The sequence below is a fragment of the Myzus persicae genome, unplaced genomic scaffold (genome assembly GCF_001856785.1).
Source record: "Myzus persicae strain clone G006 unplaced genomic scaffold, MPER_G0061.0, whole genome shotgun sequence".
NCBI lineage: Eukaryota > Metazoa > Arthropoda > Insecta > Hemiptera > Aphididae > Myzus > Myzus persicae.
In genome coordinates, this window is record NW_019103697.1 from 137,400 (window position 1) to 281,578 (window position 144,179).

At 28.1% G+C, this 144,179-nt stretch overlaps 13 protein-coding genes and 1 long non-coding RNA gene across 20 annotated transcripts in view; 6 read left to right on the forward strand and 8 right to left on the reverse strand.

The window, feature by feature from the left end:
- Positions 1-20,942, reverse strand: part of LOC111035044 (kinesin-like protein KIF26A) — a gene marked incomplete at its 3' end in the record, with an annotated part of 156,622 nt that extends 135,680 nt beyond the window's left edge. The window contains exons 1-3 of the mRNA XM_022316537.1: positions 20,658-20,942; positions 10,115-10,290; positions 6,855-6,972 (exon numbers count right to left, since the gene is read on the reverse strand). Coding sequence (XP_022172229.1) covers positions 6,855-6,972; positions 10,115-10,290 — 294 coding nt within the window. The remainder of the gene's footprint in view (positions 1-6,854; positions 6,973-10,114; positions 10,291-20,657) is intronic.
- Positions 20,943-23,347: 2,405 nt separating this feature from the next.
- On the reverse strand, positions 23,348-27,989 carry LOC111035045. The gene is made up of 3 exons (XM_022316538.1): positions 27,779-27,989; positions 27,210-27,637; positions 23,348-23,956 (listed from the first exon to the last, which is right to left on the reverse strand). The coding sequence occupies exons 1-3, from the start codon at positions 27,987-27,989 to the stop codon at positions 23,348-23,350; spliced, it is 1,248 nt and encodes a 415-aa protein (XP_022172230.1).
- A 6,594-nt stretch (positions 27,990-34,583) lies between these two features.
- LOC111035064 (histone deacetylase Rpd3) lies at positions 34,584-41,285 on the reverse strand. Its single transcript, XM_022316567.1, has 9 exons — positions 41,240-41,285; positions 37,850-37,962; positions 37,673-37,790; positions 37,217-37,572; positions 36,696-36,897; positions 36,322-36,630; positions 36,040-36,214; positions 35,880-35,971; positions 34,584-35,132 (listed from the first exon to the last, which is right to left on the reverse strand). The coding sequence occupies exons 1-9, from the start codon at positions 41,283-41,285 to the stop codon at positions 35,068-35,070; spliced, it is 1,476 nt and encodes a 491-aa protein (XP_022172259.1). The 3' UTR covers positions 34,584-35,067.
- Positions 41,286-41,970: 685 nt separating this feature from the next.
- LOC111035065 lies at positions 41,971-42,975 on the forward strand. The gene is made up of 3 exons (XM_022316568.1): positions 41,971-42,186; positions 42,584-42,670; positions 42,744-42,975. The coding sequence occupies exons 1-3, from the start codon at positions 42,088-42,090 to the stop codon at positions 42,840-42,842; spliced, it is 285 nt and encodes a 94-aa protein (XP_022172260.1). The 5' UTR covers positions 41,971-42,087; the 3' UTR covers positions 42,843-42,975.
- Positions 42,976-44,232: 1,257 nt separating this feature from the next.
- On the reverse strand, positions 44,233-49,177 carry LOC111035084 (spindle pole body component 110-like). The gene is made up of 15 exons (XM_022316595.1): positions 49,146-49,177; positions 48,945-49,071; positions 48,737-48,851; positions 48,508-48,666; positions 48,330-48,442; positions 48,049-48,262; positions 47,812-47,967; positions 47,589-47,744; positions 47,403-47,510; positions 45,817-46,262; positions 45,320-45,422; positions 45,176-45,246; positions 44,886-45,012; positions 44,727-44,827; positions 44,233-44,649 (listed from the first exon to the last, which is right to left on the reverse strand). Exons 2-15 carry the CDS (start codon positions 49,052-49,054, stop codon positions 44,544-44,546), a joined length of 2,085 nt encoding a protein of 694 aa, XP_022172287.1. The 5' UTR covers positions 49,055-49,071; positions 49,146-49,177; the 3' UTR covers positions 44,233-44,543.
- Positions 49,066-54,877, reverse strand: LOC111035056 (rootletin-like). The gene is made up of 15 exons (XM_022316556.1): positions 54,861-54,877; positions 52,900-53,049; positions 52,654-52,835; positions 52,452-52,579; positions 52,248-52,367; positions 52,008-52,148; positions 51,686-51,915; positions 50,683-50,836; positions 50,503-50,619; positions 50,290-50,418; positions 50,092-50,179; positions 49,937-50,031; positions 49,620-49,757; positions 49,460-49,549; positions 49,066-49,071 (listed from the first exon to the last, which is right to left on the reverse strand). The coding sequence occupies exons 1-15, from the start codon at positions 54,875-54,877 to the stop codon at positions 49,066-49,068; spliced, it is 1,785 nt and encodes a 594-aa protein (XP_022172248.1).
- A 5,724-nt stretch (positions 54,878-60,601) lies between these two features.
- On the reverse strand, positions 60,602-88,024 carry LOC111035050 (oxysterol-binding protein-related protein 9). Its single transcript, XM_022316544.1, has 17 exons — positions 87,743-88,024; positions 73,298-73,519; positions 70,763-70,858; positions 70,594-70,668; positions 69,396-69,446; positions 69,221-69,296; positions 69,031-69,105; positions 68,046-68,187; positions 66,201-66,382; positions 66,104-66,133; positions 65,866-66,019; positions 65,447-65,751; positions 65,074-65,248; positions 64,787-65,006; positions 63,967-64,088; positions 62,352-62,457; positions 60,602-61,228 (listed from the first exon to the last, which is right to left on the reverse strand). Exons 1-17 carry the CDS (start codon positions 87,839-87,841, stop codon positions 61,142-61,144), a joined length of 2,217 nt encoding a protein of 738 aa, XP_022172236.1. The 5' UTR covers positions 87,842-88,024; the 3' UTR covers positions 60,602-61,141.
- On the forward strand, positions 80,566-87,690 carry LOC111035051 (elongation of very long chain fatty acids protein AAEL008004-like). Of its 2 annotated transcripts, none has more exons than XM_022316545.1 (7): positions 80,566-80,776; positions 84,212-84,402; positions 84,494-84,571; positions 85,211-85,267; positions 86,457-86,562; positions 86,640-86,779; positions 86,852-87,688. In XM_022316545.1, the coding sequence occupies exons 1-7, from the start codon at positions 80,719-80,721 to the stop codon at positions 87,041-87,043; spliced, it is 822 nt and encodes a 273-aa protein (XP_022172237.1). In that variant the 5' UTR covers positions 80,566-80,718; the 3' UTR covers positions 87,044-87,688. The 2 variants fall into 2 exon arrangements, with proteins under 2 accessions (XP_022172237.1, XP_022172238.1); XM_022316546.1 differs by lacking the exon at positions 80,566-80,776 and adding an exon at positions 83,570-84,009 and having other exon boundaries at positions 86,852-87,690.
- A 7,474-nt stretch (positions 88,025-95,498) lies between the features above and the next one.
- On the reverse strand, positions 95,499-104,393 carry LOC111035080. The gene is made up of 8 exons (XM_022316589.1): positions 104,261-104,393; positions 100,204-100,405; positions 99,881-99,995; positions 99,625-99,765; positions 98,894-99,037; positions 96,433-96,696; positions 95,908-96,241; positions 95,499-95,623 (listed from the first exon to the last, which is right to left on the reverse strand). Exons 1-8 carry the CDS (start codon positions 104,285-104,287, stop codon positions 95,516-95,518), a joined length of 1,335 nt encoding a protein of 444 aa, XP_022172281.1. The 5' UTR covers positions 104,288-104,393; the 3' UTR covers positions 95,499-95,515.
- Positions 104,394-114,576: 10,183 nt separating this feature from the next.
- LOC111035047 lies at positions 114,577-117,317 on the forward strand. Its single transcript, XM_022316543.1, has 10 exons — positions 114,577-114,945; positions 115,028-115,258; positions 115,525-115,695; positions 115,764-115,971; positions 116,056-116,256; positions 116,363-116,449; positions 116,522-116,715; positions 116,810-116,901; positions 116,993-117,057; positions 117,143-117,317. The coding sequence occupies exons 1-10, from the start codon at positions 114,767-114,769 to the stop codon at positions 117,302-117,304; spliced, it is 1,590 nt and encodes a 529-aa protein (XP_022172235.1). The 5' UTR covers positions 114,577-114,766; the 3' UTR covers positions 117,305-117,317.
- On the reverse strand, positions 114,805-117,937 carry LOC111035048. 3 transcript variants are annotated; one of them, XR_002604607.1, is made up of 7 exons: positions 117,685-117,923; positions 116,544-116,709; positions 116,405-116,459; positions 116,023-116,215; positions 115,784-115,959; positions 115,517-115,688; positions 114,805-115,206 (listed from the first exon to the last, which is right to left on the reverse strand). It is a non-coding gene; the product is annotated as an uncharacterized LOC111035048 (long non-coding RNA). The 3 variants fall into 3 exon arrangements; XR_002604606.1 differs by lacking the exon at positions 114,805-115,206 and adding an exon at positions 117,157-117,308 and having other exon boundaries at positions 115,525-115,688; positions 117,685-117,937; XR_002604605.1 differs by lacking the exon at positions 114,805-115,206 and having other exon boundaries at positions 115,525-115,688; positions 117,685-117,924.
- Positions 117,938-118,064: 127 nt separating this feature from the next.
- LOC111035046 (putative pre-mRNA-splicing factor ATP-dependent RNA helicase PRP1) lies at positions 118,065-125,140 on the forward strand. 3 transcript variants are annotated; one of them, XM_022316539.1, is made up of 14 exons: positions 118,067-118,438; positions 119,035-119,124; positions 119,208-119,348; positions 119,436-119,612; positions 119,680-119,881; positions 119,962-120,138; positions 120,207-120,461; positions 120,523-120,635; positions 120,926-121,071; positions 121,141-121,332; positions 123,744-123,866; positions 123,936-124,126; positions 124,732-124,894; positions 124,963-125,140. In XM_022316539.1, the coding sequence occupies exons 1-14, from the start codon at positions 118,386-118,388 to the stop codon at positions 125,088-125,090; spliced, it is 2,151 nt and encodes a 716-aa protein (XP_022172231.1). In that variant the 5' UTR covers positions 118,067-118,385; the 3' UTR covers positions 125,091-125,140. The 3 variants fall into 3 exon arrangements, with proteins under 3 accessions (XP_022172233.1, XP_022172234.1, XP_022172231.1); XM_022316541.1 differs by lacking the exons at positions 123,936-124,126; positions 124,732-124,894; positions 124,963-125,140 and having other exon boundaries at positions 118,065-118,438; positions 123,658-123,860; XM_022316542.1 differs by lacking the exons at positions 123,936-124,126; positions 124,732-124,894; positions 124,963-125,140 and having other exon boundaries at positions 118,066-118,438; positions 123,650-123,757.
- A 3,666-nt stretch (positions 125,141-128,806) lies between these two features.
- LOC111035060 (mediator of RNA polymerase II transcription subunit 12) lies at positions 128,807-142,025 on the forward strand. The gene is made up of 38 exons (XM_022316560.1): positions 128,807-128,893; positions 128,967-129,266; positions 129,507-129,669; positions 129,736-129,911; positions 129,970-130,241; positions 130,299-130,398; positions 130,477-130,628; positions 130,910-131,004; positions 131,090-131,292; positions 131,361-131,628; positions 131,688-131,828; positions 131,889-132,004; positions 132,164-132,262; positions 132,339-132,491; positions 132,561-132,714; positions 132,780-132,926; positions 133,021-133,121; positions 133,425-133,554; positions 133,664-133,957; positions 134,022-134,204; positions 134,292-134,417; positions 134,521-134,595; positions 134,684-134,800; positions 134,877-135,189; positions 135,250-135,412; positions 135,486-135,581; positions 135,674-135,828; positions 136,468-136,565; positions 136,683-136,990; positions 137,053-137,246; positions 137,315-137,444; positions 137,500-137,895; positions 138,593-138,844; positions 139,233-139,606; positions 139,681-139,781; positions 139,838-139,902; positions 141,630-141,737; positions 141,846-142,025. Exons 1-38 carry the CDS (start codon positions 128,807-128,809, stop codon positions 142,023-142,025), a joined length of 6,585 nt encoding a protein of 2,194 aa, XP_022172252.1.
- Positions 142,026-144,172: 2,147 nt separating this feature from the next.
- The window catches only part of LOC111035061 (RING finger protein B-like), a 37,151-nt gene continuing 37,144 nt past the window's right edge, over positions 144,173-144,179 (forward strand). For both annotated transcript variants that reach the window (XM_022316563.1, XM_022316562.1), the window contains exon 1: positions 144,173-144,179. This exon is cut by the window's right edge and continues 151 nt beyond it. The gene's annotated coding sequence lies outside the window, so the exon portion shown is untranslated.

Here is a 144,179-nt window from a genome sequence, read left to right on the forward strand (position 1 = left end):
CACTGTTTAAACAACTATTTAAGCACCGACTTATTTGAAAGATTGAACTCTAGCCCACGCCCTTCTATGTAAAATATTCCAAGAAACCTATTTGATGGAGACGAAAAAGAAGTTTATATGATGTCTGCACATAGATAATTTTCTAATATTATATGTTCACCAAGCACGACTGAAGCGGTATCAGTATTATATCAATTATTGAAATGATGTACGCGGTGGGGAAGGAGTGTAGAAATTTCGTATTTACGGCAGGATGTAAGTGGTGAAATAGGTAAAATGTATCTTTATTACGCTTACAGAACATCGAGCGGAAGTCATTAAGTTCTACTAATACTTATTACACTAATCTTTAAGTCAAATCTTAGGCTTTGTAAGGTTAAAACTTAAAAATGCAATGCAAAAATAAACCATAGTTCCACATTATGTGAACATTTTTAATTATTACAATAATATGACGTAGCTATTGAATCATACGCTAAAATAAGTATTTTGAATGCAATTAAAGTAAAAAATTGTATACAGCCCATTTACATAGAGTTATTAATAGATTTATTACATATAGTGTTATACATACACGCATTGAATATAGATACTTCGTTAATACTTAATTTATGAATTATTGATTATATACTGTATACAATTAATTATTTTACACAAACATATTGAATTAGTTTGACAAATCACCCAAGTTAATTTTATATTCTCGAGAAATTCTGAGTAGGTATATTATAGATGCAACATGTTATGCATAAATAACTGTACCTCACTACATATTCTTAAAAATAATTTTGAACACTATCTACTTAATGCAGTTTCTCTAGAGATCCTAAATAATAAACCAATTGCAGAAGTTCAAAATTAATCAAAACTAGCAAAATTCAATCTGGTTAAAATCGTAAAATACAATAATTAATACTTCATGCCTTGTCATTTTTTTTAAATTAATGATTGCAGACATAGTCAAAAATAAAATCAGGGGTTGACTGAAGTCAACACCCTATAATAAAAAAGAAAATATGTACATAAAAAGGGTCTAAACTACATCCAAAAGAAAATTATTGTATATGCAGACGAATTAAAAAAAAAACAACCCTCCCTAAAAACGGTCCCAAGTGCTGTAGGGAGGGAGTTGTTTTACCATTGTGTGGATACTGAAGAAACTTTGATTAAAGCGGATCGTTGTGGTTTGGCGTTTTTTTATTTGAAGTCCACGCTCTCTATTATTAGAAGCAATTGTATAAGAAGAGAACATCAATGCTGCAGCGCATGTGTCCAATTCCAAATACTATTCAATACATATACGCATAATAAAGGAAGTTCATGCATTCGGATTTATGATGTATTACAATTTTGACTGCAGTTAACATTTTGAAAATTAAATAATAATCATGCCCAAATATGTGAGACCCAAAACAGAAATAATCTCAGTTTTTAGTATACCTGCCCAGTAAATCACATTTCTTTTAGGACAGTTTATTTTTATTTTATCAAAATTTTAGCAACAAATTAGTAGATATTAAGTAAGCTTTATTCTTTTATAAGTTATAATAGTAACTTTTCCATGTTAATTTTATAAGCTATAACGTTTATGAGTTTAGACAATACACATATTTGACATATAACATAAAACATAATACATTATCCATATTATATTAATGTATACATTAAAATATAGGAAATGACTAATAACTAATATTTGATAGATTTTAAGTCAAAAAATGTAGACAAACTAGTTTAGTATTCAAGGAATGTAGTAGGTGTATAAATTATACGTTATATTGATCAACTATATCCACAATAGAACAATTTCTCCGATTATGTAAAAAATGACACGTATAAAAATGTGCAAATAAACTTAACCCAATCTAATTTAAAATAAACTCATAATATATGTATATTAATATATACATACTAGTATACCCATCTCAATTTATTGAACAAAGTCGATCGCTTGATGTTGAATATTCAAAACGTTGAATCGTCTTTAATATATTTATAACATTAATTGATTCAATTTAAATCTAGCACCGCCCAGAATCATTTTTCAAATACGAAAACGTATTGTATATTTGTATATAAGTACTGCAGGCGTATACGGAGACACGAAAAGAAAGACGACACCCAGTATTTAAATTCTTTTGATTAAAAATGTAATTAAAAATATAAATAAAAAAATAAAATGCTAAAATAATTTGAGAGTAACATATTATAAATGTTAAGTGTACCTACACCTAATTTCCTTATAAAGAATCACATTTTAAAATAATATATTAATTTATTATAAAAATATACTGCATATTAAACTACCATTAAGAGTTATATAGGTAATGATTATTAATTAATAATACTTGGGTAGTTGGTGAATTCCTAAAATTAGTAAAACACTTCATCTCGATATAAATATTGTAACGACTTAAAATTCACTAATTGATTCAATGTAAACTATTTTAAAAATAAAAAATCTCACATTTTAAATAAAAATGTTGAACTACTGTATCCATGAAATATGAAAATAATTATCACCAGTGAAGTAATTATTATGATAGTCAACAGTATATACTTTTATTTGTATGAACAACTATCAACTAATAATAATTTTTCTTTCGAAACAAATATTCAACATTTACCTAGCAGATTATACTAGAAATGTGTTGACATCGTTAAAAAACAATTACGTGGAAAATGTCGTTGAATATTCCATGCACGTATAAGAACCTTCACTAGGATAAAAAAAAAGAATAAAAATCGCATTCCGTTGGGTCGGGAAATTGCATGGCTGCAAATGGTTTTCGAGGATATTTCTACGAGACGACTTAATGTGACTGACCAGCATGGCAGTACGTATGGGGAGAAACCGGAACAACATGTAAGGAATACTAAAGACAATCGTTTGGTGAAGGAACGAAAAAATCAGCTATATATTTACAATGACGCTTTTACTATCAGAATACCTAATAAGTCACTTCGCAGGACACATTTGAATAATAAGTTATAAATACGTATCTCTACTTATAAATAACGAGTTTAATGAAAGTATTAAATTGATCGATTTAACTCATTGTTTTATGAGTTATAACTTATATAGTTGCTCAATATTTATATATTAGTTATTGTATCAAAACACAAAATGTTAAACAGTTTTTATTCTACAAATAGTCTACTATATGGTTGTCTCTTGTAAAGTCGTAACAATCAACGTTCTATCATTTTGATAGAACTTAAAAATTGTACTCTAGGGAGCATTTATTACTATTCATGATTTTTTTTGCATACATATACATCATTTTTAAATATGGAATTCATGCGGGCGGGGTAGATATGATAATGATATTATAATATGTATCCAATATTACTGTAACCACAACCGTAGGTTATTTCAAGAATCTTACTTCTATTTGGTATTGATTATATTATATTAAGAGTTGCTAAATCTTACTATTTATTTTACGAATACGATTATAATATCTCAGTGCTGCAGACTTCATTGACATTATGAACTAGCAACTGCGGTGTATAAAATGAAAAATAAATACTATGGACATTTTTAACAAACATCACGTCAGCACCGCCCATTTAATACATTAACTTTTTTCTAAAATTTTAAAATTTAGCCAATTAGCATACATTTACACGAATTTCCCTTGCATCGTTCGCATGACATTCATTTGCATGCAAAAATGGTTTTTACAGTTTTTAGAATTTTGTCGTCTCGCTTACGCTGCCTATAAACTTAAGGTTATGGGGGTGTGGTAAATATGTTAATGGCGATATCCAGAATAAAAAAATATTTTATATTCATACTAATGTTGCAAAAAATATTTATGCGCTAAACATCAAAACACATACTGTTCAAAATATTAATCATATTATTTTGTGATATTCCAATAATTAATAATTTGACAGATAGGATGCCTTCATTAATATTGATATTTTTTTTAATATATTTAAACTATAGATGCACAACTAAATGTTCTTTCAAAAATTGAATATCAAAAAAATAATATCAATATTTTTATTTTTGTATAAAATATACGAAAATAATATACAAATTAATGGTTAATTTAACAATATGATTTTTAATGCGAAATCTTAAAAAATATTGTATTGGTGGGTACATATATTTATATTATAAATTAATAATTATAAATATTTTTATACATATTATAAGCGTTGGAGATTTTTTTACTGATGAGAAATAACTTTATACCTATTAGGAAATTAATTTTAATTTAAGTCTTAATAATTTTACCGATAACATGATTACCTATTTATTTTAAAGTGTGAGTTGTGATTTAAAAATGATTCATGCTAATTGGATTTAAGCTTAATTTTTGGAAAGTACCGAATATTTATGGCTTTTATGTTTGGGGATATGATCGCCAACGTACATATAAATATGCTGTGTAACTGAGCCGCCCTCTTGTATATATTATATTATAAATCTGGAGATAATTTATTTAACTACACTAACTAGAGGGTGATGTAGGGGAAACACCGTGAGATCTGTTTTTATCGCCGATGACAGGATTTTGGTGATTTACCGTCACACCCTCTCAATAGCATATTATAGCTGAGTCATCAGCGTTATAGACACTCCGTATCGTTTATAAACATCTCGTATTCATCACAGTAAATACTAATTTTATTGGCGAAAATTTCTTTTGGCCCAATCGAGAAAACCCAGCTTCTACCAGGTAAGAATTTCTTCTCCAAGTTTGAAGTTCAACCATGAAAAAATGATGCTACAGAGACTGAACACAGCGAAATTGCACTTTGGACCCTTTTGTGCTGTTTCACCCTTCCTTCCCACATCCTTTACCAGACATCGTAAACTTTTACGAGTGTCCAAACCGTTGGGCGTTTTAATAATCAAGAATGCATACAGCGCGTTATATTACTCCGCCACAGCACGCAACGCACCGGAAAATGTTCTATTCGTATAATTGTTTTGACTGAAAAAAGCAACTTGCATCGTCCTCACTGCCACTTCTGTATATGTTCGGCATTTCAAAAACTGTTTCAACTTTGTTTTTTGTTTTTGAATTGTATAGCAGTAATAACGTGATGAAGCATATTATTTTTAAATGACATTTTGATAATACATTTAAAAAAGTAGGTAAGTTATGATATGAAATATTGAAGAAAAAATAACATATAATATACTAATATTTCTTCAATAGAAATAATTTTGTAATATTATAGGTGCCTACAAATATCAAATATCAAATGTAGTCAATGGGGTAACTACATGTAGGTATCCTTATGCTTTTATGAGATAATTTTAGTCAATGAAGCTACAAAATATTGATGTGACTTTGAGCAAAAATTCGAAACAACGATGATATCTTTTTGCTGAATACATAATTGACATTATTTAAATCGATAACCTATCATAAACATATAATAAATACTTAATGCTATACGGCCTATGCCCTATACCTATCCAATACCAGTATTAAGTATTCAAATATATCTAACAATAAATATAGTAGTGTTACATTTCATATGCGTTTTTTCGTGTCTAACCACTATGAAAATGGTCAGACCTGCAAAATTTAAATTAACTTAAAGCTAATATTTAGAATTTTTTTGTGTATTGCCGCAGATATTTGATATTTCTCCCCTTTGGAAATATAAATCTACATTTTAATCAGCCAATAATAACTTATTATTCTTTTTTTTTAATAAAAAAATGTTTTCTTTAAATCATCTTTGTTCATTTTTTCAAGTCTTAAGTTAGGAGTATTTAAAAAATTTCCTCGAAATCTATTTTCAAATTAGAAGTCGAAAAACATCCTAAATCTTAAATATATACCTGTTGGTATTTGATTATATTTTTTAAGCTTTCTCATCATGATTTTAAGTTTCAATAATCTTATCAATCATAAAATAATTTATTGATATACTACATTTTTAAATTGATCAATAATTACATGATTTACATGTGCGCTGGTTTATGATAAACATAAACTTTAGTTACCTAGTTTAGTTAAGTAAACGTTAAGAAGTAAGAACATTCAGATATATTAAGTCAATAAATAATAAACAATATAATCCACTTTAAAAGTTTAAAGTTAATATGAAGAAAAATACTAACTTAACTCAAGAATTATCACTAGGGCATACAGTTATAGTGCAACTTCCAAATATTTAAAATTATAACTCAACAATTTGTTAATATTATGATATAATTTATTTTATAAAATATTTTTCATTTAAAAGCCTGTCAAAAAAGTTTCTGAGTTCTCGATGAGCAACCAATGAGCAGTTTATTCACCCCTATATGGCTGTACATGATGAAGAAACTGATGTCATATTATAAAAAACTTCACAGTCATAAAGCACGGGTGCTCCACTGACATAACTCAATATTTATGCGCTATCTATCGGACTTTAAACAACATTACTACTTCAGCGCTATCTAACGAACACATTATTACATTAAGTTTACTCACACAGAATTCTTTTAATATTCTGAATCCATCGTGATCAGATGATTATTTAAACATCTATATTTCGACTATAATTTTATACCTACGAAGTATTATATAATATGTATTTAATACATTATACGGATTTCGACAGTATTAATTCTTTTAACAAAATAGGGGGATAAAGCTCTAGATAACAATTATTAGAAAAATATTAATAAATTATATTGGGTTACAAAAAATTAAAAATCAAACAAAATACCTAAAATGTTACAATTTAAACATCAAATTAACAGCAGATCAATTTCCTAGTACTAAATAAGCATAGCAATAAATATAACATTTAAAATAATAATATATTTTATTAGAAAAATTCATAAACGGTTATTACCTACGATATTATTATATTTGTAAACGCATTACCTTATTTACGATACGTTTCCCATTTTCTTTTTCAGAATCAGTTGTGAATAGTAACATACGAGCCGCTAAGGAAGATTGATATGTCTTTTCGTACTTGGCAATTTTTAGTTTTGAGGAACTGTAAAAATAAAATTGTATTATTTTTACTTTTCAAAGGATACCAATAATAAAATTACATACTTTTTTAATTTGAATACAAAATAATATTTACAATCTATGTGTACGATAAAAAAACTTTTATGAATACCTATATGGCTATTGCCTATTGGTCACACAAATATAGACATGATTCATGTCACATGAATAACACTAAAAGCGTTCTCCGTAAACCGTGAATCGGGATTCCCGAGAAAAAAAAATTCGGTCCTGTGATTGGCTTAACCTCAATGGTTATAAGTAAATATTATAATGTTATATATACCTATATACCTAGCAGATATCAGAGAATAGGATCCAATCATATTCAAGTCAAATGTTTACAACTATGTGGTTATGAAAATAATTATCAAACAAAAATTAGAACCAAAGGTAGGTTACACTGCACTCTGTCGTGTCGTGTAGTGAACTTTTTCCATTTTTCAAAACATGATACCACTCTATACCATAAATGAGTTCTTCATTTAATTGATATCAAAATAGTGTTTGAATTCATATATCATTAGTCATTACTATTAAATCAGTAAACACAAGTTCAAAAGTTGGATGAAATCAACTTCGTGGTATATGGGGGAACATCGTGGTATTCGTAGTAGAATCCGTAAAAGTGGTGGTAGAAACCAGATTTAACCACGTGGTTGGACCAATCTGAGCACTGCAACATTTGACGACACGACACGGTGCAGTGTGAACCCACCTTGATAGGTGATAATATTATGAAACCTGTTACCACTTACCATTGTGTTCACAACTTCACCACAAAAATGAAAAAATGTATAATTTCGAGAATTCACGGATAGCTTACTTTCATGGTTCACGGAGCAGTGTAAAGTCGCCCTAAGAAGTAAAGCCGGATTCACAGATATGTGAAGGGAGATAACCTAATCAGCGATAGCGACCTTATAGTAATTAAGGCTTAATTTGAGGTTATTTCGGTTTATAATAATGATCGAAGAATTCTTTCGAAACGACGAAAAGGCGAAAAGAGTTGTCCAGCTAGATTATTGACACTCGGAAACCTTAATAATATTATGTATAGGACAGGTACCAATAGGTGGTTCTTGTGGAGTGTGATTGGAAACAAACTGGAAGCAGAATTTATTTGGCGTGTGGACATTAATTAAAAGGCTCGCATATTTTTTAACAGTATTTGATATTTTTCTTTTTAATCTAGATCTGGACCCCAAGACGTGGTCAAGGGTGCATTCTTCAATTCTTGTTGTCCAGAAATCGAAAAGGTCGATATATCTTATACGATAAATTCAGAATTGCCTAGTAATATTCTAAATTTTATCGTAAACAAAAAAGAAATACTACCTACTACTATAGATACCTAGACCTAATATAAATACTTACCTACTAATTAACTTATCTACATTAAATTGTATAAGTGGTTCCTTAAAGATTCGATTTATATTTTATAGCTATAACATATGTCATATATATACTAAATACTTATACAATAATAAAAATTGTATTCTAATATTTGTATTCTAAATTATATTTTCAAATGCTTTTTTATTGACTTACTATATTATTATTTATAATAGTTGTGTATATTTGTATAATTGTTAAAATCCATACAATATAAATTATAATATACTTGAGACTGCTATTTTTTAACTGTACTTCAGGAATGATGAATCATAATCACAGTTCTAAAATCTATAAATATCTAAAATACTTGTTAAAACTATTTGTACTTGATTATCAGATGCAGCTAGTGTATTATATTAATCTTTTTATTTGCCTACGATAAGGATGAGACGCATAAAAACTGATCCACATAGATCTTCAGGGCCTCATACCACCCTGTATCCCTACTGGCTACTCATATGTTTCTATTATGTATTTTGTTATTTTGTTTTAGTATTTTTCTACCCTTTTTGATAGATAGATACAGTCTGTACTTGTATTGTTTTAAATCATAAATTATATTTATTTTAAAAATAAGTAGGTCATCGTTTGATGTTGAAAGAGAGGCTTTTACAAACTTCCAAACAATAAAATAACGTGAAGCCATTATAGTGTAGTACCTTAAGTCAGGAAACATTGGACAGACTCTAAAGGATTACAAATAGGCATGAATAGGTTTTACTGGAGCTGTGGGGGGGGGGGGGCAGAATTTTTGGTAACACAATCCTTGTAACTATTATTGTATTTTTTAAGATAACATAATATTGTCTTATATTTGCAGCAATTAATACCCTATATTTGGAGAAAAAAATTTAATTCGCAGGAGACGCTGCCGCATTTTACTTCTTCCGTGCGCTTTTACTACACGTGATATTATTACTGTGACGTTAATAGATTACCTATTGAAATATGAAAAAAAACTCAAAACCATTACATGACTCTGAACTAATTTAAAAAAATTGCAAAGGGAATCTTTGAAACTAACTATGTTAGGTATGGACTGCAAATATCAAAAACCTTATAGATACATTTAAAAAAACCATTAGGTATAGTTATAAAACAATTCAATGCGTCGTCAAGTATAGTATTTCATTTTTAATTTTATAAAACATAATACTTAGGTACCTATGTACTACCTTTATAACATTCAATTGTTATATAATACCTTTACACTAGAGTGGGTAACATAGGTATTATGTGAGGTAAGTATCTAATTATTCATGTATGTAGTATGTAGGTACCTGTAGTATGTCTTATAATATAGTATAATATCGATCCTACTAAATAGTAATTTAACAGCTAATATAGACATTATGTTTTAACTTATTTCTTATACATACTTTGCAGTTTGCAGTATATCTATTAATTATTATTGTAAATACCCATAGTTATTTTTCATATTTATGCATTTTAACATTATGTTATTATAAAAGGAAAAGTTATTTTGTACTTTGTTTTACATCCTACCTATATGTTAATAATTGATAAACTGAATCCAACTCGTTTCAATTCAACTGTGATTTATATTTTATATTCTATCTTGTAACTAGTCATTTTCACGTAGTGACTTGTTAGAAGGAAATCACATTACCGCCTAGTAATTGACATTGATAGGTATAATAATAAACTTTTTTTAAAAGTATAAATATAATTATATCTATAACCTTTGTAGTAAATTAGTAACCAACCTATCTTTCGGTAGATTTGGCATAGGTGTTGGAATTCTAGGTGGAAGAACTGGTATTGGCGATGTTCTTCTCATTGTTTTTCCGATTTTCAGCCGTTTGTTTCGTCCATCTATTATTGTCGCCATGTCTCCACGACTCGGTGGCCTCCCGTAAGTCGTTATTTCCACAGTAGCCATCTAATTAAAAAACAAGTATTATAAGCATTTTAAACTATCTCGTCCAAAATAATAAAATGTATGTATTTATTTGATAGTTTTTCTTTAATGATGTATAATATGTATTTTACGTTATAAAATATTTGTGATACGTCATCGGTGTTCACTGAACTAGTCTGACCAATGTATCTATGTATATGTCTATACGACTATACGTTTAGACATATTTTTCGTATATTTTACTGCTTTACATGTTTACAAATTAGTATCATCGTTGTTAATATTTTCCAGTCTGTAGCCACAGAAATAGCTACTATTATTAAGAAATTTACCTTGGTGGCTAGGCACTTATCTAGCAGAATGACTCATTTTTTTTTTTGGAAAGTATGGAAGACAACATTTAAATAAAAGAATATTTAGGGCTTTTTGGAAAAATAAAAATGTGATATTGTGATCCATAACCCGTGTTTTCTATACTACTGGAAAAACACAATGAAGAAACCTATTTGGACTTATATCAGAGTTCATGTAAATGATACCACAATGGTAAAAGTATAATATGTCAGTTACAGCGATTGTCAAAACAACAATGGAGAAGACTTATTTCCCCTTTCACGATTCGATGAGTCCGTTCCTTTTTAATCAACTATACTTCCTGATATCGCATATTTTATCATTTTCAAATTTATTTTATTTGTTCTATAATTTAACATTTGGAAAAATATAGGTAGGTTGGTATTTTAATCATTGCCTGCAAAATATGTTTTTGAATATAATCCAATTTATTTTGTTTGATGTTTTCAATACATTATTGATCGCCGTTGATAATGGTTTACCTTTATTATAATATAAACACTACATTTTAAATGTTATTAAACTATGACAAACGTACAGCTATAGTCATCAAACTAAAAATACTGTTTAAACTTACTACAATTATATTGGTATAAATGTACGACAATTTATATTATACCCAAAGCAGTAGACATTGTATTTATCGTGTGAAATTCATCACATACGAAGTTATACAGCCCGATTTAAACTATCATTTCAATATAATGGCTTATATAACAACAATTGTTTTAATTCTATATTTCTATCAAAGAAGTGTGTTTGTATACATATCAAAGTATAATTCATAAAAATTATTAGTTCCATTATATTTCCGTACAGTAATAACAGTTTTCTTTGTTGTGTCAACCCTGAAAAAAGTTTCTTCCCAAACGATTGTTCGCGGATCGGACACATAATTTTTGGAGAGGGTGACACACTATGTGCTTATACATTATACAAATGCTCCCACCGTACAACGAAAGAGGGTGTTTTTATCCCCCGTTCTTTGCATGTGCTGACCCTACGCCGTTTTTGACAGTGTAATTTATCGTATTGTGTTGATTAAAAATAATCGCGGGATTCATCGAATTCGCTAGCGATAGAAAGCTAATAGACTTACTCATCGTCCGATAACTCTAAAAAGGGTTGGATGTAGTTTGTGTTCTGACAAACATCCCGAAACTTATCTCTCAGGTCAGCATAAATATATTTCAATAAAACTAATATTTACTTAGATAAGTAAACCATATAATACTAGTGTTTTTTTAAATGTATTAAAAAATACTACCTAACAGATTTATTTTATTTTTAAATACCTCTACATTTTATAATTTATAATATTAAAACATGTTATTGGTATTCCGGTATTCGATAAGCAAAACATAAGTACCTTGTACCCAAATAGTAAATAGTTAGTACTTATGACTTTGGTTCACTGGGTAAGTATCACTTAAGTTCGAAAAAAGTTGGTACCTATTAAAAATTTTACTAAAAAATATGAGTTCTTTAAAAATTGTACACTAAACAAAATTATTGGTTTAATTAAACATGATGAATTAATAAGATTTTCTTACATCCATAAGACTCGACTACTCGAGACTAGAGTAGGCAAACCAATTCAATTGTATTAATACATATTATATTGTTACTTATTATATTCATATATAGGCAAGCATAAGCATTGAGCATAGATAGTGTACCTACCTAAATAGTTTAGATATAAGTTAGGTCCCAGGGAAAAAATATCATTAAATATTGGACCACAAAATAAACTGGAGAATTTGCTTCACTGTGTGGTAAGTTTTGTGTGAATTGTGTACCTCGTCATTAATGAGTAAGTAACTTAAGTTTAATTGATTGCTAGCCGTCAAAAATGATGCGATAAGCGAACAGATATGTGTCAGACACTATCGTCAGCCTGTATTTGCTAAGGAAATTTTTTTAACCTATACTAATGCTGTAAGTTGAGCTAATTTTTGCAATAAACATACCTATTCCTATGGTAAACTATTATTTATTATATATTAATTATAATATCTATAATTTTTATGAACATTTATAACTTATAAGACAAATCCAGCGAATTGTACATACTGGTGTTAATAAGCTTAGTGGCAATAGCCAGAAGATTCAAGTTTCTAATGTTAATATTTTTTTAAAATTAAAACAAAACAACTAAATTTGGTAAAGAAAAATCGTTATATTTTTCATTTAAATATCCAAAATGTCATCAAGTATAAACTTTAAATACCTATAAAAAAATTGTTCATATTGTGTAATTTTATATTTTTTAACTACAGGATAAATTCTCGACCAAAAATTAACTTGTAACAAACATAAAAGCTAAAAGATTGATCCTTAATGATCGATCAAGATCCTTAAAAACACTTTTGTCAAAAAATAAATTTACAAGCTTAAAAACCTAACTACTAATATACAAATATAATATCATAAAGCCCATATGGACAAACATGGATTACAACTCTGGGGATCGGCCGAAAAATCAACTCAAACAAAATTCAAGTCTTTCAGAATATTACTCTTAAAAAAATCACTAACGCTCCCTTCTTTGTCTCTAATTTAACTCTCCACCAAGATCTAGGTATTCAACCTGTTTTGGCTGAAGCGAAAATATTTTACAAACATTTTTTCGACAGAGTAGAAAATCACCCTAACCCACTAATAACAGAGCAATATACCTTCTCACTACGACACTACCATCTAAATCCACAACGTGGACTGAAGGAATTAGTGTCATTATCATTTAAATTAAATATCTCTAATCAGTAACCCTAAATAAAACTAGCAAGCTAAGTGCCACTAATAGGTGACTTCTTACTCAAGAAATCCATGTTATGTTCCTAACCCTTATCGTATATGCTTATTGTACACAATTGTATAGATTGTGTATGTACTTTTTTTTAAATAAAAAAATATTGAAAAATATCTTTAAAGTGCTGTAATAACAACTTGTGAGCAACCTTTTATTCAATTTTCAAACTTTTTAAACAAAACATAAAAAATGCACTGTTATAAAACTGAAAAAAATTAGAAAATTCTATAAATAGGTCAAAAAGATACAGTAAATATTCGTTAAAGTGTTTACGGTTACCTACTCCATATTTCCGTATACTAAAATATAAATGAATTATACATAATAAAAAAACAAAATTGTTTCTAGCTGATTTTTGTTTGTTCCCTTTCTAGCCCTATAAGAATTGTATTTTTATACTATTAAAAAAAAGACTATTACAATTAGTTAATTCATAAAAATGTATATGTTATAAGTTATAGTTGCAGCACTCATGTCTCATAATATAGTTCCGAGAAAAGTTTCCTCTTCGCATTTATAAATAATTATATCATATCTATATTAGACAATAAATGTACTTGCATATAAAAGAACAGTGACAAGTATAAAAAATTTAAAAATATCACAGATAATAAGCTGACTCAGTTTCAAGACGATGTCATTTCTATCAGAAAATTGGTCGTTATTAATAAGATATTTTGTACCTATAGTGCGTCCATGCCTTCTATAATGGCTAGGCAATATTTCAAAAGTTACAATGATATAAAATGTAATAAAATATAACCACCATTAAAATATGTACTCATTAATGTATTTGTATTTTTTTAAATTATAATTGTGTTAACATTTTTAAAATTATTTATTGAATCTAAGCTATTTGCATCATATTTTCGGAAAATTTATAAAAAAAAGATTAATGTAAAATCTATCTATTATTTCAAAAAACTAGAAGGTTTAAATGAGTTTAATTGGAATGGCAACTTAATAATAATAGTTTAAATAAGGCAGTTAGGTTTTCTCGTGATTCGCGAGCATTGAAATATTTAATAAAAAGAAATTATAATGAATATATTACATAAAATTAAATTATTAATATTTTATAAGTATAAGCGCCATTTTTAATAAATCATCCAAATGAACCCCCTTGTGCCAGTATAAAAAAAACATTAAAACATTTATTTCTTAGTTACCGAGCACAAAAAAAGTAAGTAAATACTTTCTATAAAGTTAAATCAAATTATTCATTGTCATATTTAAAAATAATATTGGTTACTTACATATGACGATTATTTATAATAAAAGGAAAAGAGTTAGCAATTTAAAATAATCGTTAAATACATCAATAACGTTTATACAAGATTTTATGTTTGGCAACATTTCAGAGCCGCTAACGTATTCTCTGAGCAAAACAGAGCTAATTGTGGAACGAAATCCGTCTGGAGTCATTCATACGCCGGTAAGTTATAATAATATCCTCGATAGGAATTTTTTCTTTATTTCCTAACCGCCATTCGTTCGTAGTATTTTTATTTAGAGTATATTATTTGAGAGGGGAAACGAAACCCTTTCATCTGCGTAAAAACAGTTTGTCATAACTCATAAACATCTATCCAGCACCGACAAAGTCACAATAAATCCTCCGAGAAGAAATTAATTATGACAAGGCTACAGTTTGTTCCTATTACTCAACAAACGTGTGGGGTCACGTAAAAGACATACCTACCCGACAGTAATTACAGTCATGAGGAAATTGATTTACTTTGCGGGTCATTTTATATTTTCGGTAGTATACATAGCTAGGTACACAATATTATGTAGTTAATGAATTTTATAATTGTAACAATTATTTTTAAAATTCTAGTTTACAAAATAAAATCTCTCACAAGTCACAAAATCTAGTAGGTATAATATTATTATTTCAGATATCAATCCCCTTAATTCGAAAATCATTTTGATTTAACCAAACAAGTTCTAGGTATCTATGAAAGTTGTGAAAAATGAAACATTCACATTTTATCGATTTTTTAGAAATAATTCAATATTATAATTATACACCTACGTATTAACGAGAGTAAAATATAATGTATATTAAATGTAAAAAATAAATAAATATACATTTGTCTATAATCTAGAGTATGTATTTGTCCATACATAAAATCCATTTTCCTTATTTATTTTGCAATTTGAATAAAGGATAATAATTCAATAAGCCCCTTATTAACTATTATCTTCGACTTACTAATACAAGTGGTAAATAATAATAACCAACTATATAATATTATATAGATAGTGCGGCGAATATTATGTAGGTAAAGTAAGTGGTTAAACGGCATATAATAATATAAACTATAAAATGTATATCTAAAATGTAAATCTTCCAACATTTTTCAAAATTACAAAACATAACTAGTAATTACAAAGAGAATATATTATAATTATCTCTTAGACTCTTAAAAATATGGTTACATACAAATATATTAACTAATTTAATAGAAACTATTTGTAGAATACATTTTCAAAAATCTGTTTTGCATCGTTTAATGATTCTTGGAAATGTCATTAAAATGTCGTTCATGGTTGTTTACACTCAAAGCTGACGGGTTTTCATTTTTAATTACTTAAAAAAATTTAAAAAACAATACTAATAATACCAAAACCTATCCATACATAGAGTACTTAAATCATAAACATTAACATTTTAAAAATATGGTCCGTGATTTATTTTGTGAATATGAATTATATTAATCAATAACCATGATAATAGGCACGCATATATTGTCATCGGGTTTCCCGGAAAAGTACAATAGGAACGAAAAACCTAAGCCGTGCAATTTTACCCCTCGACCAGCACACAATGACGTGGTACGTGATCCATTGTACTATATACCATCTACCCGCTTTTCCGCTAGTTCCAATTATATCACTACTTGTCGCGTAGTGCGTGTATTTATTACAAGTGCCGAACGACAACCACGGGGTGTCGGTAAAAACAAACAGCTGCTGGAGCACCTCCTACCCAAGGGATTGGACTCAATGGTGGTGCATGTAATCATGGCTATTATACTGAATGTGAAATAACCTCTTGCACTTTAGAACTTGAACGCACTTGCAATACACAAAAAGTAGATGCAGATTATAATATTTTTCGCATTGAGAATAGGTACACATAGGTATTATTATGTGCTCGTTATTATCAGCTACATCATTAGCATATCATGAAAATGACCTATATATTATTATTTTACAGCTGATGCTTGATATTAAAATTAAATGTAATATATAGTTTTGTAAAAATGAAAAACTACGAGTTTTTTTTAAATTAATATTATTAAGAAATAAATAATAATAATAATCTCTAATTCATAGTTTGTAAATAATTGTCTAGACCTAGACGCGAGCCGTATATTCTAAGCCATTTGGATATACACTATTACACTATATTTACTGTAAAATTGAAATGCCTAATAAATATCGGATCATGTTTAATTTATATTTTGTACTTTAATTAAATTTAAAATCCAAATATGTAGGAAGATAATGTTACATTTATGAACTCGTGTTCCAATCTTCTTCAGCAACAAGCATCAATCAACATGTAGGTACAACTGTGTAAGTAGATAATATTATATAATAATTTTTCAATTTAATGTTTTAAGCATAATACATTAACATACATACAAATACTACCTACCTAATACTCTTGTATATTTTGAAGTATGACATGTATACAGTGCCTATATCTATATTAAAAATATTTTTTTGATAACTTACCGAGAAAATGTTTGTTACCATTTATATAATATGTACTGCTTATATTATGTTTGTAAGTTAGATTTTTCAGGAAAAAAATAAGTTATTGGTTTTAAGTTTTAACATAATATGTGCATGCATATAGTTTTTCTTGGAAAGTTCTTTTATATTTCTGTGTCCCAATCCGTCTAAATAGACAGCCTAACTCTATATACTCTATAGACCGTCTCTCTCTTTATCTCTTTCCCCCTCTCTCTCTCTCTCACTCTAAAAATATGTATATATACACACATATATACATATATATGTGCGTGTTTGTAAAATCGATCGAACGCGAATTATATTTACATTGCAGGGGATCATACTAAGCGTTTGTAAGCATCCAAAATTATCTTTATTTCCTGCTGACAGATTCAAAAAAACAATACCAAATCCTTAGGTACCTATTTATTATCTATACTTACAACAGCATTAACACATTGAGTATCGATTTTTATACCTAAGACCCTTAGGCTTAGGAATAAAATTCTAATTTTATATTAAGCTCTAAATTTAAATTATTTTAACTCGATAATCGTTTAAAATCTAATCATTGATAAAATCGTCAAATTTTTTAATTGAAAACATTTCAAAAACAATCAATATATTGTATATACCTATGCACCTACTTACCTATAATTGGCCATTATTATGTTAATTTATTTTTGTTAGTTAAAATAAAAAATAAATAAACATTTAAATATTTAAATATTGAACATTAAAATAGTTTAAGCCTATAGATAATGTATTTTAAATATTTCTATGTATTGTTAATGTTGTCAAAAGTAGTTAATTAAAATATTAAATAGGTACCTAATTTAGAAGATATATTGTGGATAGTACCTAATAAATTAAAACTACTAATATAGTAGATACTACATAATAAATGATGATATGCTAATGTGGATCATCTATACAGTTGTAGATGTAAAATCACCGAAATACCACATAGATATTTTCAAATGTATTATTATTTACTGTATTTCGGGAATTCGATTTAGTTTCAGCTGTTTTATGAACTCACGAGTTTACAGTTGTAATATTGTATATATTATTTATAAAAATGTTTGTATATTTTGACATTGTAGGTATGCAGGCAATTTGTTTATATGATTCTACAGGCCTCGTGTACCATTGATTTAAAAAAAGAATAGAAAAAATCACCAGATTTTATTACATAAACATATACATCCTCATTATATATTGGACATTTTTAATTCTATTTTTTTCAGAATATTCTATTCAATTTTTAAGTGTATGAACAATTATTAACACTGCATTTATATTAATAATCATTAGTATTAATTTTACTTAAGTTTTTAGCTCTAAAATTAGATTTTACCGAAATTTGTTTAGTGTGTATTTCAAAATGTAGTTGAAACTCCAAAATAAAAAATGGGTCTATATTTATATGAAAAAGATAATATAGTATAATATATATATATATATATAAATCTATATCTATACTACTATATAAAATGAAGTCGCTTTTTTTGTTCGGGATAAACTCCGAAACTACTTATTCAATCGTCGTGCAATTTTTTTTAAACTAAAGAGAACATCACAGAGAAGGTTTAAGGAAAAAATTTAGACCGATAAAGTTAATAAATCATTAGTTATTATTAATTAAAATAAATGTGTAAATTGTATACCTATACCTTTTTTAATGAGAAATAGTCGCTGGCTGAAAATAAACAATCAAACTCGACAACCACAGATGCTTCTAGGCAGGTTGGTATCGACATGGAATAATAAACAATTATTATAATTATTTAATTAAGAAAAAAAAAAATTTTATCTGAGTATCTGTTATTTAGTATTTATAATCAATGTTGTTACATTAGTTATTGGTAAAAGATAACTAATAACTAATCGAATTTTCACAAATTGCTCGCTAAGATGGTTGAGTTGCACTTATAGCCGCTCGTGGGTATATCCAGTCAAAATAAAAAATAAAATAAAATTAATAAATATTATTCATATAGAGTATTTACCTAACGTGGAGTACGATAGTAATAGTATATTATAATATAATATCCTACATGATAATATATTGCTCGCATTATAATAAGCGTGTCATGTATAGATTTGGCATGTTCTACGGGCAACGAATTGCACGGGATCGGCTAGTTATCTATATAATTATTAATAAGTATATTTGGGATTCACACACTTATTTATTAACTGCTAAGTAGTATAAGTACTATAATAGGTACCTACTTATTTACTTATGCAACTACTGAGAACATGAGAATTATTTTAATACTTTAAAAATTATACAATTTATAGATATTATTTAACTTATTTTCCACATTTTTTATCCTTACATCAGAGTGGATTAACTCAGATCCTTTAAAACAAACTTATATTGTGTAAGAAAAGAAGAATTAAATGAATAAATATTTATTAAAATCTATGTATAAAACGATTCAAGTGACATGTATTCGAGTGCACTTCGAATTTTTTATAAAATACTACTAGGGTGTCATAAATATATGTAGTTTTGTAGCTTAACATGAAAGGTTTTTTTATAAAAGCTGAGACTAGAAAAATAATTGTTGTATATTCATATGATTCTTTCAACAATTCTTTTGATCTCGTAATGCATTTCTCGCCTTTGATAAATATCAGACAAGTACAAAATATCGGATGGATTACATTATGAAATTAAATATGGTATAGAGGACAAAAAAAATGTATTTATTACAATTTTAACCGGTTTTGGAAAATTTAATAATTACAAGTACAATTTTTAAAAGGGACCTACACATTGAAAAATTAAAGAAAATAAGGAATTGTAGGTATTAGTACCTATAAACTATATAGTAAATTTTAGTAACATCCATATAAACATGTGAGTTAATTAAAAATTAACTAATTCATAATGAAAATCTGATTTTAATCGTAGTTTATGTGATCTACATTAATACATTTAATATTTAGAATATTCAGAATATTCAGAATAAGAACATTATATAATATATTATTATAGGTGGTAGTTGCTAGATAGAACATATAGGTATCTCAAAATAATTCCTTCGAGTCCTAGTCATTAATTTTTTTTCATAAATTCTAATTAGATTTTTTATTTTTTATTTTTTTTGTAGGTATTTCTACTAATACCATGTATCTACGGTTTAAAATAAGCTTAAGGTACACGTTCCTAGATGCGTTTACAGACGTTTCGTTACCTATATGATTGTGATAGCTATTTCTTATTAATATTAAATATTTATAAAATGATTTTTTGATTAAAAAAATACTCACAAACGTCAATTTCCAATAAAATATTCTGTTCAATATATTTATTTTAAAATAACCAGGTTTAGTCATACATAGCCACATAGGCGTATGGTGTACTTTGTACATAGTATCATTTTTATTTTGATACTATAAGTCTGCGTATTAATCGCATAAATACTACACCTATAATTTATAGCAGGTACATACTTACTATTCAGCTATTACGTCAGACGAATTCAAAAAAATTAATTCGCCGGTTAAAGTCACGATGCTTTTGTAGGCACATGGACATCGCATCGCATAATGTAAGAACATAATCCGAACAGCGTACGCAAAAACTGTACCTACTTTTAGCATTTAATTTTCTTATAGGGATAGTGTACGTTTTTTATACGAGAATTATAATTATGAAACGATATGCAGAAAAATCGAGGTCGATCGAACGAATAACACACAAGCGCGAACACGAGACCGCACACACGCACGACTGAACGAAACGTGCGTGAAGAGCTTCGGTTCCGCAGGAAACAGCAGCAGAAAGCGGTAGGGATTCAAATAATATCCAGCTGTACAGGGCGGCCACTGTCGAAACATGACGTATACAGTACTGCTGTATTTGTGATCGGTGGCTATGTATACCACAGAGCGCCGGATACCTTCTTTATATTATTATTATTACTATTATTATTATTATTTTTTTATTATTATTATTATATCGATACATCGATGAGCGTTTTTAAAAAAAAAAAACACAAAAATACTGCACGCAATATTTTTGTATCCGGGGTTACAACGGCGAGTACAATATTGAGAACACGTCAAAATATTAAGATTATATTATGTTATATGAACATATTTTATACAAGCATTTATATTAAAGGTCATAGGCAGGGCTCGAAAGTTTTAGCAAATGCATATTTTTTTTTCTAATAGGTCTTAGAACATTTTAACAAAAATACAAACTTGTTTCACACTTCCTCGTAGATATCGTATTATACGACATTTAATTTCACTAATTTCTGCATATTCGTGGGTATTACTTTTATAGTGCTACTTTTTCTCTATTTTCGGGTATATCCTCATTTACAAATGGAATCAAACACATTTTGTCGGTGATATTTTTAAAAAGTTTTATTTCTCATACTTTCCAATTTGAATATTATTTACTTATAGTGCATATTTTGGCATTTTTAAATGTAGGTTTATTAAAGAGGTAAAAAGTAATTTTTTAATGCTATAACTTCCAAGTCTTACGAGTCCTAACTGCAGGTTATAGGTAATTCCTATATAATAGCAGAGTAATAAAGTGTCCACAAACACAATTATTATAGAAAAATAATCAAATCCATAAACTCTTTTCAACGACAATTTTATTATTGCAATGACTTGAATGACTTGTGTGAATTAATTATTAACTAATGACTTATACCTTATTTGGTTAGTGGTTACCTATGTACCTATTTGTATTTTCGTTTGTACAAAACCTCTGTTTTTTAGGGCAAGAATGTATACAAATTATACTTAATCTAAATTGGTAACATATGCATTTATAGTTGTAACTTGTGTTAAAATATGCGATAAAAATATAATAAAATAAGTATACAATGAATTGATCAATAATTCCCAAACTAGTATGAGGTAGAGTTGCATCTTAAAATTTTGAAACAGATTAAATAAAGTTTCTTTTTTGTGTACACGAAATCACTTTGATTAGTTTAACGTATTCTTAAAAAACTCCATATCATTTTGTTTAATTTTCATCAATAATAAAATTATTACATTTATGAAATTTAAATTATAGGAGCGTAAACTAGCCAGCTTTTCATAACTTATTCGTTTACATTTTAAAATTTAAATATACCATATACAACATGTATTCATCGTGATTGCCTAGTTAAAATATGCAATAATATTAAAAATAAACATAGATCATATTTTGCAAAAATATGCACTAAAGGTGATTTGTGAACCAAGCTACAACCAAATCAGTAAAGAGAGCTGCAAAAAAAAACATACAATTTACCAGCATATAAACTGTAGTCCTGTTAATTGTCATTGTGACGCGCGATAACTAAAATCATTAAGCCCAAAACTTTAACAATAATCTTTTTTTATAAAATAAATATCAGTTACAACAATGGTCCAATTAATATAAATATTTTTTCAAGCATTTTTAATTTTTGGGTAGTTACAATTTAACAAGTTCCTGTAAATATTAGAACACGCTTCACAGTATACCTTGCGCTTATTTCATGTTAAGACATAATATTTTAGCATATTATATAATTTTGAACATAAATATATTTTTATTGAAATAGACTTGGTTATTTTTAGTTTAATGATAAGTATCTATAGATATATGTACGAACATTGGGTATAATCATATAACTTTACATAATACAACGTGGATATTATACACTAAAATGGTTTATTAAAACACAAATGCATAAAACTGGATTTCCGTTATAGAGAGCAGAACAAATGCAAACCATCTGTCCAATTAAAAGAGCATATTACACTTAACCCCCGCTGGCTGCCATTTTATTGTTCCGGATTTCGGAACCCTAATTTACAACAAACACTAGCCGTCTAAATATGAAAACCCTTCAGATTCCTTATGAGAGAACAATTCTCATGTTTAAATCGCTCAACTCAAATGTCTAAATATGTTTTTTATTAAGACACTTCACCATTGATTTGAAACCGAAAACAAAACTGATGATTGAATTATTGTGTAATATTTTTATTAATATATAATATGATCGTCGTTAGATATAGGTACATAATATACATGAGTATAACTGTATAAGCAAGCATATATGCTGCACTCTGCACCGATTACCAGCTATAAATATTATATTATATTGTTCAAAGCACGTTTAAAATAATTTAAACCTTGTTTCAAAATGTGTTATCTACCAGGTTTTCGGTCATCGTCCGCGGTCGATCTTCGACCAGAACTTTTAACACAGCCAGCCGACAGGCGTCTCCCACCAAACACCGTTCACCGCTGACAAGTCGCCTGAGTAAGTTGCCGGCGTGCTGGACGCAGTAGAAGTCACCGTGGTCCCGGTGGACGGCGATCAGCCCTTCGGCCACGCGTTCCATTGCGTCACCGTCGCCGCACTTTTTTCCTTCGTTTGCGGCGGTGGCGACGTCGTCGTCGATCAACCGGCTACAGAACTCGGTATACGCCTGACACGCGGCCACCGCCATGTCGTCCACGACCGCTACTGCCGCAGCCTTTAACAGGCAGCCACCCAAGTGGCCGACTACACTTTGGCGGGTCTGCCTTCTCTCTTTCGGACCACACGCTTCAAAGTACAACGCCGCCAGCGTCCGGCACAGCGACGGCACGTCGGCCGCAGACGCCGACCACTTGTCGATAGCGTAGTCCACGAACAACACGCCCAAGCCGGCGTCAACTTCGCGGACGGCCGTTTCAAAACACTCGTGCAATCGGCCCGCGTAATGGCACAACTCGTTACGCTTTATTAACGGTGACAACACCTGCAACAGTCGACGGCATCGTTGTACAGGTACCATCATGAATTCGCCAAAGTAGGCATACTCACTGCAATGGTAAATTATAAGATAAGTTACTCCAGCACTGCTAAATACGAATTTAAATTTCAAAATGATTCAATATTATGTAGGTAGCTACTCATTTTTTACAGCCAAAAACAAATTGTGTACCCCCTCAAAAACATGTGAAAACACGAATTTCTTATGTCCATATGCAGCGATTAAGTTATATACTGACCCTCCACCACACAATCGTATAAAACTAAGTAGGTACATATGCTGAATAATTTCAAAATTCAAATTTATACTTGGCAGTGCTGAGGTAACGGACCTTGAACTACATAATATTAGAGAGTATTATATTACTATGTACCTGGAGCAGCCGATTGGGGAGGGGGGCATTTTTCCATTTTTTAAATATATACATATATATTGAAATATACAACATTTTAATTTAGAAAAATAATAGTTTTGAACAATCATGTATGTACTAAATCTACCTATATTTGTTGAATTCTCTACGAATGAAACACTAGACCTCACTGCGAATAACCTGTAAAATATTTAGGTACTATATACTACTATGTATCATAGTTCAAAACGTTATTCATGATATTCAACTCTACCACCGTCCACCGTCACATTTTTTTTTATAATGTACAAGACAAAACTATATACGACTTCAAGTTTAAAAATTCGAGGAAGGTCACCATTATTCCACCATCTCCTCTCCCACCACAAAAACGCTCTTAAGAAGCCAATAACCATCGTTTAACAAATACCACAGGTCCACATGATCGATTGCAATAATATGTGATATCTATAACAGTACATACCGCAGCGTCTAGATATAGGAATTTTCAATCAATAACATAAACCTAATGCAAATTGAAGGTTGTGTTATCAAAAATAACACGTGCGAATTTTCATCCATACGCTATCAGATTAATAAATAGTTCAAGCCCGACACTACATCGACCATTTTTTACTGACTTGGACCATGAAAATATATTTAGTATTGAGCTCAACGAGCCAGTCCAGCGGTTCAATACGCAGTGTATGGAGAAAACAGTAAATGAGCTTGGTCCCGTGTACCAAAATCCACAGTCCAAATGTGTATGGCCACCTAAACAGGCAGAATGTTCCACTATTAAGTTTAAATTAAATATTTATAGTCGTATTACTTTGGTAGGTACCATAATTTTTTAACATATTATTGCAATTGCACGTCTCTAGACAAATTCCAATGGACTACATCTACATGACTATAAATATATGACATCAGAAGTGGTGTATTATATTCTATATTTTTATAGTTTTAGACATAATATGTATTATACATTTATATCTTTGATTCTCGGTAGATAACCACTAACTGCTCGTAAATTATATACGCCCTACACTACGCATTATAATTTACACCATAAAGAAAGGCGTAGGTACCTACACTATATAATTATATTTTATATTGTTTAGTCAGTAAATAGTTGGTATACGGTACTGACTACTGGTATGAGTGGTACCTATATATATAAATAATTAAATTGTTTTTTACCTCGAGCGGATGGTTGAGAACATATTGCAGGGCTTTTTATTACCTATCGAGTATAAAAATAACTTTTTAATAACCATATAATGGTACTGTTCTTGCAGACATCCAGGAAATTATATTTCCGCATTTTTAATATATACTAGGGGGAAATAATACTGTTTCGGTACACTATTAGGTACTTCATTAGATTTTTAAATAAAAGCAGCAGAATCTTGAACACAATGCATTACATAATATTTCCTAATACATTCGCAATTTTAACAACTGTGTTGCATAATTAAAGCGTTTTGAACTCCATGTTAATGTTGATAACACAACATTAGCTAATATAACTAATAAGTAAATAATAACGATTCAAAATATTATATATAGATAGGTAGGTACCTATACATATATATTATGTTAAATCAATGTAATTAAATATAATTTGTATGTGGTATTAAAAAAAAATTGTTTAGTTGGAAGTTGGAACTCGTAATCAGACTGGAGCTTATACACCTATTGGCTGGCTATTGATCATTACTTTTATTTGAATATATATTTTGAAAATCAGTATATATAATACTTACTTCATAAGTCATAAATCAATATACTAATATTATAAATGTCAAAGTCAGCCTGTCTGTCTGTCTGTTCAGTTTTCAAGCCGCTGAACCAGTTTTGACGAATTTCGTTATAGAAATAGATGGGACCTTGTAGAAAAACAGAAGCTACTTTTTGTCTTGAAACTTTATTGTGATGAGGGGATGAAATAGAGGATGGTGAAATATGGAAATATAATTAATTTTTTTTTATTTTATTAATGGTTGCCATTGGTTACAAATTATAAACCCTAATAACAATACAAATTATAGAAGGAATTATTATTTTTTATAAGTGACATTCCTAATTTACAAACGTTAACTCTCCGTCGCCGTTCTTTGGGTTAAAAAGAGTATAAGATGGTGATAATATCCTTTACACCCCCAAAAGACAAAAACCATCAGACAAGCGATAACCTATTAGATCCAATCCTAAATAGGTTAGATTAAGTAAAAACAATATACTTGGTTATATCTTTGAAACTTACGTATCTCGCGAGGTTTACAATCCATCGCAGGTGGATTGTCTACCTGATAATATAATGCCCGCATTAATCACAATACTTAAATTCTTATCAACTCAGTGGCCCAGCAAGTCTATACATAGGGGGTTTTGGGAATTTTTTAATGAACTTTTTTTGACCAAAGATATCTAAGATAGTAAGACCTAAACAAGGTGACTATTTTAATTAATCAATTTGCATTGAAATCATTACAAAACAAAATTGAATGACAGGCAACAGTACACGTTTTTAATTTCCAATTCTATGGCACAATATTTTTTCTGATAATTGCAGTACATGAAAATCGATCGAAAGTCGATAGGACCAATTAGTTATTTATCTATACCGAAATAACTTTTAAAGTTATAAGTATTTATATTTGAGATAAGCGGAGCTTACTGCCGAGTGGCACACTGGCACGAGTATACCTATACATTGCAATAATATGTTGATCTACTAAACAATTCCACTCATCAAAAAATATTTAAAAAATCGTAAATAATTTTAGGTAAAGTGACCATTTACTTTTAAATAATCACTTCGTATACCCAGATGGCCAGATATAACACTATAACAATACTACCTTTTTATTGTTTTACAACCTTAGCTATCATCGGTGACTCCACCAATCTGTGACACATTAAAGTTTTGAACAGTTCCAGCAATTCTTTGACGCCTATGTTGATTGATATGTGACCATAATCTAAGAGGGAGTTTATAGTACCTTGAAGAATATATCTTTTCAGGTACATAGCCTTCTTAAACAGCAGAAATAATATCTCTTTCAAGCAATCTCTTTCGGTTTCCACACAACTGTTGTCCATTCGTCGTATTAAAGCGTTAATGAATGTTTCGTCTACATATGGCATTAGTTTTTCTTCATCAAAGCCATTTAAATTCAAAAATGACAAAAATACCTTGTAAACCGGATATAGCTGCTTCAATTCCCACAACATTTCAGTGTTGATTTCGCCATCGGCTGTATACGAATACAGTGGTAAATGCCGAAATACGTTTTCAACAAACATTTCTTAATTTAAAAAAAAAAACAAACAAATATAAATTTGTGAACGAATCAAACACTTCATATTTTAACATGATTGATGAAGCATTCAACTTCATTTAAAAATACAATTATTTCTTTAAATACAAATTATAATAATAAATTCACCACATATTGTTTTATATATTTCGGACTGATACGAGCTGTCGTTTAATTTATCATCAACCCATAATGTGTATAATTTATTCAAAGTGTTAAGTTTATATTTCAAGTCTTCGCCATCAATGGCCGTGGGTACAGGGAAGTATTTTGAACATGAGTGTAGCATATGTACCACAATCAAAGATGCATCTATATCATCCACATAACAGTATGCCATAATGTATTAATTTAAATCTTCAAATTTTAGATTAGCTTTAAAATAAATATCTATTTGTTATAAATGAGTTATTAAAAAATCCCTTATTTATTTTTGAACATTACTATTGCTATTACTATTAATGTTACTATAGCTATATAATAAGTATATTAATAGTAATATAATTGTGTTTGGAAAAATAAATGCACCTGAAATCCTAGCAAATGCTGCTGGCCAAAAGCTGCAGGTCGAAAAGAATGATGAAGGTACTTGTTGGCTAGTAATAAATGACGCTGTATTCGTCATCAGGGCAATTTTCAAATGTATAGGTCTCCGAAATTTGTTGATTTAGCTTCACTACCAATTCTGTGTTCAACGAACATCGATAACATCGCGGTGTTACACACATCGTACAAAGATACATGTAATATAATTTGTCGATAAGACTACGGACGCACTCGGGCTACGAAAAAGGTAAAAATTAAAAACGGGACGCACTCGGGATATCCCCACGGGGTGTGAGGGGCGGGAAAACATTACCCAGCTGTATATAATGCCTAATACAAATATTATAATATCCAACTTATAGGCGCAGTACACGCTCACTACATATATTATGCACAAAAAAAATACAATAATAATAACAATAATAATGGCCCGGACAGGCTACAATTACAATAATAATAATTACCTAATGACAAACTCCAAACATGTGAGTTTGTCTACGTAAATGATTAAATGAAACATCAAATAATAATAATTTGACCTGATCTACAAGCTCTAGAGGAAGGCGTTGGCTCCAAGCTGGTAAGTCTTCTCCCTTCTCGATAACCCTGGTACACTGGTATAATAATAGGTATACGGCGGGCAGCACAGGCAAAATAAGTTGAACTGGACTGCGGTCTGATATCGGCACTTACTAGTCGTGCACGACTGCGGCGAAACGCGTCAGGCCTCAACTATCTCGGGACTTACGACAATTGCTGCGTACAATTAGCACAAGATGGCATACGCTCACAACACCCAGAATTTCGTGGTGAAGCGAGGTTGTGGCGGACGCGACGTTGCGTCTAGCTCGACCGCTGGAAAAAGACAACTTAACGAACGCCGGCGGCCTCTGCCTGCAGTAAGTACGCAGCGGCAAACAACCGGGCGCTGGACAACAGCGGAGAGGGTAAACCCCCTCGCGAGCGTGCTGTGTCCGATACACCGCTGGGAGGAAGTATGACGAAACGTTGGTGACGCGAAAACGAGGTCCGTGTTCGAACAATGACGCTAATATACTACAGTGTAATTTAACCGAACGTTATTTTTACCGGCGTTCTGCAAAAACTCACCAAAGATAGAGGACCAAAGCGCAGTTTCAGTAAGTGTCGAAAGTGAGACAGCTCCACTTATGGCCAATGATACCGTCGTCAAGTGGCGACGCCACGACTCCAAAATCCGAGGCAATCGATTCCACTCGGGATCCGTAGTTCGGGCCACTTGGCGACGGAGTGAACTTCATCCAGCTAATGAACCAGTTTATGAAAGCTTTCAGGAGGCGAGCTTTACAGGGGCGAAGACGCAGCTAAAGGGAAACGCCAGAGAGAAAATTTCCAATTTATCGAGTCACTAACCGCCGATTCTTGAATTAACGTCCCGCGGTAATCCAACATTGGCAGGATCGCTTGTCCATCGCCGTTACCGCCGATTCCGCAGCGCCAAATCTCGATTTGCTCGTTCCGTGTTCACTGGTTTCCGCTGTCGCCTGTCCGACGTCAGAGCTAGTTGTCACCGTCGACCGTCAATGAGCACGACATCAAGCACTAGCCGCCGCGGCCGTCTCGATCTGGCCTCGCCGGCTGGGCACGGTCGTCATGCATCTTATAGGTACATATAAACTGTACCTATATACATACTTGAATTGTAAATAATATATAGGTATAGTGCGGAACGCACTGACGCTCCCTCTTTCTACAAAATATGCGGACTTTTTATACATTTCACTATTTTTCATATAATATTATAAAGTACCTAGGTAAACCAACACCCACACATTTATTATAGGCATTCTTAAATCCTATAAGTACATCAAACATAAATAATAAATCACTAATTTTCAGTTTTCTGTTGAACGTTTTAATTAATTAAACAACAAAATATGTAGGTACCTGTAGGTAATATGAAGTGAGTACAAACACTATCATTGAATACCTATATGGTTAATATTTCAATTATTCTTACATGTCCGACCTATGCACTGCTCCATCTCATACCTACCCTCCGCACAGTATGGACAATGGAGCAGCGTATGTTCCACTGAGTCATCCGGCTCCTAGCAGTAATTACTGTGGGAATCAGCCGCCATGTCCCGACAGTCCTTGAGCTACGTGAAATAACATATTTCCGAGGAATCTAGGAAAAAAAATCCCCGGAAAAAAAATCCTCGGAATAAAAACCCCCGGATAAAAAATCCCCGGAAAATAAATCCACAGGAAAAAAAACCCCCGGAAAAAAAATCCCCCAAGATATACCTAACTGTTCTAAAATAATAATAATAATATACAATAATTTAAAAAAAATATAAAATTTGAATGATAACTATTATAATATTATCTTGATCACACAGCTAGATTACGCAAAAATTAAAAATAATTATGATAATAATGAACAAATCACATTGCGTATAAAATAAAAATAATATCTATTTACCTATATAATAAAAAGGTAATCAGTTCTCTTGAGTATGTTATTACTCACAGTCACAGCTGTCAAAAATTTCCCAAAGTAAATTTTGCAAACCTTACAAAGCAAACTTAGGGGATTTTTTTTCCGGGGGTTTTTTTTCCTGTGGATTTTTTTTCCGGGGACTTTTTATCCGGGGGTTTTTTTCTGGGGATTTTTTTCCGAATACCATTTCCGAGCCTTGACTGATTGGCTATAGTCAATTTGCACCAAAATGTATATAACATGTGTAATTTGCACCATTTTTTTAAAATGCGTTTGTAATTTGCACCATCCTCAGGTAGTAAGAAATAGGAATTTTAATTTGCGCCAAAATTAAAATCGATTATTTTTTTGATGGTATCTCGATAGTACTAACTTACGAGTTTGAGCGTATACACATATTGCTGTAAGTATATATAAAATCATATAATTATGAATATAAAAAAAGTTAGCCAATTAAAATAATTATATGTAAAATTTGAAAAAACAATATAATATTCCATAAAGATGTCTATAATCCTAATATAACTTTAGCTTAGATTTTAGTTAACAGCATTGTATGTACCTACTTAATTCTGTGATACTGGAAATTTTGGCAATATTTTCTTCTTCGTATTATACATATTACGTCTTAAATCAGAAATATCCTTAGTAGTAATAACATTGAAAACTGTTGAATTTTACACTACATTTCTTAAAATTTTAGCTGGTTTTTCATATGGTGATTCTCGTGCTTTTATTTTACACAGTTGATTTAATTTATGAACGTTTTTCGAATCGTGATTTATATGCACAATTTCATCGTGGACAATCGTCATATTTTCACATGTAGTAAACAATTTTGCTGAACATTTTCTCTGTGGAGTGTGGACAACGCCAACGAATTATATTTGTAGTTTTTGTCTTATATGCAAAATAAAAAGTATGGTTAATGTATTCTAAAATATCTTCCATTCTTCCCTGCGATTACTTTTAATTATCTTGACACCCATATTTTAAGAAAAAATTAAAAATTTCACTACAAAAATGTTACGTATTACGACAAGACGGAAAGACTAAATGTAGAGCTTAGTATTTGATCAAAATAATAAACTGTTATACATTATATATACATGTATAACTTGATTACGACCAATAATTGGACGTAAAAAGTCAAAATATTACCAGATAAGGTGAAAAATCCCGAAAAATTCTTGTCATTCTTGTCCATCTAACCTTGACGCAAATGAGGATATCGAAGTAGGTATAATCGAATATTCGATAATCCAACGATTAAATTATCATTTTAGTGCAAATTAAAAATTCTATTTTCGACTATCTGCAGTGGTGTAAATACATATCTTTAATTTGGAGAAAATTACAAACTCCAGACTGATTCACCCACCTCCGGATATCTGGAATCAACCTCCAGGCTCCAAGTCCAATATATTATATACCTGCACAATAAGGATCAGTAAATTTTATACACCTAGTAAAAACAGATTTATTTTATTGTGTGAAGATATAGATTAAATCTTCAAATAAGAATAATTTTGGTTGTCTAATAGGTACCTAATTGTTATATTAATTGTTGTACAATATTACTTCCACGTTTAAGTCACGTTTTAAGCGTGATATCATAAGATCACACCACCCAACGGACCGTATCATACATAATATGCGCAATATTTAGACAAAATTATACTTTTATTGAGTTCAATTTCTATATTTTCACACATAAAAAAATCAGTTTTAGATCCTGAGCGGAGCGATGAAATGACGTGTTTTTTGTCAGTCATCACCTTTTTGGGGCAGTAAAGTGCTTCGATATTTTCAACAGCATCTCGTGTGGGATGAAAATGAATCTATAGTTGGTACTTTGAGGGGTCAAAAGTAAAAATTCCCGATAGTTTTCAAAAGCCGCAGGAAAAACTAAAACAATTTCTGAAAAACAGGAATTTTTACAAAAAAAAGGTTTCTGACAAGATTGATTTTGGTTTTTGATTTAACTCAATAAAAAATACTGTAGATACATGAAATTGTCACTAAATGTTTATATCCACTTAATAATAATAATATATTAATTACCTAATACCAAAACGAGGAGCCAAAATGAAATTCATGTTTGAACCACCCTGTAACAACGCATTAAAAAAGTTTTTTAAAAAAAGCCTAAAACACGTCTTAACGAATTTATGGATATAATCTTATGGTTATTATAGTTCAAAAGCACGACAGATAGATGGCAGCAATAGCCAATAAAAATTACAATACCATGTCAGAGCACTTAATTTAAAAATTTTTTTAAGCAGAAACATTTTTTTTTATGTTTTCGAGTAATCTTTTTGTGAAATCACCCATCATAAAAACGATGGTGAAGCGGTAGGGTAGACATCGATTTGTTTAAATATTGTTTTAAAACAATTTAAATTTACAATATTTAATTTTTATTTTTAAAGTCAAATCATTTTTTCTTTAAAAACGGTGAGTAATTACCTCGAAACTATTATCATCTATTATTTTTGTAATAGGTAATTTTACTCAAAAATCCCAAAAAAAATGATTTTAGATGAAAGCCTTTCATGTATGTTACAAGCTGGTCCGAGAAACAAAACATAAAAAATTGCACTGACATCCTCTTATGAGGATACCATACCAGCATGCATTGCCTCCATCCTGCAAACAATAACATAAAATAATGTACTTTTTGAATAATTTGTTTAACTCTGTTATACTTAAATTCAAAGTGAATTGACCTATTACCAAATTTAGAAGTATGAATATTATCTAATACCTACTATCAAAAAACTTATCATTGACTTGACATTCTGAGTTCTGACTTTTAAATTTGGCAGTAGATCAATTCACTTTAAATTAAATGCATCAGAGTTAAATTAATTATTCAGAATATACTATTTGCTATGACATGCATAAGTACGGAGACAACATAATAATATGCAGGTATAGTGCCCTCTAAATGTATTACATCTAAATTGTGTACATCTCTGTTATTGAAGTCTGTTATCCGAAAAAAACAATAGCTGTATATATAATATTATACACTAGGTAGCCCATATTACTATAGAGATAAATACATAGGCCATAAGGTCTCAAGTCTGTATACCAATGTGAAGCGTCATGTTTGTGGTCTTTCAGTTTTCAGCATGTTTGAAATAACATTATTACTATGTTAGCATACTCTTAAGTGCAAGATTATTACTATAGTTGATAACATGATAATTCTTGTGGAAAAATCTTCATAAATAATCAGAAATGTACTAAAACTTAATTAAATTGCTTTTCTATTCCGTTTATAGAACAAGCCATTTCACTCTTGTTAGCAGGAACAAATGAAGAATATGTAGTAAAAATATAAGATCAACATAACTCTGGAAAAAAATAAAAGAAAACATTAAAACAAACAAGTGTAATGAAGAGATGGAACTGGACAAATGGAATAATAATGTAACTGTTTCAGTTTTCAATGTTCAATAATCATTAATTTAATTTAATGCATTAGATTATAAAAAATAATACTAACTCATAGATTGAAATGCATTAAATAACACAAAATAGTTATAAAATAAAGTAATAAATATTATTTATTTTGTTTTATACAAAAAAAATATATATATATAGTTATTTAATAGTACAAAATAAAATACATAATTAGGATTGAAAATTATTACCTTATATTAGATCTTACTAATTAATAAAACTAATAAGACATAAGACTATAATAAATTTAATAGAAAAAATAATGGATTACAACTATTTTATAAATAGCTGACCTGGTAATTTTAATGATGACTTCAAAAATGTAAAAAAAAAAAGTTTCCAGAACTGAAAACATGTAAAAATGTGTTTGGTTGAAAATTAAGATATGTTAGTCTGTACTATACACATTCCATACTTACCGAAGTTACTAAATATTGTAATGATAAGAATAGTTCAAAAAAGAAAATAAGAATCGTTAACTTTAATAACCACAAATCATAAAAAAATATTTGTTGTAGTTCATTAGAGTAACACATTCAAGTAACACCGTCATCACTTCCATTTGTTTAAAATGTTTCAGCTGCTAAATAAACTAATATCATTACAAAAATTAAAACAAATTGATATACCTAAATATAAAAATGTAGAAACATTTGTTGTGAAAAAATATCTTTTGCCGTATACTCAGCTTAATATCGCAGCTTACTTCATTTTTTTAAAACTTACTAAGGGCGTTATTATTAGAGTTAACAATCATAAACCATAAATTAGTAACTATAAATAAGATAATTTACTAAATTACATTATACCGCCCTAATTATCGAAGTTATGTACACAAATGAATGACAGTAAATCATTGTTTTACTTTTTTTTTTAAATATTTACAATTTTATTATATAATTTAGTCAAAAATTCACGACTTGACAGCATCCTTTTTATTAGAATCATCAGAACTAACAGATTTGTCTTCTTTTTCATCTAAAACAAATATTTAAGATATTATTTAACACAATATATTTAAGCATTAATATAACAAACTTAAAACAAAATTGAGCCAATAAAATGAATGCACTTTGGGGACTCACCCTAAATAGTAAATACAACACTGCCTATACTTGAAGGTTGTACAGACCAGAGCAACATAATTTCATAAAACTATATAAGAGAACATAACTTTATTAAAAACTTGCAGAACCTACCCATCCATCCATTTAAAATTTTAAAAATCTGGAAGTAACTGATTTTGGAGAACATAATTGTTCACGCCACTGTAAGCAACTTTATTCTATTAAATTAATTATTATCTGTGTTAAAAATTAAACAAAAGGTCAACACATAAGTAATATAAAAAATATCTCAATATGTGTACGTACATTTTATTAAACTCTAAACAAATAATGGACATTAATTAGACAAATTAAATAGAACCATTTAAAGGGAAATATTTAGCAGTTATTTATGAAAAGCACTTAGCAACCTTCATACAGGACCTTGTGTTGGAACATTAAATAGTTAATATTTTAGAAAATTTATTTTTGGCTAAAAACTTGAGTGTACATTCTTTTACACAGATTTGTTTTTATGAAATTTAAATTTAAAACGTCACAGTAGTTCCACATTTAAACTTAAATGATTGACGTATACAATGGGAATATAAAATTGGCATTTAGCCACTGTAGTTTGATACTACATTTTTGTTTATGTTGCGGGTCAAAAAATAATTACCTTTTAGAATATTAAATTCAGGTTCATCTACTTCCATCCTATTAGAGTCCAAACGTGCTTGTTTTCGAGCAGGTGTAACCGTTTTATAAGATCTAAAACAAAAATAATATAATATAATACATAGAATATTATAATAGTAAAATAAAACAGACTACAGTACCTGTTATCTTTTCGGCCACCACCCCCTACTCCAGGAGCCATTCCTTCATCCTCACTATCGCTAAACTCATTATCAGGTGCAATTCGTTTGTCTGTAATGGACTGAGGATTCCTTTCATCAGGGTTAACATTATCTTCATCTTCAGACTCATTACGTACACCGTCTTCAGGAATAGCTAATAATAAAAATAAGTATTAAATAGTAAATAGATCATTCAAAATGTAAATATTTGTATTACGAAATAAATCATTTAATTAAAATTGTGAGTATGATAAAATTTACCTTGGACTTGAACTCCTGGGGCGTGAGGTAGCATTCGTAAGTTTTCGAACAGTCGGTTTTTAATTTTTTCTAAATACTCGGTTGCATTTGTATTGGTCATATTTGAAGGACTAATATGAAGTTTGAAATCGGGCCCAAAGTATTCAAAATAATCATTGTACGGCAATTCATTAGCAATTTCAGCTCCTAATGCCACAGCTGTCTCATATGTCCAACATCGAGATACATTTCGGATAGTATAACCACCTCCACCAACCATAAGAAAAGGTAAGCCATAACGTTTCACAAATTCAACACATTTACCATGACCTAAAAATGTTAATTAAGTTTTTTAATTTTAAATAAATTAATTAATTAATATGAAACTATCATACCTTTAACAGTTAGATTAAAGCATCCAAGTCTGTCTCCTGTAAGTGAATCTGCTCCACATTGTAATACAACTGCACTAGGTTGGAACGTCTCCATTACTTTAGTAATTATTGGTACGAATATTGATTCATAACTATCATCATCCATTCCATCTCTTAGCGGAATGTTAACGGCATAGTATTTTCCTTTTCCGGCACCAATGTCCTAAAATGAAAAAAACATTTTAATATTGTAATCAAATAATTTATTTAGCAGGCAGCAAATTTTTTTTTTTTAATCATGATGTATATTAAACTCTTATATATTGTGATAACTGATAAAAGTCTTTAGAAGACAAATAAATTAGAAATTGCATAATACAAAAAAAAAAACCAAAATTAATTTTATATATAATCTACTAAATTATTTAATTACATGCAGAAATCTAAAGAACTACAAACATTATCATTAAGAAAATATTTACGAGGCCACATAAAACTAATCCATAATGACAGATCAATTATTTTACTATTCATTAACTTACTCTGAGATCACCAGTACCAGGAAAATATTCGCCATATTTATGGAATGAAACTGTCATAACTCTATCGGTAGTGTAAAATGCTTCTTCCACACCATCACCATGATGGACATCAATATCAATGTACAATACTCGTTGATGATATTTAAGCAATTCTAATATACCAAGTACGATGTCATTAACATAACAGAAGCCACTGGCTTCAGATTTTTTTGCGTGATGGAGACCACCTCCCCAATTGATACAAATATCTGCAGATTGCTTATTTAACTTAACAGCTGCTGCTACTGAACCACCCGCAGATAGCTGACAAAATTCATACAAACCGTCAAAAACTGGACAATCTTCACCCACATTGACTAAAAATGGAAATTTAAAAAAAGGATAGGACCGTTTTAGTTTATTTTTGTTTAATCAATATTTACAGATACATTTGATTAAAAGTGACAGTATACTTACATCTTTGCATTTGTTTGTTATAGTCGTTCATATTATCTGGACGAATACTTCGTAAAAATCGTATGTACTCATCACTATGAAACTTGGTCATTTCTTCAGCTGTTGCTTTATGAGGTCTCTAAATCATAAAAATTGATTTTATTAGTAAATTACTACACTAAAATATATCAAACTTACATATATTTCCATTTTTCGGTATAAACCGTAATTTAAAAGTAAATTATGAGTCATTCGAATCCTATGTGGTTTCATAGGATGACCTTGTCCATAATAATAGTTTCCTATATCACCTGTAAAAAATATATAATAGTAAATTACATTGAAAAGCTTTTTGAAATTGATATAAAAAGTATCCTATCGATTAAAAGCAACCATAGGCAATAGATCTTTAATGCAATTTTAATTACTCAACTACCTTATACAGTACTTGAGTATTCAGCTGAGTGATATTTATAAATATCTGAGGAAGATTATGTATTATATTATACACATTATATTAAGTTACATTTTTATATTTTAAGAACTCACAAGAATTCACATATTTTTGTACATAATATAATCTTACCTTGAAACTTTTAAAAAATTTATCATTTATTGAATATGCACCTGATTGGTGTATTGTGTATGTACAAGTGTTAAGTTAACAGATCATATAGGAAATTAACTAAACAATGTTGTACCTAATTTATAATACTACAACAATAATTATTTTAATAAATCAATGTATTATGAATCAAAACTGTTGTCATCATTGTACCTATTATTAAAAATTTAAATCACTTATTGAACTTCTGTCAAGATTGCTTGGTAATGAGTTAATTCAAAATATTGACCATTTTTAAATTATATTATGAATATAGTCATCAGTGGGGCACTCTATAGAATTATGTGGTATAAAACTATAAAATGACATGACTAAAATAATCTGTAAATTATTGTTGATACTTAATGGATGTAATATTGGTATCCTGGTGTCATGGTTAAGGTTAACATAACAAAAATGGGTAATAAATCAATTTTTTTGGTTATAACTGGTATAAAGTGATCAACATTTGATAAGTATAAGGCTTAGAAAGAACCTTATGTTACTAATATTATAAGCAAACAATACATAACATATTCTGATTTGATAATTTATTTCAGTATTTTATGAAAGATAAACACCAACCCTAATGATTATAGTCAGGGACGCCCGGAAAGGGGGGCCAGTGGGGGCCATTGCCCCCACTGAGATTTTTTGTGTCAGTTACAAAATTAGAAGTTTTTTTACATAAAGCTGGTCTTAGGTATTTAGAGACTATGCGACAATCCTTGTATCTAACAAGTCATATAAAAGCAGCATGTCGTAGACGAAAATAGAAACCTTTTGACAGACATTATTATTATTACATTTATCGTATTCTGGGTAATGTGTTCAGCTATCATGGGTAGAAATGTGCAATAACTATATATAAATCATTATCAAACGATTAACGAAATATTGTGTTTTCCAAGTCCACGTATTGTTGAGTGTTGACCGTTGTTAGCGTTGTTGCCCTACAATTTACAAATTAACCAATTTTTAAGTTAAAATAATAAAAAAATTCGTTAAGAAGTGCAAATATGGATTCAGTTCCTAAAAAGAAGAAAATGAAGACACTTGACTCCTATTTTTCAAATGATAAAACAAAAAAAGTAAGCTCTTATATTGGATTATTTATATTTAATTTCTTGCTAATATTTTATTAAAATTACATTCTACCATCATAACAAATTTAATGTTTTTGGGAGTTAAATTAATTACTTTAATACTAAAAGAATGCATTTTTTCAGTTAATACAACTTACACAAAATAAAATTGTTTTTTGTTTAAATTTTATTATGTTTTTTCTTAGAAATATTAGAAATAATAGGGTCATTGCTGTAATTTTATATTTACTTAAATTAGTTTTGATTTTTAAAAAATTATAAACTATACTATTACTAAATATGAGTAGATGAAAGTGTAGCGGTAAATCTTCCCATAAGTATTTAGGTACTTACAATTTTTTGCCCCCCCCCCCCTTGAGCTACATTGCTGCGGGCGTCCCTGATTATAGTATTTTAAGACAAGACAATTAAAGATAATCCCAATAGATATATATTTACATTATGTTACGTATTCAAATATCAGAGTTTAGTAAAAATTAACTAGGTACAAATAGTTAAATACTATTTAAAAAAGTACTTATGATTAAAAATATAAAATTGTTTTTAAAAATGCACCTAGATAAATTAGATAGTTGGGTATGCGTGGGCAAATTAAAAAAAAATCAATTCATAGAACTTATAAACATATAATGAGTAATAATCATTTGTTTGGATGCCTCACAAAATGCTATAAGTACCTACCTAAATTAAGTTTTTTTTTATTTTAATTTAGGTAATGATGTACCTAGGTATGTTTAAAATATCTCAGATCTATAAAAAAAAATCAATAGTCTAAATATATTTTTATTTAATGTTCTTGTTCAATAGTTTTATTAAAAATGAACAGATATAAGGAATTAATTAAAACATCACTCTACTTTAACTATATAAATTATAGTCATGAATCAATTAAGCAAATAAAAGTACCTACAACAAAATAAACATATTTAGGTATAGTCTAAAGATTAATTTATTTTGCATTATTTACTTGTTATGTTTGTAAGTCAAAACTATGAGTATTTGCTAACAATTTATTAGCAGTACCTACATAAATATAATAGATATTTGAAGAACTATAACAAAATAATGATCTTAGTTTAAATAAATATTATAAATAGTTTTGAAATTTATATTTTGCCATATGTGCTGAGGTAGTCTTAATGAAATTTTAATTTGTTATAAGTATTATATATTATACACAAAGAAAGTTTAGTTCTTAACAAAATGTGTAGGTATAAAAGTTAAATTTCAGAATTTTTATTTAACATAATTTACCTAATTTGTATACATAATAAATATGGCCTTAATTAATTATTTAATCAACTAAATTATATTTAATTACTTGTTATCTTTATATAGAGTAATTAAAGTCATTAACAATTATTAACTAGTTTATTTGGAATCGTTTATACTAGAGATTTTTACACAAAGTAGGTACCATACAATTGAAGATTTTGACTAAAACAAAAAAGCACACATATTATGTGTACGTATTTATTCTGTGTGCATAGAAATACTTAAGGTAACAATGATAGTGAACAAACAGATACCTAACTAAAACAATTTAGTAAACAGCTTTGTTAGTACCTCATTGTGATTTGCTTGATTACAACACACAACAGAGACAGTCTCTAATAGACAAATATGTCATCCAGAAGTACAGGACAGAATTTAAAAAGAAGAAAACTACAGCAGACTATGAGCATAACTATGGTTTTCTCATTGTATGCAGGTTGTGCGGAGACAATTCACAGAGCCGGGGAAACTATCTGGAACTACCTATAACTGACTAGACACCAAAACCAGGGACGTCTTAGTTGTTGCTGGAGTGTCAGAAGCATTGGACGGTGACAGCCAAGGGCACACAACAGATTTAACAACGATTTAAACGATACTCACTGTCGTAATAATAACAGACTCTTTTCTTGAAAGGAGTGATTGACATTGCGGCGTCCTAGGTCTGCTCGGTGAGTTAGGAAGTTGTTGGAGTTAGCGGTGTGTGTGCGTGTGGCGTTCGGCTAACTGGGGGCCCCCCCCAAAAAAAGCGCGGGCCGACGACGGACTGGTGTTGCGATTTCGGCGACACGTCTTCTCCGTCAACAATACATGCGTGCGACCAACGGCGAACTGGTATCGGCGGGGTTACTCGTTGCGCACGAACAACCGTTGAAGAATAAACCGTGGGAACCGAAAGAAATTAAAAAACACGAATAAAAAATTAAAATTCCCAAAAACCGTCGGCGCCGCTAATGATGCACGGGCGGGTTGTGCGGAACAGTGAAGTGATAAAATTAAATTTAAAAAACAGTCGGCGTCGGCATAGACCGGGAAATTATTATTGTTATTTACTATTTACTATATAGAACATCGCCGCATACGCGAGTCGGAAACGTAAAAAACGCACCGTACATTTTGAGCAGCTAATGTGTTCGGAGCCAATCGCGAATGGCCAGTAAACAAACAAACGCCATTGAGATAAACAGTGCGGCCGCCGGGCCGACAATCAGGTCCGGAGCCGTGGCAGCTGCAATTTTGAAGCTTTTGCAGCTGCCACGGCCACATTCAGTTGGCCACCGTGGTCAACCATGTGTTCCTTATCTGGGCCCGAGGTCGTCACCGTCTCAGGTTATTCGTCGTGATAAGAACAGAATAAAAAATTAAAAACGGATGCGGATTACGGATTACGGGATACGAGTACGACGACTTTTCCCAATTTCACACCATTTGTACACTGGGGTGACTTCGAAATGTGGTACGAAGCCTTACCGTCCGCCATCATCGTGTACGTGCTGTTGAGCGTACCCGACGCGTTCAACTCCCTCTCAAATAAATTGATATACAAGAATGTGAGTATCTGTTTGTTTAAAAAAATTTTTAGGTGTCAGGAAGAATTAATATAATATCGTAATTCAAAGAATAGATAAATAAATGGAGTAATCCTATCGGTCACTGTCTTAGACGTAATCTGGGGTAAATTCTTGGGAGGTAGTCTGTGGTATAACTAAAAATCTATAAGGTAAAACACAATAATAAATATAGTGAGTGGTGACATTTGCATAATGACTACCTATTATGGCTTTAAATCTATAAGTTCATATTTTTTTTAGAAACAAATTTTAAGTATTTTATAATTGTTAAAAAGTAAAAATCCTTTGAAAACTACTTAAATGTTTTTTGGCTATCTCAAACTAACTTATCATTCATAATAAAGACATTTTCAAATTATTCCATTTATTATTCTAGGTTTACAGACGTGATATTAGTCAACCTTGGCTTCAAAGATATTATGCCAGAGACTGGGAATTAACTGGTGATCCCTACAAAGCACAAGTAATATACACTTCTTTATTTTAATTCAAAATTTAATGATCCTAAACTTTACTTAATGGTAATTTGATTTAAGGGCCTTGAAAGTTTACCCAGTAAGCCTACCGTTACTGGAATTGATTGGCATAAATATGGAAAAGGACCAAATCACTCATTCTATGGAACTAAAATTTAATAATGTATGAATTGTAGCTATAATAAATATTTTAGAAAGTTGTTAATGGAAATTGTGAAACCATATATCTTGCTAATTATAATTAATAAATATGTAACATAATATCTAAATATATACTTGGTGTATTTTAATAGTTTATTTTTTTTTCCTTTTATTTCATTAAGTTTATTTATTGGTGTAATATGAATCATATAATTAAAATTGATAATCAATACCTAGCAATAATGTACTTATATAAGATTTATACATTTTATACATTTTTAATTTCTTATTCCAAATCAAAATATTTTCCCAAATAATTTGGATAGTAAATATCAAATTTTGGAAGAATAATTTATGACATTTAAGGATTTAAAGTTTAAATAAACTAAATGAAGTGGTACCATATAAAATCCACTAATCTGTTTGCTAAACTTGTAACCATAATTAGTTTCAAAATAGTTGAAAAATGATATTAATATTATCTAAAAATCATATAGATATATCTTTATTCTCTTAAAGATGAGGGAAAAACCTTTACTTAATACAAAAATAATCAATGAACGTCAAAATATGCATACAATATATTATGATGTATAAGATGAAAAATGAATAATAATTGTAAAAAAAGGAACACATATTAAAAGCATCATAAAGATAAAATTATTATTTTATTATTTAGTAAATGTTAAAAATATTATTAGGGTAGGTATTTAAATTATAGTTACAATAATAATTGAAAATTAAAATATATATGAAATGGAGAAATGGAGAGAAATTTCTCTTAGAAACTTAGAACATTTTGATATATTCCCTAACCCCTGAAATATCTTCATAAAAAATGTTATTTTGAACCATGTTGACACAATGTCCAGGTTTTTTATTCTTATGCAACTGCATAATATGATAGGTATATAAAACCTAAAAATGTAAACTAAAATAAACTGTTAATAACTCTTTTGAAACATGATTTAAATACGCATATCAAAATTGGAAATACTTCTAATATCAGCTGTTGTGTTGTTGAACAATTTTATTTTTATTTATCCTGTGGAAAAAATTATAATTATATTTTTTGTAATGATAAATTAACATTAATAGAACAATCACAAATTTATATATTATAATATATACTTTCATAATTACACTAATAAAATTATTATGTTGTTATTTATAGAATAATAGTATATTTTCCCACTTAAATAAAGATATCAATAATACAGTATATTTAACAAACTAATTATGCACAATGCTGATATTAAAAAATATATAAATTACTTTTAAAATTATCAAAAGAATTCCCATATTATTCTTTTTATTTGTCATTATACCACACAATCAAAATTATATTCTGCTTATTAAAAATCAAGTAGTCTAGATAAAAAATAACATGTTCATGATGTAGAATATTGGCGTCTTAAACTGTAATACAATATTTATCACATACCGCTGGTCTTGGCTACATTAAGTGAAACATTTAACATGCACAACAAAAATTGAATTAATATCTAATAGCTTATAAAGAAAATTAAAATCAAATTGTTTTCATTCAAAAAACATTACACAAACAATAATAATTATTCCTACTTTATAAATGTAAAACATACCACATAAAGATTATAATACTTTAAGTAATATAGTTGCCCTCATAGCAGATCCAATTGCACTTGCATGCAACAGATCAAAAACCATTACAGAAATTTTACGATTATTAATAACTATCTAAGAGATTTCTTCGTATTCATCTGAACGTACTGATGGCGATGGAGATGTTCTTGAACTTTCTGATCTTCTAAATATTGACGGAGACATTGCTCTCTTTTTTAAGCTAAATTATTTATGTTCATAAAAAAAAGAAAAGTATTTATTAATATAATTGCATATTTATTATTTTTTTTTATTTACTTAGGTAATGTTGAAGGTTTAAAGACATCAGTAAGTTTCCCTCTAGAATCCTTATTAGTAGATACATCAACATTGTAAATACTGGAACTGCTTTTAAAGGACTATAATAAAAATGAACAATTAAAGTTTAAAATTATAACAGGCATTCAATATACATACCAAATCGCTATCATTATCAAAACTTTTTGAACTTTTAGTTAACTTCTTTAGCTTGCCAAAAAGTCCTTTTTTCTTAGTTTTTTCTCCACTTACAATATCGCTTTTAGAAGAACTATTTGATTGTTGGCTAAAAATTAATTAACTTGTTCAATTTTTATATTTAAAAATATTTTGAGTGATAAACAATAAGAAAGTACTGATATACAGTGTCATACATTGTATTTTGAACCTATTCAAAATCATATATATAAATCTTATATTTACCAACTTAAGAAACATTAAATTAATACCTGTCAAAACTATTTGGTTGTTTGGTAAGCCTATTTCTTGACTGACTGCGTTCATCTCTTTTCCATATGTCCTACAAATATTAAACATCTTAAATAGGCCTCATCTGACTTAATTATCTCATTTTTATCTAACTTAAAACTCACTTGATCAGTATTCCCGAAATTTTGTTCTAGTGAAAGACTCTTTCTATACAAACTACCTCTTATTGGAGGCTTATCATTAAAATCGTTTTCAGTTGATGAAGACCTATACATTAAATAAACAATTAAACAATATTAACATTTAACTCTAATTTTTCCAAGATTATCATTAGTGTATGATCTGGCTTCTGGTGTATTAGAAAATATTTTTAAATCACCCAAATTCCAGACTTAAAAAAAAAATTTGTACATAGCTACATAAAATGTAGTACTTTACATATTTGTTAAGACAGTTATTTTTTCAGTAATATATCTACCAAACTAACCAATTGGTTTGATAAAAAAAATAAGAATTTTGTTTAAATTAATTTTATTATTTATAATATTGTAAATAGTCTGTTGGAATTTTTATAAATAAATTTAAATTTAAATATTTTAAAATTTTCTTGATGACATTTTGGTAAATCTACTAAAAATTAATTAATTACAATACATTTTACCTGACTCCAAAAACTGCACGTTTTGATCTGATATCTTGTTGATTTGTATTTATAACTAATTCTTTAGTCAACTCATTAACTTTATTTAATAATTGTTTGATTTGTTCATTATTATTGTTATTTAGTGCTTGGTTGGAATTGAAATCTGGTGATGCTTCTCTAGACGTAGATGATTTCCTTCTAGCTGGTGGTGTTGGTGCATTTATTGAGCTTAAAGATTTATTTGTCAGTTCATAGTTTTCATTTACCATGATAGTTAAACTTTTGATCAACTGTGATAAATTATTAATTTTAACCTCAAGCTGAGGATCAGTTCTTAGCCGAACATTGCATAATCTTAATGACTCGCATTCTTGTTCTATTTTGTCTTTTTCTTTTCTTAATTTTTCATTTATTGTTCTTAATTTTGCATGAGCATCTCGTAAATCCATAAGATCACATTGCATCTAATAAATAAAAAAATAATGATTGAACTATTAAAATGTTTTCAACTTAATCAATAAAATATACTTATTAGGTAAATATATTCTGTTACTGAATAGTATTTAGTATTAAAATTCATTATTGAGAAAAAAATGATATATTTATTTAGATTTAATTAAATATACCTAAAATAAAGTATTTAAACGTGTTTATTAATTAAATATTTATATCTAAAATAGGTGTATATATTATATTAGGTTATATAATATTATTATAAATTTACAATTATAAAAATAAGTACCTATTTTAATACCCAATCAACATTTAATGTCAAAAAGTGTAAAGTTTCTGTTTTCTATTATGCATATATATGACATATATTGTGGTCAGCCCACAATAAAAGTATATTAATTCACATTTTAGTCTTTTATTACATGCATTTATTATTATTACATCATAAGATGTAAATATAATTATATAAATATTTATTTATATTAGAGATATTATATTAGCAGCGGCAAACAGATGTTATTTTGGATTGGTCCCTCTATTTAAATCAAAGATATTATCATGGAAGACAAAAATAACCCTTTATAAAGTACTAGTAAGACCTATAGCTTTGTATGCATGTGGGACGTGGGCCACTAAAAAAACGGATGAACAAAAATTGGCCACCTTCGAGCGGAAGATATTAAGGAGAATCTATGATCCGAAAAAAAATAACGAAGGAGAATACAAAATAAGAACAAATCAGGAGATCCAAGACCTGTACGGAGAACCGAATATTAACGGAATTTTAAAAAGTAGTAGGCTGAGCTGGGCCGGTCACGAGTGGAGATCGGAGAGGCCAATTGGACAGGTTACGAAATGGAAGCCAAATACAAAAAGGCCTAGAGGACGTCCTAGACAAAGATGGAAGGATAGAGTGGTCAAGGATTTGAGGGAACTTGGAATAGAGGATGGGGAAGAGCTGGCAAGAGACCGAGACAGGTGGAGGCAAGTGGTTGTTGCGGCAATGGGCCTGAATGGCCTGTAAACGCCTAAGAAGAAGAAGAAGAAGAGATATTTAAAAGGTCTAGTATAAAACAATGAGTGTTGTTAGATTGTATTAGTTAAAATGTATAGAATATTTGCTCTATATTTTAAAAATAATTTAATCCAACCTCATTAGTTTTCTTCCTATTTTCTTGTTGGTCAACCTCAATATTTTTTGTTAGCTGATCTATACGTCTTTTTGATTCTAAACGATCTTTATCTCGCTCTCGTTCAACCTTATAATATTAATAAAAGATTAAACATTAATATGACTCAAATATTTACAGACTGAATAAAATAGTATTTTAATTTACTTCATATAATGTTTGTCTTAGATCTCTAGCTAATGTTGAAGTTTCTTGTAAAAGACGTTGTTGTTCTTCGCGTTCTTTTTGCCATGCAAGCTCCATTCTAGCCTTCAGCCCTGTTAATTTAGATCTTCCTGAATTCAAAAGTCGTTCTTCTTCCAACTAAGATATCAAAAATTAATTTTTATACAAATATTAAATACATATATTAAGAAAATGTTAAGCAGACTTTATTAATAGAAGATGTCATTTCTGATTTTGTTATTTCCCAGGCTGATTTTTCTGACACCAATTCTGTTTTTAACCTTGAACATTCGAGTCTTGCTTCTGAAAGTTGTTCTTCCATACAAGAGACTTGTTGCTGTAAAACGTAGAATTCTTCTTTCTAAAGATTATGGTTTAAATAAACAAAATTTTAGTCAAATACGAAGTCAAGAAACCATAGAAATATGCATCTGGATATTACCTGGTTATCATTATTTAGAACCTTATGATTTCCTTTTTGATGGTTAGAATCTGCTGAATCCAACATTTGCTTATACGAATCACGTTCTCTTTTGAACCTAAGAGTTTGAAACTGACTGTTTTTCAACTCTTCTGAAAGAACTGACATGCGATTGTCATAGCGTACTTTTAAAGCAGCAACTTCTGTTTTTCTGGCTTGTTCTTCATTGTATAACCTACAATTAATTAGATCATTTTTTTATAAAAATTAAAAAACCTTTAACATATTTTATTAAAACAGACTTTATTTTCATATCTTTCAGATTTTTTTCTAATAATTCTGTCTCCATTGACCTGCTATGCTGGACTTTGACAACTTTTTCAAAATCATCTAAATTCCGTTGTAAATTTTCATTCTAAAACATAATGTTTTATTGAAATCCATTTCCTTATGTTATGTTAAACTCCCAATTTAAATTACATCTTTCTTAAGTTTTTCTATATGTTCTGTATACTGACTACATTGTTTATTTAATGTTCTTATTTCTTTTAAATATTCATCCAAATTCTTTTTCATATTTTCCTTCTCTTTTATCCATGAATCATTTGAATGAGCTATTTCTAGATCCTTTAACTTTTTCTACAACACAAAATAACAAAATAAAAAACACTTACAAAAACTAAAAAACTTCTTAATAGTTAAAATTAACCTGCATTTCCAATTTTTCTTTGTTCCATAAATCAACAGAACTGTTATATTTATCTTTCAACGTTTTTAACTCCAATTCAACTTTTAATGTGTCTTTTTTTCGACTTTCTAACAAACTAAAAAATAATTATAGCTATTAATTAAATGCTCAAAGAGTATAATAAAATAAAATTCATAATAATGGTGTTGCAAAATTTAAGTTTGTATACCATTGTAGTTTTTCTTTTTCTGCTGCCATTTTACTTTTAGCATCTATTTGTTCTTTTTGCAAAATGTCATATTTATTTAAAATTTCATTGTAATTCTTTCGCTCCATCATCTTTTCATTTTCTATTCCTAGTGAATTATTAATTCATTATAAATGTTAAAATATTAAGACTATTAAGTAAATAATTTATAAATGTATCAACTTTTTATTTTTTTTTCAAATTCATTTTGAATATCTATCATTTTTTTGTTTTCTTCAAAAGTTGATTGTTCTTGTAATTTTTTTATACTTTCTTCTTTGATTATTATTTCTTTTTTATGTATTGATTTCAAATGTTCAATTTGTTGTCTCTCACTCTATAAAAGTTAATAAATAGTATCAAAACCTATCATAACACCGTAGAATATAAACATTATCATATATATAAAATAAAAGTTTGTCTTTAAAATATCATTTTAGCACATGAATCTTATGTTCAAAAAACAAAAACGTATTATTATAATTTAAACTATTTACCTTAAGCTGACTTTCAAGGTCCGTTGTTTTAATTTCTAACTGCTTAATAGCCTTTGTTTGTTTATCAAAATCAGCTTTAACCTCTTTAGTCTAATAGTAAAAATATTTATTAATTACATTTTACTATTATATGTTTAAACTTCAAAACTACTAACATTACCTTGGATTGTGTTGGTTTTGATATTGGTTTATAAGTTTTTTTGGATGCTAATTTTGTTTGATAATCTAAAACTTTGGCTTTCAGTTGATCCTTTTCTAATTCAAATTCTTCTATTTTTCTTTTTAGCACTGTTATCTCCTACAATTTAAAGTGTTTTATATTTTAACTAAGACTTGTAAGTCACCTATTCTTAAATAGGTTAGGTATTATTTTTACAATATATTTTATTATATTTATGAAATATTTATGCAATTATCTATAACTTGTGTATACTTATATTACAGCAAATGGTACTTATAGAATAACATATAAATTACTTGTTCACTGAGCTCAAGAAGTAGTTTTAATTCTGTTGCATCTTCAACATCTGAAATTCCCTCATCTCTATCAGCAATATTTGTAGGGCGATAACCTATGAATCAATCATTGTATTCATTATTAGCTGATAGAAATTAAAAAAATCTATTATTACTTGTTTTTGTGGCCATTTTCTTTAGTTGCAACACCATTGACTCATTATCTTCTTCTAAACGACTCACTTTGTTCCTCAACATTTTAGCCTATAATTTTTATTTTTATTTAATATTAGTATTTTAATATTTATGATGTTGGGTATAAGTTATAACTGTATAAGGTCCAATATCAGTTATTGTATATACTATAACATTACTTCTTCTTCAGAAAATCTTAATTGCTCCCTCATATCTGCTTCTCTTTCAATTGAATCTTGTAAATCCCTCTGAAGTTGAACTGGATCTTCTTGGGAATCGCCTCGAGTTAATGACTCTCTTGAAACCCTCTAAACATTTAAACAATAAGTTATGATAGAACAATAAAAATAATAAACTACTTTTTTATTTATTCATAAACATTAAATAAGTACTTCTCCAGATGCAGACTTAGGTATCATGCCCAACATAGGTCTTTTTTTCTGATCCCCTTGCCCTTGTGTTACATTTGACTTAGATCTTTCTAAATCACCTTGTAATCGTTCTATTAACTGTGAATATTAAATTATATTTTAGTAACAATAATAATATTTATTACCATCTATGTAACTTACCTCTTTATTTTTTTTGTCATTTTCAACTTTTTCCTTATCTAACTCTTCCATTCTTCTCTCAGCTTTTTTTAATTTAAATGCTAAAATCCTACAATTCTTTGAAACTTGGTCAAATTCTCTTCGCAGCATAATAAATTCATTATCTTGCTCCTCTCTAAAATAAGAATTTTAAATCCAAAACATTTAGCATAAGTGTTTGTATATTTATTTAAATATAATGATATTTTTATTTAGCTTTAAAATAGATTGCAAGATTAATGATAAAATTAAAAAGTACATAAACAAAAAAGTAATTTACCTATTAGCAATCTCAAAAATGTATAAGCTTAATGAAAAAAGTAAAAAATAAGAATTCACGTTTTTTGTACAGAAACCACCCTCAAAGTTACCAACCAAGCGATTTGTACTGGAAGAAGGAGACGAAAAAAATACATTACAGTATAAAACCTTTATATGCATATGTTTGTTCAGAATATTTAAATAATATTATATTAATAACCACTAATAATATTAGTATTAAAATAAATGGTTTCAACTCTAAGAATAAATGAATATTTAACATTGTGGATAGTAATGCAGATATTAATACTCATTACATATTAATTTGTCATGTTAATACTTAACCGACAATATAGATTAGGAAAATATCATTATGGAACAATCAACAATGTTTGTACATTAATTATGACGTAGGCTACAGCACCGCCATTTTTAAGGAACTGTGAATAGGCAATCATCTACATGGCGATCTTTAATATTAATTAATAATTAGTAATTACCTATATATAATAATATTATATTATATAACTGTAATTTTAATGATATGGTAGGTATGTTTTCAGGATAAAAAGTGATCATTGGAGTAACTAGTAAACAATGGCAGTTATCCTTTAACCCAATAATCATAAGACGTACCTATATAACTATTATAACTATAGTAAGGTCACAGATTAGGTTACAAAGTAATATTCTAAATTAGGTATACATTTAAGTAGGTACCAACCGAAAATTATCTCTCATCTCTTGCTCCATATTATGTATCTCTTTATTTAAATCATTGTTTTCTTCTGTCAAATCCTCAATTTTAGTTTCAGCAGCTATTAACTTAGTACGAATAAGTTGAGCATCGTCTGACTTCACTTTAGTATTCTTGGTTTTATTGAGCTCAGCTTCTAATTCATGAACACGTTGTGTAAGCATTCTTTTTTCATCGCCAAGACTTTCACAAGTAGACTTCAAATCATTTATTTTTTGTTGGTGCTTCAACAACTATTATAATTAATGTTATTAAAATGTATCCGTGTTTTATAATGTTTTGTTTTTACTTCAGAAGCTGTTGTACGAGATGTCGGAGTTGTATCCAAAGACGCTAGTCGTCTTAATAAAACATCACTCTTTTCTCTTTCGGCTTTCTCACATTTTGCTTTGGTCAATTTTAATTCAGCTTTTAAATGCATAACTTGGTCCTGAAATTACACACGTCATTAGATTTCCATATTAATTGGTTACTTTACTAAAATTACAAGCGTATAATGTTACATTATTAATGTAGGTATTATGCTCACATGTAAATCTTCATCATTTATAATAGTCGCATAAGTATCAGTCGTAGTATCAGAATCAGCTAAACTAATAGTATCTTCATCATCATTATATATATTTTTATCATTTGGCGTTGATTTCATCTAAAATAAATCAATTTAAAACTATAACCCTTGTGAAATTTTGACTTCCCAAGTGAATATTAACATTGTTATGATGATATTAACATGCACCGGTGTATATTGGGCGATATCTCCATTGTAACTATTTCTTGGACTATGTAGATCCATAGAATCCTTGCGTGAAAGATTTGTTCTTCTCCGAACTGTATATTCTGGAATTGCCTGCTCGTCATCTAGAATTAAAATAAACAATATTTTACTTAAGTATATAGTAATTAAGAATTGCACTTTTAGAAAGTACAATTACCTTCTATATTTTCAACTTGAGATGTAACACTATCTGAAAGTGTTGTCAAGTCTGGTGTCGATGTCCATGACGTAGTCTTTCGACTAGGTCCACCACCTTTGTCCACTTTATAATAGTTTTTACCGTTGTTTGTTATCATGTCTGGTGACATATTTTTCAGACTCGTTGACTCATTTGTTGCCCTTTATTATTAATTAAAATTTGCTTCAATATTTTCTTAGGTAACTATAAAAAGGGTATACAAACTCGTTATTTAAAGCAGGAGTCGATAGTGTAGTATCATCTTTCCTAAGGGATGACTTTCCATTATCCTTATTCCTGTTAGAATGATCTTTATAGTCCCTGAGAACATAAATAGTGATGACTGTAAGTACTTCTTTAATTTTAACTATGTAACTTATAGCAATTAATACAAATATATTTTTAAAACAGTTTTGACAAATGTACATAGGTAATAAAAGGTCACTTATTTTTAGAACACTAAATATTTTTTCGGTAACATGATTAGAAAATATTTATCCATTTCTAAAAGGGTTCATAATTTTATTTTATAATATAAATTGGTAGTGTATATTTATGGTGGGTACCTATATATAAAACCTACTTATATTTTTATCAAAATTAACGCTCGGGCATAGTTACCTGGGTGCCACTTGTGAGTTCTTAGATAACATAGCCAATTAAAAAATAGCACTCCGAATTTTTTTAAAGTTCTTCATAGTTATTTTTTTATTTATCCTGTTTAAAATTAAGTTAATAAATTTATTTGTCAATCGTCATGATATTTCATAAACATATTTTGTTTTATTTGAATTTATTGTTATGGACATTTTTTTTTCAGTAAGCGTTGGTACATACAAATTAACAATTAAATAAATATACCTAATTTTTTATTTACTATGTAAATACAATACTATATTACTATAATTATTATTATTCCCTAGCATTGGCACAAATAACAAGCAAAGCTAATATTTATTTTTTATACCTAACTGGCAAATAAAGCTGATAAATTCAAATACCTATGTCAAAATTTTTTTTTAGTTTTATTGTGACTATTTTATCGATTATATTAAACAAAATAGTAGGTATATGTTCTTACTACTTAAAATTATATTTTATACCATATAAAAATCTAGAATACTAAATAATTTTAACTACGAATAAATAATATACCTTTATTCACTGACTATATATTTTCTAAATTTTAAAAACAAAAAGAAATTATTTTTGGAAGTACTGGGAATCGTTCTGATGATAGTGGCGTTCTCTGGAATCTGGACAATGTCAACCGATTCTTTAAATACATTATTCTAATTTAACTTCAGTTTGCAAATCACAATTTTACCATCTTACAACCCGTCTTTAATGATTTAATATTTTAAGTACCTCCAAAATGTCATCTCTAATTTTTATGTAGTTGCAACAATCATAAATGCTGCAGAAAATCTGAATATGTATATAGATACCTACCAACATAATATAATATGTTGTATTGTTGTATGATAAATATGTACAATATATATATATAGAACAATTAGAAAATATTTACGATAAAAAGGTTAGATTATTTAAATTCAAAACTACATACCGATCAATCATGCAAACGTGTTCACTATGTGATCTTTAGCATTTCATTAAAAACTATATAGGTACACACATACTGACATACATACTAAACACCTACCTATGCACCCGAAATAAATATTGCTAATTTCATTGCAGTCTTCTAAAATGTTAAAAGGTTAATCTGCTTATCAGTTATCTTTAATACATAGGTACATATTCTGCAATCTGCATAACTATACAATAAATATGTATCTAGCTATTTACAATAATAACTTAATATAATTTATAGTCATATAGATATAAGATATGTATAATATAATGTATACAGCCATACAGGTCCTGCTGAAACTTGAAGTGGTGTCACAGGACAGGACACAGCTAGGACACTTCTTATTCGCTCAAGTTGACACGTCTTCTATATTAGTTATATTTCTTATTATAACTTTTACTTACCTACTGGCTACTGTATTACACATTTACACTATTGCAGTATTACCTGTGTACAGATTGTAAATATATTATTTTATAAATGAAAAACAATAAAAAATATGCACCAACGCACAGATAATAAATGATTATAATAGTACAATCTAAAAAGATGCAGTGGCGCACTAAAGGGGATGAACACCAGGACTTACCCTCCATTGACGCACATGGTGTTAAAATTCAGGGAATACTAAATTATTGAAGCTTCATAGACCAATGGGTGTCCTCCTCCCCTCCCCCTCAAATCTTTATTTACAAATAAATAGGAAATCAAAATATATTTAATATATTTACATACAAATTATAAAATTAATTAATTTGGCCCCTACCCTTTGAAAAGCGTATCAAATATAAAAAAAATATAACGTTTAATTTTTATACGCTAGATTTATAGTTTTTTTTAAATTTAGTGTAATATAATAAATTCCTCTTTAGCAAACGATTGGTAGTATTTTTCCTGATTATCTCCCCTGTAATTGGCTTTTACTTCTTGCACTATGCATACATAGGTACACTTTTTTTAAGATATAATAAATGGATTTGTAATTTTCGACCCCATCCATGAAAAATCCTGTTGCGATGCTGGAAGGCGGAAAGATATATATAATATATGAAAATACAAAGATTGCCTAATAAATCATGTAGGCGCATTTATTTTATATTATATAGGTATAGCAGTGACATAGCTAAGGAGACTTTAGCCCCTCCTCCCATCAAAATTTGAGATAGTTAAAAATTATTTCTATGATGGTCTGTGAAAGTTACGGCAAATACGAATTCGTATAACCGTGTACAGGAACCGAAATCTAAATTAAAGCCTATTGGCATCAGTATTCAGTATCTATATATTTTATACTAACTTATGTAAGATCCCATAATAGTTCAATACCTATAGTCTACTAACTCTGTGTAAACACATTATTGGTCCCTCCCCCCACACCCCCATAGAAAAATCTTGTCTACGCCACTGAGGTCCATAATATAATATGTAGGTATATTAATGAACCATAAGCTCTTTAGTACTAACACACATTATCATAATATTACAATTATATATAATACAAATATGGTTCACCTGAAACACCGTTTGCATCTGGTCGGCCAACGGACTTGCGGGTGGAATCCGAGCGGACACAGCGGGTCGCCTTTCGCGGATGGTTTAACATGTTGCATTTTTCGCGAATTAATTTCCAAAAAAAAAAATAACAACAACACACGCACACACACTTGCGTGCAATTCGTTTCCGTTACACACACATACGATTACTGCTATTTAATAATAATATTATTATTATATTATGTCCGTCACGCTATATAATAGTATATTATGCGCCCACCCTATACGGGTAGGTGTACAGTTGTAGTTGTACGATATACGTATAATTATGACGGTCGTGTACAAAATATATATCGTACGGGCACCTCCTCTATAAATGGCGTTTTACCTGTTCTCGATCGTCATCGTGGCGCTATTATAATAAAGCGAGTGGTTTGGCGAAAACTCGCGCACTGAGCTCGACACACACACACACACACACATTTATTCCGCGCATTATTTTCGTTAGGCCATTTCGATACGAACAATATAAATACATATACGTACCTATATATATATATATATATATATATACATACCATATACATGTATTCCGTGAGACGCGATTCTTCGCTGGGATTTCGCTCCGCCCATGACTGCCCGTCTCGGTATAAATAAACTTTGCTCGTGCTACCGCCGCCACCGATCTCTGCACATAGTATTATTATTACTCGGGAGTCGGGACATTTATATATTATTTTATACGCCAGCAGAGCCGTTTGCGGTGTAAACAACGACGAATGGCCGATTTAATTACGGGAAGAATTCCCGAGACCCGAGAATTCTGGAAAACTAAAAAATTCTATGTGCGTCGTATACACGACGATGAGTTACGAGTTACGATTGGAGGTACCTACCCATCAGGGGGTAAAAGGGGCTTACAGGGGGAGGGGCGCAAAAAATAGTTGCCCTCGTGAAATGGTTTTATTTTTGTTTTTGTTATTCTCAACCGGCGTTACAGGTAGATACATTTGCGTTGGTAATTAATGTCTGAAAAAAAAACGGCAAGATAATAAATAGTGGTGGGTGTATTGTGCTTACAAAGAATTTCGGATAAACCATTTCATTCATTTGTTTCAGGATATATAGTGCATCACTACGTGACATGAGTATAGAATGTACGCAACAAGAGATGGCCAAAGAGCAAGGTAAATTTTTGGGCCCCCCATTTCAAACCTTATTATGTCTGAAAAGAGCCATCTAAATATAATAATTGGGCCCTTTTGGGAGTGCTGTGCACCCCCAGCACCCCCCTCTTCCCTAATTGCAGCACTGCGTATAAGGAATAAAGTCACACTCCAAGGGTAAAATAATAGTAAAACCAATACATAATAGACAATTTAGTTAATAGGTACTATTATACACTAATATCTATAATTTTTCAATGGTAAATATGTAGAGCAGTGGACCCCTCGGAGGGTAATTTTGAATGAACAGTTTTGAACTTCTTCAAAATGTTAACCCTAGTTACGCCTATGTACTATACTGCAACTACTATTTATTTACTATTTTGCGCAAAATGTGTAAGAAGCACAGAAACAATAATGTGCAAGAACAAATTTTGTTATAACATATTTATATATTATGTACCAAATACCAATATTAAATTATGGTCGGAAGACGATTTTTCGGGGAAGTTGCCCGTCATAACGCGTTCATTATATTGTGACCGCCGACCGGTGCTTAGGTATTGTAGGCACAGACAGTGGCAGAATTCAAACATTTTTCTGTGTGGTTCTGAAAAATAATACGTACTACAAAAGTAATATTTTTGTTTTTATCAAAAACAAGTAGGTATTTAAAATATATAAATCGGTGTTTGTGGGGGGAGGGGGAGGAGTCCCGTGCCCCTGGACCACGCTGTAAATCTGACACGGGTGCCGGTACATCTACCACGGTATCGACGTCGACGGTGGTTACCACTAAACGCCAAGTCGTGGCGCCATAGATGAGGCACCCGGCACAGACGACCAACCGCAGTACCATGATGCTATTATTGTTTACTACTATACATTACTATTATTATTATACGTTTATTTATGTAAGATTTAATTATATCCACACTCGGCACTCCGCAGAATGCGTGTGTATTATATAATATTATTACATTGTAGATTAATTTATATCTCTGGGTTGACGATTGACGCCACCGATTGGGTCAAATCTTATCCAGCAGGTGCACCTATCGCGTGCGTATGCCGTCGCCTAAAAATAAATTGGACGTGAATGTGTGCGTGTCTGCAGCAATAGGTCAATGCAGTCAGTAGTATTTACGGGCATACTATATAGGTGGGTAGGTAAAGACTAATGAGTGCTGCAAGTAAGCATAATAATTACCTAAATGTTTAATGTATAAAACCGTAATAATTAATATTGTTAAATTATTCATCATTGTTACTATTATGCTATTGATTATTTCATACTTCTACATCGCTGACTACTGACTAGGGATATAAAGAATTGTAAACGCTACAATAGGTAGGTAATAGGTATACAATATGTATAGTATAGGTAATAGTATAATATGCGCAGTGCACCATGTACGCCGTAATAATAAAAATAATACCTAATGATAATAATATTATGTTTCCGCGTAAGGTTATTTTTAAAACACGACAGCGGTGCACTGCAGGACTAAACTACAATGTATTTTTAATCGTTAAAAAATATGCAAATTCACATTGTATACCTACCTAAAATATGGCTATATTATGTATTTATGCTGTCACAGTGACACTATATAGGACATTTGTAAACCGAGAATATGTGTGTATCATAGAATATAAATGTATTATACGTGTTACGTGTACACATCAAATAAAATATAATAAATACAAGTACCTATATATACCAATATTGAATAATATAACAAATCCCAACTATCTCCTGAACACTAATAAAAATTAATGTGATGCGAGTAGTAGGTATTGCCGTATTGGGTTGTTCAAAATTAGGTAGTATTTTATAATGAACAATGAAAATGTACCTATCCATGTAGATGTAACTATAATGTAAGATGGTATTTAGGTGTATTTTGAATTTTATTTGTTTGACGAAAAAACAATTTTTTTTAATGGCTATTATTATTTCTATAAAATAATTATCAGATCCCTCATCGTTTATAGTAGTGTATTCTACTTATACACACCAATCACATAAAATATGTATAATATATAATTTTACTGTACGTGTGTATGTCACTGAACTCCTAAACGGCTGGACCGATTTGAATGAAATTTTTTGTATGCGTTTGGGTGACGCCCTGGATGGTTTAGATTCACAATTGGACCCGATAGGTCCGACCCGGCGAGTTGCTCAAACAGGGATTTTAAGATTTCCGAAGGAAATATTTGTTTCATACGGTTGCTATTGGTTATAGGAGAAATATAAAAATATTTAGTAGAAATTGGTTTTTTTTTCTTTTAATTGGTTGCCTGCAGTGGTTCATTGGGCAGATTAGGTATAAGCATGGATACAATTGAATTTTCGCACATTGCCTACCAAGATGGCTGAGTTGCACTTATAAGTTATGGCCGCTCATCGGCGTGTCCGCAATCAAAATCAAATATATTATTTATACAAAGTGCTCACTGCTCAAACTGGGTCCGCAATCCACAGCAGGTAGGCATTATATATACTGCTTGCATTATCACCATCGAGTCTCATATAGAGTTGGCATTTTTAACGGGCAACAAAGTGCACGGAATTAGCTAGTGTATATATACATAAAATTTGAATTTTCGCTTTTGGTTTTCCAACACATGTTGAAAGAATATTCGATTTTTATACACCTACTTTAATACAAATAATGTTTTAACCTTTAACAAAATATTAGATATGGCCTTTATACACCTTGTTGATTTTTTTCACATTTCTACTTTATTCGCCTAAATATCACCAAGATAGAATGACCTTTAAATGTTGAACAGCATTGAACAATAGGTACTCAAGAATAATTAAGGTGCATATATGTTACAGTGACATAGGTCATAATTCTATAAGTATAGATGATTGCTATCTCAAAGCATATTACCTTAACACATACTTTTAAATTTTATATTACATAATTGGTCGCCATTGGGCCGGTGAGGTTATAGGAAAAGTTGACACAATCCTAATCACGTTTGTAACATACTGCTTGCACAACTTTGTAATGCTTGTCAAGTATAAAAAAAAAATAATTATATTTGATAAATAACGATATATTATACTGTATGTCAGTATTACACAAATAGTACAGTAGGCACAAAGTACTAACTATCTAATTTAATACTCAAAAAATGTTTTTCACTATTTCAATTTATAAATTATAACCAACATTTACTGATGAGTTTATAAGTACCTACATAATACATGTTTGTATTTAAAATTATATATTTCTGAAACTAACAAAAACGTAACTAAAGGTAAATTGTAAATCATGTGTGGACATAACTTTTTTAAGTATCAAAATATCAAAATAACAACTCATATGAATATTAAGAACAGCTAAGTAATTAAAATATTTAACACAACTAAATTGAATAGCTTTACATTTTAATCAACTATGTTTTAAATTTCAAATAATATTAAACAAAAAGTTACCAATTCTAAGTATATGGTCAACGAGTTTTGTTAATTAGGAAGAACAAAATTTACTATAGAAAAATGTACACTGTAATTTTCTTTTGTTATTATATTTCTTTGAAGTAAATTATTTGATTTAAGGCTACATACTTAGATCAACATTTTTAGTTATAAATAATAATAAAGTTTTATTTTTTATAGTATAATATAACATAAGTTAAAAACAAAATATAACCAGGTCAATCACAATGTTTAATGAGATAAGTAATAAATATTATATTGTTCTCTCATCTGATATTAGTGTATAAATAAATAATGCATAACACTTATAACCAATTTTAATTTACAATATGATATTAGATTTTTTTAATGAACAAATTATTATAATAATATCAACAAAATCAGTACCAAAACTTAATAATCTAAAAATAAGCTAGTAAATTGTATATGTGACTGCTTCACATACAAAGTGAATACAAATAATAACTCTGGTAACAACAATAATGACATAATTTTCTATTAGACATATGTACATAAAACACTACGATAATTTTCTTTTGATTGTAACAAAATTGTGACTATTCACCATTTTTCTTTTTAAGTCACCGAATAAAAATATATTGGGAATAAAAATATAGATATTGATACTGCACCAAAACATCTTTAAATATGTAAACAAACATATTTTGAATACTTAGATGATGAATATACATTAAATTTGTATATTTATACATATTTAGGATTTTCTTTTAATGTAAGTTATTAAGGTTGTCATGATGGCGTTGATTCAAATGTCACACCTAACTGTTTTTCTAATGGAGATTTGTACTCCCAATTTTCTCCGTTCTGGACAAACCACTAAAATCAAAAATTATTAATATTCAATATACATAATACATAGCTTTTAAAATTATATACTAACATTTTAGTATTAATATAGAGTTCTAAAATACACATACATACACTATATATTTATTGTGTATATATTTACCCAGTAGTTATATTATACAAAATAGTATACTTTAGAGCAGTGTTTCTTCACCTTTTTGATATTACGGAACACCAAACAAATATATTGTTTTTATGTGGAACCCCTATGAAAATTATCTTTAAAAAAGTATAAATGATAGATGATGTAGATAAAGTGCTTTTGTGGAACCCCTAAGTGAGAATTGCGGAACCCTAGGGTTCTGCAGAACACAGGTTAAGAAACAGTGCTTTAGAGCAAGACCCTGTTCAGAAATTTCCAAATAGGTAATATAACATCTGTTTTTGATGCATTGTATGTTTTTTTGTGATTTACTCTATTAGTATAAATTCTTAAGAGGATGTTATAAATGCATTGCAAATGTATAACAGCAAATTTTAGATCAGAATAATCCATTTTACTCTGTCATTTTATCAGAGTAAATTGACCTATTATAAAACTTAAATGTAAGAATATTATTCAAAACTCTACAGATGCTTTTTTGGATATTTTGTTTTTAAAGCAAATCATAAGCATTTTAAATTTTACAAAAAATGTAAAGTTATAAAAACTTATAACTTGTTATACAATAAAAATTACAAATATTCTATGTGGCCTCTTTAGCACTTTAGTCTTACCTTAAAGTTTGATAACACATCAATTTACTATAATATTAAAAATAACGGAATTAAATGGATTATTCTAAGCATACAAATTAATACGTTATGCGTTTGTAAGACGGAAACAAAACATGTGGGTAATAAGTTCTCAAATTCCAAAAGAAATATAGGAGTCAGTATACTATGAAAAACGTAAAAGATATGGTGTTACAGGAGAATTTTTTCTCCTGACTATAGGCTATGGAAAAGTTGAAGGGACATAATAACTACTTGGGGACAATACGCTTACGACACCAACTCATGTAATGGTTTAAACATTAAAAAAAAATGCTATAGAAAGAATTCTAATGTAATAACATAATTGAAAATAAAATATATTATTAATATTATTTACTCGTGGAATCCAAACTTCATTACTCTCTTTACGAGCTTCAGCTTCATTTCTTTGTTTTTGTTCGATTTCAGCTTTAGCTTGACTAGCTTGATCTACATTATCAACTCTAAAAAAAAAATTGGAATAAATACTGTTAAGGTCTTGTAATTTGATAAGATATTATACAATAATCATAGACCTTAAATTAATAGACGTAACATGCCGCCGGATTGGGATAGAGTGGTATGTTCGAGAGAATTAGTGTTCATATTAGATAATAGAAGTAATGATAAAAGCAATTGTATATTGTACAAATGGATGTGTTGCCAGCACGAGTATGTGGTGTGCTCTGTCGGAAGCAACATATTGTCAACACGTGTAACTATTATGTCCTGTCTATGAGTATAAGGTCTATGACAATAATCAAGTAATATTAATGAAATGATTATAAATTAAAAGTTGTAGTGAATATAATACATTTCAACATTTTACTTTTTTTTAACAAGAATGCAAATAATTGGATTATTAGTTGACAAACAAATAAATAATAATAATTTATATCAAAATAAAATTATACAACAATTAGCTAAACTATATAATTTAAAAGAAATATACATATTATGATACGGGAAATGTAGAGTATCGAGCAATACACTGGCCAGTCAGTTTGAACCGCAAACGCATGATTTACTATAATAGAACTTAGAATTACAGTCTATCTACTTTTCTACACTTGCATTTACTTATTATGCAAAGCTGTGTTTTGATTATGTGTTAATATTACATGGTACATAATAATTATTGTTATTATTTTAAAATATTTGTAATGTAAAAACTTTAAAATATACAGAATATAATAAATTGGTAATAATATATACATTTTATTTTGTTCTTTCGTCAATATAATATAATTGTTAGTAGTAATTGATACTAGATTAATTTGAGGTTCAAATAATTCGGGCAATGTACACATTGCCCATAACAAATATAGAGTGACCCGTGAAGACATAAGCCGTAGAGAAGGACAAGGACTAGCCACCCGAATAAAAACCAGTTGTACCTAAAAACTAAAAAACTAATAAAATATCATGAAATTAATGAAAACAAAACGTTGAAAGGTCAACATTTTTAGAAAAATAAACTCCAAAATGGATATCTTCAATTGTTTAAAAAAAAAAATGTTTGTAACTCTTTTACCAAAAAAATTAATTAAATTAAAAAATAAAATAGATGTAGGTGTCTTTAACTCTATGATTGTAATAAAATTAGTCTATATTTATTATGTTAGGAGATATCACAATGTGTAAATCCTCGAGGGACACCCTGTATACATAATGATATTTGACCTGAATAAATTTATTTATTCTCATATCTACTAATTTAATAGATAACTTGTGTAGTCATGTTTAATATATTATTTTTGAAAGCCATTCATTATAATCTACTTTATTTACTATTATATCTTATTAATTATTGAAATTAAATTGTATATAATAAATGCCAGTATGATAGGATAGTCTCTAAACTATGGGTTAGAAATTATGGTTTTTCTAATTATACACAAAGGGTTTTAATAGCACAAACATTGAACTATTTAAAATTTGAGTAAGTTTTAAATAGTAATAAAAACACTTACTTGAGTCCTAAAGTAACTTTTTTCCAAATGTATCTAGATTCATTAGTATCTTGTTCAGCAACTTTGCGAACTCTCTTTTTAATTACTTCAATTGCTTTAGTATCGACAAACAATTCAGTTCTCTGAAATAAAATCAATTAATAGTAAATTAATATTAATAAAGATCACCAGGATCATAGTGACAATTGAAGAATATTTGTTTGATAATAATACCACAAACAAAATTTACACCCTGTGTATTATAATAAACTTTTTATTTTTAACTAATAGTTTAGTAGCAGAATGGGGCCACTTAGAACAAATTCCTGTGGCCAAAATGTACTTAAGATCTAAGTCGGCTTGGATTATGTACGCTTGTTTACAGCAAATCTTAATCATTGTTTTTAAGTTATAAAATAGTTTATTAATATAAACACATTAGAGCAGGGGTCAACAATAAACGGACCACACAGGGAAAAAAATGGGCTGCCAAAAACATTTAATTTTAATGTTGGATTCACACACAGACATTAATGTTTTAGATTATTTAGTATTGGGTAGAAGAAAATTATTTTATTAAACGCCTCTGTGTAGACCAATAATAATAGGCCAAACTCTCGATGTATAACTGATGTTTTATCTATTTTTAGGATATATAAAATGTTCTTTTTTTCAAATCATACCGACTACTTTCTAAACTAACAGCTAACCCAACTTACTTAACTCTTAATTAGAGTATATTATCTATACTGTTTGTGATAACTATTCCGAACTAATGTTATATAAAATATAATAATATTTATCAGCAATAACTGCTAACAAGAAAAATATTAATACATACACCATCGGCCCATTTAGCTTCCATGGAACCATTCCATTCACCAGTAATAGTAAGAAAAGCCTTTTTTGTCTTAGGTCCAAATACTTCTGCAGTAATGCGGTGTTTCTTTCCACCATAGAATGGTTTAGTATGGAATTCTATATCACAGTGATAACCTGTTTGTGGACATGATATAGTTACAGATCCACCTAACTCAATCCATGGCACAGTTAGTATTGATCTATAAAAAAAACCCAAATTGTGTTAGTAAAATGTTTATTCATTTTTAAAAGGTTATCTATAAGTACCTGCCGTAACCACTTGGGAATGTTGAAATGTATTCTTCTTTATGTTTTAATAATCTTACAATCCCCTGCCCCACATGATGAACAGCAACAGATAAGCCAAGAAACTTAGATTTAGTCCAAACATTTGCACAAAGAGTTACTTTTTTTGTCTTATGCTCAGCATAGAAAGCAGATACTGAAAATGTACCGAAATAAAATAAATACCTTTTTGTGATAAATAATACTTAATGAAATTCATTTTAAAGAGGTAATATTAAGCAGATTTTGTATCAAATCATCGATTTAAATATAAAAAAACTGAAAAAGATATCCAGTGCATATACAAACTATAAATATTAATACATATTATACAAATAAATTTAATTGATCTTACTGGGGGGATGATGAGAAACTTGCTCAGCAAGGAATATCAGTTGATCAGGATCAGTCCAAGGTAAAGGGTTTTCTTCTTCATTAAGCACAGGAGCTTCTGAATTATTTTGAGCTGTAATATCACTTAAACATTCTGATTCTCCAGTAGAAACTCCTGGTACATCCCAATGACAACGAAATATTTCACCAAGGATTGGATTATAGGGTTTTTTCGCAACAGCAGAATTTCGACCAGCATGATACGAAGATAAATACCAACGCACTATTTGAACCATTCGTTCTTCGGGCGTTTCCAAGTCATTTGCTCTATACATAAATAATAATAACACACAACAAAATAAAAATGTAATCATAATAAACATATTATACATGTTTAAAAAAAATGTGAACTTATAAAAATAATAATAAAGAAACGCTTACTTGAGAAATAAATCTGGATGGGCTAAATAATCAGCATACATTTCTAATAAAGAACGCTTTTCTAATATGAATGTTGGTAGGGCAACTTTTGTTAAATCCATACCTATTTTTACTTGAGATATGAGATGAGTAACAACTGAACCCTGCATAGTAACTGAAAAAAAAATATCTATATAAGTATATTACATTACACATATATAAATATTGTACATTTTAAAATCAATATGCTATTTCTTACCATCGGATTCATCTTGATCCTCGTAAATAGCTATAAAACAATAAAAAGGTAATCAAAAAAATGATACTTAAATCAGAATGAAATTAAATTATAGTACCATCATAATTTATAGATCCATCTGAATAAGTAGGTACAACTATATTGTCTTTGCTATAACTATCCTTTTTTTTGGGCATATTTGCAATGGTCCGATCAGTAGTGTCTGATGATATTTGATTTAAATCTGAAGATCCCGACTGAGTCAAATTCGCAGCATTCTCTAGAGGCGGTTCACTTCCACTATGAGAAAGATAAAATAATAAATTTCAGATTATTAGATTATTAGTTGTAAGAAAAAAATGTAAACAAATGTTTAATATTAAGACAGGTAACAGATTAAATTTTATGTTAATTGAAACATATAATTATTACCAAAGTACCTACAAATATTTAAATATTTTTTAAATAAAATACAACAAAAAAAGTGTATATGAGCAATTTAATTTTTAGTTAAGATGTTTAAATTTAAAAAAATATTTAATATAATATTTTGTAAAAATGTATAGGTAACTGATAAAACTAATTAATAAATAAGTTTGTGTTAATCTATTTACTTGAAATAAAATGCAAACATTATAAATTATAATATATCACTAGAGATATAAAATTATCATTAAAATATCAAATTATTGTACAATTGTTTGAAAAACATTAAACACACACTCAACATTAATACTTAATGTCTAGATACTTAACATTTATCTATTAGTAGGTCTGTATAAACCGAGGTATAAACTATCAACTGTAAATATTGTTATATAATTATGTACTAGATTTTGAAATTTATTTTAAGAAAATTGCTTATAAATAACTGCTTATTTTTCCATTAACCTCTGTATTAAAATTTAAAAATGAAGTGCATTTAATAAAAATATTTAGGTAAATAGTTACTTGATGAAATGAAAATAAATGTTAAGCAACAATAGGACATGGATGGAAATGGATAATTAAAAAAAACATAAATAATAACACTATCATAATTCAAATAGGTGATTTATATCTTATTTATCTAAATCATATAAATTTATTTACGCATTAAAAAAATTACTTGCAATTATTAAATAAATTTAAATATATTAAATAAGATGATTAAAGTATGAACTTTAATAAGTTAACAACTTTTATCTTAATTTAAAGAAGTTACAATTTCTCTTGTATGTTAATAATCATTATTACTTGAAAAATGTATATCAGTTTCATTAAAATTGCAATTTGGTAATTAGGTAAATTTTTAACCTTTGGCTTTGGCCCATGTTGGCAGTTATTGCTGATTCTGGATTCCCGGGTGAGGTATTAGCCCAATTCCAAAGACGGGAAATCATTTGTATAGCAGCTAATACTAAATTGTTGAATAAAACAAATATTCAAAAAACCACTAATACATTTTTTTGAAATAGAAAACGTGTGAAGAAATAAAAATCACCGATCACTGGTTATAACATACAGATAATCTGTAGATAATATTAAAGTATATAATTAAAGATAAAACAATAGACGGAAGGCCAGTAGCAATCGATTTTGATAGAATTTGTGTATAAAACGAATACAATAATAATTACACGAACTACGAACTACGAATACGAAAGTAGTAAGTGCGAAGACGAGTGATTACGTTGTGATAATAGTTCAAGGCCAAAATACAATATAATCAGCTGATTGTATGACGTCCAGCACCTTAACCAGGGTACAGTACCGACTCCCTGGTAAATGAGCATGGAGAGAATTTTGATATTATATTTTCCGATTCTGTTTTCAAGCAATTACTTATAAATAAAATTAGAAATTTAATTCCCAAATTTTGTTTCAATGATCTATTACAACAATATTAGGCCATATTATGGCCAAATGTTATGCCTATATTTAATTTTCAATGACTTGAACAATTAAATGATTTAAAACTTACCCGACAAGTATTCGATTCTTGTACTTCCGTCGCATTGCAGGCACTGGTTCAATTTTACGACTAGGTTTTGACCATTCTTCTTCGTCTTCATAAGCATCATAAAAATCGTCTTCAGACGAAGAGTAAGAAACATCTGGAATATCTGATAACATAAAGATATTTTTTTTTTGTTGCTTGCTTAAACAAAAAATATTTATAGCTACATAGGTAATATAGATTTATGCAATCATCAAATATCAATAATTCACCAATTATTAATAATAAGTGAAATTGAGAATTTTAGATTCTGAGCCTACCTAAAGAATATACCTATTGATTTTACAATGACGCGTGTTTTTTTCTGTCTGTCATCAACTTTTGGGTCAATAAAAATGATCTGATTTTATATTTTAGAATCTTATTTCTAGTAGGAAAGTGAATCTAATTGGTACTTCAAGAGTTTTAAAAAAAAACCGTAGTTTTCAAAAGCATCGGGAAAATTAAAAAAAATTAAGCAAAAATGGGAATTTTCACGCATTTTGACAAAATAGATTTTATTTTATTGGTATGACTCAAAAACTAATAAATTAATTTAAAGATAGTTTTTGACGTTTTGGGACACTTTCGTAATGATATTATTTATCTTATTAGTAATAAATGTATTTTTAAAGAACACTTTTAAGTATTTTTTTAGGACATTAAAATCCACACCCTAGATACAATCTATTAATTATTTGTTCAAAGTTCAAATTGTATGTAGAAAAATATTCTGATTTTGAGTATTTAATTTATATTTTTTATTTCTATAATGAGATTTACAATCCGTACTGTTACTTACATATGAAAATATATTCTACAGTTTTGTTAAAGAAAGCCCATACCCAACGAGTAAATTGTGAATAAGTAATACGTATTAACTGTTAAAATAATCACTCTGTAGTTCATATCTAATACTAGGTACATAAACATTTTATATTTATCAAGATTATTAGTTATTAGTTATTACCATTATCCATTGGTTGAGAATCTCTTCTAGGACGTTCTTCACATTCAGCTCCATATTCTATACTACCCGTGTCTCCTGAAAGCATAGTTTTAAAAAATAATATTATTATTGTGTATAAAGTATATACGTATATACATAGAGACAGATAAAGATAATATATTATTATAAATTGTTCTGTAATTTTGTTTACCTTCTAAACTAGGGAAATCATAATCTGTGGAAACAGATGTTGTTCTATATGATCCATTAACAGGGAATGCGGTATTCTGAAAAGCAATAATTAAAGTAATTAAAATAATTTTATTATAGATATCTACTTATTAATGATAGTTAATTTGTTGTTAAGAATGTATTTAAAATATCACCTTAGCTATTTGTAACATCACAATTGAATGCTTTACTTGGTCCATTAGTTTCTAAAAACAATTTTATAATAATCAAAACACAAATAAAATATTTTTATAAAATACCAATATATTGTCTGAACAGGACATGGAATTTTGTCACGAAATAGTAGCGTCGAACTTCATGATTATAAGTTTGAAAACAAGTATGCTTGATAAACAATTTTAAAAAGAGGTTTTTTCTAATAGGGTTTCACGAGTTTTAGTATTTAAGTGCTCACAAAAAAATATCTCTGAAGTGTAATGAAAAAACCTTGTATAAATTAGTTACATTGTGGTTTGATTAAAAATGTCTTAAATACTAGGTATAAGCTGTGTATATAAGATCATTAAAATTGTTTTCTACAAAATTAGTAGATTTAGATTTACCTAAATTGTTAATTTGATCTACATATTTTTTCGTAACGTAACATTTAAACGACCCTGTGTGAGTATAGAATATATTATATTATATAAAGTGATCAATGGTACTACTATCCATGTATATGATAATTATATTTACCTACCGGACGATTCATTCAACTTAGGACATTTATTTTATTATTAAAAAAGTATTTGTTTTTGAAAATATTTTTATCTTTATAATTTTTTTTATGACAACATACAGTTTTCATTTCATCTCCGAAAGCACAATATTTTTGGATTATTTCGATTCATAAAAATCAAATTTAGGATGAGTAGTTTATGAGTTACAAGTATTTCAAGTTTAGATGAGGGAAGTAGTAGACCAACATTTTGCGTATCACTTCACTCCATAAATCTTAACTTTAAATACTTATACCTCATAAACGATAAACCATACTCGTCCTAAACTCGATTTGCATGTATTGAAATAATTAGAGAAATATCCTTCTTTAAAATATGAAATTAAAAATGTACGTTGTCGTTCAAAAAAGTAAAAGACTTAGAGATGGTAAGGATAAAAATATATTTTTAAAAGTGTTGTTTGTTAACTACTAGAAATCATGTAAAAAATGTTTTTCGAAAACATTTATACTCTTTGAAATAATGAGTGTTAAATGATAAAATAACCAACCGATATAGGATATTAGTAAACGCCATACATCCCACACTGTATACATAGGAACATATTATCATAAGAGCATTTTACAATGTAAATTATTAATAATAAAATATAAATGCAAAAAAATATATTTACATTAGTTTCTGAAATTATACATTCACAATGCGCTTTGTCTTCCTCACACATTGAATTCATTTTTACTTCTAAATTCTGGAAAATAAAATACATATATATATAAATATTACCGACGTATAGTATAATTGTTATACTTTTTATAAATTATTGATATTTAAATCATTCAAACCTTAGTTTGTTCAATAAGAAGCTGTAAATAAGCATCAGCTTCTCCTAATTTCTTATCAAAACTCTCCAAAGTAGGTACGACAGCATCATTATTTACCTAACAAAAATAACATCGATTGTTACATATTTATATATCTATATTGACGACTATATTTTATTCAATGTATACTATAACAATAACAATTAAATTAATATATAATCACAATACCTTTATTCTAACGGTTGGTTTACACATACTTAAACATCCACCCATCATTCCTACGTCTATATATTGAAAATACAGTATGCGCACATACATTTAATTTAGGGTTTTACTGTTTTTGATGTAGATTTCACTTCAAGCACACATGGACTAAGGGTTTTGCTGCACATTTATGAACAGACTATTTCATTTGCTTAGTTAAAAAAAAAATCAATATACACTAGAGCTAAATGGTTCAAATTTCCGTTGGAAGACTGTGTACATCATAAAATAATACCAAGGCAATTAAGGTCAGAATTGGATTAGTGCAACCAGTGTTGAACCTACATACTACCTATATGGCTGTATAAAAACCAACTTCTATAGCTGTAATTTAATAATATACGCACCCTCTTTCGAGACATATGTTTTCTTATACTATCAGTCCGACAATAATTAAAGGTTTCTCTTCCATAATACATATACGTTAAATTATTTTGTTTTAAAAACAAAGTTTTATAGTTTCTAAATAATGTATAGGTAGTACAAGACGTACAAGTATCAAAATTAAATATATATTAGTTCTTATCATTAGTACAATTTTCTAGAAAATGATTTTATCTGCATGGCTTCTTTTATGATGTCGTTGGCGAGGCAATTAAATATTTTTCTGATTTTTTTTCGCAGCTATTCCAAATACCCCTCTTTTTAATTGTATAGCCAAAGGAGGATAAGTCATCATTTTATTTGAATGTACCACTTTTCCAGCGAAACTTTTGAATAGTTTCAGGTTTTTTTTTTGTAGAGTTATAATTACTATTGAGCGTCACCACGTACTCTATCTTTCCATTTTGTAGAATTCGGGAATAATTTTTGTATCAATATCAGATGTGTTCAAGTTTAAAATATTTTTCTTTGGACACCTACCCGATGGCAATATTATATGAAACAAAATATGTGCCATTATTGTTAAATTGGAGTGAAAGAAAATCTGATCATACAGTTACATTTGTCGGCTTATGTGCCGACAAATAGAACTCTGAATGAGGTTTACTAACTATACTTATACTGGTGTTATAAAGAAGAAGAAGAAGAAATTTTTAAATAAATATTTTTCACTCTGCCTAAGCTTGGTAACTCTGCAATACTTGAATAGTCAATACTTTAACGGAATGCACTATCTATTTTAGCTAAACGATGTTTATATTTTTAAATACCATAAAAAATATAAATTATCTTTCAATGCACTCTTTATATTCTATCATGAATCAGAAATGTATAAATTACCATTCAATTAACCTAACAATAAGGTTAATAGTGTGAATAAAATAAAACAATTCTAAAAATAGAAAAACTAATTAATAAAATTTATATTTTATAGGTATACACAAAAGGAACAATACATATTTTTTTGCAAAATGAGACAAAAAAATAATTTACGAATGTTACACAACCAGTATACTAAGAATATATATAATGTTAATCTGAAAGTGAATATGAACTATTATTTTATTTTTTATAACTTAACAAGTTACAGTGATATTGTTAATTAATTAAAGCTTGAAAAACATAACTAACACTATATACCAGTCAACATTTATCAATTGTTGGTAACAGTTATTCAATAAGTATTCCAGGTGATTCTTTTAAAGGTAAACTCACACTTTTTCAAAAAGCTTAAACAATTAAGGACATATTTTTTTTTACGTAACTTGGAGTTTTTATACAACAATTATTGTAATCTTTAATTTTTTTAAGTTTTTTTTACATTTTTAATGAACAGCGCACATTTTAATTTCATATTTGAAGAGAAAATGTTCTTTTATTATAGAAATTTAATTTCAAACGAATAGTTAATTAATTATGACTAAGTATTTAAGTATTTAAAGTTTGGATGAGAATAGAGTTAACAATAAGTTTAAATTTGAGTATATATAGGTATGTAATTTTATAAGCTAAAATTAATTTGATGTACCTACTATACGAACGTTACATTTTGAAATTTTTGTTACGTAATTTCAAATTCTATGACATAAACGAAATGTTACATGCACAAATAAATCGTATGATTTCAAAAAAAAAATAATGTAAAATAGTGAATTTTTTGAAATGTGTTGAGAATTATACTCCACAACAATATTATTCATAACAATTCATTTATAATTTTAAAACGAGGTAAACAAAATTGTCATTATACTCAACATTAGACTACAAATGAACAATAAGAAAAATATTTTTTGTTTACAACAAAAGTCAAATAGGTAGGTATTATATGTGAAGTTTAATAGTTAAGTTTAAACTCTTAATATACAAACCGTCTATTAAAAAAGTAGTTTTTGGTTATTTTTTAATTACCTGTATTTGATTAACTCTATATCCAAACAACTGTTTTTGTATGGTATCTTCTAAAGCCCGTACCCAAAGCTCTCGGTCAGCACGAGTCCTTGCTTGAAAATGGAATGTTTTGCCATCTACTGTTACAGTAAATGTAAGATTATCTTCATCATCAATGCCAATCATAGCTCCTTTTAAACGAACACAGCCTCGGCGTACTCCACGTACCATTTTTTCCCGAGACTAAAATAAAAATTCACCATTAAAGAATAAATGGGTATTTATAAAAGTAATAGGTAATGATGTTTTTTATGTGAATAATGATGTAAATATCAATCTTAATATTGAACAACAAAAAAAATATTGACTATTTTTCGAACAACTTTTTGTGTTAGCCAAATACGCATGTTAGAATTGATAAAAGTATGCTTCCAACCACCACAATTCACTACCTAGTTTAAAGAAAACTACTAAATTTAATTTTAAAGATACGTGCACTAGTCGTATTTTAAAACTAAGTATGTTAAATAATGGTAACATTCTTTCAACTTTATCTAAACAATCACTCATATTTTATTTTTATTTTAAAGGTAGATTCATTCTAACATGATAAAAGTTATAGAAGTCACGAGACAAAAAATTAATTTTTGACACCATTTTAGTGCATTACTTGTTTGAATAATTATAAAAAAAAATGTCAATAAACGACTTAGGTACTATAAGGTAAGTACATTTTAAATGTATTTAAAACACTAACAAATGTAATTCACATAAATGTATAGTTATTTGTTCAGTTAATAGGTACTCAACAATCAATATTTCATAATTGTTTCATTTATATTTCTTTAACTACCTACACCATGTCCAACAATTTTATTTTTCTATTCGTATGATAAATAATAAAATATAATCATTCAAATATATATAATACACTTTATTCTATAATAAAACAAAATTAAACTGAAATAGGTATATTCAGTCTATTCTTACTAAAATATAGGACAATTTTTTTCCTTACTGGAATACCCCGTTTAAAGTTATCATGTTGAGGTCTTTGACCTTAGATTTTAATTCATGAATCTTTGATGAGCAGGAAATAATGTCTTCTTGAACCATGAATAGTATTGCATATATTAAAAGCGCTTTCCCAGACCTTTTATCAGAACCGTGAAGATGACACAACATTGGTCAATGATAGAATATGATCGATGGCAAGTTAATAGCTAGTTGCATTTTTGTTAAGTTTAAACATAGTTCTAATATAGAACATATAATACACAATAGAACACGGTTCTTATTAAAGCTTATATTTTTATAGTTCGATAGACGCAATTTATAAATAAATATAATCAGCATTTATGGGTGTTCTTTAAATCAATTTATTATTATTATTTTCAAAATTATACTACAGTAAAAATGGTGTTTATGACGTGGTTTGAGATCCTTGATGGGCAGATTGACCCAGGTAAGATTTTTTACATTTATTAATTTATAACAAGTATTATTTACTTTATAATTTTTAGACTGGAGAACTAAAGATTGGCCTATGATGTCGACAACTGCAATCCCTGTATTATTAGCTATAATATACATTATTTTTGTCAAATTCGTTGGTCCGAACTACATGGCAAATAAAAAGCCTTATACACTTCGAAAAGTTCTAGCCATCTACAACACGGCACAAATATTGGCTTGTATATATCTCACTGTTGAGGTAATTAATTTTTGATATTTATAATAATAACTTAACTTGTTATATTATTATATTAAATATTTTTAAAATGATTCATTATAAAATATCACAAAACACATATATTTATTTTATAGTATTTCAAAACAAAACCAAAAATGGGGTGTGATCCTTTAGATGTATCTGATGATCCTACAGCATTATACGTAATAATTACTATAAAATGTATTTGCGTTTAGTTGTTTATATAAATTTTACTTTTTCAGGCAGCAAAACTAGTATGGTGGACGACAATTTTAAAATTATCTGAATTTATTGAGACTGTAAGAACATTTATTAGAATTCATTATACTTCTTTATCAATACCACTATTTTTATTTTTATGAGATTAAATTCATTATAAACTAAATAATAAAAACATAATTTTTATTTTTACAGGTTTTCTTTGTACTTCGAAAAAAACAAAATCAAGTTTCTGGACTTCACATATACCATCACATAACAACTTTCTTTTTAATATGGATTGCCTCAAGAATAAACCCAGGTAATAACCTAATGTTTTTAAGATAATTATAAATAATAGTCATCATAGGCTTATACAATTTGAGAAATAAAATATTCAATTAAGCCTAGTACAAAAATATAATAATACAATAGAAATATATAATTAAAGAATGTATCGGTTTAAAAATTTAAAATAAGGAGCAGCTGTACAGGGCATAAGTACTTAGATATTGAAATTTTTCTTGGGAAAGGATGTGTAGAAAAACATACATTTTAGGGAGGCTAAGTACTACGAGAGACTAGGTCAGGTGTCTTCGACCTTTTTAGGCAGCGGGTCACCTATTATTCATAGTCAATCTCGCGGTCCGCATTCGTTATAAAAACATGTAAAAAATACTTGTTAATATGTTATGCTTAAAAAGTGTTCGCGAACTTAAATAACGACAAGACGGGCCCGGGTTAAAGACCTCTGGGCTAGGTACTATAGATGGATCCCGGAGTATTTCAAGTACTAGATTAGTTGGGTTCCTTATATTTTTTGCTAAGTATACAACACTGTATCGCGCATCTGTATACGTGGTCAGTTTGACGCAAGTAAACTGGAAACTTGCGTAATATAAATTTGACCATTTTTTTTTTAGAACCTATTATTACAAAAAACGTAATCGTGTGATATTGGAGATTTTCGATTAAATTACATTTATCATTATTGCTATTTGTGAGGTTAGCAAAATTTAAAACAAACCTCTAATACGCAATATATGACGCATATCGAAATTACCACAATCGCAAAATTACTTTTAAGCATAACAATATAGTACCTTACTAGTATATTACCAAAACAAATCCTGGATCAAACCAGTGTAGTACCTAAAATACTTGAAACCCAACTACTAACTAGAATGCGAATTTAATTTTGGGATCCGACTCGTATGCAGCTGATATTTTAAGTTGTTAAATCTTTTAGTCCTCTAAAGTCAATGAAGCTCTGCAATTTGTTTGTATCTATTAAAACTCTGAACTCCGAATCACCGAATTATTCAAAATAAAAATGTCAGGCTGCAATTATGGCTTTATGAGAATATACCACTGTATTAAAATATTTTTAAAAACGTATAAGTGTCTATAAATGGGTATAATAATATAAAAATATAAAAATGTATTAAAATTCTAATTAAACTCAATTATTATTCAGGCTTGACATTTCTGCGACTGATATTTTTAATAATTGAGATTATTTTTATACATTTTTAAAACAATTTTTTAGGTGGTATTGTAAGGATACCTGTTATATTAAACAACATGGTTCACATGGTTATGTATTCATATTACTTATTATCATCTATGGGTCCAGGAATACAAAACAAAATTAACAGCTACAAAAAGTACATTACCATCATACAAATGGTAAATACGCAATTTAAATACTTACGTTTTAAGATATTTAAAATTAGACTTTTAAAATCAGTTCCAGATTTTAACAAGAACATTTAATAAAACACGAGTTTTAATGTTCTTGTAACTATTGTATAGCCGACAATTTTTTTTTTGTCGTCCGAGTTCGTTTCAATATATGTGCATAATACTAACATTATTATACACACATAATTAGCATATTCTATGTTACAACTTGTCATACATATACTTAATGTTGACCCTTGTTTTTTTTTCTAGGTACAATTTTGTATTTTGATCGTTAACTCGATATTTTATTTGACTCCTAGCTGCCAAGTACCTAATATTTACGGATTGATTTTCATACCTAATGTTTTTATTGTATTTTATATGTTTTACGACTTTTATAGAAAATCATATATAAAAAAAAAACCTGTAGACCGTCGCAATAGTACGAGTATAAAAATAAACAATAATAATAATAACAACAACAATATTAAGATTAAAGGAAAACATTAAAAATGATTATTTAAAACATATAGTTGATTAGGAATAATTGTTCATTTTTAGTATAATATGTAGTTCAGAGGCATTATATCATACAACTTATAAGTTTTACATGCTATACCTATTCTTTAATAAGTGCAATTAAATGATTATAAATGTATAACTTTAAAAAGTTCTATAACTATTATTTAACAATTTATGTATCATCATCATTATTTATTATCGCTATTTTCTAAAATAAATATAATTTAATAATTTAACTCTAATTTATATATAAATTAAATATTTAATAATATTTAATAATTAAATCATTTATAAATATAATGAACACATGGATATATTTTTTTTATTAAAATAATAAAATCATTAAGCACATTAAGTAAAATTCAATATAATTTTTAAATAATAAATAATAAATTGAATCATTTATCTACTACGCCAAGGGATTTTACAAAGAAATTGTAAATGTTTGTGTCATAATTCAATATAAATATATTTACTGGCTACTGCTTATATTAAAAAAAATTTTCGGCACGGCCGAAAACTTTGATTTAAAATATTGTAATAATGGAACTTTAAACTAATTTTTTAGGTCTTAAATATACCTATTTGAATGTGTTTGTTCAGTATATATTTATACATTTTAAATTAAAATATGAATGTGATTTTAATTTTAAAACTAAACTATTCATAAATAAAAATATTTTAAAACCATATATCGTTCTTATAGGGTTCAATTGTAATAAATAGTTAACTACAACTATCCCGTTATTATTTATATTATTATTCTGTTTTCTGTGTAATATTGTGCTAGTATTAATATAAATTAATTGTTAAAATATTTTAAGTTGCATCTTTAAATTATTATTTAAACTATTATATTTGCTGTATATAATTTTAATTTTAGTAATAATAAATGTTATACGCCTATAAATGTTATATTTTTATGCGGATTTATCGAATTGTATTACTTTTGTTCTAAATCTTTAAATTATTAAGATTTATTGAGATTAGATATGCCTACCTACTACTTACTAGTTCAAGTTTAGTAACAATATTTATATAAATCACACTCTTAAGTATACTGATAATATTTTAACATACTAAAGTACTACACAACTTAATACTCATGTACTATTAACATTGTATCATCAATTATTTGTCAAACATGGATGATATACATATATTTAGGCGAAGTAGAGCATTTTCTTAAAGCGGCGAAATGAATGTGTAGATAGACATTTACCTGGCTGTATACCAAGTGATCCATTTAACTTAGTCCTTAAGACACACATTATTTCAACAACTACTAACATTTTTGGAAATATTTTTTTTCACATAATTTCAAGTCGTTAAAAATAACATATTTCTAAAAAAAAAATGTTCACTATTTCTTTAAAGTTATCTTATTTAAAAAAAATGTATTTCAGCGTGCATTTTTGATTCTTCATTCCTGAGTAGAATATTTTTTGGAGAACTTCGATTTAGATAAATTGAATTTCGGATAAGTTATTTAAGAATTGTAAGAATTTAAAGTTTAAATCAGCGGAAGTGAGTTATAGTACCTCTAATACCCCGCCGCAATATGTTGGTCCACAACTCCGCTTATCTAAACTTTGAATACGTTTTATGACTTTTAAGTCATAATTTATAAATTACTTGTCTGAATTATGATGAGTATTTAATAATTATTTTTTTATAATCAGTAGATTTATAAATCAAAATACTGAAGTAATATTCTGCTTCGAAATATCAAGCTATGAATGTACGTTATCATTCAAAAGAGCAAACAACTCAAAAACATAATAAAAAATAACATTTTTTCCTAATATATTGTTTAGTGGCGACTTAAAACAAGTTTGTAAGATAAAAACATATTTTCAAAAAAGTTAGTATTTTCAGATTTAATGAGTTTCTTACGATAAATATATCACTTTGTGGCTTGTATATTATATAAGCCAACAATTAAACAAATAAAATTGACATATTCAATGCAATTGTAAAGGGGGACATTAGGCGTTGATCTATTTCATATCTTGTACCCATTTAAGATTATACTTATAAATGTAATGGAAACACAGGTACTTAATACTTTTAACATGGAAATCATAAACAAAAACATATCATATACATACTCATTAAAAAAAAATCGACAGAATAAACATAAAACAACTCAACGCATTTTTAACATTTTTATTTAAATTCGATTTTTAAAAACTTGAACATTTAAAATAAGGTCAGTCAATTCTTTTGAATTATATAACTAAAATATATAAAAAATCTTTACAGGGCCAAAACAATCATATAAGAGTTAAAGTTTGAGGCGTGGTCAAAATTGATTATTTTTATACATTATTATACTAAAACCTATAAACGAGGATAACCTATAGAATAAAATAAAAATAAAAGAAAAGAAACTCTTTTAAAGGTTAACACACATTTTCTCGAAAATTATGAACGGAAATTATTGTAATTAATACTTTTTGAGAAAATCAGTATTTAGTATTTACCTCTAAAAGTATCACTTCATATGATAAATGATTCATTTTTGATGTTCATACTAATAAAATTAAAATTTGGAATTTATATTAAGGCTGGCATTCGAATGCAATAGTTTTAATTTGACTACGATTCAAATAAACGTTGACAATTTTAAATATCTCAATAATATTGTAGAACGATTCGTTTTTTAAGCTTTTATATTTTTAAATACACCAAAAAGTTGTCCAACTGTATACACTCTATAATTTAAAGTCAAATAAAAATAGACTGATAACTTTTTCAATCAGGTATATTATTATCAAAAGATAAATATTTTTATCATAATTTAATTACAAATAATATTTGTTTTATTAAATACTATTAATAAGAATAATTACATCGGCCAGTTAAATAATAATTCAGACGAATCCAATAAAAAGTTATAACAACTAATAGCACAATTTACATTAAAAAAATATTAAGTTCATATTCGTGTATTAAGGTAGTAAAGTAACAGTCGATAAAATCATTGTTTGACATATTATAATAATTATTATACAGTAACCTATGCGTTGTGTTCCATAACTTCAAAAGACAAGGAAGTTACGCAAAGATATAATGTACGTACCTATATAATATGTACCTTTGAAAAATTATTGTACTAACTTATATGCTAATTAAATTAAAACTAAGTAGGCGGGGGACGACATAAAGTATGTCTACATAAATAAAAAATATTCACTTTACTGGTAAACACATGTCGCGTAGGTGGCGACACTCTAGTTTAATTTATACGGTTGGGAATTCATGTTATAGGGTAGTTTAATAAGTATTTTTATTAAATAGTTTATAGATTCGTAAGTTAATGGAGGTGACAAAAGAATTTTTTGAAAAGCTAGATGATTTTGTCGATCAATATGGAGGTAAGTAATATTTTATATAAGTTTAAACTATGAAAAAATAAAAATAACTATTACAAATTACAATACACAATTTTAAAAACTAATTTAAGGTTTGGAAATTTTAGGACAGTTTAAAATATCATACGATTTAGGTTGCTACCGCAGACACCAAACTACCTACTTAAACATTTATTAGTTATATGTAGGTACTTTAAAATTCATATTTAGTATTAATTATAGGTTTATATACAATTTATTTTTCAAAATTCGAAAAGTTAGGTAAAGATAATTTGTTAGGTATTAATTGCACAATATCCTGGATAATATATAATAACTCGCATACAGTGATAATGACTTAATTTTGTTGGGTTTTCTTTTTTATAATATAATATTATACTTTATTTAAGTATAAAAACTTCAAATTAAAAAATGTATCTTAGTTGGCAGAATAAGCATTTTTTTTTATGTTGTAGATACTGGGTGAAGAGATGAATATTTTAGAACTAATTTCACAATTATGTGTTATCTTATTGTGAAGTAATTTAGGAATAGTAAGAATACTTCAACCTTCAACTTTGAGGGTGGTTTCTGATAGCAAATTGGATGTAGTTGGTACTTTGAACAGTTCTCACAACCCAAAACATAACAATAAGGGAAGTCATAACTTCATAAGTAAAATATGAACAGTACTTTTCAAAATAATTGGGAAAAACAAAAAAAAGAACCATTGAGAAAAACCTATGTTTTCAACTAAATCGTTTATATTTTTAACATATTTAAATTAATTTTAAGCTATTTAAACCACAAACCTATTCACATCATTCTATGGTATGTTGGTGTGGGTTATAAATTAACAACAGTTTCATTATTTGAAATAATATAATAATAATAATAATCAAGGTTCATAATACATGCGATTATTGGCACGATTTTTTTTTTTGGCAAATACTAGTTCAACCTACCGTACAACTAATAGTAAAATAAGTTACCAATTGCAATATATAAAATACAAATATATAATATTATGAAATTCGGCCGACAACCGTCTCAGCTCAGAATCATTTTTAGTATACAATGATTTATCACGGAATTCAAATTTATCACATTCATTACAATCATTACTACAGTGACCTACTGAATGACGATACACACTAGACACTTAATACACAACAGAGCGACTCCCACAGTTTGTTTTTAATCAGTGTACAAATACATAGAATAAAATGAGTATGTAGTTCTTAGGAATATTTAGATCTCTTTAATAACAATGTTTTTCAACTTCGTAGTTCTAGTACTTGATCAAAAACAAGGAGTGTATTCTCGTTTTCGTCAATATTTTATCTTATAATAAATAATATTGAAAACTGTGTTAAATACAGAGCTATGTTTACTATACAATTTTCAGTATTTTTTTGGTTACTTGAACTAAAAACAAATGTAGGAAATTATGTTTTTGTAACTTCGTGTTATTGTGTTAGTAATTAAAATTCTGAGATAACTTCTATTTACAAATCTAATTTATTTATGAATATATTTATAAATAGTTTATTTTAAGTAGGTATTTAAATAGGTAGTTATATTATGCAAGGTTAAATAATGTAATGTAATAATAACTATTTAATTAGCGTCTGAAGTAGACAGATGGGCACGCATGAGGACTGAAATTAATTATTAATGGTATACGATGAGATTCTCTGTAATTTTATTATCTGGTAATTCAAATGTCTTAGTATTACCATACACGAAACAAATTGATTGCCATCATCAATCATTGATTTTATACTTTTGGGCTTTTATCGTATCAATATGACAATATCTTATGAAAGTGTCGCTGATGAGTGATGACTAACTTTTTTCTCGTGTACTTAAAGTCAACATCACATATTCGCGTACTATACATTTTTATGTTGTACAGATTATGTGTCTTTTGAATAATAATTAATAATATATTGTAAAAATATAGGAAAATCTAGGTTTAGGTATGAAGTATTTACTTCTTGTGTTCTATCTTCTGTTCGAGTGGTATGGATTAAATAATCACAAATCATACATTACACTAGCGATTCCCAAACTGTGCATTGCAAACTATGGTGGATAAAAGAATTTTTTTGAAAGGTCCGCATTTTTATAATAAAACATAATGTTTAGTTTTTGATCAATTCTTATCATTACAACTAAGATTATATAACTGTCTAGAGGAGGACCTGTCACGAATCGCGATGTCTATAAGGGGGAGTGTCACTTGGTAGATAAATCGGATTTAAAACAAAATACCATCACTTTTATGTTAAGAATTTAGATAATTTGCATGTATGAACATTTTAGTATTGTACATTTGTACGATAGACAAAAAAACAGGATTGGTGTTATATGAAGAAAGGTGCGAACCATGAAGGTTTAAGAACCACTGTAATTACACAATACCCATTAACTTATCTACATTATAAACATGGACATTATTTCAATATTATAATAATACTAAATCACTTACCAGACACCACACACTTCACATACGTCATATAAATGTATAACCAAAGTCTATAACTATTGAAATTAATATATTTAAAAACTAATTATATAATTAATTAATGATTAATTTGCTTAGCACTTATTTTTTATAAAATGTAAATGTTTAAAGTCAAATTAGTTAATTGTATTTAATTGTTCTAAACTTTAAAACTAATTATCTTTTATCATTAAAATGTTAAATTTACTGAGGTTTCCTAAACATTTTCGAATATATTATAATATTTAATATTTATAATATTTGGTTAAATTGTAAGCTGCGAAAATACAATTAATTTTATAATTTTAGAGTAATTTAGCTGAAGATCTCAGATTTCTTTGAATTTGTCCTGAAATGTTATTTTTGTAATATTCCGAGAGCGTTAAAACATAAAAATAATTAATTTTATCGCACAGCGGCCAAGTGCGTTCCAGTTGAATTGTAGTATTACTCAGGATGCATTACGAGGAGATAAAATAATTACACCTCCAAAATGTATATAATTTCAAAATGTTTCCCTTGATATACTATAACAGCGTAATAAAAAGTGCAACATATTATTCAATTTACTATCGATATCAGTATTGAGATTTCCCAAGTCCGTTCTATGAGTGAAATACCTCTAAGTACTAGGTAGTGATCTGTATAAGTAATGTACAATAATTTATTATAAACACTGTAGGACTTTGAAAAATGTATCAGCAAAAGTGCAAGACTACTGCTAAATCTCTTGGGTAATTCGAATTTTGTACGTACTTTGGTTACTTTCATTTATCGTTACACTTTATATTTTTATTTTATTACTATCAAAATATAATGATTTGGGATGATTGTTAGTTTTATTTTCATGAAAAAATTGTATAATAATATAATAAATCTTTATTTAATAAGCAATAAACAAAGTATAGGTAACCTTTACTGTACAGCAAATAATATGACATTTTTTCCAGATCCAAGAACTAATGAATGGCCTATGGTCCAAGGAATCACAACACCATTAGCATGTGCATTGGTGTATTTATACCTTGTGTTATACTTAGGGCCAAAATTTATGGAAAATAGAAAACCTTTTCACTTATTACCAATAATTAAAGTTTATAACTTAGTTCAGTTGGCAGCATGTATCTTAATTTTTTATCTTGTAAGTATTATTTTCAACAATTTGCATTTATTGTAATACATACTATTGTACTTATTAAACAATTAACTTTGTTCACGATTTGCATTTTTAGATTTTGATTTCTGGATGGACAACTAAATATACTCTTGGATGTGAGCCTGTTGACTCCAATGCACCACACTCAAATAGAGTAAGGAAAAAAAATGATACTTGTACTTTGTAATGTACTTGAAATACATAATATACATGTGCATAACATAACTCATTTTTGTAAATTTAAAATTAAATTGGGTTAGACCACTTAGCACATCAACTGAATAGGTAACTAATAAAATTGATATCAATTATAAAAGTGGCAATATTTCAAGTTGTCTAAATGTCTAGTTGAGTCATTTTTAATGATATATATATATATAATATATATAAATTATAAGCTCAAATGGATACAAAATTAACTATATTGTATAAGTTTTAGGTTCTGAGCATAATGAGATGAATTGAAGTAGCTAAATTTATTTTAAATGTTTGTAGATTATTTAATTAGTAATAACACTTACATTGCAATTATCTTTACATTCAGCCACAATGAATATTATTCTTTTTCATTTTTTAATCTAATATAAAATTTGAAGAATATTTCTTAGAACTACAAGTCTTGTGAGTTTTGAAATGAGGTGTGTAGAACATAAAATTACACACAATTATGATGTATCGCTCATTTAATGACTTAATAAAAAGTAAAATAAACAAAAATGTATTCTTAACTAGTTCTTAACTGAACCAAAAAAAAAATATTATGATGATATATTGAACTGTTTTGTTTTTGTAGTTAACTAAACTGTTTTGGTGGACATACATGTTGAAATTGGTTGAATTTGCCGAAACTGTAAGTATTATCTTTACTCTGTTTAGAATAAGAATAGTAGTCGGAGGCCAGGTTGCGCGTATGGGCGTGGCAATACTTAACGGCAGGTTTGTAGATCGATGACTAGGTGGGGATGAAAAACAGGCTCTGCCTGATCGTCAGTGATGAAAATTTGTTGATGCCGACTACTATTTTTATTCTGAACAGAGTATAAAGTTATTATAAAATAATGCATTTTAAGTTTAAGTCTTCTTAGGTTTCTTTATATACACTTATATTGTGTGTGTCTGTTGCAACATTTGTTGCCAGTAATTTTCAATTGGATACTTTTTGACCTACAATGGACAAGAGATCTTTAATGTTTTTATATGAAATAAATTACATTTTTTCTATTATTTATGTTTACCTATCCTTTATAAAATATAAAATTTAGAGGCCCAATATTTATCATGATTTTTTTACCTTTTTAGTAGATAGTCAATGACAATTTTAACATACACAATTTTATCAAGCAATTTAATATTATACAACAATAAGTGGTTATTATTAAGAATGTAATTTCCTAAAACTCATAAACTATGAAGGTATAATGAACCAGATTGTAATAAAATGTAATGTTCTTTACTTTTTTATAACTTTTTTAATGACTGTAAGTTTGGCATCACTAATGGGTGGGTTTTGACTCACACAAATGCCAAACCCCAATACATTTTTACTTCTTCATATCGTATATGCACTTATAGACATGTTATTGTATAGTTTATATAGGCAGGTATATTCTTATAAAAATTAAAATTAAAAAGGCTGGAGGGTTTTAAATTTTAACTAATATAATCTATCTTATAATTGGTATTAATGGCAGACCTAGGTGCATACAGTGTGTAACAGAAAAACTGACAGATGTAAATAACCAATTATATAAAAACACTGTAATGTATACATAAATAAATATTTTTTATTTATGGCTTTATTAATTTAATTATAATAATTTACAAGACTACTTTTAACTATATTTAAAAAATTAGATAGAAGTAGAAGCATTTATATTAGTTTGAGAATCTATATGAATTTATGATACACTACATTAACGTACTCTGTTAGAATGAAACTTTAGAGTCCAACAAAAATGCTTTGAATACCTTTAATAACTTAAATTCAAAATAATTTTAAACTTATATTAGGTAATATATTAAAAATTGTTTAATTTTAGGCATTTTTCATACTACGTAAAAAGACAAAACAAGTTTCTGGACTTCATGTTTATCATCATGCGTCTACATTTATTTTAGCGTGGGCAGCTGTTAAATTCTTCCCAGGTAAATAACAATGCAAATTTAGTTTAAAAATCATTGAGGTTTTTTTAAATTTTAAATAATCTAACTATTTATTATAGGTGGTATGGCTTCGTTTCCAATTTTAGTGAATTCAGTAGTACATATTATTATGTATGCTTACTATCAACTTTCATCTATGGGACCACAATATCATAAATTTACGTTTAAGTATAAAAAATATGTGACCATTATTCAACTGGTAATTATCTACATAACAAAATTAAATTATAGAATGTCTTTTATTTTATATTATATTATTTATAAATTATAGATTCAGTTTGGAATACTTGTAGTACATACACTACAAGTTTTGTCATCAAGTTGTTCCATGCCTAATGCATACCTATATGGAATGCTACCAGACATCATGGTATTGTTTTATTTATTTTACAAATTTTACAGAAAAACATACGCGGCAAAAATAAAAAATGTAGAGCTGAATTCGGTAGAAAAAATTAAATAAATATTTAATCATTTGTATTATTCCTATAAAAGTATAGAAAAATTACATCCAACAAAAATGAGTAGGCATATAAAAATTGTTTAACATTAAATTTTAAATTGTAATATTATTTATTTTTCTTAAATATTTTATATTATAATTAAAAAGAAAACCTAACATTTGTATTATTTTTCTGTTTATACAATACATCATTGAACTGCTTTATATGATAAATTGTTGGGCTTAATCTACATTTTAAATTTAAATCACCTATTTATTTTATGTTACAATCTTAAGTGTAAACAATTATAAAATTATTTTTACAACTGAAATGAAAAGTAATTTTATTTCTTATTCGTCATATCCAATTATATAGGTGAGTATTAATTCCTTTTTTTATGCTTACTAGACTAATATATTCTCATAGTACATGTTACATGCACAAGTTTTGTCATCAAATTATTTCATTTCTAATGCTTTAAAGAAATTTGATTTAAAAAAAAATAAAGACTTCAGTTAGAAAATTAAAATTATATGGGTTATTACTTAATTTAGAAAAAGACCTACATTTTAACCACTGTTTCACAAGTTTATTTGTGACTTTTATAATAAAAGTGTACACAAAATAATTTATCAATTCTATATGTCATGTTTAAATAATAATTAGGTATCTAAGGCTGTACCAATAGATTATAAATTATTTGTTACTTTCATGCTTACCGTATAATATGAGAGTGTCCCCGAGATGTCATCGAGAACACACCAGCGATACTGCCATCCTTTAACAACATTTGTCCATTTGCTCAATGTACCTTCCATTCTAGTTCAATTATTAAAATTAATTAAAACCATAAATACTAATAACTATTGGAATTTTTTATTGTTCAAATCTAGTTTCATTAGGTACATCTAAATAAAACATATTAAGCTATTCAAATGTCTTAAATAATGTCAAAAAAATAAACATTTAAGAAAAATATGTACTATTACAGTATTACAGGCTAAAATTGTAATAATAATAATCTATAATAGGTTTTTAAATAAAAACATAAAACTAAAAAAATATATGTATATTGCACTGAATACTGATAACACTATTTATCTACTGCCTGTTGTAACCACCGCAGAATTAAGTTGCTAGAAAGTTTAAGACACGTCCAGTGTGACCAAATGCGACAGTTAAAAAACACTTAATTTTCTACAGTATAAAACGAAATTGCTGACGGCAAGAATACCGCCGGTAGGTTGTATACCCACGATTTAAAATACTATCTTAAATCGAGGGTATGCATAATACCTGCAACCTGTATAGTACCTATTAATATATAATCAGTAATCACCTATATAACTGAGAGTTTCTTACTGATTTTTTACTCATAATAAAAAAAAATTAAAGATTTAAATAGACGAATAATTTATAAAAAAAAATTGCTTCACTTTCATACCTAATAATGTATTAGAGCTTTACTAATATTCGTGCCAAGCCCAGTCAAATAACCCCATAGGGCCCTAACTGCAAAAGAAAATGCTATTGAGTCATAACAATAAATCGTCATAATAGATATATAGATATAATACCCATGTCTCGTATAAATAGTATAACCATGTAAATGTTAATCATTGTTAGTAATTACTATTTATTACCGGTTTACTTTTATAGAAATAATACGTAATAGCTACCTATTTTTATTTTTAACCGTAATTACTGATTTCATATACGCTCACTAGAATTTATTAAATCTTCAGTTTGATATTTATAGTCTATAGATGGTTAGGTTAGGTCTAAATTTATTAACGATTTTCAAATGGGGGATGAAATTTGAATTAACCCATACAAAATGTAATAATAAACCCATTTTAAGATGTAAATATATACGTTAATACCTATAGTTGCTGCTAAAACAGTATAACTTATACTCTATAGTATAATATACATATATAGAAATAGAATACAGTATACACGTATTTTCTTCCCCAATATATGTGGTTATTCAAAAGCTGATTTTTGGAGATTTTCAAATATACCTTAAGATCATTTTTTCATAATTCTTAAGGTCTTTTCTACAAGTTAAAGAGTGTCCTGCGGTGATACAGACTTCTGTTCTTTCAAATGAGAACACTCCTTTTAAACTGTAAATTATTAAGTACCTATGTAATTATTCAGTGGATAATTTTTCTGAAAATATTGACGTATCAAAAGCAAAATACTCACAGGTATTTTTTGAGTTATTTAACTTATTGTGTTCTTAGCATTAAAGGTTTTTCGTTTTTGGTAATGGGTTCTTAAGATATGGGGGCACAAAGTTAAATAACTTAAGACTACTCGTTCGGAATTTGATTTTAATACTTCAACATTTTCAGAAAATTAATTCGCTAAATAATTTATAGAAGAAAAATTGAGGTTTCATTTAAAAAACAGAAGTTTTTATATTTAGGTACAGAACACTCCAGTATAAAAAATCTCTAGAATTAAAAAAAAAATATATTTAAGTTTATTTAAAAATGAAAAAATCAGAAAATAAATAACTGCATTATTTAAGAAAGTAGGGAATGATTATGCTTGATGTTTCACATTGTATAATACGTAATTAACATTTAACATTTAATTCAATAATTATGTGGTTGCTGATGGGTTGGTTTAAAGTCATACAAAAGTTTTGAATTCTGATTATTGACTATTGCTGTATGCGTGTGATTTCCGGAAATAATGGAGATACTAACTTATAGTAAAATTAGAGAAACATCCAAATATTCATAAAAAGATTTATTAGGGTAGTGTTGAAAAAATCCTTAAATAACTACATAAATTATGGGTTAAGATAAATATAAAATAAAAAATGGAAATATTAAATATAATTAGAATACTTTTGGGAATTATATTATGCGATATTGTTATAAACTGCAGTTGGGCTGGATTGGTATACATCGGCCCCTCGAGATTTTCACTTCTAAGCAGCCCATTCACATATTCATTGGCCCAAAATGACATCTAAAATTGTTACGAGTTGTTGTTTTAATAGTCAATGTAACTAAGACTCCTAGGAAAAAAGTCTTGGTAAAAAAAGTTCGGTAATCTACATACTTTTCAAAAGTATTTGAATACATATTTAGTTTTAAAAAAACATTTTATTTTCGTCCAAAATCAATATAATACAATAATTTCGTTATGTATATAGGTACTTAAGCCTACAAAATACATTTTGTAAAAACTATTGGTCATTAAAGTACAATGGTAAAACGAAAATAACCTTAAGTATTCTGGAATAAAAGTATTTAAAATGAATTTGTCAAAAAGTATTTGAGAAATATTTTTTTTTTTTTTATTATTATAAAAGTCGCTAGTATAGACATAGACTATGATAGCTTGACAATTTAAATACCAAAAAAAGTATGTAAATACAAGTATTGTGTTTTCGAAATTCAAGTAAATAACAAGGCTGGATGCTATATTAGAATAACGTACTAACATATAGGTAATAGGTATGCACTATGCACTTTGCAGTATGCACCGTATATGGTATATGTGTATATTGCGTGTAGTTACTAACCACTTGGTAATATTGATTTTATGTTATATAACTTTGTATACACTTGTAATAATTTATAATATAATAAAGTGCATCTAGTGCAGTACCTACTGACTTTATAATTAATTTAATCCGTATATGAAATTAAGTATGTTATACTAGTATATTATATATGATTATTATTTTATTTTGTTTATTTATTAACTGACACCCTTTACCTTAAGTTAATAAATTAACTCATAAGCGGAGAACGATACAGAATTCAACAACGTAGGTACCTACATATAACAATAAATTGACAATTATTAAGAATAAGTACAATGTGAAGAGAAAGAAAATAATTAGAAATACATTAATTGAATAAAGATACTGGTAAAATGATTATGGATTATCATTAACATTGTTTGTTTTTCATTCTTTGTACAGATTACAGTACTATTAATAATTGAGTATACATTTTAGTGTTTTAATATTTACCGAGGTACCTATTTACTTCTTCAAATAACTTAATCTCATTACAATTTATTAACAAGTTTTAACAGTAGGAATAATAGGATTAACATCAACAAGAAGAACAATAAACAACATAAATAATATAATAATTATAAGATAATATAAATATATATCATACTACCTATTTGTTATTTAATGCTCATAGTTAAATTTATACGTATGAGTATTATGATCCCATTGATCCTATGGGTACCTGGCCACTGGGTAGTGAACGAATAATTGATTTAAAAGTTCTTGGCAATAATACTAATATATTATTATAATTAATATAATATATATATACCTATGTGGCTATGTATCTATCTGATCACATAGATAATATAAACATTACTTCTGTAAACAGGTTAAGTCAATATTGTAAATTTCAAACAATTTTTAAAGATGTTAATTTGTATTTAATACATTTGTTCCATTTTTTTTAAAATAATATGTTCAGTTTAAATTACTCTAATTTCGTCTTCTGATTAATACTTACATTGAATAATATTTTAAAAAGATATTCAAGACATTTTATGGAATAAATAGTGGATTAGTCAGCTGAGTTGTAAAAAAAAGTGGTAATAGTTAAATGTCATGAATACTGTTTTTTTTTTTTACAAAATCATTGTTAAACGTTTCGTTTTGTCGGTTCAATAATTATGAGAGTTTTTTTACTCAACTGAAAGATATAAATTGGTGTCAAAATAAAAATAGTCTTTTAGACGATTTGTTACACTGATTATTAATAATAAAACATAATCTACCATGGGTGTTGATAGCTTCGTTTAAAAAGTAGGTATATCGATTTGTGTTGTATAACCCATTCATTCAAGTATACAATCCCTGCCAGAATTGCTATTACCTTTAGGTAATGTACGTTTTGAATTCATTGCTAATTTTTGTTGTTAAAATCTGACCTTCTTTACTTGAGCTATTGTTTGGTTGCAATCTTTTCCAAACCCATTTACTTAGAAATAAGAAATTTTATTTTCTGAATTAGTTGAGATTTTTTTTGTTAGTGAAAATAAAATCATGGTTATTGCACATTTGCATCTAGTTATAAATAAAATAAAATAATTAGTTATATCTATTCTGTATCTTTAGAATATCTAGTGCATCCACTATCCAGAGTCCTAACATAAAATGATAAAGTATACGGCCATAGCGGTCTGTTACTTAAAAATTAAAAGCGCACATTGATAATGATGAGATATTTTTTTAAAAGAACCTAATAAAAACGTATTTTAAAAACAGATTGCCCATCAGTTTTGTAAGCACAACAAATCTTTGCACTAAAATAATAAGTAGATTGTAGATATAGTATCACATATCTGCAGAGTTTTATAACATGAAGTCCCGTTATTTTACAAATATACATTAAAATTCTACAAAATTACACCAACATGATATTATGTAACAATATACCTATTATTACACGTCATAATACACAGAGTTCTGTATAATATCTAAATTCTAAATATCTAATAACTATTAAACAAGAAAATTATGAATCACCATTAAGTATTAATATATACGATATACCTACTTTATTGTGTAACTAGTAATTCGTCATTTCTATTCGTGTAAAAATATGTATTGCTTAAATGTTTAATTTACGATTTAATTGTTTAAATTAGTATTATTGGTATGGTACCTACCTCATTTGTTACCCGTGAATAGCGAATGTGATGTTTTCCAAAACAATAATGTCTGTATATTGTGCTTCAATATGTTATTTTAGCGGAATTTATAGATAATTTTAGTATTTGAATATATTTACTAAAAAACGGTGGGGGGAGGAATGTGTATAGTTTATTATACATTTTTTATTCACGATAAAAATAAAAATGGAATTTACTTAACATTCATTTTTATTACACGTCGGTTTTGGACTTGCATTAAAACATTTTATCGTGATATTTTCATTTTATTTCAAAGCATAATTCTGTATAGTTTAGTTTATCTTTACTTATTCATCTTTCATCATTGCCATACTATATAATGCAGGTCTTGTTTATTTATTAGTCTTAAAATAGGTACCTAATCAACAAAATAATACTTAAACTAATATAGTCAGACGAGTTATAGACGATCTTCACATCTTGTAAATTCTGATTAGTGATTCATATATATGATAGGTAACAAATTATTAAATTTAGCTTTGCCCAACCTTTAAAGTATATAATATCACTAGTACAGGGTTCCCTACTCAGCACACTATAGTATTCGTAGCTACCGGTTCCTACAATATATATATATATATTTATTTATTTAATATGTAATTACATAAATATATATATATACATGTATAGATATTCACAGCCGTTCCATACATGTATAATCGTAGGTATGCGAGACGCTAGTCGAGAAGACATGAGTACACGACAACCATAACAGTTTGAATAATATGTCCAATGTCCATGCGCGTTTAAATTATATTTTCTTAATGCATTATTCATGTAATAAAAAAAACCTTGCTAAATAACCGTCACTGTAATAATATAAACATCGTATATTTTTTTTATTTTTTTTTTGTGCAAAGCCATGTACCTACGCCCTATTATTAATGACTGCTACCAAACATATTATGCAGTACCTCTACCCATGGGCCATGGGCCCATGGCTATAGTTGATAGGTGATAGCTATATAAATAGCATAAAAACATACAATTGTAAACAATGTATCCGTAGAAAAAAGGCGCAACAATACATGATTAAAAATGTAAAGTAATATAATAATATGCTTCTAGAACTGCAATAATATTGTAAAAACAATGGTTCTATCTATACAGCTATTGATTTTTTAAATTAAAATAAATGCTTTTATAAAGTGAAAGTTATTCAAACTGTATGAACCTACGTAGGTAGTTGAATTCATTAATCATGAAACCTATCCGTCATAAAAATGATTAAATACATAATGCACCGTGTATTATCATAAAATTATTTTAGGAAAAGGTTCAATTATTGTTAAAATGAAGTACCAACAATGCATACTTACTCAAATTACCTTAATAAATTAATCACATTGATTGATTTTGATGAGTATGTGCAGTTTGTTTGAATATACATTGTGTATAGGTACCTACTTATTTTAATATGGACTTAAAAACCATATCACAATATTAGATTTATAATAATAAAAAAACAATACAATTTTTAAATGATATATATTTTTATTTTTTTAAACTAATATTTTAAATCAGTTTAATATTAGGTAGGTACCTCCTATATACATAACCTATTCATATTATATTGCTCAGTAATCCAATAATACTATTTTACTATTTTAGTTACTTGATTTAAACAGGGATTTTTTCATTCATAATTTATCACTAGTATAAATATTTTAAGAATTAGCGTATTGCAAATTGTGCTATATCTATAATAATCAATTAATAAATAATATAGTATGTATAGATATTAGATAAAGTAACAATTAAAATGGATTGACTAATTTATTAACATTAGAAAAACCATTCAGATTTCAGACATGATGAACATATACTGATATACTTATTATTTATAAAGTATTATATATTTTGTATTATGTTATATTTACTTAAATGCTTTTTGTTGATAATGAACGTTAATTTATTACCTGATACAACTTAAATATAAATATTATAAAATAAAATATAAATTATGTTTGTATATATAATGTAGGTATATAAAGCATGCTCAGACTTTTGTGGCTTATAACTTTATAAGTAACAACTACAGCCAGTAAAATAAGTATGTAAATAGTAATGTAGTACTAAGAAATAAGTGTAGCTTCAAAGAACTGATACTTCTGAGGGTATTGTATACAATTATTGAAATATTTTTAAAGTTTTACACTTGTATGACATTTAAAACAATAAAAAAAATACACATAATACTCTAGATTAGATCATACGATTTATTTATATTAATATATTATAATAAATTATAATATGCCTAAACATTCTACATGCATATTATATCTACCTAAAAAAATACACATATTATTTATTGATCGGAGGGATTCGGGTATGCCCTTTCAGGAAAATGTTATGTTTTTGTTATGGAGGGAGTTGTCTTTGGTTTTGTAAATACATCTATTTTTAAATATTGTCAGTCCCCCCTCTAAAAAATAAAGTCAACTTAAGATCTTTGTAATTATAAGGATATAAAATACAATAATTTCTTTATAGTTTATAATATAGATACGTTCAAAATTGAGCATCTTTTAAAACCATTGGAATTCAAAAATTAAAAGTTAAAATATGGACTGTGGATTTAAAAAATTCTTAAATTAATATTTGATTTAAGAGTTTTTTAAATCTCATATTTATAAAATGTATAAAAATCAATTTTTTAAGGATTCTGCTCATCTCTTACATATGAGTAACTTTTATGCTTATCTATTGAGTCTTAAACAATATAAATTATATTATACAACTAACAGATAAATTCATATTTACATATACATATAATTTAAATAAAAACGCTTTTACAGTTCAGGCGATGTTGATTTTCTTTTTACGTATCTTGCAAAATAATCTGGTCTCCAGCATTTGCAACTTCCAGGAATCAAAAACCAGTCATAGTAAAGTCTCACCTAAAAAAATTCAATCTTTATTTATTACCATTTAATATTATTTTATTTATAAGTTTCATATATATGTTTTTATACCTGCATATAGAGGTAAAAAGGATTAGTTTTTAAAAAAATGATAATTTAATAAAACTTAGTACATTTTTTTTAGTTGTGTGATAATGTATTTAAACAACTACCCAAATTACAATAATATCTATTTAAATAAAAAACCAGCTCTTTGCAATAATAAAATATAATACATTCAAATACCCAAGGTTTTGTATGGTTTATCAAAAAATACTTACTTGGAAACATCCGAGTTCGTCAATACCATCACAATGGTGCTTTTTCTTCGATGTCGAAGTAGATGATTGGGAGGGCAAAGGGTCAGGAGCACCTTGAGTAGCACGTTTATGTAAATATTGCTGGTAGTTTTGAAAGTCCTGTACTGAAGGTGGATCATCGCCTTGTGCTTGTGTTCTATACATGCCTTGTTGTTGTGGTGGTGGTACTGGCAATCTTCGATTGTTAGAAGCAGACGGTAAATACGTGTCTGGGTAGTAAACCTCTGCAACCAACAAGCTTACCCATCTCGGTGATGACAGACATCCTCCCTCTATGTAATGACATTTTGTTTGACTAAAAAGGAACCAAATATTTTATTAATTAACATATTACATTAATTCATACAAAAAATATTATTTAGTATATCTCTAGAATTTCACAGAAATAAAAGTACTTTAACACGACGAATTTTTTTTAAAACTTCTCATTTTTCAGAAATACCTAGCTTTATGTATAATATTATTTACGTTAAAAAATGTACTTACGTGCATTTAGTCACCTCCACTGTTTGGGTGAAATATCCTTCGTACGGAATTTGCACTACATATCGCCACATACCCTGGTAGTTCCGCGCAAATACAGGTGTAGCATATTCTACTTTGGCTGGACAGGGAGTGGGTGGCCCATCCATGACACTACCAGCAGCATGAGCTGGGTCACGTGTTCTATATTCTAATTGTTCAGTTCGTCGTTGAGCCATCAACCCGGACAGTGCTTGTCCTTGTATTACTTTATAGAGCATGCAAAATCTGAAGCAAAAAAAATAACATGACAATTGACAATTGTATACATTTTTAAAGGAAAAACGGTCGTATCATTTTGCTTTTAATGCAATTAGAAATTTCCTTTTATACTTAAAACAGAAATTAAGGTCAGCGTTCACAATAACAATTGTATCATAACTCTCTAAGTTAAATAGTTAAACATAACTCAAAGGAATAACTCACCAATAAGTTATAACTAGCTATTATATAGTATTTATGGAAAATGCATTTTAAAATAACTAAATTTAAGTTAAAAATTTAACTTTTATGATTTATTTGAAAATTTGTATTTTATTTTTAAACAATAGTAAAAATATTACACTCCAGTGCAGTCATACTACATTCTCATTTCGGGTTTTCTACATTAAACTAGATGGAACTACCCAAACTAGGACACGCTACACTACACCAATAGCGTCTATATTATAATAATAATTCTAACATGACGTAATACCCATAGTGCTATTTTGATTCATCGAACTGAAAACTTCAATAAATTACTACCGATAACTTATTCTCACTGAATAAGGTAATAGTTGTAAATTATAATACGTATGTAGTCGGTATAGACTTACATAATACCACAATACCGTCATTCTAATCCTATAAACAAAATTGTGTTAAACTACGAGAATAAAACTGTATATTTCAACATTTGTGTACATAATTATTATTGTTGTTTGTTTTTAAATAAGATACCTAGTGGCTAGTAGGTAAGTACCTAATAATGATTTCAAAAAAATATATCACATAATAAGTACCTAGGTGCCGGTATAATAGAAAATAAAATAGTATTTATATTAATTTTTATCAGTGTAAGGATAACTTAAATAATTATACATACCTAGGTAAAATAAAAGACAAAATATTATATTTTCTTCTTATAGGCAATTGACAATAGTTTTTGTGTGATTTTTATAAGATTATGTTCCTAAAGATTTAATTGTTTAATGTTGAATGTTGGTTAATAATTATGATATAAATTTAGTTAGGTTCACAAAACTGTCATAGTAAAAATATACATAATATAGGTATGTCATTTGATTTTCCATGAACTAAACCTAATCGAAGTTAAATTAGTTTAAGTATTTATTTACTTATTTGTATTTAATTGCATTAAGATTTGTTTCAATATTATTTTTATACTTTATAATATTTTAACAATATTTTTTTTATATACTCATTGCATTTTTCATTGTTTTTAATAACATTTTCATACAAATGATACATAGGTTAGGTTAAGTATTTGCTATTATTTTTTTTTCATTTATGTGTTATATACATCATTAATAATTATTAATTGTCAATGTTTTTATTAAAATAATTTTTTTTTTTTATTATTTTTTTTTATTTTAACATATATTTACAATCTATTTTACAATAATCAGTAAGTATGATGACAAAGTTTATATGACATTATGAAATATTCGAATAGGAAGACCCTCAGTAATGTCACCTGACCAGAGATTACATTAAGTTATTGTTTGGTTAGGTCATATTATGACTCGTAACATTTTAATTTTATGCTTTGAGCAAGTCTCGGGGCCACAGCCTTTTTAGTCTTTTAGGGACATGTGTTGCAGAGGATAATTTTTGGATTAAAGGATTATAATGAGTGTGTAGTTTAGAAAAGAATTTGGTATAGTGAGATTTGGACAATTCGTTAAGAGTGGGTAGTTTTAAATCTTTGTGGAGATTTTTATTTGTTACGTACCAGGGGGAGGAGGTGATTAGGCGTAAGCATATTGATTGAAATGCTTGAAGTGTTCTAGTGTTTGAAGGCTTTGAGGACCCCCATACCTGAATGCCATAGAGCCAGGCCGGACGGATTATCGCTTTATATATTGTCACCTTGTTTGTTAGGGATAGTTTGGATTTTAAAAGAGGTCTAAGGAGGTGCAGCCTGGAGTTGACTTGTTTACGCTTTAGTTTCAGGTGAGGGCCCCACGTAAGACGTTTGTCAAATGTGAGCCCTAAGTACTTAACTTCATTTGCTGTTGGAAGGACATTGTTGTTGAGCATAACTGGGGGGCAGACAGAGTTTCGTAAAGTGAAGATTAAAATAATAAATAACTTTTTTTAGACTGATCACATGTTATCAGTAATATTAAAAATAATAACCACACTTTAAAATGTTTAAAATACGTAATTTTGAGACAAATAATATATCTATTCAACTTACACTCCACCGCTGGTGTCACAAAATTTTCTTGAATGTCTAGTACTATTTTGAGAATTCGTAGGAATATCTTCATCGTCATCCATGTTTACATCATCAAGAGAATCTGGATTGGTATTCTTAGCTCTTCGCCTAAAAGGTTTTCCTCTAAACAAATTAAGAACATACATATATTATAAATTAATGTGTTTAATGTGTATAACTATTAAGAGGACGCCACACCCGGATGTGTTGTCTCCGTCCTACAAACGTACAACATAGCAAAAACTGTTTTGCGCGAAATAGAACAACTCACGCTGTAGTCTAAGCCAAGCAACCAAATTTTTACAGTATAAAGAAGAGAATATACTTTAGAGTGAAACATCTTTTTTACTTTTTTGATATCAAGAAGAGTTCTTATTGTTTAAAAATGTAATAATTTTTTTTTTGTTTTTGAGATATCGAAAAAATAAAAACGATATTGCACAGTAAATGTTGTCCTCTTAATAGTATGAAAATGTGGTTGTTTAGCTGGGAGTCCAAGCCTTGGACTACAGCTTGAGTGGTTATATTTCACCCAAAACAGTTTTTGCAATGTTGTACGTTTGTAAAACCGAGTTAACACATGCGGGTGTGGCGTACTGGCGTCCTCTTAATATTATTATTTTTTATTATCATCTTTTTTGTTGTTAAGAAACAAACCCTCGGCACCGCGGCCATTAGGATATCTTTATGATAATTAGACATTAGCTTACTGTAAGTATTTTTGGGTCGTACTACTTTGGTAATAAGAATCAGGTGGCACATATTTGGCTACTTTAGGTATAGTTTCGTCCGCTTTGAGTATTGGCAATGTTCTGCTGAAGAATTCCAATGTTTTATTCTTCACTAACTCACTAAAAGATTTTATCATTATATTCTACATAATATACGTAGGTACATTGAAAATGATGAATGCGGTCATACGCAGAAATAAAATAAAAATATTCAATTGTCAAGCATAACACTCACAACGGGTATGGTGATCCTAAAACGTTTTGTTTCATTGGGTTCACTGGCAAAAAACCTTTATTGAGATCGCCACATAGATTATTCAATGTTTTTGCCGATGGATTCTTGTTGACCCCTATAATATATGAACAGTGTCATTTTATGTTTTGTTTTATATTGTTGTTTGGTACACTATTTACGACAATGGTTAAATGTATGTACAGTATAAAAGCACAATTGTTTTTACGAAATGCGTGACTACATAATCGTGTGAATTGTATAGTTCGTGCTACGGGTACCTACAACCAAAATTATATTATAAATAATAAGTGTATAATTTTTACCTGGACACAATTTGTTAGATTTAAAGTAAGGCGGAGAACGGACTTGGGGCGGTTCCATTCTCGGAGCTTCGATAAAAGCATAATAACCTTCAGGAGGTTCTTGCCCAGAATCAACTGTAGATGAATCTGTTGATGAAAATGTTTGTGGTTGATGTACAACAGCTATGTTTCTCGGAATGAGAGAGATTGCAATGCAAATGAACTAAAATGGATAATAATAAACATATTGTGAATCAAAATTATTATAAATCAATAACAATGCAGTAGAACACCTTTATAACAACTAATAACTAATAAGACTATATGAATACATCCAAAATGAAACACATATTATACTTTCAAATAAAGGTTCAAACGAAAGATTTTATTATACATATAAATATTAAATATGTATATTTATATTTTTATATTTTAATGTATATAATTATATAGGTAGTTATATAATAGTAGGTAGTAGAGGTTTAGTACCTATATTATAGGGAAATAAATGTTATGTATACTTCAATTTCGTATTTGAACTGTAGGAATGTGTTTGTTATTTTACAAATTAACCGAAAAAAAAAAAACTACACACACTTAATTTTAAAATCAATAAAATGATCGATCCGCTCATAATTTAAGTATAGAAAAGATGACCCTTAGACACTCCTCTGGCATGCTTAACAATTGAGTACCTATATTATTAGTACTATACAAAACTACATAGGTACGTATAACTATTCGTACACACTTAAGATCAATTTTACCTATAGCCTATAGGTATCTACACTATTTCGAAACCTGACGATTCTATTGACTATATTACCTTTATTCCGTTTCCGTACTATTGTGCAGACGAATATGTTCTAATGGTGGCCTATTTTATACATGATCATGTACATATCGAAAATGGACATTTCACATAATTTACGTATCAATCATTATATTGGCCATATATTATGATTGAGCATGATTTATTGACTATAGGAATCAAATTTCTGCACAAAAAAAAGTAATTTTTTTTCTAATATTATTATTGAGTGTGTCGGATTCAACAGTCATTTGACATCGAAATGCATGAGCATACCTATCGACTTCTATAACGGCTTTGTAATATAGTATGTACGATATATCAACAAAAAAGTACATTGGTCATCGTTTGTCAGGCATATTGATGTCTATTTGTGAGGTGTATAGTTCCATTGTTCGTAAGCAATTTAATCTGGAAACCTACTTTTCCTTTTTTTATTAAATAGAAAACAAATAAATTTAGTGAAAAAATATGGAAAGAAAATTGTTTTTTAAGCACCAAACCTGCAGCTATACCAATAAGCTAAGAAGTAATAATGTTATTTTAAATAAAGAAAAAAAAGATTCAGTAGTGCACTACTTGGCATAATTAAATCTTCTACTGAGCATTATACCATGACGACGTGACCACGAGGAATACAAGACTGGGTCAAAAAGAAGACGGTAGGTACCGTTAGTAATAAGTTTTGCATTTGCTACTTTTTAAAATAACTAAATAAAATTAGTAAAATTTAATGATATACGAATTAATTTATTTAAAAAGGTAAATTAGTTTATACAATATAGATAAAGGCGTTTATTTAAATCTTAAACTATAAAATATAAAGTGTACTTATATAGGTATTGACTACTTTAATACTATTATAACAATATTAAAAAAAGAGTTACTATTATAATGCTGCTAGTCTGCAAAATATAAATATATAAATAATCATAAATAATTATTCATTACATTAAATGAATATTGTATATATTATATATTTAATTCAAAAATAATTTAAAAAAACTTTTGTGTCCGAAATACTATAAAATATAATACTATAATATTATGTTACCCCGTCGTTTTAAAATATTGATTTAATGATTAAGTATGTACAAATATTCAATTGTTATTATATCAACTAATTATAAATATATATAATTAGTTCAAAATTCAAACACGTTCAGTGTTCTGTCTACTTCAGAAGTTATTAATCAAAATATTAAATAAGTGTAACAATTATTCATTTTTAATACTACTAAGTCTATATTTTAGTATTTTTTAAATAAACTGACAGTTATTTTTTAAGTATTTGTAGCTACATATTATGCAGTTGTAGTTTATTCAATAACATATAGTTTTATTTTACATTTGAATTTTGTATGCTTTTAATTTATAGTTAATTCTAAAATTGAATAATTTATTTAGATACTAATCACTGAAATAGCGTTTGCCCTGTCCAAAGGAATCAAATAAACCTTGACGAATTCACGTAACAATGTCCATTAATCCGTGGAACGATATAGTTTATCCATGGTGAATCAGGTGCATTTGCAAACATTAGAGCATTAGACCATTTAATTGAATTCATTTTGAAACTTTAAATTAACAAAAGATCTTATAAAACTCAATATACCATTGTAAATGACCATCTATATAGCATTACCTACGTCCTACACATAATTTAACTAGGTACCTGCCCATACCTAATGAAAAATAACTAATTATTTGTTTGGTATATACTATAAAAAAAATTATTTTTATGTATAAGTACTGTCTTATACAGTTATACCGTACAAATATTTGAATTATTAATGATAAAATAAATAATATTATATTACATACGTTGAGTTAAGTCTTAGTTGTAATTTATTTGGTATAATTTTACCGACTTCAACTAAAATCTATCTCAAAGTTACCACATTATAAGTTATATATTTATTTATAGTTATAAAGGTACATATATAAATATATAATAATAATTAAAGAACTGAATTAAATATTATATTAACACAACCCATAAAATACTTAACTATTATTTACCTAATCATAGATTTGTACTCATTTTATTAAAACACGTTTTCAACTATTCTGTCAGTATTGTATTTTGTTTTATTTTTTTATTCAAACGTTAACTGAATATAATACTGAATATTATACTATGTATCGTAATTTTATAACCCAAGTCCAGGAGGTATTTTAGCCGAAACCGGTATAGTTTCCAAACAATAAATTACAAATATTACCTACATTTGGAATTGGAATATTAAATTGTATATAATATATTTATAGGTACCTACACGGCTACATATTTGTTATATATTGTACGAATTATGATTACAACTACCTAAAACTGTTGTACAAAATTAGGTGGAACAAGTTAAAGTCGTTATTGTATATTATTTGAACAATTGAAGAAAAAAATAAAATTTTAGAGATGTTATAGAATATAGATATAGAAGTAAATTTGATTAACGAATTTCACAAACATCGTATAAAAACACTAATATTTAATGTGTTAATTATTTTTATGAATATTAATACTTAAATTTAATTCGGCTAAAATCTTAAATAAATATGTTATATTCATTGATAAAACAATTTCACACAATAAAATGATTTTGATTGAAAATACAAGGTATTTAGTAGATTGGTTGTAGGTATATTTAGGTAGGTACCTATATTTAATTTTATATTAAATCTATATTTTATTCGAATCGTTATAATTATAGTTTGGTTTTTGATATTTATTATTTATAAGCATTGAAAACAAATGAGGTTGCGGTGACACGTTTATACAAAATTAATAATGTTTATAATTAATGTTCTATAATATTATAGTGAGTACAGTTTCAAAATTGATTAATAAAAATATTTAATAATTTAATAATATTATTATTATGCACAAGCGTTTAAGTCTCGTAATGCAGATTTACCAACAGAATTAAAGTACAATTTAAAATAATATCAATCAGAATAATAATTACAAACAATAACAATAATACAATTTAAATGATTTTGAATTTTAAGGTAAAAATTCAAACTCATGAATACACAAATTAATCATAATTATTACACTAAATAAATTAACATTTTAACGAACAATAACTTTAAAAAATAAGTAAAAACCCTATACATCATAATTCATAACTAAATATTACAGTTATGTACCTATACCTAAACATTATACGTTAGTATTTTCCTAATTTGTTTTTTAACTAATAATTTAGCAACATTATTTTAACATATAAATTTAATAATATCGTAAGTATAATAGTAAATATTTACCGAAATTCTTGATAGTTTTGAAATCATAACGTCTTGATTTTAATGTATAGCACATTGACCTGATGACACATTCGAGTCCGGCACTCTACTGACCCAGACTGAGCCCCACCGAACTTGACTCGTGAATCGTGGATCCTGCCTTCCCAACAACTATCGTATTCACTAAAGAGTAGGTACCTATAACGCACTGCCAAGTAAGCGCGTTCACATCGTGACGTCAAAAATACAAATTAAACACATTGCAATCACAACACATCATTATTTTACCAATAATATAAAAAACTGTATACCTACACTTATTTAGACAATAACATATAAACTATCTAATTATCCGATGTTTGTATAATACTATAACTTAAAACGCATACGGCCTAAATATATGTATTCTGAACTATTGTAGGAATAGTACAGGTACCTCATAAATTCATAACCTACTCAATATATTGTCTTAAGACCACAAGGGTGACAAGGATATTCATAAGTAAAATACTAATAACTTCTGATTGACAATTATAATATATTTTAGTAATATTTATTGACTATTGTGCATATTAACTAAAAAAATATATATCTATAATATAATAATATCAAGCACCTCATAATTAAGAAACTACTTGTATTAAAGGACTGAGTTTTGAGTTTTTGAAATCAAGATTAATTATTATATGATACAACAGTAAATAATTTATAAAAAGTACAATGTCGTAATTTAAAAATATAAATATAATTTAAAATTCCCTATGATATGTACGTGGATAAAATTGTGTATCGAAAACTGAAAACTGAAAAATAACGTATATACAAAGCCATCAATATAATTTCAAAATATATGGATAGGTCATAGATTGGTAAAAAAAACATTGCTTAATAAATCATTATTAAAGTATAATTTTTAAAGGGGTTTGCTTAAGGGTCAAAAGCAGTTTGCTTGTGAAATAATTAATACTTATTCCTGTATAGTTACTATATTATAAAGTGGATTGCATGATTATTACAGCTTTTAACTCCATTTTTGTATAATAATTGTTCTCAAATAGTTAGTTCATGAAAATAAAGAAATACAATTTGAGATATATAAGACATTATAACTTATAAGTATTAAGTACATATTATCATTTTTAATAATTGAATAATATATCAATATACTTTATTATTATATTTTCCTGTTTCATTCACAAATATAGCATGTCGAAAGTGTAATAAATCAACAATACCTATATTACCTTTCCTCGCACACGTGTTATTATTCAAAATATTTAATGTTTGAGTATTAGAATATATTAATATATAATCTGAATAATTAATTGGTAATTTATTAATTAAGTATGAAATGTAATATAATACACTATACATAATAAATGAATAAAGTAATAAAATAATTTCAAATCATGTTATAGGTGTATATTTATAAATACATTGTTAAATTAGCTTAGAATTCAAAATAGGGTATCAATATTATTGAGTATTATAAATATTATTTATGATAAATTAAATATTTATGCAAAACTGCTAGAACACATTTGTACTTAGTTTTATCATGTTTCTGACTAGAAAGTATATCTAATTTTTTTAAACAAAACATCATTTCCCCAAGTAATAGACGCATAATTAAGTTTTAATAATTCCGTATAGATATAACATTTATTTAGTGACGAAAATAAGTGTACCTATATAAATTACAAATAGTTACATTTATACTTTCGATTTGGAACGAGAAAATTATATTAACCATTTAATTATTAAATAGGTATACCAATAATATAAACATCGTACAGTTTCTATTTATTATCTATAGGTATTATACAATTTATACGCTTCTTTTGTTTAATTGTATTAAATAACTAATAAAATATTATAGTTAGTACCTTCTTAGTATCTTCTAAATAATAATACAAAAAATTTCTTTTTAAATTTATCAATACAATAGGAACTAATAAAATATAGTAGTAACTAGTAAACATAATCATTCATTTTTGCCTTTAAATGTAATTTCGTTACGTATTTAATTATATATTACACTCGACATTCCTGCATACTGACCCAGATAGGATGTAGGAAGTATCGAGAATGGCTGAGGTAATGACCCGATTTTCTTCCTTAACCACTACAACTTTTTTAGTTCATATAGTAGGTACTCGCGTCGAGGCTAACAGATGTCATATTGTTTTTTTTCCAATACCATAGCAGACTGCTGTATTAGAAACATAATCTGTTTAGGATCCAGTTAAATCATTAATACTCACACTAGGATTAAAAAATTCTTAATTCTTCTTAGTACCTAATTGTTTATAATATATATCTGTATTAAGGAACATAAGTTCAAGATAGGTATACATTTAAAAAAATGTTTTACATAAATAAAAACAATAAAAACAAATAACATTATTTTTATCCGAATATTGAATACAGAATAAACTAATTATGACCCATATAAAAGAATATAGATATGATAACCTACTAATTTATAATACTTTATTTAATATACGTAGTATATGATGTATATACTATATTGTATATAAATTCATATATATTATAGACTCATAAGCTATACCTAATAGATATAATTATTTAAAATGATTTAATGATGTAATATACTCGTAATATAATACATAGCTGCATGACTGTAATATTTATAGGTGTTAGATATACAATATACTGGTATAAACGTATAGGGTCAAAGCCAAAATGGATGTAGTACACTGCAGGTACATATAGCTTTAATACCATATTAAATTTAATCTATTCTGTGGTAGTATCTATACTATAATATAAACTTCTTTATTTTTCTTAGTCATTATACACTAGTGTATGATCTTATCTTAATAAAAATTAAAAATTCGTGGTAGCAACTTTCAAAATTGTAAACATTTGTTACATCGCTAGAGCTTTAGTTAAAAAAATTTCAATATTATTAGGGTACCAAAATACATTTAATTGTTCGTTATATCATGATATTTTTAAAGGAACGACAATTTCATTCGTTATATGTATACTATACAGATAGATGACTGTATTAATTTTATTATCATCGGTATAATCGTTTATCAGTTATGGCATAACATTTTATGGTTGGAAATATGATTCAGATAATTTGTATTATTTATAGACTAAACAATAATCTATAAATGGGCTAAGTAAATTTGTATTAGTAAAAACAATGTACAATTTTAGTATAGGTTACAATAATTCTTTATACTTGGAACTTAGGTAATGTATCATGCATTCATAAATAATTATATTTTAGAAATATTCTATTGAGCTAAATGTAACCAATAGGCGAAGCACTCCTATGATTATATTATCCGTTACAATGAAAATATATATTTTTGTGTGCCAACATTTAATAAACAGACTTAATAGCTTCATAACTGTATAGCTACCCAAACATGTAGGAAACTTGATATAAATATTTATATTATATTGTATTTATTTGTCATTTCTAAAACACTAGATTTTTCAAAAACAGGTATTTGCTAAAAAAAAAAAAAAAATGATAGAAAGAAATTAACCATTATATCTAGTTGGTTTTTATGAAATTTTCGTTTATTAAAATTGCTTATTTTATTTTTGTAAATATCACTTAGTATATAACTTTAGTATTGTACTTCATACTTCATATTTTACTTAACTCAAAGCTAAATATACCCCAACAGAAGGATTATGCTAAAGAGGAGCTGCAAACATGTTATTACCAATGTACTATTTATTGTATATAAATATATTATATACATCATTCTACAAAATTATTTTTTGTTTTGCTAAATAAATTATATACTATTATTTCTATATGCGCGTTATTATTATTGCCTGTTAGTATCTGTTGCTTTGGGTGTACGTAACAATACTATAAGGACTAATTACATTGTTGGTCGCCTCAAAATGAACATGATATGAAGAAAAAAAATTAACAGGAACACTAAAAATTATTTATTTTGGTCATAGGTTTATAAAATATGAAGAATAAATATCTCAAGAAATTATTGAGCTATTCCAAGTTCTAACTTTGGGCAATAAATAGACGACAGGTAGGTAACTGTTAAAAAAACAGTCAATGATAATATTTCAAAATTGACCTCTTAATGGGAACCAACCAAATCAAATTTGATGTCGGAAATCATTATTTTTGCTATAAAACTTGTACACATACTCAAAAAAAAACACACTCCATTGTAAAATCAATACATTCATCGTTTGCTCGGCATCTAAAAGATTTCACCCGAAAGTATGAGACGAACACTAACTACTGTTTAATATAAAAAACGAAGTACAAACGTGGTTGCAGATGAGAAACAAGAAGAGAGGGAAGATAAGGAACTGGACATGCTGAAGGATCCGCCGGCAACCCTGCAGTAGCGAGCCGAGCCAATCTTCGCTGGGTCGGCCGAGGCGCATTGTCGGCGTCGCCTGGAGGAGCGTGAAGTGCCTTATACTGCAGTGCGGTTGCTGCCGAAGAAACTGAGGTCCACAGATTCCTACTCCCTCCCCCTCAGCCGAAGAACACCAAGACAAGACGGCGGCGACGTGTACTCGAAAGACCACTTTACGGTGTCCGGCAGTAAGCCACCGAATACGTTTTCCGACCCTCCGCGGCGGGTCGGGATCGTAGTCGCCGGCGTCGGGCGCTTGTGCGGCAGTTGACGCGCTAGACAGTCTGGCGGCTTGGCACGGGCCCAGGCTGTTTCATAGTCACCCCCGGAGTGACGGACGATGACACAGCGGCTAGCGTTACCGGCGAGGGCAATGCCGCCGCCCCAACGGTATCACGACGATGGCTATGTGAATGACGGTGACTCGTTACGGCGGCGGCGGGGACTGCAAAACACAATACGGGTGATCGATAGCTGAGCTAGGAACACGGACGTTAGCATCACCGGACCCGTGAAAACTGATAACGTTTCAGGGTACAGTAGTGCGTGACTCCTGGACGGCCACCGCGGACGCAGACGCCGGCGACGATACGACAGGGCGAAAATCACGAAGTGTGAGGACCGCGGTTCGCCGATACACTTCATTTTATTCGCTCGCTCGTTGTGTTTTTTGGTCACCACTTCCGTTGTCACATCAGTCGTCTTTAGCACCAGCACACCGTCGAAGCGCACAACATCGGGTGCTAGCCGCCGCTCATCGTCAACCGTCTAGTCGGCCCTTGCCAGCCGTCATAATATAATGGTCTTCGCCCGCGAGCAAACGCGCCGCCGACTGCACTCAGCACTCTTCCGCCCACGGGATCAGCCGTGAGAATGTATGGAGGTGACCAGTGGCCCATGCTTAACGCACACACCTCGCCATCACGTAACACTCCTCCTTGCTTATTGTGTATAGTCTGGTGTTTTTTTTTATTATTTTTCTGTTTTCATTCTTAAAAATCGTTAGGCCACTTTGAGCCGTATTTTTTGTTCAGCGATTTTTGTTCTAAATTTTTTTTTCAAAAGTCCTTTGACATAGTATTTTGGTTATTTTCGGGTATTATATGTAATAAAAATGTTCTTGTTTATGTGCGTTTGCATTAAAAATTAAAATAATATTTATAATACAGTGAATTCCGCTTAATGTGGCCACCGGTTAATATGGGCATCCGCTTATTATTGTGGGCAAACATGTCTGGTCCCAATACAAATGTATATTAACGATGTTAAATAAAACCACGTATTATGGACACCCGATTCGGTTTATGTGGGCAGTTTTATTTTATCATAGCGTTAGAATATACACATATGTATTTAAAAATGACCGATTTAATCGGGTTTCGTCGTATCTATGAGATTTTTTAGCAACTAGGCCATTGGGTAAGATACATTTTTTTTTTTTACAAATAAGTGTGACATAATAATATAAAAGGTTTAATAATAACAAATGTCTAGACTAAATAATAAGAGTTTCAATTTTAAAGTTGTATTATTCAGAAGCTTAAATGAGTTTGTTCAATCTTGTCATCTGGAGGTACACAAATATGTTAGGTGATGGCAGGACTGGCCCAAGTTTTTCATATAAGTCGCCGGATAAATGTTGCGGTTCCTTGCGTCGAGGTATGCAACACATTTCGTGAGGATGTGTTTTATTGTGAGTTCGACCCCGCACGTCCTAGGTTCATCTCGGGGCTCATCTCGGGACATTTGGTAACCATGAGTTATTCTGGTGTGACCTATTCTTAGTCTCTTGGTGATGAATATCTATGATATTGTGTTTATCGAAAGTATACCTTCTACATCCAAAGATTAATTTTATTTAGTATATTATATGTATATTTAGTTTTATTTGTATACCTAGTAATTATTTAACATTTTTTTTAAATTACATATATGATAATACAAATAAAAATTTTTTTTACTATAATTTTTTTTTTTAAACTAATTTCGGTTTTTATGGACAACCGCTTAATGTGGGCAAACAGGGCTGGTCCCAACGTGCCCACATTAAGTGGAATCCACTGTATTTATGTAATTCAATACATTTTAACTTTATTTTTGTTAACACTTTCGATACACTGAATAAAACTAAAATTGTCCACAAAAACAAAATTTTGTTTCTTTTTTACGTATTATAAGAGTATACCTATTTGTATTTTTATTTATTTCAATAGAATATTATAGGCCCCACATAAAATTCATCCAAATCAGTATCAATCAAGACTCGAGATAAATAACTTTTATTAAATTAAAGGAAGCTGTTCACCGCGTGAGTTTCCAATAGGCATTATCAGTATATAAATACATAGGGACATAGTGAAACGTACCTACAATAATTATTAACAGTATAATATAGTACTATAATAGTATATAATAGCTAAGGTTTAAGTATGTATAGTTAAAAATTTACAAAATGTTCAATATTTATAGATACGATTTTTAAATTGAATACAATGTTCCTCATAAGAACAGTTAACAATGAAACCAAAAATCCTAAAAAATATACACAATATTTTTCTTTATTGTAGAAATTAGAAGTTTAAATTTGGACGAAACAACGATATTAGTCATTTTGTTGTAAATTGTAATTCGGAAACATTATTTTTGGGGACTAAAACGCATTTTAAACTTTAGTATACCTACGCAATGACATTTAAAAAATGTTTTTTCTCTTTACTTCCAAAGTACCAATTAGTTCCTACCAGAAAATATGTTGATGTAAAAATCGAATTATTATTGATACCCCAAAAGGTGATGAGTAGTGACAGACACAAAATAAAAATTTAAAAAGTGGGTATGTACGCTCTGCTGTACATTAGATGTTTAGAGAGTCACTGTAAATTGTAATGGATGTGTTAAATTTAAATTCAATGATAAAAAATGATTGTAAACGAAAAGCGATTCTGAGCGAATACGATGTGTCAGTCTCAAGGGCGCCCGCAGGATAAAATCCCACAAGGGGCAAGATCAAAATTATTATTTTAAATCTTAAAATTTTTCTAGTGTTTTTTATTCTAAAATAGCATAACCTACATTAAACAGAAAAAAACAACATTATGTCATCACATAAGGCCTTTTATTTTGTAGGTTTATAATACAATATTAATATTATTTGAATATACGTTAATGTAGGTGTCACAAATTAATTATATTTATATTAATCATCAAATAAAAATTGTATGCGTCTTGGTTGCATACAAAATGATTGTATAACATCTTCAATAATTTTTTGTTTTTGCTTTTTAACAATGTCTTTATGTATATACAATAAAGCTAAGACATTTAATCTGTCTTCATACAAAGAGTTTCGTAGGACTGATTAGTGATTATTATAAACATTGTAAACTAATGTATACATTAAAGATTATTTTTTTAGATTATCTAAAAATACAATAATTTTTACATAACTTCATAAATGAATCTCAATTGAGTCAATAAAATTATGTTATAATTAATATGCGTGGCGCCGTGGCATTAAATAAACAATAGTTTAAAAAAATTCCAGTAGGGGCAATGGCCCCTTTGGCCCCCCCTGCGGGCGCCCTTGGACTCAGTCTATTATATGATATTACTAAGTAATAATAGTATAAGTATATTAAATAATTACATATAATATATGATGATATTACAACAAAATAATTAAAACCATTATTCTTGGTTTTAATATGTAATTTCGTCCAAATTTGAACTTAAAATGTAGGCGGGTAAATAAAAAATCATCCTATTTATATATATTTTTAATTTATTGAGTTCAGTATGAAATATGAATTATTTATGAGAATCCTTGTTGTACATTTTCAATCTTTAGCTATAAAAACTGAACATTTTATAATTTTTTAACAATAAAATAATTTTTGAGATTCTTATAAATATTGCCAAAATTTGAATTTTAAATACTTAAAAATAATACCTCCTTAATTGTTTATCATAGAACAATAAAATGTTATTGCTCCACACGTTCAGTTGTGTTGTATAAATACAATTTTTAAAACAAGGTACCTACCTACAACTAGGTACATGACAAAAACATTAAACTTTTTCATATTTAAAATAAATATGAAGTTATTTAAAAAAAAATAATTATATATTACATCATTCAAGTGTGCTATACAATACCATATTAGTATTTAGTATTATGATACACATTTATAATTATTATGTTGTTCAATTTAAACGATTCTCAAATATACAAATAATTTGAACCATTTAAATAAGCCATTAGCTGGTATTCCCATAGTTTTATGTCTCTATATTTTATGGGTATACCTATAATTTAAAATCGATGCTCAGTTCATACTACTTTAACCTAGACGTCTATATTTGTGCAAAATATTAACTCATTTTGAATTTTCAAGTTGCTGTAATTATTGCTGCCTTATCATTTCGATTTTTGGCAGTAGTCAATGGGATGAGATGGGTCACTCAGAATAAATTGTAAATCGCCAGTAATTGATAAAAAAAACAATAGTATCTTTAATCGTGCATTCGTGCTCTATGTCTTAACCTATAAATATCTGGAAATGTTGAGATGGGGGTTGTTCTCCGACAAACATAAATTTGATAACAGGATATAACCTCAAATATTCTCCATTACCAACATAATTTTTATTAAATTGGCGTTAGGGAAATTTTGTATTAAAAAGTAAACGAATTTGTAATCTGAATCGTCGAAACTTAAAAGCCCATTTTTAAGAATAAAACCGCTTAAAAAGATAATCTTTGAAATTAAGGCCATCTAAATCCAACAATATTATAATGCTCTAGGTATTGTTTTTACTTCTGTCATTATTGTAGACTCTACAAACTTAAATTTTGTATTAGATATTGTTTAATATATTACATATAGTAATCTAAGTTAAGAAGTACTATGCATCAAGAAAGACTAAATGCATTGATGCTCATTACGGTAGAACAAGTAATGAATATTAACTTAAATCCCGACGATATAATTGATCATTTCAAAAATTCTACACAACGCAGAATGGTGTTATAATAAAATATATTATTTATTAATATGATAATGTCTTTTTTTGTTTGTTTTTTAATTGTAAAAGTTGTATGACATAAATATTTCAAGTTTTATTTTTATTTGAGTTTTAAGTAAATTTTTTTGAATTAAACAGTAAGACATTTGAATTTTTGTGTATTGTGTATATATTTTATCAGAATTTTACATTATTAAAATAACTTTCAGGTGGTGCCTGTGGTAATCCAGTGTTTAATTTGGGGGGAGGCAAAAGTACAAAATTGGCTAAACACAGTGTAAACAATGGGAAACTAAGGTGATTGGCGGGGGAGAATGCCCCTTTTGCCTCCCTCCTGGATCTCTACTAAAGTATTAATAATATAAATAGATTATATAACCATATGTATGTATGAACGGGCTAAGAGCCCAATAGTACAACACAATTTGTAGTAATGAATATGAATAATATAACAATAACTAGGTAGACGCCTAACAATACACGGCGATTATATACAAATAAAAATAAAATAATAATTAAACAAAGGTAAAAACAGTAATAGACAGTAACAACAAAATAGAACTTACTAAGAGAAGCATAGGTGCTTATTACAAATGAGTCCAAGTTTATTAAATAAGTAGATCATATTGCAACGTGAACATTTAAAAAAAATCACCCTATACAATGTTACAAACATAGGTGTAAGTCCAAATGTAGTCAATAAAATCTGATCAGGAAGAATGGATTACCTCGTTAACGACAAGATAAGATGTATAGGATGTAATATATAAAATCAATTTATGTCAAGATAATATGGAGTTATTTTTGTTTAATTTATGACATTTTACTTATCTACAAAATACCATGTTAGTTTTCTTTTATTTATTATACTTCACTGCGGGAAATTTACAGAACAGTTTTATAAAACACTTTCAGTCTTATTATACATCAACTCTAGTATTGTGGTTTATATTTTGTTTGGTTAAACTCTCTAAACTTTCAGTTATACATATATCTGAGTTTTTTTTCAATATTATTATTCAATATGAATCATTTACATGACCATAATTATGTTTTACTTCTTCCCAATCTTCCAGAAGAAATTATTTTAGATGTGGATGTGGATGTAGATGTAGATGAAGAAGTTAACAGTAAGTACTAAATTATATACATATATTATAACACATATTTTATTTACAGTTCAAGAATATGCGACAACATACACAATAATTCCTGGTGTTAGACTTAAGTCACAAATATTTGTGGACAATTTAAACTACAGGTATTATAAAAGTAGAAGTCGAATTAACAAAATGTGAGTAGAAATAATATTATTATTATCTTAGGATTTGGTTTGTTTAGCTGGCTACTAAAATCTTAATTTATAACTTATTTAGATACCTAGTCTGCGAAAATCAAAAAAATCGAACAGCATTTTGTCCTGTCACTGCGTATGTGAATACAAATATAAATGACAATGCAATAACAGTATTAGGATTGCACTACCATGCACCTAGGTTAGTTGATGTTCCTATGGTTCATTTAAGAAGAGCTATTGGTATAACTGGAACAAAACCTGGAAATATGTCCACCTCAGTTAGAGAAATTTATAACAGAGAAATAGTTGAGTAAGTAAGAGAAGATCAATAACCTAACTTAAGACCAATACAAAAGTAATATAATAGTAATAATAAAAAATATGCATAACTATTTTAACTTTTTTTTTTTTTTTCGTGTTTGAACCGACGGCGCCGCGGGAACTGCTTTCGCATTACTGCCGCGACAAAATTAACTATTTTAACTACCCTAACCTAATCTAACTATACACCTATACTACTTAATATACTAAAAACTATACTATTAATTAAGTAAGAATATTTCATTACTGCCTTAGAAATCCAGAAGGTGCAACAAACTACACCTATTTACAATCACAAATGTGTGTAAAAAAAATGCGTCGGCGCCGTCATCCCAACAATCCATCTACAGTCGAAGAACTGATTGATACCTTAAGCCAGCATCAAAACTCAGCGTATGGAACAACAATGCAGAATCCGTCTTCAAAGTAAAATTTCACATTTATTAAAAATTATAAAATTATAAAATAAAATATTTAAATATATTTTTATTTAGTTTTTTTCAACAACATTTACCGTTTATGGTAGAAGGCGAACGGGTTGGCGTCATATTCTCAAATTTAGATGCGATTCAAAAATATAGAGAAGAACTGCTAACTGTAACCTTTGCAGGAATTGACGGCACATTTAAAACGGTACCAAAAAGTCCACCACAGCTAACCAAAGGCTGTTTATTAACATTTCAAGTGGTTCTAAAAAATGTAGTAAGTATAATTAGTAAATTAATAAATATAGCTTCTCAAGTACCTATATACCTATTGAAGTATTGACTGTATTTTCTATTTAAGTCTTTTCCGATGGTTTATGGGCTGACTTCCCGAATGACTCAAGCTACATACGAGTCATTCTTGAGGATTGTTCGTGAGGTTTTGCCATTGAATTATGCCCGGTTAACAATCATATCTGATTATGAAAGGGGGTTAATAAATGCAGTAGAATCAACCTTTCCTGAAAGCAGATTTCAGGGTTGTTGGTTCCATTACTGTCAAGTAAGTAATGTAAAGTATTAAGGTACTTAAGTATTTTATATCAATCAAGTTATTTCTTATTAGGAATAGTTAATATAATGTACATCATTTAATTAATATTTTTTAGGCTATTGTAAGGTATTGTAGAAGAAGTCTAAATAGTATTTACCATTTATTCCAATCGAATCCTGAGGCAGCTACAATATTGCGCATGGTAATTTAGTCTGAAATTAATAAGAATAAAATATTAATACCTTATACTGTTTTACAAAAATGTCTGTTATAGATCTTAGCTTTACCACATTTACCTGCTCAAGTACATCCCAATTGTACATTTACAATACATGATGGATTTTGGGTAATTGTTGAATTTGCCAATCAATATCCGAATATTTATCAACAGATGGAAGTATTTCTGAATGGTTATATTCAGGAATTTTGGCTTACACAAATTGGCGCTGACTCTATAAGCGTCTATGGGTATGAGAATTATATAAAAAAAAATTTTTTTACTAGGTACCTAATAGTAATATACCTAACCTAATAGTTTTAAAATGTATAATATACTTTTTAGTTCAGATATACGCACCAACAATTACCTAGAATCATTTCACGCTATGTTACTCAATCAAATGGGAAAACATCCAAATATTTGGGATTTTTTGCGTAAGCTCAATTTTATAATTAATTATTTTATTCTTTTTATTTTGGAACTTTCAGCTAATAACTATTACAGTTTATTTTATTTTTATTCTAGAAAAATTGTTGTTGATTGAAAATCAATTTTATGTTGAGATGGACCAAGTTCGAAGAAATCTAACAGTAGATTAATGAATTTATTTTATTTTAAATTTATGTACTCTTATATTGTAATTACTCATTTATACTGTTGTTTTTAAATGTTTAGGTAAGAAATCATACATCTAGAGTACAACGGTCAGATGCTACTCGGAGGGTTAGAGAGTATATTGATACTCTCAATGACGATGGGAATCTCTTAATGTTTCTCCAAAGAGCAGGCCATATGATGGATGGGTATCTGCATGGACAAGTTGGCCCACAGCCATGATAACCTGAGAAAATATTTTATTTCAAATTTTATTATTATTTTTATACAATTTTTATACTTTTAACAACTTTTTTATGAGATTTAATTATTGACAAATTATATATTTAATTTTTTTACATTTATTGACAAATTCAATTAGTAGTGAATAGTGATGAATGTATTGATTTTACAATGACTATTTTTTTATAGGTACCTATAATATATGTGTGTTTTATTATATTTATTATATAATTATATACAAATACAATAAATATAATAGGCGATGAATGTATTGGTTTTACAATGATTATGTGTGTTTTATAGTTCTATTATATTTATATATTATGATTTATGACATTGTATGTTTTATAATTTTTTTTAATATGGTTTTAATGCCTCACCTTAGAAAAGAAAAAACAACTTCAGAAGCTTCAAACCATGACAAAATATATATCTTGTCGTGCTTCAAACAGTTAAAACACTTAAAACTAAAACGTGTACTAAAACTAGTAAAACTTTCAACTTCAAATTATGTAGATTAGGATCAGATATCTATAGTATCTATAGTAAAATAACGATTTGACATTTTTTTTTTCATAGTTGGTCACTCTGACTGTCGGAGAAAAAATTGGTTGTTATCATTTGTCGGAGAACGGCCCTTGGCCCGGAAATGTTTCTAATACGGTGTGACCAATCCCTGTTCCTTCCTGCGACGTCCTAGAGTTGTTTACATTTCACACTGTTGCCAATCACCGTCACTTCACCGCCCATCAAGTCCCATTATCTCTTAACTCTTCAATGTAGTTGTCCCGATGGCCGATGTGCTTAGCGGTGAATATTTTACCGATTTCTGCGATCTCGCACCCAATTTCCTCGCGCTCACATGTTAGTTGTTACTTGTTTTGTGTGTGTCAGTTTTGATTGTCGTCGTTTTTCCGTTTACACTCAACGTCTTCACGTACATAAATGAACTGTTTGGACACTGACGATTCGATTTCCATACATTCTATCAGAAGTAGGCGTGCATGAGTTTGCCGTCTTATTAATTCCGTTTGTTTCAGTATCACGTGCACGAAGATTATACTACACGAACGCCATCATCATGTCTAAGCGGCGTCTTGATATAATTGATCCTTACATCACTAAAAACAAAAAGTAAGCATGTGTAAAATATATTGTTCATTATATAAGTAACTTCTTCGCGGTACATTCCTGTAGTGATGACAATTTTTCAAACGCTCTGTGCCTAGCTCTGATTCATCTTACCTAACCGACCCTGGTATTGACATTACACTGGCCGTAGTGTTTTTCACTCGTTGGAAAGGTAGTTGACAATAGTATTGTGTGACCTTTAAGTTTTCGAAATATATATGTTTTTTCATTGATATTTAGTACTTATGTTTATCACCAGTTTTATGCGGAATTGTATTCTAATCCAAAGCAATGCTACTTTAAAAACAAAAACTTGACCAAACAATTTCAATTGTTAAAATATTATGATACAATCTCCATATTAAATTTATCTTCTATACATTGTATGCACCATTTATTTCTTTGATAGGTACGTACTATATTTATATTAACTATCAATCTCCAAATAACCTGTTGATATTTTTATTATATTAGGTATTATTGATATTGAATAAAAAGAATATTAAATTAAACCATTTACCATGTGACAGACAAAAATGTATGAAAGATATCCATAATCTAGTTAAATAGTTTATTAATCATGATTTTTATTTTTTCAGAGCTGAAGGAGGAGGACAAGTGTATATGAAACCCAGTTCTTCAACTCAATTACAGACAAATCCTTACACTAATCTACCATTTACTCCCAAGTAAGTTAGATAGGAAATTTTTAGTTAGAATATTGTCTTGTTGTACCTATATTGACACTTAATATTACTTTGAACTACATTAGGTATTTTGAACTACATAAGAAACGAATACAATTGCCTGTATTTGAATACAAAGATGAGTTTATGAGCCTTTTAAAGAATAATCAATGTATTGTGCTAGTTGGTGAAACTGGTTCAGGAAAAACTACTCAAATACCACAATGGTAAATAAATTGAGTGGATCATTAATTTTGTATTTTTATCTAAGCATATCTATTTCTTATTAATCTAATTAATATTCAATATGTTAGGTGTGTAGAATATTCTTCGGTTTGTGGTCGCAAAGGTGTTGCATGTACTCAACCTCGAAGAGTAGCAGCTATGTCTGTAGCACAGCGAGTTTCTGAAGAAATGGATGTTTGCCTTGGTTCTGAAGTTGGTTACAGTATACGTTTTGAAGATTGTTCTTCCTCTAGAACACTTTTAAAGTAATGAAATTTAATCAACTTATTGAATAATTAATTTTAAATAAAAACTTGTAAATATTTTTCATAGATATATGACAGACGGTATGTTGCTCCGTGAAGGCATGTCTGATCCTATGTTAGAAACATATCAAGTTATTCTTCTAGATGAAGCTCACGAGAGAACTTTAGCTACAGATATTTTAATGGGTGTCCTTAAAGAAGTTATTAAACAGAGGAAGGATCTTAAATTAGTTATTATGTCCGCTACTTTAGATGCTGGAAAATTTCAAGTAAATTAATTGTTTACCTACTGTATTTTTATTATTTACATATTTGTTTGTTTAATTTATTCAAACTTATTTTATTTTAGCAATATTTTGATAACGCCCCACTTATGAATGTTCCTGGTCGTACATTCCCTGTAGAAATATTTTATACTCCGGAACCAGAACGAGATTATTTAGAAGCAGCAATTCGTACAGTTATTCAAATCCATATGTGTGAAGAAGTTGCTGGAGATATTTTACTGTTCCTTACAGGACAAGAAGTAATGCTTAATTTTTATCAATTTAAAGATATAATATTTATATTAATTCATGCATAACTTTGTCTTAGGAAATTGAAGAAGCCTGCAAAAGAATAAAAAAAGAAATTGACAATTTAGGTCCAGATGTTGGTGAATTAAAATGCATTCCACTATATTCTACTCTACCACCAAATTTACAACAAAGAATTTTTGAGGCAGCTCCACCGAATAAGGCTAATGGAGCTATAGGACGTAAAGTAGTAGTTTCCACAAACATTGCTGAAACATCTTTAACCATTGATGGAGTTGTATTTGTCATAGATCCTGGATTTGCTAAACAAAAAGTATTGTTTAAGAAGTAAAATGTGTAATAATAAAGTTGTTCTAAAATTAATTTTTAAATAGGTATATAATCCTCGTATTCGAGTAGAATCATTGCTTGTGTCTCCTATTAGTAAGGCTTCTGCTCAACAAAGAGCTGGTCGTGCGGGTCGTACAAGAGCAGGAAAGTGTTTCAGGTAAATATATGTTAATTATTAAATAATAGTTACTACTGATAAAAAGTAAATTACCACCACCTCAAAATTGAACAAATTGCATATAAAATTGACACATGGTGTGTTTAACAATGAAAAACTTAACAATATTTTCACAGGATAGTAAGACTGAGAATTTTTTTTGTTTACTTTAATATAACATCAATTAAAAATTAGTTTTAAAACTGTAAATGGTTGGTAACTTGCACTTTATCTAATTTTTTTAAAATGAATTGTTAAATACCATAACTATTATTTTACCTATATCATAGGTTATATACTGAGAAAGCATACAAAAATGAAATGCAAGAAAATACATATCCTGAAATATTGCGTTCAAATTTAGGTTCAGTAGTGTTACAACTAAAGAAACTGGGTATTGATGATTTAGTACATTTTGATTTTATGGATCCTCCAGGTAAATGTCTCTTATTTTATATAATAATTGATTGAATCTTATGACTCATATTAAATTTGAAATTTATAGCACCAGAAACTTTAATGAGAGCTTTGGAGTTACTTAACTATTTATCTGCTTTGGACGATGATGGTAATCTTACAGATTTGGGCAATATTATGGCTGAGTTTCCTCTAGATCCACAATTGGCAAAGATGTTGATTGCATCATGTTCACTTAGTTGCTCTAATGAAATTCTTTCGATAACAGCTATGTTGTCAGGTTAGTTAATTTTTAAATTGAAAAATAACAATTTTTATGTTTCTGTATTTTGCAATTTTTATATTTGGGGAAAACAATTAATCAGTACTTTAGTACTTTCAATAAGTGGTAATACATTAACAAAATAGTTTCATAATGCATTGATTAATTGTAAGTTTTGGAGTATGCTGAGTGATTATTTTCCATTAGTATTGATATGCATAATATTATATTTATAAAGTAAGTATATACTATTATTTTGAATGGATAGACTTTGGAAAGTTCTATCAGTACCTTATGTTTTCTTTATTGCATTAACACGTTAAACGCCAACGTCAATGCGTCGTTGACACAACTAGGCGGGCGCGCATAGCCGGTGTCAACACGTCGTTGACACTCTGTAACCTGTCCGTTATTGTGACTTTGTGAAGCTGGCTATAGCCGTACATATTTGAAATTTTAGTCGGCTATTCATTAGCGTGTCGCTTATTACGCAGAATAGTTGACACGCGCAAATTATACCAATTATACGCGCGGCTACAGGCACCCGCATGTCGATCGACGGCGGCGACGGGCTCGCGCACGTCGAATCGACGTTGGCGTTCAACGTGTTAAGACATTATACATTAACACTATTTAAAGTATCCCATTTCATTTATGTGCATTAAGCTGTTACAAAACTTTAAAAGAAACTACTGTTAAAAATTCAAATATTATTTTAACTTGTTGGGTATTTTGCACTTTTGATGCTTAACAGTTTATTATACAAGTTTTCTGTGGATGATGCCAATCAGCATATTTTTTGTATATTTTGTTTTGTTATTCGATGTTCAATATCAACATTCATTTTTTGTTCACACAACTTTTAAGTAACATTTTGTAAGCACATGCAAGTCTTAACCCTGTATTTTTATTTTTCAACATTTTCATATTCATTTTTATTCTTTAAAAGAATATGTTTATACAAACATATTCTTTAAAAGAATATGTTTATACAAACATTTTAATTGTCTATTCAGAATTATTTTTTTTTACCTTTTACAACCTTCACATTTTTTATAATTTTTTTTGGAAAATTGTACTTTGTTACTCTTTTTAAAGTTTTGGTTGCTATAATATAATATCATCCATGTATATAAAGTATAGTTTATACTTAAGATACATGTAAATAAAAAATGTCAGGTACCTAATGCTGTTAACTTAAATGATTGTATTCACTGAACACAAAATACTACCAGTTCATAATTTAATAATAATATTAATTAGTTATAACGTATAGCGCATCATTATTAGTGAATCTAATAATGGTTAACTTTGATAAAAATAATAATCTGTGCAATTTATTAAAATATATTTAATTCAAAATATAGTTATAATCCCCCTCAGCATATTTTTTAAAAAGCTGTAAACAATTTTTTTAAATTACTCTATCAGAATCTGAATGGCATCATTATTTTTGCTACTGCCTTTCTTATGCTACACTTACAAAGAATCCCAGAATATGAAAGTATTATCTTATACAATAAATTTTTAATATGTTGAAATTAAGTTACCATTTTGATTAAATAATTTATATGATGCTTATTCATCACCATGAAGGATTTTTATAAATTAATCAGTGTTGCATACAGTAGATTGCACACTAGTCTAGTGTCCTGTAAAAACATGTTTTACATTTAGGTCCATGGTGTATGACATCGATTTTTCAAATTAAATAATTATTTCTTAGCTTAACTATATGGTATAACCTAAGATAAAATCCTCAATAGACACTGAGCATTATGTTTTCTAAACTGTTGAAAACAAATTTATTATTAAAATTATTAATTAATCTACGTTAACCCTATGTAGAAAATATATAAATTAAAAATTAAAAATTCTAAGCTTAAAAAAATCATTGAAATAATCAATAAACCACTAAGCAATTTGAAATTTGAAATCTTTGTTGTGGCATAAATTTCCGTAGCATTTTTCTAAATTTTAAATTAATTTTTCAATGAACTACACCCTGTTTATTTCTAAATCTGGTCTAATTTTTATTACAATGAGTTAATTATCCTCAGCCGATCTGAGATTTATTTTGCATTAAATTGTATTTCTTATTTCTTTATGTATCCTATTTTGGACATTTCATCATTTTTTAGATAATTAATATTTTAAATAACATTAGAATTATTAGTAAAATGTTTCGTTACTACTTTTATTTATGCATAATTTATTTTCCACACCAGCAAAATAATTTAATATTTTGTATATTGCTTTTTTACCTAATCTATTCTTTTATTAAAAAAAAAACATAATGCCAAAGTGTAATAGTAGGGTTTTAACATAAGGTTAGTTACTTAGGTGTGTGTTGCTGGTTATTAAATGGGGCACAATGGCCTTATCCGGGCGTACCCGTCTGGCCTGCCTCCCCTGATTGTATTGTTTAGTCCCACAATGTTTTGTTCGACCATCTGAAGCAAAGAAAGCATCCGACGACTCAAAAATGAGGTTTGCCCACATCGATGGGGATCATCTTACCTTACTCAATATCTACCATGCATTTAAACAAAGTAAGTTAGAATGTAAATTTAAACTTATTATAATATGTATAATATTACATTTTTACCATTTTATATTAGATAATGAAGATCCTCAATGGTGCTATGATAATTTTATTAACTATCGATCATTAAAGTCTGGTGACAATGTCCGTCAACAATTATCTCGTATCATGGACCGTTTCAATTTAAAACGAACATCCACAGAGTTTACTTCTAAGGATTATTATTTAAATATCCGTAAATCTCTAACTACAGGATTCTTTATGCAGGTAAGGTATTTTAATTATTCTTCACAAGGACATACAAATTTAATAGAGTTGGGCGTAAATTATTTTTTTATGAGCTTTCGGCAAATTTTTGTTGTTTAAAATTTGTTTGAGTATATATTTGAAAATTGTCCACTTACACAGAAATTTCAGAGTTATATTACTAACTTATTAGTTTAAGTATAATATAGTAGGTATAGAAAAAATTGAATACTCTTTAAGTATTGAGTTACAAGATATTTATAGTGTAAATTTATTTTTCCTATATAACAGATGAATTATAATCGCAGACACAAAAAATGAGTGCTGTGTCCCGTTGTTCATATCCACCAATGTAACAATTGGTAGTCAACATTATACTGTTACGCGTATAAAATGGTATTTACAGTGATTTATTAACCATTATCAAAAAACTGCCCTTTGCACATGACGGCCAGCTCATTTTTTGGGTCCGTGACTAGTCATTAATCTATATTACAGAAATGGTCAGGGTTACAAATCATTTTTATGAAGTCCTCAATTTTTTTTATATTGGTTACCTTTTATAGTTAAATTCTTGTAAAATGTGATGTATACATTTTTTCATAACCACATATTTAACTTTTAAGGTTGCGCACTTAGAGCGGACTGGGCATTATTTAACAATAAAAGACAACCAGACAGTCCAATTGCACCCCTCAACAGTGCTAGGTCATAAACCTGAATGGGTAATTTACAATGAGTTTGTATTAACCACCAAAAATTACATAAGGACTGTTAGTGAAGTAAAACGTAAGTGTTTGATATAATTAACATTATTGTAAGCTGTGTTATAATAATTGTTAACTGTTTTTATTTAGCGGAATGGTTACTGAAATATGCTCCACAATATTATGATCTACAAAATTTCCCACAGTGTGAAGCTAAAAGACAATTGGAAATCATTCAAGCAAAGCTAGATACCAAACAATGGCAAGAAGGATATTAATAATTTATTCAACAATTTCCTTTTAATTATGTCCATTAATGAAAAAAATATGATGTGTAATATTTCTTTCAATAAAGAAATAGTTTTTTTTCCATCTCAATATAATTGATGTAATTAAAATTAAAATAATATGGTCATACATTTATTTTAATGAATGAAACATTTTAATTTGTACTTTATAGAACAAATATTTTCTGATTTTAATTTATAAAATTGATTTATTTTCAGTACAAGTATCATATAATTTAATAATTATAATAATAATGATAACAAAAAATACTCTGTAAATAAAGGTTGATTGAATTTAAATATAGATAGTGAACTGCCTAATAAATTACATATTTTTATAATTGTTATAAATTATAATTATAGATTAGAAAAGTACAATTTCTTTAACCATTCAAATTAAAATTTTAAAAAGATAATTTTTATTTATACTGCATAATAGTAGTTATACATTAGATTTTCATAACAATAAAATGGTTGTATGAATAGTATTAATCAATAATTTACTTAAATGTTATTTGTAAAATATGAAATGATAGGAAACCTACTTAAATTTAACAATAACATATATTTATATTTATTTGTATAATACATTAATACCTATTAATCCATAATATATTCATATATACTATATATATATATTTGTATAAAGACGTGTTTTAGGGTACTTATGATATTTTTGATAATGACGTTTTGAAATTTAAAATTAAAAACTGTAGTCTGGTAGAGATACTGTGTAAATATACAGTTTGTTGCAGTCAGCGAAACTGCGAAAGTACATGACTAGACAACAGACTATTGGTTATAATCTATTCTCTTTTAGTAATCTATCTACAAACCGACATAACTACATAAATTACTTAATTATAATAAGGTTACTCAATAAAAATAACCAAGTAAAATAAACAATATATAAAAATAACTATCTGTAATGGAGGTATGAAGATGTGGTAAGTTATCAGATGTGATTGGTAACTATAAAAGTAAGTATCAAAAAAATAATTAGATTGACAATTTGTCTCAATTTGCCTATTTTGTATTATTTGATGTCATAGTCACAAGCAGCATCAGTAAATAACTTATTACCATATGCTGTTACTCAAAATCAGTTTACGACAAGGTCGATTTTGGTTTTTAATGCAACTCTAAGAAAAATGATAGTAGATCCATGCAATGTTTATAATAACATTTTCTATACACTGTCAAATTTTCAAAATACCTCTATTTTGATTATCTTGACTCATGTTGAGCTATTTATAGACATGACATTTATCGATAGATGCCTATAAAAAAATGTTAGCTCTGTCAAAAAACTTTAAAATATGATGCAAAGTTCTTTATAAGTTGACGTTAGTAGAAATTAAAAAAAAAGTTGAGTGCAGTACTACAGGAAGGGCAGAGTAGGCCCCTCCTGCGGACCATACTTATATTAATATATAGTTCCTTGAATCTCTGTTTCCTAATTCTAAAAAGATATTTTTATCGTATTTTCAATACGCAATTTGTTGCTATTGCATACTCGGGCTCACAAGCATAGATAATGAATCACAGAAAATAAGACCACAGAAAAAAAATTAAATATAAATGTGAACCTATACTCGTGTCACTCTTAATTTATTAGTGATGACCGTGTGGCGTGTAACCTAAACAAAGTATAATATATTATTATGAAAATAATGTCATCAATTATTAACGTGTGCAATTTTTGTATAAATGTAGTGTGTAAATACCAAAGATGTTATCCTTATACTCCTAATGTGTTTTGACTTATAACTTAACACTGTATATTTTGTATAGATGAGTTTGAATTTATGTTTAAATTCTTTTTTCTGTTAAAAGTTGTTTTTTTATATACAATTAATAGTTAAACATAAGCCACACTCAGACATAAAGTTATTTATATTTGAAAATTTTCATTGAATAAATAGGAAAAAAAAGTTTCTTATTAATTGGGTCTTTGCATATACAATTGCCTACAATCGGCTATAATAATATATTAATTACCAATTAAAAGTAGAGTATAGGTACATGTGTTCACATTTACATTTTATTTTTTTCCAGGCTCTTTTCCTTGGTGTGTTTTCTGGGCTTTTATTCCACCTACCAAAAATTAATTGTATTAAATAATTTAGGTGACCAATGATCAAGAACGCAAGGAGTTATAAGATAATTAAATAAATGAATAAATTCATGTTATTCTTTTCAAGTACAATTAAGATACAACAATAATTGTTCTGAATTAAGTTCATGTTATATTTTATTTTCAATAGGAAATATAATACCTATATTATACCTAATAGGTACTAGCCTAAAAAGGTTGACTAATTTAGTAATATAAACAGTTAAAACATGTTCTCCCCCCCCCCCGCCAAAAGGGTCTAGTAACGCCTATGAGCGTAAGTCTACAACAATTTTTTATGAGCTGAATTTCAAATTTCGACAAAATACGTAAAAATCACGAAAATTTACAAATTATTTTATTTTTTAAATTCCTAAAAAAATTTCTTTTCATACCTAAGATTTAAAAATTTAATACAAGGTTTCTTATTAGCTTGTCTATCTTTATCAAAAAAATGTCTACCCGTGGGCCGTAAGTCAAAATTAAATTTATGAGCATTTGTAGTTCAAATCTTTACAACATTAGATACTCCATTTCTCATATAGTTATTTTCTTATTTTGTTGTTATTCAAAAACTATTAAAACTAATAACTGCAGATACTTAAAATGTACACCAAATGTTTATATTATCAATTCATATGATGGACACAATTTTCAAAATGTTTTGAGCTATTAACGGACATTTTTAATTTTCAATTTTTTTTATTTTTTTCTTCTATAATTGTCATTGACATTTTATTTGTTGAGTCAAAAAGCTTGAAAATTGAATACAAGGCTCCTGATAATATTTATAACACCAGTTGAAAAACATTAAAAAATACATGATCACGATTTTTTTATAAGCATTTAATTTCAAATGTTGACAATTTAAATCATTCAAAATTTACAAATAATTTTATAGCTTAAAATTTTTAAAATTTTATAGCCAAGGGTTGAAAATTTATTACACGATTTCTCATAAGTTTTTTCTACATTTATAGTGTCTACCGGGAAGTTAAATTAAATTTATGAGCGTTTGAAGTTTAAAATGTTTAAATTTTTACAACATTGGATATGGTTGTGTCATTTTAGTGTATGGGGATCTAGTTGCGTTGGGATCTAGGTGACCATTCACCATTGATACCATATCCGTATTTGATAAGATGTCTTACTTCGTCATGTAATATATTGTATACTTATATATGCTTGTATGGGGTGTACATATAAACTTATTAGTATGTACACTCTACACCAGACTGCACCTTTACGTTTACTTTATCATAATAACAAAATACCGTAAACTGTAATTGTAAACAATATTATTGAATTATTATTTATGAAATGATTTTGTTTCTGTAAATTTTTGTTTTAGTTATGAAATTTTTATTTATTGTTGTGTGTGTTTCTATTTGAGTTTTTAAAAATATTATTAATCCAATATATTGGTAAATGTTTCATTTATATTTGTTCTGATAATCTAGTAGTATTTAGTAACGAATAAAGTATTATGTAGGTTAATATTGTTTCTCGATGTTTGTGGTATTAAAATTTAATAGTACCTAGCTTAGGTAGTATAGACAATGATGTGTTTATGACGTTATAAGCATACATTATGGGATTCTCATATGAGAAGCGTCCATTAAAAAGGCCTCGTCTTGGTCCACCTGATGTTTATCCACAAGAACCAAAACAAAAAGAGGTGAGTCTTTTTATTTATAATAAGCAATAAGAACGGTCTTAAATTAGTAATATTTAATTTCCTATGATGTTAGGATGAATTAACAACGGTTAATGTAAAACATGGGTTCACTACATCACTTACTATATCAGATGAACATCAACATGGAACAGCTCGCAATTATAACATCACAGCATCCAAAATTGGTGCATTCTTCAATGCAATTATTAATAAAAAAGAAGAACTTAATACACTAGTAGATACGGGACGTAAAAGGTTACAAATAAATCCAAAAGATAATTTTTGGCCTGCTACTGCCCGATCTAAGACTACAGTTGAAGCTTGGTTTAAAGATTTAGCTGGATTTAAACCGTTAAATATACTTTCTAAAAAGGCAAGTGTCTTATGTGTATTACAATTTTACAAATTAAAAAAAATGTATAGATTTATTTACAACTTCAAGTTTATAGAAAAACATTTCTACATTTTAAAGTACTTTATAAAATATAGGTACCTACCCTATAAGCTTAATTGTATTATAAAATGTATGATTTTTATAAAACATGTATATAGACATTCAATTCTGTTTGACTTATATTCTTGATATCATTGTGAGACTTTGTAAATTTTGTAGGCGCCCAATTTCAACAAGAAAGAAGAAATATTTATGTTATTATGTGAGTATAATGTCCCATTAATTCGTGCTACATGGTTTATAAAATTAAGTTCTGCATATACAATTGCTGTATCTGAAGCAAAAATAAAATCTAAACGTCAACTGCCCGATCCTACACTTGGTACGTAACTTTTATTTAGCTATAAATCTTTGATCTTATAACAATAGTGCATGATAATAAATTTAGAGTGGACGAGTACATTACTTAAGTTTACTAAGGAACAACTAACTAAACTTCAAGATTATTATCAAAATGCAAATATGTCAATGAGTTCATCACATTATTTGTCAATGAGCGAAGAGCAAAAAGTTTCGCTTAAACAATGGAATTATTGTACTAGTCTCATCAAGTACATGTATCAGGTAAATTGTGTGCATGCTATTTTATGATACTTTTTATGAATATATTATTGTATTTTAGGAAGGACTACTAGATCGGCAAGAGGTTCTTCAATGGATATTAGATATGCTTGAACGTTATAAATCTTCATCTAACAGTGAAGATGGTTTATTGAAAGTATTAAGTCCTTTAGCTTTACAGTATTGTTCAGAATTTTGTCAATCTGAACTTCTCAGTCGGAAATTAGTTTATTTTTGTTCTCGTAAATTAAATACAATATGCAACTCAGTAATTGACTTGAATCCACCACAGAGTCCTACTTCAAAAGGAGCTTCAAATAATAGTGTTCCAAGGTATAATACTAGCATATAGTACAATTTATATACAATTTTAATAAAAATCAATTTTAGCAATACTTCTAGTGCTACTAATGCTGCGTCTACCTTAAATGATATGATGTCTTGTCCCCATCATAGAGATATTTTACTTCCTCTTAGCTGTATAATTCAAGTACGTAATTATTAAACAAAAACTATACTTTTCAGTTTTCACAGTAATTTTATAATTATTATTATTATTTTTTTTTAGGTAATTTTATTAGAATGTCCTACTTCCCTTATATGGAATCATTCAGGTGGTGGAAAACTTCCATCTGTTCTAAATGGATCTCCTCTAGATTATCTTCCTTGTTCACCAGTAGTCTTACCAATGCCTCAGAGAACAAATAATATTCTATTAAGGTAATTAAAAATATGTATTGGTTTTAATTTAGGTAATTCAAGATATATAATATATATTTATGTAAATATATTAGTGAAAAACAAAAAAATATGAAAAATAATTAAATTGTATTTGATTATTTATTTGAACTGATTTATACCAGTTTTATTAGAAAATATAAATATTTAGATTTAGCTTTGTTAATATCATGATGAGCATTTTTGAAAAATATTAAATTTTATTTTACTATCGATTACTGAAATTATGACATGTATTTTAAATATTTTAATTTTATCTTTAGAAAACAACTTAAACAGGCTGAAGAAATTGTTCAAATAAGAAGTCAAGCAGCAGAAGGTAGATGGTGCTTGGATAAATTTCATAAGTCATCAATAGGTACATTATAAAATATTTATATTTATTATTTACAAATAATTATTTTTAAATGTATGTTTGATTAAATTTTTTTTCAACTGTTTAGGAGCAAAAACAATAAAAATTTTAAATGTTTTGGATGCATTAGACCGTCACAGTTTCGAACGAATTGATCAAAATAATTCTTTAGATACACTTTATAATAAAATTTTTTTACCACCAAATTCTAAAGACAATTCTAATCCACTTCTTGGGAACATTTCTATGTCTACAGAAAATGAAACTTTGAAAGATAATAGATCCGAATATGTAAATATAGTATTAAATATTTATTTTATGTATTGCACTTATTGTACTAATATTACTTAACTGATTAGAATGTTGAACAAGATCAAATTGTTGTGAAAGTGTTATGTGAATGGGCTTTAAGTAGTTTAAGACGAGGAGAACATCGTGGAATGGCTGTGGCTAGATTATTAGACAAACGCCAAGCTGAAATCACTGGCCGCGAAAGTGATTCATCTGTAGAAGTTGTACCCAGTGGTCCTAGTGAAGATAAAGATTCTATTGTTTCAACACCAGCCACTCTTCCACTTTTTCAACCACTTTTAATGCATTTTCTTGATCATGATGCACCAGTTCTTGGTATGAATTAAATTTATAAGATATCAAAGAATTTTAAACTCATGTTGTAATTAATTTAGAAAATACAAGTACAAGTCGCACAACATTCACTAATTTAGTACATGTGTTTACTGAACTTATACGAAATGATGTGTTTTCACATGATGCGTATATGTGTACATTAATATCAAGAGGGGATTTGCAATCAACCAATAATATTGGTAATATTTAAACTCATCGGATGTGTTAAACATTAATAAAATTTATTTAATTCATTTTAGGAATGTGTCAACCAGGAAGTAATAAACCAGCAGATACTCCTTCAGGTGCAGGACCATCTCAAGCACAAGTTCACATGGAAGATGATAATCTTTTTGATTTAAAACCAAATGTTCCAGTAAGTATGACTAATTGTGGATAATAATTTATTGAGGTATTATTATATAATAATACTGATGCAGTTATGATTGCTATAGTTTAAGTTAAAAATAAAATATATACCTATTTTTTTGTCGTCTTAAACATGACTATCTTTTAAGTTTAATTTAATTTTTAGGAACATCATAATCGACATATGGATTATGATGATAGTAAAATAGACGATGATCTCGATAAATTACTTCAGCATATCAAAGAGGAACAACAGAATTCAATGGTATTGTTAATCAATCATTTTATATATTTTTACAAAATATACTCCTAACAAATATATTTTTTTTTTAATGTTAAAGGATGCACCTGATTCTCCAAAAGTTGAACCATTTGCTGGTTCATCAATTGGAGGATTGGAGTCAAATGATCCAACGACAAACACAAGTGACAATATGTATAAATGCCGACCATCTCGACATTTATTATATGCAACACATTTTCCTTTACCATTGGTAAATATACCAAGCAATTTAATAAAATAATTATTTATTAACAATAAATACATTTTTTTTAACTACTAGGATGAAGAAACTACAAGCCATGATTGCAATCAAAGGCATGTATTGTTGTATGGTTTTGGTAAAATGAGAGATGATGCAAGACACACTATAAAGCGTATTAGTAAAGATATTTGTAAATTATTTAGTAAGAAATTCAGTATTGATATAGCTGAAGGTAAATATTATTTTTAAATTAGGATAAAAAATATGTAATTTTAAATTGTGTAACTTCAATAATAGGTGGAAAAGTTAAGAAACATTCAAGAAATGAATTCAACTTTGAAGCAACTACAGCTCGTGTTCAAAACTTATCATATTTCGACCAACATGTTGTGACTTGGCAATGCAGTCTTAATGTACTTGAAGCAATAAATGCATTTGCTACTGGTAATAATAATCATTTACACATTTTTTAAAACTGATGTGTTTATTTAATTTGTGATTATGAAATAAAATATATTTTTATTAAAATTTATAATAGGTAACTCAAATTATCTCCCAGTTCAAGAACATGTAGCTTTTTTGTTTGATCTTATGGAGTTAGCGTTAAATGTCAATTCACTTCTTGATGTCTGTATTCAGGTAAACAAAGCTTCTAATTAAACATTTATAAAATATACTGTGTTCATAATTTCATAGAATTATTTAATTTTAGCAAAACATTTTATTATTAACTAGCATATTTAAGCTTAAATTTATGTTGTACTTATACTAAATAATTTAATTACAACTTCAGAATTATGGGCATTCAATTTGTGTATCAGAATTGTTTATCTAATATTTACTCTATATTTTTGAGTAATATCTTAATATTATATTTATTTGTAGAAGTTATGAAAATTTAAAACTTTTTAATTTAAATATTTGTTATTTGTATGTAAATAGATTTTAATGGATATACCAGACGTTGAAGCACAATTGGCTGCTAAAGGGTCATCATTAGTACGAATTTATACAACATCCTTAGTTCTCTATATTGTTGGAGTTTTGCGTAGATATCATTGTTGCCTTTTATGTAAGAATAAAGTTTTATTTTTGTATTATTATATATTATGTTATTTCAAAACTAAATAATGTGAAGTGAAAATATATATTATTATTATCATTATGTATTCTATTTTTAGTAAATCAAGAACAAGTAGTTGGTGCTTTTGAAAATCTATACCGTGTAGTTAAACATGTATCAAATCCTGCAGATTGTTCAAGTGTTGAACGTTGTGTTCTTTCTCATTTGTATGATTTATACATATCTGCTGCGCCTCTTTTAAAAGGTCGCCTACCTGGGGCTGAACCATTTAATACTTTGTACACAAAAATACGACAGACGCTCCATGCAAATCTTCAACCATCTACTATGACACACGGAAATTGGAACTCTAGTTACATGAATGATTTGATAATGACCTATAGAAGAGGATGTAGGTGTTATTTGTGCTTATACTATTAATACAAAGGTAATCTAATACATGGTTATTTTTATAGGTAAAATTGATCCTGGTTGGTATAGGCAACTAAACGAATCTCAAAGTAATAGATACAGTTTAGTATGTAATGTGGTAATAGCTGTTGCAACTGAAACTTCAGATATTGAACGTTTAAATGATTTGGCTATACTTAGTGCAGAATTAACAGCATCATGTAGTTCATTAGCATCTGAATGGCTAGGTAACAATAATAAATGATTATTTATTGTCAATTTTATTTCAATTCACTATTATAAAAAATAATTTTTAAATATTAATATTTGTACAGGAGTATTGATGGCTTTGTGTTGTTCTTCAAATAATCCTATTATTTTTGGAGAAGTCTTATCACGTGTGGATATGAATGATATCACTGTTCACAATTCATTAGCATTATTTACATCTATTCTTGTTGGTAAATATCATAAATCTCGTTTAATTTTTAGGATTTAATGTGTCTACAATAGAAGAACATTAAAAATTAATTATTTATTGAATATGAAATCATTGATTTTTAGCTCGCCATTGTTTTTCCTTGGAAGACTTTGTAGTACATGTAGCTTTACCATCCCTTTTGACAGTCAGTAATGAAGGTAAAACTTTTAATTGAAATATTTTAATCTAACACTATCTTTATCTTAATTAAATTGTACCATATTATTTATTTTATAAATTTAAAAGGACATGGAGCTGCAGATACAGATCCAGAGGCAGAAGCATCGGCTAGACTTACATGTCATTTATTGTTACGCCTTTTTAAAACTACTGAAGTGCCACAACCTAGTCTTTATTCAGTTGGTATGTTGATTCATAAAAATAAAAATCAAGACTTGAATATTTAAAGTGAATAATTTTTATGCAACATGTATTTTAGGTACATCACCAAACCCTATATCAAACTCAAATTCTAGCTGCAGCATTAAACAAAGTTGTGATAGACATTTATTAGCTGCAGCTCATAATAATATAAGAGTTGGTCCCTTGTTAGCTGTATTAAAAGCTATTATAGTAGTCGGCGATGCTACAGCTCAACGCCCCAATCAATCAATAAAAAAATCTCCATCAAGCCAAGTTAGCACTCCTGGTGGCACAAGCAAAATGCCCAGTGAATTGTCAATTAGCCATATTTTAGGCACATCTGATATTCTTGGTGGTTCAGCTGATCATTTACTGATGGAATTAGGAGGGTATTATTTTATTATTATAATATTATTCCTTAATTATAATTTTAAAAAAAATGTTTGTAGCCTAGGAAATGCTGACACTCAGGCTCCTGGCTTATCTGACTTGGCACAATTTGTGTTAAGAGAAATATGTAGTCAAGAGTGGGTGTTGGAACGTTGTCTTCAAAATCCTGAAGAATTATGCCATCAAGATATGCTTTTGGACAGTATGCTTTCTTCTAAACAAGTATGGAAATAATATTTTTTTAAACTATTATTAACTTTCCAAAATAAAAATAATTTTTTTAATTAATGATTAGGCTCAAAGACTTTTGCATATGATATGTTATCCAGAAACAGCAAGTGGATCTGATATTTCTTTAGATTCGAGGACAATAATTACTAACATTTTAGAGGTAATGATTAATTTTCTCATAATGTTTAGGAAATTAAATGATTTGTGTTTAGTACTTATTAATTCATAATGATTATCATTTGTTTTTTTTAGAATTCTGATCAATGGACCCTTAGAATGTCTTGGTTAGAAATGCAACTTATGTTTAAGCAATTTTCACCAAATTCTCCAGATTTAAATCAATGGCTGGATATAGTTGCTAAAGCAGCTATAGATATGTTCCAACACAACCTGAGTACCCAGAATAAGTAATTATTTAATAATTTGTATTATTTGAAATCAGACCTTACGTTTTATTTTTTTTCATATATTTTTAAACTACTATTGCAATACAATTTAATAATCTGTATAATGTAACAAATAATCAAATAGTTTTTAAAAATAATGTGCATTATACTTGATGCTAGAAAAGGACATTGTAATTAATATCTTTTAGTATCCATGTTGAACTTAGTATAGAGTGGATGGTGTTTGAATGTTTTGATGAACAAGAAGTTTTTGTTAAACATTTAAGACTCATTGATTTAAATTATCAAAATAAGTTTTAATTTAGTAGTTTAGCTGAATCAAAAAGTGGGATGCTATACATTGTTGCTGAAAAATGTAGTTGTTTTTATATAGTGATTTTGTTTTCTAATGAAATATTTAATCAAAGATATAACTTAATTTTTTAGTCTAAACTTAAAGTAATTTTGAAATTTTTATGTACTTATATTTAATTAATTGTGTATACTATACATATATTATAATTATGAATTGTGATGGTTGATTATAATTATTAGTAATAACAAACAACTACCATACTACTATTGAATATTTATTGTAAAAAATATGTTCAATATATACTTAATGATATTTACTTTTATTTATTTTTAAAACTGTTTTAGAAGTGAAAGCATTAAAAAAACTCATTCAATGTGGTTATTAGCACCACTTATTTCAAAGTTGCCTAGTGCAGTTCAAGGAAGGGTGTTGAAAGTGGCTGGTAAATATTTACTCAAAATTTAAAAGTTGATATACAATTAACAAATATATTTTAACTATAATATATTGTTATTAACTTTTTTCTTTGAGTCTAATTTTGCATTGCTATTGGTTTAAGGTCAAGTATTAGAGAGTGGAAATATGATTGGACTGGGTGGTACAAATTCTGGTAATGTTACTCCAATTACTACTCATGGTGTAAGTGGGGGTGGTAGTAGTAGTCGAAGTAGTAATAAAGGCACTCCACCGCACCCTCGACCTTCTCAAAACACTAATTCTGTACCTCCGCCACCAGCTATTTTGGCTTATCACCAGCCATTTTTGTCATTAGTACTCAGTTGCCTTAAAGGACAAGATGATCAACGCGAAAATTTGCTTTCATCCGTACATAATCAGTTGTCTCAGTACTTAGTATTGTCAAAAGAGGTAAAACAAATCAATAAATGAACTTCTGGACAATATTCTTTATGTATTATTATGATTAATAGGAACGTCTTGGAATTCAAGAAGGATGTGCTAGCAATAAAGAAGTTGATGCCGCACAAGACTCACTTGCATTAAGATTCAGTTTAGTAGGTGGCATGTTTGATACAATTCAGCGAAGTACTGCTTTGACAATAGATTGGGCAGTTCTTTTTGTGCAGCTTGTTACATATTCAGTGATAGATTTAACTAATAACACGTAAGATGTTTGTTAAAAAAATGAAAGAATACCTTAATCCAATAATAATATTGAATATTATTTTGTAGGAAATTGTTTAACACAGTAATAGATATGTTGGCTACTTTAATTCATTCAACTCTTGTATCTGACTCTCAAACTGAAAAAGGAGAAGAAAATCGAAAACACTATCAAAATTTAATAAAAAAACTAAAAAAAGTAAAATATTTTAGAAAATTAACATCAACATTATTCATACTAATGTTGTTTTTAGGAAGTTGGAGAAAAACACTCTTTGTCAATTTCACAAGTTAGACAGCTTTTGCCTTTGGGTAAACAGCAATGTGAAATCATTACTTGTGAACAAATTGGCACTGATATCAAAGGGAATAAGATTTCAACAGGTTTAGATTCTAATGACAAACAAGGTTTGAAAGTATGTGACAAGCAGCGTGTAAGTGCTTGGGATCTACTTGAAGGACATAAAAATCCAGCTCCATTGTCATGGTCGTGGTTTAGTGCTGTGCGAGTTGAACGAAAACCGTTATGGTATGAAGAAAACCACAGGATGCTAAAGTTCCATACACATTCACTAGTAAAGTCTGCATCATATTTCTTAGAACCTTTGCCTTTACCTCCCGAGGATTTAGAACCTCCCCAAGAAAAACCTGTAAGTACTAATTTTTAATCTATTCTTATTTAAGAATATGTCAGTGCAATATTGTTTTTTTCTCTCAGACTCTTGCGCAACGTAGATAAAACACTTTAAATTAAAATCATTAAGGTATTTCATGATTTTTGAGTAACCTTTGAGTAAATTCACCTACTAGAACAATCATAGAGGATAATATTTTTAAGGGTATGACATATCGATATTATATTTTATTATTATTTAACTTTGTATTCGACTTTCAAAATAAAAATAAAATGTTTATAAATTTAAATGATGGTTAAATTGTTTTTAAACAATATTTAGACAAATCAATATGACATTCCCTCAAAAATATTATTCTTTAATGATTTTATAATGGGTGATTTTACTCTAAGATATTCAAAAACATAAAAAAAATGATTCCGCTTATATGTGTTTTGGTTATGTTGGCCAGAGATAGAAAACAAGTAGTGCTCTGACATCTTCTTATATTATTTAAATATTCTTTATTGATGTTTTAATAAAAATATTTAATACATATGAATGAATAATTAATTTGGTGATCAGTTTGTATTTTGATATTATAATTTATTATTATTTGTTTATTTTATATTTGATTTACGACAAAGTGTTTTAATTTCTATTAAACGGGGGCTTTTAAGTTCACATTTTTTCCGGGAAATTGAAAAGAATAGTACATTCATTTGTAAAGTAGTGTCCTTGTGTTTATTGTAATCAGATCAAAGGAGTTGGTTCTGGGATGAACATGGGTTCAGGACCAGGACGTCCAGATACACCATCCTCAGTACCTGAATCACCAGGTAGAGGTGTGAAACGTAATATGAAAGCTCAAGGAGGACCAACTAATCCTAGACGTAAGAAACAACAACAACAACCTCCACCTATGTCACCTATGACTCCTAATGCTCAAATGGGACCTGGTCCTCAAATGCATCCACAAATGCAGGTAGCTACATAATTAATATTTAATAATTACATACAATTTTACATTCTTTTATAATACTACCCAATGTAGAATGATTTGTTTTTATGTGCAATAGTTCAATAGTAACATTAGTTATTTGTTTATAAAACTTATACATATATAAATATTCTATGAACAATTTTATAACTTATAATAGCTTTTTAAATAATTTTTAGGGCATAGTTTTTCCTTAATTAATTCATAAAATACCCACCTCTAATTTTAATGTTTTCATTTATACTAAGAAAATGTATACTAAAGTTTGGTAACTTTTAATTATTCTACATAATTATTACTAAAAGAATTAGTAATCTGACACTTTTCCTTATGTTCGAAATCCATCCTTATTAATTTTGTATATTTATGAAAGAATACACAGGGTCAGCATATGGGCTATAGTGGAGGTATGTTTCCAATGCAACCAGGTCCGGGTCCGGTTCCTGGTGCTGGGCCAGTTCCAGTTCCTGGACCTGCTCCTGGGCCAACTCCGGCTCAAAATCCTCAGTGGGGTAGTTATGGACAGCAAGCACCACAAGGTGGTCCTAACTTTTATCCTCAACAAGTGCCGCCAACACCTGTCCCAGGTCCTGGAACAAGATTTGATCGTCCAGGAAATACTTCTAAACAAGCATTGAGTCATATGCTTCGTATGCGGTTGCCTACTAACCAATACATGGGTCAAACAGGACAGCAACCAAATATGAATCCGAATTTCCAACCTATGCCTAGACAACAGTTTATAAGGTAAATTATTATTCAATTGATGATCAAGAGTAGAGTTATTTTCCTTTAATTTTATATTTAATTTGTGTCATTAGGAGAGGACAAAATAATGTACCAATTCAGCCTCCTCAACAAAACACTCCACAAATGTACCCAACACAGCAACCAACACAAATGTATTCCAATATGCAACAAAGTAAGTCTATAAATAAATACATTATGAAATGAAGTCTTAAACATTGTATTTATCAGGTATGAATCAAAACTATGGAGGTTATGTAGGACAACAACCTGGAATGAGACCTCCATACATGCAAGTAAGTTTTAGAAGATTAAGCATTAATATTTTGTATTTATTCAATATGGTTTCACCATTCTCCAATTTACCTCTAAAATGTTATTTGTACAATCTATACAAAAATTATATAGAATGAGTTTATTAAATGATTGGAACTGTATTGTTCAATATTATATGCTCCCAATTAAAATAGCAACTAACATAAATTGATGGATAACATTATTCTTATAGTATTTAAGGTAATCTATATAAAAAGACCAAGAAAAAGAACAGGGAAAAAAACAAACAAAAAAAAAAAGAACAGGGAAATAAGAACAACCGAAAAAAAAACCAAGAAAAAATGAACAAATTTACAATGATTTATTAATTTTGATGATAAATGATAGTAATTAATAAAATGATACAATTATGAAATTCAAAATGCATATTTTATAAAACATAAATTACTGAACTATAAAACTAATTATAATATTTTTGCCCACTAAGTTTTCATGTTATTAATATATGCAAGGTATATAGTTATGAAATTTGAAAAATATTTCCAAAAGGGTTTCTAACCTGTTTTCTATTATAAATAATATATTGTCTAAACATCTCTATTAGATTGGTTTCAGAAGTTAGGTTTTTTTTTAAAATTTAATATCATAATATCCATGACTTTATCTTGAAATTCTGGAGTGTTATGCATAGTATTGACTAAGCTTCAGTCACTAAAGGGTCAGTTTTTATGAACTTATTTTTTACAACTAGTGAACAATTTATTCAATTGGTTGAACATTCCCAGCTAAAAAAATTATTTTAATTTAACAATTAATAATTGAAGTACAAATATAGTACAATAAGTTCAATAGGTACTTTACTATTTCCGGCATAAACTCCTTCATAGGATTAAGTAAACCATATTTTAGTATAAATACATTTTATAAATATAAACATATTCACTCTAGTCACTAGATAAATTATCAATAGACTTATTGGTATTCACTAAAATTATGTTGAACAAATCCTGAAATTGGGGTTACTTACTAAATTTAAAAAAAAAACATTAAAACATACCTAAAATAGCAATTATTATTCTTAAGTGGGCTCAAGGGGATGGTAAAGACCTTTTGTATATTATTGTTTTCCAAATGCTATTTGTTCTAAATTTTACTATTATAAAAATCATAAATTAAATCAAAAATACAATGGTTTTAATAAATGCTTAATGCATAATATACTTAAATAATAATGAATATAGTTATGTGTAGAAATCACTCTTTCTTTGTAACTAATTTATTTCCGCCTATTATTATTTTATCTATTTAAATATAATCATATGGACTACAAGAAAAAAATAGAATTTATAGAATGCTTTTTCACTATTCAAAATGTGTGGCTTACATTATTATTTATAAGTTTGTTCTTTTTTCCTTAGTATTTTTTTTCCTAAAGTCAGAATTTAAATATGATTTATTGATGTGTATGAAAATGATGTAATCTTATTCAGAATAAAGTTTAGTATCCATAACAGAAAAAAACTTGAGTTCATATTTACATAATTTTCACATAGGTAGTTATTTAACTCATACTTCGTAGAGTTAAGGTAACTTTTGATATTAATTTAATAGTTTCTAAATGTATGTATTTCAAATAATAATTTTTTTAAGTAACATTTTAGTTTTTTAAAAAAATTATTTTATAAATGCTATAAATTTTGATGTAAGTTTTTAAATAAAATTTTCTATCAATGATCAAAACTAATAGAATCAAAACGTGCCAATGAATCCAATGAGTGGCCCGCAGAATCCAGCACCTCCATACACTCGTCCAACTGGTCCAAATCAACAAGCACCACATTCTCAATACCATCAGGTAAATATTGTGAATAAAGTTAAATTCTGTAATGTAAATATTTGCCTAATTCATTCAATTAATTTAGTAAGTAAGGCAGTGTAAAAATATTTTATTTTTATGTTTTAGCAATTTAGTCAACAGCGTATTCGACATATAATGGCTATGCAACAACAGCAGCAACAACAACAGCAGCAGCAGCAGCAACAGCAACAACAACAGCAACAGCATCACATGCAAAGACAGATGCAAAATCCCCAACAAACCCAACAAGGACATCCATATGGCTTGCAACCACCACCCTATTAGTTTATTTTGTATGTGAACAAATTCGTGAATTTTATCTAAACAAGCATTGTAATGTTTATTTTAACTTATCTAACTTGTTTTCGATATTTAGTGTAGTGTTATGAATTAATTTTTGTAGAAATTAATATTTATAAAGTTTACATTGAATTTTGTGTTTTACATTTATTTGCTAGTAAAAAGAACCAGCTCCGGATAGGCAAGGTATCAATCCCACTGAGTTCTACGATTTTAACTGGCCCTAAAAAAGTTAATTGCCCATTTTTCAATGAGATTATTATTTCATTATATTAAATTATACATATTATATTAAGCAGTTGACATAGATAAACAATAAATAAACTACTAAGCCGGCTTAAATGTTAAGCGGCCCACCGAGTTCAACTCGGTAACTTGCTGGCTCTATCCGGGCCTGAAAAGAACACAAACAGGAATACAAGATCAGTAAAGGCTCAAAGTGAATATATTTTGTGGATCACATGTAATAAATAAATTTAGTGGATGAGTGGGTGTCCCGTGTCTGAATAGGCGATAAACCGGATTAGTTATTTTAGTTAAATAGTTCTAGAAATCAGCAAAATAATTATAGATAACTGTAGGCTATACTGCTATAGAGCTATTTAGAATTCAGTTACAGCTGTATAAGCGAACGTCAAATGTGTGTGCAATAAAGTACTTAAGTCTTGAATAGAATAAATCGTAGATGGTTTATATAAAAAAACTACAATGATTAAACTGACTAACAGAAACGGTTATTAACAATATTTTAATTGTAATTAAATTTATATGAATCTATTATTATTATTTATGATGTACCTATTTAAAGTGTTGAACTCTACCTTAAAGACATTAAGTGTAATATTGTACATTAGAAGTTTCATTGTTACTAGGAAATTAAATAACTATCATTTTTCTCAGTCATAGGTTACGATAAATACTTAATTATTTGTCACATGCTTGGACTCAAGAATTTATTTTATAATGTTATAGTCTCTCTAGTCTCTAGTAAATCAAGTAGTTATAATAAGGTAAAACCTTGTGATTCTTATTTCTTAACATATATTTATCAACTACCTACAGTAGAACACAAGGCATGAACAAACAATTCGGTAGCAGTTTATAATTAAAAAAAAAAATTACTAAATATTACTATTTTATTTTTTAAGTTTCTTAAAACTTTGACCATCATTGTTTAAGGTATGTCTGTCATTATTTAATTGAACAACTGTATAATGACATTAATTTTGTTCTATTATATATTTATGTTATTAAAATATGAACAAAACACTGAATTCTGGGTTAATACATGAAATATACATCCTAAATAATTAAAAACAGTTATTATAGTCGGCTGTGGACTGCATGTTGGGAAAAAAACACAGACTACAGATATTTTTCACACAGTCGTGGTTCTATAAGATTCGAAATACAAATAAATATTTAAAACTTAAAAGTCCATCGTTATTGTAATACATTACAATAATTTATCCTACGACTTTAGACGTTAAGTTGTTATAATATTTATAAGTTACTAGGTAGGTATAATTTATACCTATACCTACGAGTCTAGGACAAAATAAATAATAATTAAGAGGACGCTATACCCGCATATATTGTCTCTGTCTTACAAGAGCGTAACATATCAAATTTTACGTTCAGCAGATCACGTTTGGCTCAGTTAGCTTAAAAATAAGTGTGAATTGACCTCTTATTAAAATTAAAGGTGAGATTATTACGGAGGGCTTCTCATAGGCTTTTTATTATATTTTAGTTTTAAAGAGAGTTATGAGTATTTAAAAATTATAAATTGTTTGTACAACTTAAAATACTCATAACATTTTAAAATTAAAATATAATAAAAAGCCTACGAGAAGCCCTCCGTAATAATCTTACCTTTAATTTTAATAAGAGGTCAATTCACACTAATTTTTAAGAATTTAAGGTAACTGAGCTAAACGTGATCTGCTGAACGTAAAATTTAATAATATATTAAGCTCTTGTAACTTGTAAGACGGAGACAACTACACATGCGGGTATAGCGTCCTCCTAAGTTATCAATTAGCTATATTATCTGTTTTGTGCTGGATTGATAACGTATCACTTATTAATAAATTAAATGACTTTATGATTATGAATAAAATTATAATATAAACTTGT

Bases quoted from the DNA above. Each gene is read 5' to 3' on its own strand.
- LOC111035045 (XM_022316538.1), bottom strand. From the start codon at position 27,989: ATGGCATACTGTTATGTGGATGATATAGATGCATCTTTGATTGTGGTA. The intron at 27,638-27,778 runs GTGAATTTATTA...TTTTAAATTAAG, and splicing joins AATATATAAAACAATATGTG to AAATGTTTGTTGAAAACGTA. The intron at 23,957-27,209 runs GTTGTAAAACAA...CGACTGTTGCAG, and splicing joins AGTCACCGATGATAGCTAAG to GTGTTGTCACCGTTAATAAA.
- LOC111035064 (XM_022316567.1), bottom strand. From the start codon at position 41,285: ATGTCAATCACTCCTTTCAAGAAAAGAGTCTGTTATTATTACGACA. The intron at 37,963-41,239 runs GTGAGTATCGTT...TATTTTTTACAG, and splicing joins AGTCTGTTATTATTACGACA to GTGATATAGGAAACTATTAT. The intron at 36,898-37,216 runs GTAAGTTAATGA...TTTTCATTTTAG, and splicing joins CTGGTACTGGTGATCTCAGA to GACATTGGTGCCGGAAAAGG.
- LOC111035065 (XM_022316568.1), top strand. From the start codon at position 42,088: ATGTGGTACGAAGCCTTACCGTCCGCCATCATCGTGTACGTGCTGTTG. The intron at 42,187-42,583 runs GTGAGTATCTGT...TTATTATTCTAG, and splicing joins ATAAATTGATATACAAGAAT to GTTTACAGACGTGATATTAG. The intron at 42,671-42,743 runs GTAATATACACT...ATTTGATTTAAG, and splicing joins GTGATCCCTACAAAGCACAA to GGCCTTGAAAGTTTACCCAG.
- LOC111035084 (XM_022316595.1), bottom strand. From the start codon at position 49,054: ATGATGGAGCGAAAGAATTACAATGAAATTTTAAATAAATATGACATT. The intron at 47,745-47,811 runs GTCTGCTTAACA...TTGATATCTTAG, and splicing joins TGACATCTTCTATTAATAAA to TTGGAAGAAGAACGACTTTT. The intron at 45,247-45,319 runs GTGAGTTTTAAG...TAATATTTGTAG, and splicing joins ATTTCGGGAATACTGATCAA to GACATATGGAAAAGAGATGA.
- LOC111035056 (XM_022316556.1), bottom strand. The intron at 50,032-50,091 runs GTAATAATAGAT...ATTGATTCATAG, and splicing joins GAAAATGGCCACAAAAACAA to GTTATCGCCCTACAAATATT. The intron at 49,758-49,936 runs GTAATTTATATG...TTTAAATTGTAG, and splicing joins TTCTTGAGCTCAGTGAACAA to GAGATAACAGTGCTAAAAAG.
- LOC111035051 (XM_022316545.1), top strand. From the start codon at position 80,719: ATGGAGGTGACAAAAGAATTTTTTGAAAAGCTAGATGATTTTGTCGAT. The intron at 84,403-84,493 runs GTAAGTATTATT...TTGCATTTTTAG, and splicing joins GTATCTTAATTTTTTATCTT to ATTTTGATTTCTGGATGGAC. The intron at 85,268-86,456 runs GTAAGTATTATC...GTTTAATTTTAG, and splicing joins TGGTTGAATTTGCCGAAACT to GCATTTTTCATACTACGTAA.
- LOC111035050 (XM_022316544.1), bottom strand. From the start codon at position 87,841: ATGGAAGGTACATTGAGCAAATGGACAAATGTTGTTAAAGGATGGCAG. The intron at 69,106-69,220 runs GTAAACAAAATT...CTATGCTTTCAG, and splicing joins TGATTTCCCTAGTTTAGAAG to GAGACACGGGTAGTATAGAA. The intron at 65,752-65,865 runs GTAAGCGTTTCT...ATTTATGTATAG, and splicing joins CATCCAGATTTATTTCTCAA to AGCAAATGACTTGGAAACGC.
- LOC111035080 (XM_022316589.1), bottom strand. From the start codon at position 104,287: ATGATTTCAAAACTATCAAGAATTTCG. The intron at 99,996-100,203 runs GTAAAAATTATA...CATATATTATAG, and splicing joins ATCTAACAAATTGTGTCCAG to GGGTCAACAAGAATCCATCG. The intron at 99,038-99,624 runs GTAAGCTAATGT...TAATTTGTTTAG, and splicing joins ACGACCCAAAAATACTTACA to AGGAAAACCTTTTAGGCGAA.
- LOC111035047 (XM_022316543.1), top strand. From the start codon at position 114,767: ATGAAGAAGTTAACAGTAAGTACTAAATTATATACATATATTATAACA. The intron at 114,946-115,027 runs GTGAGTAGAAAT...TAACTTATTTAG, and splicing joins AGAAGTCGAATTAACAAAAT to ATACCTAGTCTGCGAAAATC. The intron at 115,972-116,055 runs GTAAGTATAATT...TTTCTATTTAAG, and splicing joins AAGTGGTTCTAAAAAATGTA to TCTTTTCCGATGGTTTATGG.
- LOC111035046 (XM_022316539.1), top strand. From the start codon at position 118,386: ATGTCTAAGCGGCGTCTTGATATAATTGATCCTTACATCACTAAAAAC. The intron at 121,333-123,743 runs GTTAGTTAATTT...TGTATTGTTTAG, and splicing joins GATAACAGCTATGTTGTCAG to TCCCACAATGTTTTGTTCGA. The intron at 123,867-123,935 runs GTAAGTTAGAAT...ATTTTATATTAG, and splicing joins CTACCATGCATTTAAACAAA to ATAATGAAGATCCTCAATGG.
- LOC111035060 (XM_022316560.1), top strand. From the start codon at position 128,807: ATGGGATTCTCATATGAGAAGCGTCCATTAAAAAGGCCTCGTCTTGGT. The intron at 131,005-131,089 runs GTACATTATAAA...TCAACTGTTTAG, and splicing joins ATTTCATAAGTCATCAATAG to GAGCAAAAACAATAAAAATT. The intron at 137,247-137,314 runs GTAAGATGTTTG...ATTATTTTGTAG, and splicing joins ATAGATTTAACTAATAACAC to GAAATTGTTTAACACAGTAA.